This window comes from Schistocerca cancellata, chromosome 8, assembly GCF_023864275.1.
Source record: "Schistocerca cancellata isolate TAMUIC-IGC-003103 chromosome 8, iqSchCanc2.1, whole genome shotgun sequence".
NCBI lineage: Eukaryota > Metazoa > Arthropoda > Insecta > Orthoptera > Acrididae > Schistocerca > Schistocerca cancellata.
Window position 1 is genome coordinate 594978329 of NC_064633.1, and position 144179 is coordinate 595122507.

Here is a 144179-nt window from a genome sequence, read left to right on the forward strand (position 1 = left end):
TGGACCCCGTTTCATTTCCATATTAACACGCGCTCTTATTTACGTGGCAAGACGTCTGGATTGTCAGCCGCGGATTTTAACAATCTGCTCGGAACTGTGTGCTACGAAACACTTGTGCCTACACCATTAGCTTCGCCGATACCGACATGCTCGTGGACCGTAAGAATCTGCACGTTGTCAGCCCCGCTCAAGATACCGGCTTTTCCCATTTACTACCCGTATCATCACAGGGACTTGTGCACCGAACATTACTCAATCTCGCCGCAAACTCTAGGTACGATATGTGGCTCATCTGTGTATGGTGATGTACGTGGTTACTCTATGTGCAAATTATACCTGTGAAGACTGGAAGCATAATGTCGAATTTCTAGACTTCTTTGGAGCAAGAATTGTTAGTAAACTGTTTAATGTTTCATTTTTTAAATGCAAAAGTGACAGCAAATAGGTCGAAAGAGTACATTGAAGGCATCTATGAGGGGGATAATATAATCGATAAAATGGAGTCAGGAGGATAATATAAAGAAAATTAACTAAGAACCAAGCGAGAACAATAGGAGAGGAAGAGCAAGAACGATGTGCTCGGATAAAAAAGGGCATGTGAGAGGATTGTAGACTTTCGCCTCTACTGTTCCATCCATACATCGAGGAAGGAAAGACGGAAATAATAGTAATAGTCAAGAGGAGAATTAAAATTCAAGGTGAAAGGATACCAATGATAACATTCGCTGATGGCATTTCTGTCCTCAGTGCAAGTGAAGTAGAATCACAGGATTTGTAGAATGGAGTGACTACAGTGCTGGGTAAAAATTAGAGGTGAAGATAATATAGTTAAAGAGTAGGTTCTGAATCGAATCAGGAAGAGAAGTAATTTCGGCCGGAACTTGACTAAAAGAAGATGTAGGTTGGCAGAACGCATCATGACGCCTCAAGGAAACTTTCAGTTTGGTGTTAGAGCAAAGTGTGTGTGGTCTAGGTGCGGTGATGGGCGTGTAAAAATTGTAAATTTGTGGTAGGATGTTATGGGACCAAACTGCTTAGGTCATCGGTACCTAAGCTTACACACTACTTAATCTAACTTACGCTGTGGACAACACATACATCCATCCCCGAGGGAGAACTCGAACCTCCGACGGCGGCAGCCGCACGAACCGTGACATAACGCCCTAGACCGCACGGGGCAACCGCAAGGGTGTAAAACTTCCCTTTGAAAAATTTATACAAGACTGTGCTTAACCTTACAGACGAAACGACCCCTTAGAAAAATTTTACAGGACTCAGCTTAAACTAACACACAATATTTTTTTTTTTAGCGCAACGCAATCTGACTTCCAATAATCCCTACAAAAGAATGGCCCTGACTAACATTAACCTATACCTTTCACAAATCACTTACCTCACAAAAAAAAATGTTGGTTACTCGAACTACTGCAATACAGCGAGCGCCACTACTGCCAGCTAAATAAAAGATTCAAACTACGGAAGGCACTAACTACTGATAGTCATAGTTAGCAAATGAAAGATTTTAATAGAGAACAAACAATGTATTTACCTCAATAGTGTTCAAAAGTCATAATGTATATAGCAGTTCATGATATCCAGTATTACAAATTTCAAAACTCCGCCATCTCTCTCCTCACATCCACCACTGCTGGCGGCTCACCTCCAACTGCGCAACGCTACGCGCTGTTCACATCCAGCTGCCCAACACTACAATAGCAGACAACAATGCAAACTAGCCACAGACTGCACACAGCACAGCCAGTGATTTTCATACAGAGCGCTATGTGGCTTTACCAATAAAAAAACCTATACAGTCTATTTACAGGTGTAAAAATTTGTTGAGTTAGATCCAGGCTTGCCTACAGTACGCAGGTTAAAGCGGATTAGGTTCCAATAGTTATCCACAGGACAGACCATAGTGATGAGCGGCGTGAACCCAGTGTTCGGGAAGGAGCGCACTAAACAGTGAGCTCGCCGTTAATCTCGCCTATCAAGCGCCCCGAGCAGTCCGTTGCGTAATTCCAAGGCTACGTATTTTATCTGCGCACGGCGGACCAACGCGTAGCGCCAGTCGCCAGTGTTGGCCTAGCAAACGGGCAGAGCACACGCGGGCTAAGGTGGTCCCCCTCGTCTGTTATGTCGCAGGAGACGAGTGGCGGCGAACCGTACACAACTTTCTGGCGGTCGGCTGGCTGCTTGTACGCTCTCACAGACTCGAGTGTTTCGGCAGCACCTGTGACGCACAGTAGTAGCAATGACCTCCCGACTGTGACGAAGTGAGTTCAGTGTACGCGCTAGTGCCTACATTGACAGGTGTCTCGCGAGACATCAAGTGTACCTCGGACTCTTTAGATCTGCCGTCTGGAAGCCATTGCTATTGAAGTCCGTGGTCCTCAGTTATTCTGGTGAAGATTCGGCTCTCTTCAAACATGTGGTGGTCTGTCAGTTTGTGGTTTACCCTCTCGATATCGACCGTCGTCATTGCTCTCCTGTACGGGTACCTGTCGTCGGTGAAAAACCACTGGAAGAGACTCGGCGTGCCGTACGTCAGAGGAGAGCTGTTATTCGGCAACGTCCGCCGCATGCTCTTCGCCCAAGAGGCGATGCCCGCCTTTTTCCACAGGATCTACCAACAGCTCGGCGACGTGCCCTACGGAGGATTCCACATGATGCTGACGCCGTGCCTCATGATGAAGGACGTCAGACTCATCAATAGGATCCTGGTGGCTGACTTCGCCCATTTCACCAACAGGTAAGAGTGGATAAACTGCCGTGTCATCAGACCATACAGATTTCTACAGCTCATAAATTATCGCATTTTGTACACCGTCTCCGCCTACATCTTCTGCATACATACTCCGCAAGCCACAGTAAAATTCACAGCTGAAGGAAGTTGGTATCACTGCTAGTCACTCACTCTTACGAGTTTTTCTCAGCGTGTCTTACAAATCTCACAATGACCAACATGGTACCACTTCTGCTTATTTGTGCTTTACAATGTGCGACATTAAGCAACTCCTATGGAACGTCACATAACCTGAAATGCAAACTGTAGCGCTTATTTAATTTGTCAGTAGAGTGTTGATGACGATGATGATGGTTGGTTTGTGGAGCGCTCAATTGTGCCGTCATGAGCGCCTGCACAAAGTCCCAATTTTTACGCAGTCCAAGCTTTACACAGTCCAGACTAGCCACTGTCACGATGGAATGATGAGGGAATCATGAGGACAACACAAATACCCAGTCCACGGGCTCAGTTGTGTGTGTCATAGTATGTGGCTTGCTCGACGTAGGCCCAGTCTTCGCAACGTCATGTGTCACACTCCGTGAGCGCTATTTGTTTCGAAACTGCATTAATAAAAAAAGCTAAAATATTGGTTATAATGCTTCATGTATTATACAGCAGTTCCTCTCACCCTTTTCAGCACACAGAAAATTCAAAGAACCAACTACGTTAAACTGTCAGAAAAGTCCTGTGGGATGTTGTTCAACACACACACATTACGTTGCTTTCGACGTCGGTTATCTTGAAAAAGCGTTGACCCTCCACGTTAATGTGTGCACTTCGTCATTTTGTGGAATGTTCACATTGAAAACGCCAAGTCTCCTCAGGCGCGATAATTATTTTCCAGAAAAGAATTGTCGGCGTTTTGAATTTCAGTCAAGTCACGGCAGTGCTCTCGCGTCGTTGTTTTACTTGGGGAGTCACGGTGTGCGACAAAAAACTTTGCACACTCTTCTCTCTTATTCAGAATACTCTGCAGTGTCTCTTGAACGCTTTATTTAGAGATTGTGCAGCAGTGCAATCTGCGTACACATCATCATTGACACACTATGGACGCACTGCTTGACACTGGCAGGTCAGAAATGACTAGTCTAACACTTGTCACCACCTAGCAGCAGTTAGTACCAATCCTGGACCATTTTCTGAGCTTCAAAGCGAGCAGTGGCTGCCTTGTGTTTCCGCCGTTCAGTTTGCACACTGTGTGTCCAACCTAAGCGTTTCTCAGGTGTTTTGGCACATACAGGGTGTTTCAAAAATGACCGGTATATTTGAAACGGCAATAAAAACTAAACGAGCAGCGATAGAAATACACCGTTTGTTGCAATATGCTTGGGACAACAGTAGATTTTCAGGCGGACAAACTTTCGAAATTACAGTAGTTACAATTTTCAACAACAGATGGCGCTGCAAGTAATGTGAAAGATATAGAAGACAACGCAGTCTGTGGGTGCGCCATTCTGTACGTCGTCTTTCTGCTGTAGGCGTGTGCTGTTCACAACGTGCAAGTGTGCTGTAGACAACATGGTTTATTCCTTAGAACAGAGGATTTTTCTGGTGTTGGAATTCCACCGCCTAGAACACAGTGTTGTTGCAACAAGACGAAGTTTTCAACGGAGGTTTAATGTAACCAAAGGAGCGAAAAGCGATACAATAAAGGATCTGTTTGAAAAACTTCGACGGACTGGGCACGTGACGGATAAACGTGCTGGAAAGGTAGGGCGACCGCGTACGGCAACCACAGAGGGCAACGCGTAGCTAGTGCAGCAGGTGATCCAACAGCGGCCTCGGGTTTCCGTTCCCCGTGTTGCAGCTGCGGTCCAAATGACGCCAACGTCCACGTATCGTCTCATGCGCCAGAGTTTACACCTCTATCCATACAAAATTCAAACGCGGCAACCCCTCAGCGCCGCTACCATTGCTGCACGAGAGACATTCGCTAACGATATAGTGCACAGGATTGATGACGGCGATATGCATGTGGGCAGCATTTGGTTTACTGACGAAGCTTATTTTTACCTGGACGGCTTCGTCAATAAACAGAACTGGCGCATATGGGGAACCGAAAAGCCCCATGTTGCAGTCCCATCGTCCCTGCATCCTCAAAAAGTACTGGTCTGGGCCGCAATTTCTTCCAAAGGAATCATTGGCCCATTTTTCAGATCCGAAACGATTACTGCATCACGCTATCTGGACATTCTTCGTGGATTTGTGGCGGTACAAACTACCTTAGACGACACTGCGAACACCTCGTGGTTTATGCAAGATGGTGCCCGGCCACATCGCACGGCCGACGTCTTTAATTTTCTTAATTGAATATTTCGATGATCTTGTGATTGCTTTGGGCTATTCGAAACATACAGGAGGCGGCGTGGATTGGCCTCTATTCGTCAGACATGAACCCCTGTGACTTCTTTCTGTGGGGACACTTGAAAGACCAGGTGTACCGCCAGAATCCATAAACAATTGAACAGCTGAAGCAGTACATCTCATCTGCATGTGAAGCCATTCCGCCAGACACGTTGTCAAAGGTTTCGGGTAATTTCATTCAGAGACTACGCCATATTATTGCTACGCATGGTGGATATGTGGAAAATATCGTACTATAGAGTTTCCCAGACCGCAGCGCCATCTGTTGTTGAAAATCGTAACTACTGTAATTTCGAAAGTTTGTCTGCCTGAAAATGTACTGTTGTCCCAAGCATATTGCAACAAACGGTGTATTTCTATAGCTGCTCGTTTAGTTTTTATTGCCGTTTCTAATATACCGGTTATATTTGAAACACCCTGTATATGTAACTTCGCTTTTGCAACGTGCAGCTACAGTCAGTCCAATGAAATACTGCTCATAATGTGTTTCATGCAATGCCTATTGTCAACGGAAAGTACCGGTTTATTTCGCGTTACAGTGATAATTGTCTATAGCGACATTCGGTTTAGAGATGTGTATTAACAGAGAGCCAGTAAAGCACAGTAAAAACTTTGTCCGCCACGTCTTCGTTCCTCGGTTTACTGCGTGTCATGTATCGCCCCGGCCCGTGACAACACTGCAACTGCCAAGCAGCAGCGCTGCTGAGTGGCTACTGGAGCACTAGTCGTTCCACCAGTATTCCTCTCCCTGTCACTACAAGGTCTCTAGTGAAGGAGCCCCTGATTTCAAAATTAAATATCTCAAAAACTAAGACCGACAGACGAGTACAACAAACGGTATGTTTATTGTGAAAGCCGTATTAATTTTAGACAGAAGTTATACAGAAGATTGGAAATCGTTTGGAAAATTGCTAACAGAGGGCACTGTAATCGCAATACGTAGTGTCTGTACATAGTTCTCAGTATCTCAGAGCGATCAGTTCCACCGTTGAAACGAGAAAGCAGATTAACGTACCGAAGAAAGAGGTGAAAACAAGGTATTCCATTAACCAACGTTTTTTTAACTTTTTTTGTGGTACTGACATACCACATTTTAGAACACATGCCGCGCCGGATTAGCTGAGCGGTCTGAGGCGCTGCAGTCATGGACTGTGCGGCTAGTCCCGGCGGAGGTTGGAGTCCTCCCTCGGGCATCGGTGTGTGTTTGTCCTTAGGATAATTTAGGTTAAGTAGTGTGTAAGCTTACGGACTGATGACCTTCGTAGTTAAGTCTCATACGATTTCACACACATTTGAACATTTTTTTAGAACACAGTCCTATGGCGACAAGGCGAACTTTTTGCGAACACGATGTAATGCTCTAAAATGACTCGATGTGGAAACTACTTCCAAGCTCTTAGTAAAATTCCAACGGAGTGACGGAGTGACGACTGATGATCCAATGGGGAATGTTACTCCTGAAAACGTCTCTGGAATTAGGAAAATCCAAAGAAATCCGTCAGAAGAATTGCAGCAAAGACTAATATGATGCTTTCCAGAACGCAGAAAATACTGAGACAGAGCCTACATATCTTTATATTCAAAAGCCAAGGCCACCAGGCTATATCAAGCTGTCAGGTATAGGGCTGACTTTTCGAAATACACTCCTGGAAATTGAAATAAGAACACCGTGAATTCATTGTCCCAGGAAGGGGAAACTTTATTGACACATTCCTGGGGTCAGATACATCACATGATCACACTGACAGAACCACACGCACATAGACACAGGCAACAGAGCATGCACAATGTCGGCACTAGTACAGTGTATATCCACCTTTCGCAGCAATGCAGGCTGCTATTCTCCCATGGAGACGATCGTAGAGATGCAGAAGTCCTGTGGAACGGCTTGCCATGCCATTTCCACCTGGCGCCTCAGTTGGACCAGCGTTCGTGCTGGACGTGCAGACCGCGTGAGACGACGCTTCATCCAGTCCCAAACATGCTCAATGGGGGACAGATCCGGAGATCTTGCTGGCCAGGGTAGTTGACTTACACCTTCTAGAGCACGTTGTGTGGCACGGGATACATGCGGACGTGCATTGTGCTGTTGGAACCGCAAGTTCCCTTGCCGGTCTAGGAATGGTAGAACGATGGGTTCGATGACGGTTTGGATGTACCGTTCACTATTCAGTGTCCCCTCGACGATCACCAGTGGTGTACGGCCAGTGTAGGAGATCGCTCCCCACACCATGATGCCGGGTGTTGGCCCTGTGTGCCTCGGTCGTATGCAGTCCTGATTGTGGCGCTCACCTGCACGGCGCCAAACACGCATACGACCATCATTGGCACCAAGGCAGAAGCGACTCTCATCGCTGAAGACGACACGTCTCCATTCGTCCCTCCATTCACGCCTGTCGCGACACCACTGGAGGCGGGCTGTACGATGTTGGGGCGTGAGCGGAAGACGGCCTAACGGTGTGCGGGACCGTAGCCCAGCTTCATGGAGACGGTTGCGAATGGTCCTCGCCGATACCCCAGGAGCAACAGTGTCCCTAATTTGCTGGGAAGTGGCGGTGCGGTCCCCTACGGCACTGCATAGGATCCTACGGTCTTGGCGTGCAACCGTGCGTCGCTGCGGTCCGGTCCCAGGTCGACGGGCACGTGCACTTTCCGCCGACCACTGGCGACAACATCGATGTACTGTGGAGACCTCACGCCCCACGTGTTGAGCAACTCGGCGGTACGTCCACCCGGCCTCCCGCATGCCCACTATACGCCCTCGCTCAAAGTCCGTCAACTGCACATACGGTTCACGTGCACGCTGTCGCGGCATGCTACCAGTGTTAAAGACTGCGATGGAGCTCCGTATGCCACGGCAAACTGGCTGACACTGACGGCGGCGGTGCACAAATGCTGCGCAGGTAGCGCCATTCGACGGCCAACACCGCGGTTCCTGGTGTGTCCGCTGTGCCGTGCGTGTGATCATTGCTTGTACAGCCCTCTCGCAGTGTCCGGAGCAAGTATGGTGGGTCTGACACACCGGTGTCAATGTGTTCTTTTTTCCATTTCCAGGAGTGTAGATTCTCGGAATGATTTGTATTGAAGGACTTGATGCTATCTACATTTCGTTCTCAGATGAAGCACACGTCCATTTGAATGGAGTCGTGAATAAACAAAACTGGCAGTTTTGGTGTCTAGTGTAAAGCGAGACCACTGTATCCTCCAAAGGTTACCATGTGGGCTGCACTATGCATAAGGGGCGTTATTGGTCCTTTTCTTCATGTTTTTATGCGAGAAGCGACTACCGGTGAACGTTACGATCCAATTTTGTAACACTTTGTTGCCACACAGCGTTGGAGGATCCACTAGGAGCCGAGTGGTTCACCTAAGATGGAGCCATACCACATCACACCGAACAAGTGTTTTGCTTTCTTGGTGAATACTTGGGCAACAGAGACTCTGGTCTGGATTACTGCACATTTACTGCCGCACGGACAGACTGGCCTCCATATTCCCCCGATCTAACTCCTTGTGACTACATTTCGTTGTCCCCACTAAGAGATGCTGTAAACAAGAACTAACCCAGCACGAGATTGAACCTGGCATTTCTGTGGCATCTGAATTCAGTTCCGTTCAGACACTGCAGGATGTGATGTCAACTTTCGTTGTTCGTCTGCGCGTCCTGTGTACTGGAATGGTGGACATTTCGAAAAGATTGTAGTGGTCTGGAAAGACAGCTGGCAGAGGACGAATTTAATTGCTAGCTTTGGTACTAAACGAGCTGTACAGTGTACAGCGCTGTGTGGTAGCAGCTTTTCGAACTATTTTGAAACTTCTGTATGAAATTCTTAAAGCTTCCACAATGAACATAACTTTGGTTCCACACTTCTATCGGTCTTAGTCTTCGAGATATTTGATTTTGAAACCAGGGACTCCTTCGGGGGACATACTGCTCATGGCGCTAACCGAATATCTTAAGCGACTACTGTTTGACTCTGTATCTACCGAGCATGCAAACCAGTTTTAAAAGTAATTTTGTTTGTAACTGGAAAAAAAACAGATGCTTTGACACTGGGCTACACATGAAGAAACAAGCAATGAGCAGTAATCGTTGGCGCGACTCCACAACGCAAAAAGGAAATTGAGATATCTGGTGAAACAACAAAGATAATGAGCCCGAGAGGTCATCTGTTTCACAGTGTACGGAGCAACGGCTATAGAAAAAGTCAAATAAGCTGAAATGATATCTGAACGGTTTATAGAATTTGTCAACTCATGCTTAACTCACAGTATGTGGCTTCCACGTAACCGACATAAGCCTATTCTTCGCAACGATATTCGCCCCATACAGAATACTTTCTTAACTGAAGAAAAGTTGTGGAACTCAATCTGACAGTGTGACCAGCCAAAAATATGTTTTCCGCAACGAGCATACTCAAATTCCGCAACAATGTCACATATAATTTATAACGCAGCCTGTTGTTGTTGTTGTGGTCTTCAGTCCTGAGACTGGTTTGATGCAGCTCTCCATGCTACTCTATCCTGTGCAAGCTTCTTCATCTCCCAGTACCTACTGCAACCTACATCCTTCTGAATCTGCTTAGAGTATTCATCTCTTGGTCTCCCCCTACGATTTTTACCCTCCACGCTGCCCTCTAATACTAAATTGGTGATCCCTTGATGCCTCAGAACATGTCCTACCAACTGATCCCTTCTTCTGGTCAAGTTGTGCCACAAACTTCTCTTCTCCCCAATCCTATTCAATACTTCCTCATTAGTTATGTGATCTACCCATCTAATCTTCAGCATTCTTCTGTAGCACCACATTTCGAAAGCTTCTATTCTCTTCTTGTCCAAACTATTTACCATCCATGTTTCACTTCCATACATGGCTACACTCCATACAAATACTTTCAGAAATGACTTCCTGACACTTAAATCTATACTCGATGTTAACAAATTTCTCTTCTTCAGAAACGATTTCCTAGCCATTGACAGTCTACATTTTATATCCTCTCTACTTCGACCATCATCAGTTATTTTGCTCCCCAAATAGCAAAACTCCTTTACTACTCTAAGTGTCTCATTTCGTAATCCAATACCCTCAACATCACCCGATTTAATTCGACTAAATTCCATTGTCCTCGTTTTGCTTTTGTTGATGTTCATCTTATATCCTCCCTTCAAGACACTATCCATTCCGTTCAACTGTTCTTCCAAGTCCTTTGCTGTCTATGCAGAATTACAATGTCATCGGCGAACCTCAAAGCCTACACACTGATAATATGCTATCTAAACAAAGAACTTAATATATAAATAAGTATATTCTACGCATTTCTACCTTGGCGATTTGACAATCAGTGAGACCATACTTGTTTAAATTGTTTATCTTCTTGCCACTGACGAGGCAACAAGGACGTCTGAAGAGTTTGGTGACCAGCGGAAGCGTTTAAACTCAGAACATTGTTCCTGGAGCCACTCTAACAACTCTGTACCTGTGGGGTGTGCATTGTACTGTAGGAATTTCCCTAGTCCGTCGGAATGCGCAGTGGACATGAATGGATGCAGGTGATCAAACAGGATGCTTACGTACATGTCACCTGTCAGAGTCGTATATAGACGTATCAGGGGCCCCATATCACTCCAACTGCTAAAGCCCCACACCAATACAGAGCCTCTAAAATCTTGAACAGTCCCCTACTGACATGCAGGGTCCATGGATTAATGAGTTTCTCCCCATGCCCCTACACCTTCAACCGCTCCATACAGGGTGAGTCACCTAACATTACCTCTGGATATATTTCGTAAACCACATCAAATACTGACGAATCGATTCCACAGACAGAACGTGAGGAGAGGGGCTAGTGTAATTGATTAATAAAAACCATAAAAAAATGCACGGAAGTATGTATTTTAACGCAAACCTACGTTTTTTTTTTAATGGAACCCGTTAGTTTTGTTAGCACATCTGAACATATAAACAAACACGTAATCAGCGCAGTTTGTTGCATTGTAAAATGTTAATTACATCCGGAGATATTGTAACCTAAAATTGACGCTTGAGTACCACTCCTCCACTGTTCCATCTTGTGAATCGGAGAGCGCCGAATTACGTAGGGATCCAAAGGGAACGGTGATGGACCTTAGGTACAGAAGGGACTGGAACAGCACATTACGTCCACATGCTAACACCTTTTTATTGGTCTCTTTCACTGACGCCCATGTACATTACCATGAGGGGTGAGGTGCACGTACACACGTGGTTTCCGTGGAATAGAGTGTGTCCCGACATGTCAGGCCAATAGATGTTCAATGTGGTGGCCATCATTTGCTGCACACAATTGCAATCTCTGGCGTAACGAATGTCGTACACGGCGCAGTACATCTGGTGTAATGTCGCCGCAGGCTGCCATAATACGTTGTTTCATATCCTCTGGGGTTGTAGGCACATCACGGTACACATTCTCCTTTAACGTACCCCACAGAAAGAAGTCCAGAGGTGTAAGATCAGGAGAACTGGCTGGCCCATTTAGGCGTCCTCCACGTCCTATGAAACGGACGTCGAACATCCTGTCATGGGTCAGCCTAGTGTTAATTGTGGAATGTGCAGGTGCACCATCATGCTGATACCACATACGTCGACGCGTTTACAGTGGGACATTTTCGAGCAACGTTGGCAGATCATTCTGTAGAAACGCGATGTATGTAGCAGCTGTTTGGGCCCCTGCAATGAAGTGAGGACCAATGAGGTGGTCGCCAATGATTCCGCACCATACATTTACAGTCCACGGTCGCTGTCGCTCTACCTGTCTGAGCCAGCGAGGATTGTCCACGGACCAGTAATGCATGTTCCGTATATTCACTGCTCCATGGTTTGTGAACCCCGCTTCATCGGTAAACAGGTAGAACTGTAACGCATTGTCAGTTAATGCCCATTGACAGAATTGCACTCGATGGTTAAAATCATCACCATGTAATTGCTGATGTAGCGACACATGAAACGGATGAAAGCGGTATCGATGCAGTACGCGCATGACGCTACTGTGACTCAGTCCACCGGCTGTCGCAATGTCCCGTGTACTCATGTGTGGGTTCATGGCAACAGCAGCTGACACACCAACTGCACCCGCTTCTCCTGTGACGGGCCTGTTACGGACCCGTTTGGTGCTACGACCATACCTGTTGCATAAAGCGGTAGATGTTTTGCAATGTGCGGCACGTTGGATGCTCTTTGTCCGGATACCGTTCTGCTTACACCCTGCAGGCTTCAGCTGCATTTCGTGGACACTCGCCATAGATGAATATTATCTCCTCCTTTTCAGAGTTCGAATACACCATGGTCACAGTTCCTACAACACTACACTATCGCAGACGTCTGGTAACACGGTGTACTACAGTTGGTCTGCGTGCGGAGACGAATGCAGAATTACAATAGCAGCAAGCGCTACATGCGGACACTGCGACAGCTAGACCAAACCACAACAGTGCACTACAGCCACACTCGTAAACACGGTCGTCATCGTAAACATGTCTCTGCAGATGCTGCTCGCCGACCGTGGCCCGTCTTTGTTACAACACGCAACTGAACGTCGGAGGTTTCAAGCGTCAACTTTAGGTTACAATATCTCCGGATGTAATTAATGTCTTACAATGCAACAAACGGCACTGATTACGTATTTGTTTATATGTTCAGATGTGCTAACAAAACTAATGTGGTTCCATTTAAAAAAACTTAGGTTTGTGTAAAAAAACATATTTCCGTGCATTTTTGTATGGTTTGTATTAAACAATTACACTAGCCCCTCTCTTCACGTTCGGTCTGTGGAATCGGATCGTCAGTATTTGATGTGGTTTACGAAATATATCCAGCGGTAACGTTATGTGACTCACCCTGTATAGTTTGAAACGAAACTCGTCAGCCCACGGAACATGTTTCCAGTCATCAACAGTCCAATGTGAAGGGTTGACGGCTCCAGGCGAGGCGTAAAGCTTTGTGAAATGCAGTCATGAAGGGTACACAAGTGGGCCTTCCCGCTCCGAAATCCCATATCGGTGATGCTTCGTTGAATGGTTCGCACACTGACACTTGTTGATGGCCCAGCATTGAAATCTGCAGCAATTTGGGGAAGGGTTGCAATTCTGTCACGTTGAACGATCCTTTTCCGTCGTCGTCGTTCCCGTTCTTGCAGGATCTTTTTCCGGCCGCAGCGATGTCAGAGATTTCATGTTTTACGGTATTCCTGATATTCACGGTACACTCGTGCAATGGTCGTACCGGGAAATCCCCACTTCATCGCTACCTCGGAGATCTACATCTACACATCTACATTTATACTCCGCAAGCCACCCAACGGTGTGTGGCGGAGGGCACTTTACGTGCCACTGTCATTACCTCCCTTTCCTGTTCCAGTCGCGTATGGTTCGCGGGAAGAACGACTGTCTGAAGGCCTCTGTGCGCGCTCTAATCTCTCTAATTTTACATTCGTGATCTCCTCGGGAGGTATAAGTAGGGGGAAGCAATATATTCGATACCTCATCCAGAAACGCACCCTCTCGAAACCTGGCGAGCAAGCTACACCGCGATGCAGAGCGCCTCTCTTGCAGAGTCTGCCACTTGAGTTTGTTAAACATCTCCGTAACGCTATCACGGTTACCAAATAACCCTGTGACGAAACGCGCCGCTCTTCTTTGAATCTTCTCTATCTCCTCCGTCAACCCGATCTGGTACGGATCCCACACTGATGAGCAATACTCAAGTATATGTCGAACGAGTGTTTTGTAAGCCACCTCCTTTGTTGATGGACTACATTTTCTAAGGACTCTCCCAATGAACCTCAACCCGGTACCCGCCTTACCAACAATTAATTTTATATGATCATTCCACTTCAAATCGTTCCGCACGCATACTCCCAGATATTTTACAGAAGTAACTGCTACCAGTGTTTGTTCCGCTATCATATAATCATACAATAAAGGATCCCTCTTTCTATGTATTCGCAATACATTACATTTGTCTATGTTAAGGGTCAGTTGCCACTCCCTGCACCAAGTGCCTATCCGCTGCAGATCTTCCTGCATTTCGCTACAATTTTCTAATGCTGCAACTTCTCTGTATACTACAGCATCATCCGCGAAAAGCCGCATGGAACTTCCGACACTATCAACTAGGTCATTTATATATATTGTGAAAAGCAATGGTCCCATAACACTCCCCTGTGGCACACATGAGGTTACTTTAACGTCTGTAGACGTCTCTCCGTTGATAACAACATGCTGTGTTCTGTTTGCTAAAAACTCTTCAATCCAGTCACACAGCTGGTCTGATATTCCGTAGGCTCTTACTTTGTTTATCAGGCGACAGTGCGAAACTGTATCGAACGCCTTCCGGTAGTCAAGAAAAATAGCATCTACCTGGGAGCCTGTATCTAATATTTTCTGGGTCTCATGAACAAATAAAGCGAGTTGGGTCTCATACGATCGCTGTTTCCGGAATCCATGTTGATTCCTACATAGTAGATTCTGAGTTTCCAAAAACGACATGATATTCGAGCAAAAAACATGTTCTAAAATTCTACAACAGATCGACGTCAGAGATATAGGTCTATAGTTTTGCGCATCTGCTCGACGACCCTTCTTGAAGACTGGGACTACCTGTGCTCTTTTCCAATCATTTGGAACCTTCCGTTCCTCTAGAGACTTACGGTACACGGCTGTTGGAAGGGGGTCAAGTACTTTCGCGTACTTTGTGTAGAATCGAATTGGTATCCCGTCAGGTCCAGTGGACGTTCCTCTGTTGAGTGATTCCAGTTGCTTTTCTATTCCTTGGACACTTATTTCGATGTCAGCCATTTTTTCGTTTGTGCGAGGATTTAGAGAAGGAACTGCAGTACGGTCTTCCTCTGTGAAACAGCTTTGGGAAAAGGTGTTTAGTATTTCAGCTTTACGCTTGTCATCCTCTGTTTCAATGCCATCATCATCCCGGAGTGTCTGGATATGCTGTTTCGAGCCACTTACTGATTTAACGTAAGACCAGAACTTCCTAGGATTTTCTGTCAAGTCGGTACATAGAATTTTACTTTCGAATTCACTGAACGCTTCACGCATAGCCCTCCTTACGCTAACTTTGACATCGTTTAGCTTCTGTTTGTCTGAGAGGTTTTGGCTGCGTTTAAACTGTGTCTCATCGCTCGTGCACCGATTATAACACCAGTTCAAACTCTCTTATATCTTGATACCCTGCCATTGTAGCAGCAATAACCGATCTAACAACTGCGCCAGACCCTCGTTGTCTTGTATAGGCGTTGCCGACCGCAGCGCCGTGTTCCGTCTGTTTGCATACATTTGAAAACCCATGCCTATGCCAGTTTCATTGGCGCTTCAGTTTATTATCTGTTGTTGTCATCAGTCATGACATATTATATTTAATTAAATGCAATCTCTAGTGAAATTATTTACTATTATTTTAATAATGTTATTATTTGTGTCCGCATCTCGTGATCGTGCGGTAGCGTTCTCGCTTCCCACGCCCGGGTTCCCGGGTTCGATTCCCGGCGGGGTCAGGGATTATCTCTGCCTCGTAATGGCTGAGTGTTGTGTGCTGTCCTTAGGTTGGTTAGGTTTAAGTGGTTCTAAGTTCTAGGGGACTGATGACCATAGATGTTAAGTCCCATAGTGCTCAGAGCCATTTGAACCTTTTTAATTATTTGTGTCTTAAGAACGAATAAGCTCCACAACTACTCATTTGCTTACTAATAAGATCATTATAATTCAGCGTCAGACGATCCCAGCACCTGTCCGTCTTTGTTAGACAGCTCATACATACATTTTCTATATTTAAGGATATGTTCCTCCGCAGTTGCATACTAAATACAATAACGGTAGTTGTTTTGCTTCTATAGTCGTACTTGTAACTAGCTTCTTTTATGAGTCTATTACGTTTGTTTAGTTTTAAAGTCATTTTGGAGAAAGCGTATGCACTGAGGCAAGACTAGTAATATTTGTGCTGGTATCTGAGTATTCGAACTAACATACTGGTCATCAACATTTTTCTATTTGACCTAGTGTACTTGAGAATTTGATGCTATTCTTAGAGCCTAACGCCTCGTTTTCGCTACAATAAATCTAAACCTTTAGTTTGTTTAAAGATCATAAGGCTCATAATGTTCATTGACTATCCTTTCATACTTCTCGAAATGTTCTGTTGTATTATTTACGTTGTATCCGAAATGAGGACAGTTTTTGGATTCACAAATGACATGTTATTACACAAATAGCAGCTTACTGAAAACCTCTTGTAGGCATTACTCTCACACTTCTGGTAAAATTTCATACAAACTAGCCTGAATTGTCTTCATCACCCTCGCTATTGTCTTACGGCTCTTCTACAGTTTATTCCATTCATTTATTACTTCACCTCAGAGGGACACATCACAGTCATATAGTCATATTGCCTGATTTCTCGTCCGTGCGGAGGAAGCAAGGTCTGTAGAAACGGCCAGAATTCTTATGAATATTCTACTCTCTGTTCATACATATTGTTCAGAGATTTCCGCTTACAGAAACATCACATTCAACTCACATTCAATTAATGGATCTTGAAGTTCAGAATAAATCACATCCCGTACAGTATCCTTATCCTTGAATGCTGCTTCCATAAGCAGCTTACAACAACGTTCCATTGTGGCAGTACCCGATTTCTATATTATATTCCGTTACTATAGTTTTAAAGTTCAGATTCATTCATTCTATGCAGAGATTTCCGGTTACAGAAACATCACATTCGACTCACATTCAGTTAATGGATCTTGAAGTTCAGAATAAATCATATCCCGTACAGTATCCTTATCCCTGAATTCTGCTTCCCTAAGCTGCTTACAACAACGTTGCATCGTTGCAGTACCCGACTTCACTATTGTATTCCGTTGCTATATTTTTAAAGTTCAGATTCATAAAAAACGGCTTTCATACTAATGGTATAATAACAATAACGTCCATTTCCATAGGCTAAAGAGTACGAATTAAAAAGAAAATACTTCCTGTAACATCTGCCGATTTCACATTCGTCTTATGTCTCTGGGTTCAAATGCGGTTCACTAACTTACTTCTGGTGGCCACTAGCACATTACACTCTTTGGATTTCGCTTTCGCGTTGTCATCACTAACTGTCTTCATTTAACCATTTTGCGGACAATAAATGTCCCGATTTTTTCTCATCTCGCCCAAGTTCACCGCTATATTCTGTTTTCTACTTTGGTTCTGAAGAGCCAGCTTTAGCACTCATTATTTAGTAGCCTCATGCCTTTTACGTTTCTATATCCTATTCACACTCCTACAATTCACACGACTTGTTGTAACGAATTAATTTAATAATGTATAGACTGAGCATTAACGAAATCGACAAACAGCAGAGACCGATTCCTCTCTGGAAATGGAGGAAAAACGGTTCTATGAACATGTGGTGTCACCGCCAGACACCACACTTGCTAGGTGGTAGCCTTTAAATCGGCCGCGGTCCGTTAGTATACGTCGGACCCGCGTGTCGCCACTGTCAGTGATTGCAGACCGAGCGCCGCCACAGGGCAGGTCTAGAGACACTTCCTAGCACTCGCCCCAGTTGTACAGCCGACTTTGCTAGAGATGGTTCACTGACAAATTACGCTCTCATTTGCCGAGACGATAGTTAGCATAGCCTTCAGCTACGTCATTTGCTACGACCTAGCAAGGCGCCATTATCATTTGCTATTTATCTTGTGATGCATGTACCGTCAGACCGATGTTCACCAATTATGGATTAAAGTTAAGTATTCCAGCAGCAACGTACCTTATTGGCTATATTAATTACATTGTCCTGTTCCAGACCTCACGCCAGCCTGCGTGAGCTTTAAACGCGTGCCTTTCGGCTACCCGTCATAGTGGCTTGGCTGTCTTGCCAAGTCACAACAGAACAGGTGTCCGAAAATGCTTCGTTCCCATGGCAGACGGCGCTGACGAATGAAAATTCCTCCGACCATGTGCCGTGAGTTCCTTGACTGTTGCAGGTTGTGTGATTGACGCGGTCTACTTCAAGCAGTAGAAAGGTCCAGTGTTCATGTCAGGAACAGGCCAGGATGGTGTTTGTGTGCGGCCAAGCAGATGGAAACAGTCGAGAGTCAGCACAGCTGTATCAAAACAAAGAATCGTCACAGAGACAAACCACATCACACAACATCTCAAAGCCTTTTCGGGCGTCTTTGTGATCATCGGTTCTTTTCTTAGGAACGAACGTTTCGGCAGGCGGCGGACTGTGCGTGCACCTGATTTGGGGGACCATGTTCTACAGGATGTTGACACGAACCCTAGTACGAGCTCCAGGCAAATGGCGCGCCAAAGTGGTGTAAGCCGAAGTGCGATTATGTGTACCCTGTATGCCTCTTAGCAATATGGGACTTAACATCTGAGGTCATCAGTCCACTAGGACTAACTAACCTAAAGACATCACGAACATCCATGCCCGAGACAAGATTCGAACCTGCGACCGTAGCGGTCGCGCGGTTCCAGACTGACGCGCCTAGAACCGTTCGGCTTACCCTGTATGACAAGGCGTGCATTGCATTCTATGGAAACTAGTTTGAACATTTGTTGTGATGTGGATGAGATGCAGCTCTGTACTGTGTTCTGGGCAAATTTGTTTCCGGACACATGTTCGTAGGACCTTCTTTCTTCCATATCCTGTCAGGAATCCATCCCTGCAGTTTGTCGGTTGTATTATGGTTCAACCTGTATGTCGATACTGTCTCGTGTGTCAATTGACCCTTCAATTTATAGTTCCTGTTATCACCGTTAATTGGCAACTGTCGGGGGCATCCTTCAGTGTAGGCCTATGCGGTATCTTAGGCACTATCGTCTCTGACCATTCATATCTGACAGTAAGTTTTATGCCTGTATTAATCTGTAAATCAGATTAACGTAATAATGAATTAAATACTTCTAGTATGTTGGAATGGAAATTTATCGGGGTTCTACATTCAGGATAGGAAGTTAAATTACGCTACATTTTTGACAATTCTGGAATTCAACCGTTACGCCGCGAAGGTAAAACGTCTCCTCTAAGCGATTCGCAATTCCGCTATGTTTGGCAACAATGCTTTCTGACCTCCCAAAGACCCACAACAATGGTATCGGCACCGACTGGCGGAAGGAACGCAGTATGCGTTGTTGGAGGAATCCACCTGGTGGCAATGCAGCCGCGAAGGGGCATATCTACATAATCCTAAATCCTGATGGAGCAGCCCTAGCTCCGCTGTCACAAATAATGTCCCAGAAACCACGCGCTGCACATATAATACACGTAGACATTATGTCGAAGGCAAAATTGTGCTCAACTAGTGGCAATTTATATTCTTGGCCGACATTTCGTGCGTATTTAGTACTACGTATGGCGCTACACCGTGACGTCCGTCCTCTGTAAGACGTGTTACAATCGCAACGAAAGCGATAGATCCCATACGTATTAAAAAGTAGTTATCTTTCACCCAGGCCAAGTGATTTCCTATTTTGACAGGGCGTGGGAAGAGGTCCTGTATTCCTTTTTTCCTTAGATCTGGGGAGATTCTTGCGCAGAGTGAGCCAGAACATCGTGGCACACTTCAGACTGATTTTCCAGTAGACTCCAGAATACTTAAATGGACTGACACTGCGGAAACTTTAAGAGTCTTGGATTTCTTCACTCACCGAGTTGTAAATCCTTGGATAGTTCTAGATCAGGACAGTGCGTGAATATGTCCAATTCCACACTTGACTCCTGTAGATATATACCAATACTGTGGCATTTGGAAAGACGTTTTAAACCATCATACTCTGTAGAGGGAAAAATTCATCATGGAAATAATTTCATACGCTGTTGCTAAACCATCTCCATCAGAATATCTGTTCTTCCGAGAGTGGTAATTCATTGATACATCCAGGAGACTACTTGTAACTTTGCAATCTGGTAGGCAGTTACTGACAGTGGTGAAGCTATGGCGTCGGATTGTGTGGAGAAACTGGGCACTTCAGTTGACAAGGAAACAGCCCGCTTAAGTTATTCTACACGGTAGAATATACCCGTCTGGTACATAGTTCTAATCTACGATGTACTATCACTGCTGGTAGTAAATTGAAATGCAGCAAAGCTGTTGTGGTCATCAGAGCGAAAACTACTTGTTACCGGTCTGTTCTGTGGGATCCTCTTCATATGTGCGTAGTTAAAGCAACCAACGGAGTGTGGCACCTCTTCATCATCAACATCATGTGCAATGGAACGTGGTTACTGTAATGAATACTTGGTTATCTCTGCGTAAATGGAGGAACCTGTGTCCAGTTGAAACTGGCTTCCCACCATTATCAAACTGACGACTTTTTGGTGCCGTAGGACGTTTTATATAAACCGATCACTTCTTCATTCAAGCTGTGCAATAAATTTCCTTCTTCTCCAGTTCGATTCAGAACTGCTTCATTAACTATGCGACCAACTCACCTAATTTCTAGGACAACGTTTCAAGAGCCGCCTTTTTCTCGATGTCTGTAATCTCCAGAATGAGATTTTCACTCTGCAGCGGAGTGTGCGCTTATATGAAACTTCCAGGCAGTTTAAAACTGTGTGTCGGACCGAGATTAAGCTCGGGACCTTTGTCTTTCGCGGGCAAGTGTTCTACCATGTGAGCTACCCAAGCACGACTCACGACCGGCCTTCACAAGTTCAATGCTGCCATTACCTCGTCTCCTACGTTCCAAACTTCACAGAAGCTCTTATACGAACCTTGCATAACTAGCACTCATATCAGCGCACACACCGCTGCAGAGTGAAAATCTCATCCTGGAAACATCCCCCTGTCTGTGGCTATGCCGTGTCTCCGCATATCCTTTCATCCAGGAGTGCTAGTCCTGAAAGGTTTGCGGAAGAGCTTTTGAGAAGTTTGGTACTTGGGAGACGAGGTACTGGTAGAACTGAAGCTGTGAGGACGGGTCGCGAGTCGTGGTTAGGTAGCTCAGATGGTGGAGCACTTGCCTGCGAAAGGCAAAGGTCCCGAGCTCGAGTCTCGGTCCGGCATACAGTTTTAATCTGTCAGGCAGTTTTATCTCTGTTCTGTTTGACGTCTATATTTCACTTCTGTTCAAGGGTACATCTACACTCCTGGAAATTGAAAAAAGAACACATTGACACCGGTGTGTCAGACCCACCATACTTGCTCCGGACACTGCGAGAGGGCTGTACAAGCAATGATCACACGCACGGCACAGCGGACACACCAGGAACCGCGGTGTTGGCCGTCGAATGGCGCTAGCTGCGCAGCATTTGTGCACCGCCGCCGTCAGTGTCAGCCAGTTTGCCGTGGCATACGGAGCTCCATCGCAGTCTTTAACACTGGTAGCATGCCGCGACAGCGTGGACGTGAACCGTATGGGCAGTTGACGGACTTTGAGCGAGGGCGTATAGTGGGCATGCGGGATGCCGGGTGGACGTACCGCCGAATTGCTCAACACGTGGGGCGTGAGGTCTCCACAGTACATCGATGTTGTCGCCAGTGGTCGGCGGAAAGTGCACGTGCCCGTCGACCTGGGACCGGACCGCAGCGACGCACGGTTGCACGCCAAGACCGTAGGATCCTACGCAGTGCCGTAGGGGACCGCACCGCCACTTCCAAGCAAATTAGGGACACTGTTGCTCCTGGGGTATCGGCGAGGACCATTCGCAACCGTCTCCATGAAGCTGGGCTACGGTCCCGCACACCGTTAGGCCGTCTTCCGCTCACGCCCCAACATCGTGCAGCCCGCCTCCAGTGGTGTCGCGACAGGCGTGAATGGAGGGACGAATGGAGACGTGTCGTCTTCAGCGATGAGAGTCGCTTCTGCCTTGGTGCCAATGATGGTCGTATGCGTGTTTGGCGCCGTGCAGGTGAGCGCCACAAGCAGGACTGCATACGACCGAGGCACACAGGGCCAACACCCGGCAACATGGTGTGGGGAGCGATCTCCACACTGGCCGTACACCACTGGTGATCGTCGAGGGGACACTGAATAGTGCACGGTACATCCAAACCGTCATCGAACCCATCGTTCTACCATTCCTAGACCGGCAAGGGAACTTGCTGTTCCAACAGGACAATGCACGTCCGCATGTATCCCGTGCCACACAACGTGCTCTAGAAGGTGTAAGTCAACTACCCTGGCCAGCAAGATCTCCGGATCTGTCCCCCATTGAGCATGTTTGGGACTGGATGAAGCGTCGTCTCACGCGGTCTGCACGTCCAGCACGAACGCTGGTCCAACTGAGGCGCCAGGTGGAAATGGCATGGCAAGCCGTTCCACAGGACTACATCCAGCATCTCTACGATCGTCTCCATGGGATAATAGCAGCCTGCATTGCTGCGAAAGGTGGATATACACTGTACTAGTGCCGACATTGTGCATGCTCTGTTGCCTGTGTCTATGTGCGTGTGGTTCTGTCAGTGTGATCATGTGATGTATCTGACCCCAGGAATGTGTCAATAAAGTTTCCCCTTCCTGGGACAATGAATTCACGGTGTTCTTATTTCAATTTCCAGGAGTGTATATCTACACCAATACTCTGCAAATCACGTAACGCTGTGTGGTGGAGGGTACTTCTGGTACCACCAACTGATCCCCCTTTACGTGTTCCATTCGCGAACGGATTATGGGTACGCCTCTGCATTAGCTCTAAAGTATAGAATTTTCTCTTCGTGGCCACTGCACGAGATGTATATGAGAGAATGTAGTTGGCCGACTCTACCTGTAACGTACATTCTCCGAATTGCGAAAGTAAACCACTACGCGATTCAACGCCTCTCTTGTAGCGTCTGCTAATTGAATTTTTAGAGCATATACGTAACGCTCTCGTGCTGACTAAACGACCCTGTGACGAAACGCACCGCTCTTCATTGGGTCTTCTATCTCTTCTATCAGTCCTACCAGGAAACTGTCTCTGTGTGACGAGCAATACTCGAGAATCGTTGTGTTTCCTCTCCTTTTTAGTGCGTTTCTTCTCCTCTTGTTTTGCCTCTGTATGTGAGGATTTGGAACTGCGTCAGGTCTGTGTCTTTTAGCCGTTCTCATTGTTCGCTGTCCGTCTTCGTCCCTTCACCGCATGTCTTCCTGTTTCTATGAGTTTAGGCACTGATGACCACGCTTTTTAGCGCCCGAAAACCTCAAAACACACCCACACATACACACACACACACACACACACACACACACACACACACACACACACTCGAGAATCTGTCGGAAAATGGTCTTGTAAGCCACCTGTTTCGTGGACCATTTCCATAATATTCTTCCTATGAATTTCAGTGTAGCATTACATTCTCCCACTATTTGTTTTATGAGGTCATTCCACTTAAAGTCATATGGACAGCTACTTCTAGATATTTTATAGTAGGTACGGTTCCCAGCGCTTTGTCATCAATGGCGTAATTGTAAAGTAGTGGCTTTCTTCCCCTATGTATGCGCAGTATGTAACATTTATTGACGTTCAGAGTTGCAAACTGTTAGAGTCTTGGGGGGTTGCTACTTTCTTGGACGCAGATACATCGTCTGCAAATAGCCTTGTGGAGCATCCGACGCTTTCAACTAGATCATTTATACATGGTTATTACAAATGATTGAAGCGATTTCACAGCTCTACAGTAACTTTATTATTTGAGATATTTTCGCAATGCTTTGCACACACATACAAAAACTCAAAAAGCTTTTTTAGGCATTCACAAATGTTCGATATGTGCCCCTTTAGTGATTCGGCAGACATCAAGCCGATAATCAAGTTCCTCCCACACTCGGCGCAACATGTCCCCATCAAGGAGTTCGAAAGCATCGTTGATGCGAGCTCGCAGTTCTGGCACGTTTCTTGGTAGAGGAGGTTTAAACACTGAATCTTTCACATAACCCCACAGAAAGAAATCGCATGGGGTTAAGTCGGGAGAGCGTGGAGGCCATGACATGAATTGCTGATCATGATCTCCACCACGACCGATCCATCGGTTTTCCAACCTCCTGTTTAAGAAATGCCGAACATCATGATGGAAGTGCGGTGGAGCACCATCCTGTTGAAATATGAAGTCGGCGCTGTCGGTCACCAGTTGTGGCATGAGCCAATTTTCCAGCATGTCCAGATACACGTGTCCTGGAACGTTTTTTTCGCAGAAGAAAAAGGGGCCGAAAACTTTAAACCGTGAGATTGCAGAAAACACATTAACTTTTGGTGAACTGCGAATTTGCTGCACGAATGCGTGAGGATTCTCTACCGCCCAGATATGCACATTGTGTCTGTTCACTTCACCATCAAGAAAAAATGTTGCTTCATCACTGAAAACAAGTTTCGCACTGAACGCATCCTCTTCCATGAGCTGTTGCAACCGCGCCGAAAATTCAAAGCGTTTGACTTTGTCATCGGGTGTTAGAGCTTGTAGCAATTGTAAACGGTAAGGCTTCTGCTTTAGCCTTTTCCGTAAGATTTTCCAAACCGTCGGCTGTGGTACGTTTAGCTCCCTGCTTGCTTTATTCGTCGACTTCCGCGGGCTACGCGTGAAACTAGCCCGCACGCGTTCAACCGTTGCTTCCCTCACTGCAGGCCGACCCGTTGATTTCCCTTTACAGAGGCATCCAGAAGCTTTAAACTTGCGCATACCATCGCCGAATGGAGTTAGCAGATGGTGAATCTTTGTTGAACTTCGTCCTGAAGTGTCGTTGCACTGTTATGAGTGCCTGATGTGAGTGCATTTCAAGCACGACATACGCTTTCTCAGCTCCTGTCGCCATTTTGTCTCACTGTGCTCTCGAACGCTCTGACGGCAGAAACCTGAAGTGTGGCTTCAGCCGAAAAAAACTTTATGAGTTTTTCTACGTATCTGTAGTGTGTCGTAACCATATGTCAATGAATGATATCGCTTCAATCATTTGTAATAGCCCTGTATATATTGCAAATAGTAACCATCATATCACACTTTCTAGGAGCACTCTGGAAATTACCTTTATATCAGTCGATTTTGTTCCATTAACAGCGACGTGATGGATTTTCGCTGCAAGAGACTCTTGAATATGGTCGCAAATATGGCCAGACACTCGGCCAGCTCGTATTTCTTCCACTAAACGACTCCCTGAAACCGTAATAAATGGCTTCTGGAAGTACAGGAACAAGACGGCAACCATAGCACTGATATCTGTAGGACAACGGATCACATGGAGCAACAGAGCGAGCTGTATTTCGAAGGATCTCTGTTTGCGGAATCCATATTGATTTTTACGTACGTAACTTTCTTTCTCCAAAAATGTAATAATACGTGAATATAAAACATGTTCCATATTTTTACAACAGATTTACGTCAGAGATATAGGCGCATAATTAAGTGCGTCAGTCCAACGAAAATTATCCAAAATGTGAATGACCTGTACTTTCTCCCAGTCGCTAGCAACCCTTCGTTGCTCGAGCGACCTATGATAAACCACTGCTAGTAAGGAAAGATATTCGTTTGCACAATACCTGTAGAACCTTACAGGTATATCATCAGACCTTTATGGCTGTCCACTACTGAGCGATCATAGTTGCTTTTTTATCTCGCAATTACTTACGTCAATAACTGCCATTTCTACACTCCTGGAAATGGAAAAAAGAACACATTGACACCGGTGTGTCAGACCCACCATACTTGCTCCGGACACTGCGAGAGGGCTGTACAAGCAATGATCACACGCACGGCACAGCGGACACACCAGGAACCGCGATGTTGGCGGTCGAATGGCGCTAGCTGCGCAGCATTTGTGCACCGCCGCCGTCAGTGTCAGCCAGTTTGCCGTGGCATACGGAGCTCCATCGCAGTCTTTAACACTGGTCGCATGCCGCGACAGCGTGGACGTGAACCGTATGTGCAGTTGACGGACTTTGAGCGAGGGCATATAGTGGGCATGCGGGAGGCCGGTTGGACGTACCGCCGAATTGCTCAACACGTGGGGCGTGAGGTCTCCACAGTACATCGATGTTGTCGCCAGTGGTCGGCGGAAGGTGCATGTGCCCGTCGACCTGGGACCGGACCGCAGCGACGCACGGATGCACGCCAACACCGTAGGATCCTACGCAGTGCCGTAGGGGACCGCACCGCCACTTCCCAGCAAATTAGGGACACTGTTGCTCCTGGGGTATCGGCGAGGACCATTCGCAACGTCTCCATGAAGCTGGGCTACGGTCCCGCACACAGTTAGGCCGTCTTCCGCTCACGCCCCAACATCGTGCAGCCCGCCTCCAGTGGTGTCGCGACAGGCGTGAATGGAGGGACGAATGGAGACGTGTCGTCTTCAGCGATCTGCCTTGGTGCCAATGATGGTCGTATGCGTGTTTGGCGCCGTGCAGGTGAGCGCCAAAATCAGGACTGCATACGACCGAGGCACACAGGACCAACACCCGGCATCATGGTGTGGGGAGCGATCTCCTACACTGGCCGTACACCACTGGTGATCGTCGAGGGGACACTGAATAGTGCACGGTACATCCAAACCGTCATCGAACCCATCGTTCTACCATTCCTAGACCGGCAAGGGAACTTGCTGTTCCAACAGGACAATGCACGTCCGCATGTATCCCGTGCCACCCAACGTGCTCTAGAAGGTGTAAGTCAGCTACCCTGGCCAGCAAGATCTCCGGATCTGTCCCCCATTGAGTATGTTTGGGACTGGATGAAGCGTCGTCTCACGAGGTCTGCACGTCCAGCACGAACGCTGGTCCAACTGAGGCGCCAGGTGGAAATGGCATGGCAAGCCGTTCCACAGGACTACATCCAGCATCTCTACGATCGTCTCCATGGGAGAATAGCAGCCTGCATTGCTGCGAAAGGTGGATATACACTGTACTAGTGCCGACATTGTGCATGCTCTGTTGCCTGTGTCTATGTGCGTGTGGTTCTGTCAGTGTGATCATGTGATGTATCTGACCCCAGGAATGTGTCAATAAAGTTTCCCCTTCCTGGGACAATGAATTCACGGTGTTCTTATTTCAATTTCCAGGAGTCTATATTTGTCCTACGATTGAAAGGAGACACCGTATTGAGATCTTCCGCTGAGGAGCATCTGCGAAAGACCATAATCAGCATTTCGATTTTGCGTTTTCATACCAGTATGATCGCTGAATGACTGAACACAGGAGTTCGAACAGCTTACCGATTTTTCGTGAGAGCAGAACCTCTTAGCGTTTTTAGTCACGTCGTTTGGCAACATTTTACTTTCAGAGTCCTTAAATGCTCCTCACGTTGCTATCCTTACTCTCATTTTCGCTTCGTTCAGCTTTTGTTGGTTAGCTAGGTTTTGACTTCTCATGAACCTGTGCTGAAGCTGTCTTTGTTTGCGTAGGAGTTTCCTAACAAAGTTATTAACTACGGTGGGTCTTTCCGTCCCTTAAGACCTTTCTCGGTACATATTTGCCTAAGGCATATTGAAAGATGCTTTTGAATATTTTCCATTCCTTCTCTACATCTTCGTGCTCAGCTCTGCATATTTGACATTGATTACATAGATAATCAGCAATTTCTGTTCTGTCATTCTCGTGAAGTAAAAATATTTTTAAACCTTTCGTAGCATCTCTTGTAAAACCTGTAGTCGTTGTAACTGTCACAGCTTTATAATCACTGATATCATGCTCTGAGTTAATTGATTCGTAAACTTCAGATCTGTTTGTAGGGAGGACTTCTAAGACGTTAACATCACGAGGTTGTTCTCTGTCTGCTCGAAATAGATATATGACAAGACATTCAGAAAAATATCACACGATTACCAGTCTGTGGGACTAGTATCGAGAGCATGACACTTCCACTGTCTGCCTTCCAAGCTTAAGTCGCCCGCTGTTACAATAACATATTCAGGAAATTTATTCACTAAATTCTGCTAGTTCCCTCTGTATAGCTGTACCACTACAAAATGGTTAAAATGGCTCTGAGCACTATGGGACTTAATATCTATGGTCATCAGTCCCCTAGAACTTAGAACTACTTAAACCTAACTAACGTAAGGACATCACACAACACCCAGCCATTACGAGGCAGAGAAAATACTTGACCCCACCGGGAATCGAACCCGGGAACCCGGGCGTGGGAAGCGAGAACGCTACCGCACGACCACGAGATGCGGACTGTACCACTGCATCTGCTGACGCAGGCGGTCTATGAAAGCATTCGATTACCATTTTGACAGACCTTCGAACTTAACTTCACCCAGCTTAAATTCATATTCGGAATCCACGGTAGCTTCAGAATACAGTGTGCTTCAGAAGTGATGGTCAATATTAAGGGATGTGACAGGAATGATCACTCGAAACAAAAAGTTCAAGTAAACATGGGCTCCAGAACGCATACATTAACAGCTGTAACCGTTTCTTGATCTTCGATAGTGTGAGACAAATCTCTTCTACTGCAAGCTCTTCGCTTTCCATATTTTGGTAAGTGATAGTATGGACCAAAACACGAGAAAAATGTCTGGTAAATACGTGCTCTAAAATGCATACATTAAGACATATGAGCACCTGTTCATCTTCGGTACTTTGAAACACAGCTCTTTTAATGAACAAGTGGTCATAGCCTTTTAGGTATGTATTTTAGAGCACATATTTACCGGAATTTTTTCCTTTCTTGGGCCGCACTACCATGTCCCAAAACACTGAAAGCAAAGAGAAAAGAGCTTGCAGTAGAAGAGATGTGTTTCACTGTATCGGAGATTTGCTCATAGCTCTTAAGGTAAGCGTTTTAGAGCCCGTGTTTACTTCACCTTTTTGTTTCGAATGGTCATCGCTGTCATAGCCCTGAAAATTGACCATCACATCCCAAACACCCTTGCATTATCGAATATCTTACTGCAATTATTACGCCGCGACGTTTTGGCGTCTAATCTATAAGTACGATAAATATTTAAGTCTACATTTAGACTGTCGTTGCTATTCACTTCTGATTTCAGCCAAATTTCTGTTCCTGATGGTATCTGGATTTCATCACCTCTAGAAAACGATTCCAACTCTGGGATCTTACCATTGATGCTCCAGCAGTCTTGTACCATCATAGTAACCTTGTCCGTTTCTGATCTGTGTGGACGAGCATTCTCTTTGAACAATGTGGCTGATGCTTCATCGATACTCCAGATAAACACGTTTAAAAAACTTCTCTAAAAATGCGAAAAAATAAAAATATACATTTTTTTAACTTTACTTCTTACGATTAAATATCGCACGTGGTGGGGAGTACGACCGCATTTAAAAAGCTGGAATTTTACCGTTCTATATCTTTGGTTCATAAGTTGTTATCAAGAAAATTTTCCCTCGTATGAAATGCTAATCAGATAAGATATTGTAATATTTCAGATTTTATGTTAAATAATGTCTTTCATGAAACAGGTCCACTCCAAATCAAAGTTCTCTGTTTAGATTAGATTAGATTTACTTTCATTCCAATTGATCCGTAGTGAGGAGGTCCTCCAGGATGTGGAACATGTCAGAAAAACAACAATACATGACAAATATTTACAACTAAAACAAATAAGCTAATGTACCATTCCACAGGTCCCAAGTGGAATGATCGTCATTTTTTAATGAACACTAAGAGTCATTTTACAAATACTAATGCACTGAATTTAAAACAAAAAAGTTTTTTATTTATTTATAAGGTAATAAACATGTAATACAACTACTGAAATACTTATTTACGATGAACACATCACTGCACTGAAATGGTGCAGAAGTGAGATTATACTTACACACAACCACACACACACACACAGACACAGACACACAAATTTTCAGTGAACACATTACTGCACTGAAATTGTGCAGAAGTTATGTTGTACTTACATACAAATCAGTTGGTTTTACTAAGAAATTCATCAATGGAGTAGAAGGAGTTGGCCACCAATAAATCCTTTAGGCTTCTCTTAAACTGAATTTCATTGGTTGTTAAGCTTTTTATGGCTGCTGGCTGCTGTGATTTTGGATTGTGGGGTTTGAATAAGATCACTGAAAATATTTCACCGTGCCGCCTATCAGGAAAATCAACGAATTTTTTTAAGGCAAGTCGAAAATTGCAGTTCGCTTTTTCAGGTATGCGGTATGGTTAAATGTAGGTGAAGGCAACTCAAAACTTTACCGCAAAAACCTTGTCTTTAATACATGCCACCTGTCTCACAATATTTTTCAATTTATGTTATGTCTGGAGTTCCATAAATAATGCAGACGATTTTGAATAACGCTTTTCCTTAAAATTATATTTTCAACATACACTTACATTAATTCTGAAATGAACAGCAGTCAGATTCAAATCACCAAAATAATGCGAGGCTATTGCGAATGAGAATGCGAATGCTAATGAAAGAGTCTGCATTGTTTCGGCACTTACGCATCAATTATGAACAACACTCTCGTCACGTATGACGTGTTACGTCTCCGCCATTTAGTTTCTCCTTGGCGGTACGTAATCTTGAGCCAATATGCTTGAACATTAACTGTTACTACTTATGCATAACTAAGGAACCGTAAAACTACGTAAAAACTCCTAAGCTTGAGGAAAGAGGCGTCACTCTTCCCAATTCCAAAATTCATATTGGATCTTAGTAATTTTCTTTCATATACGCTTTTGTTGGTACTACCGGACTGCATTGCGTATCCTCCCTACTTCAGCCGTTTTCAGTTAATTTGATAACTAAATGGTTAAGCCCGTTAGCTGTTTTCAGCGTTTCACTTCCTCTGCTTTAATTTTGTTGACGTTCACAATATCACATCGACTCAAATCTTTTCCGCAAAAACCTTGTCTTCAACACATGCCACCTGTCTCACAATTTTTTTGAAATTATGTTATGTCTGGAGTTCCATAGATAATGCAGACGATTTTGAATAACACTTTTCCTTAAAATTACACTTCCAACACACACTCACATTAATTCTGCAATGAACAGCAGTCGGATTCAAATCACCAAACGAATGCGAGGCTATTGCGAATGATAATGCGAATGCTAATGAAAGAATCTGCATTGTTTCGTGACTTACGTATCAATTATGAAAGAACATTCTCGTCACGTATGACGTGTTACGTCTCCGCGATTTAGTTTCTCCTTGGTCTTACATAATCTTAGCCAATGTGCTTGAACATTAACTGTTACTACTTATGCATAACTAAGGAACCGTAAAACTACGTAAAAACTGTGATGTTTAAAGCTTTCCCGGCGTACCGATTGTTCCATAAAAACACGGGAGAACTGCCAGATATCAGTAACGTCCTGCCACGATATTTCGGCGCAGATTCTTCTGGCGATCTTCAGGCGAGTGCCACTGTAGTAGTATTGGCGAGTACGCGCTGAGCTCAGCCGTACTGAGGTGACACTGCGCATGCGCTGCTCAGCGTGCGCGTTTATAACGGCTTCGTGCGCTACGCCTCGCACCCTCCACTGTGAAAGCCTGGCGTATCGGTATCAGGTCGATTTCCATCTTTATGCAGATAACAACGTCGACTACGAAGTTTCTCTATAGCCGGATTCCAAGCAGAGTTCAGCTGATAACCGTTATCTCGATTGATGAGAATCTCGTTATCAAACAGTCTTATTTCCACAGATTCATTGATAATCGAGCTCCAAAAGTTTGATGTATGGGCCAAAATTTTTGTGTCGTTGTAATTCGTGGAACGGTCTGTGGAAATACTATGTTCGGCGATTGCAGACTTGGTGGGTTGGAGAAGGCGAGTACGCCGTTGGTGTTCCACAATGCGTTTCTGCACAGTTCGTGTTGTTTGCCCTATATATGATTCGCCGCATTCACACGGAATTTTGTAAACACCTGGTTTACGCAGGCCCAGGTCGTCTTTAACGGACCCCACCAGTGATGAAATTTTGGAAGGAGGGCGAAAGATGACTCTCACTTGATACTTTGTCAATATTCTGCCTATCTGTGAAGAAATATTCCCAATAAATGGTAGATAAACAGCCGACCTGAAGGCCTCTTCCTCTTCCTTGTTCCGTCGTTTGTAGGTCTTCATCACTCTGTTCACTTGCCTAGGTGAAAAGCAATTCTTCAAAATTACTTTTTTCAGGTGTTCCAGTTCCGCTTGAAGACTGTCGGCGTCAGAGATAGTATGGATGGTGGCAACTAGTGGCTTGTAGATACAGGTCTGTATGAGTGGGCTTTCTGTACACCGAGTGACCAAGTGTGCCATCACTCTTCAGTCACACTAAGACGTCTAAAAATGGCATCTTTCAATAACTCCATGGTAAACTTTATGTTTTCATGTATGGCGTTCATGTGACGTAAAAATTCTTGGAGACCGTCCAGACCATGTATACGCTTTTTATTGGTACTACACGACTGCATTGCGTATCCTCCCTACTTCAGCCATTTTCAGTTAATTTGATAACAAATGGTAAAACCCGTTAGCTGTTTTCAGCGTCTCGCTTCCTCTGCTTTAATTTTTCAACACACTGTCCACTTCGATCGCCCGTTCATCTAATTTTTCGTGTCCATTGTCTTCCCTGACGGCCAATGTCGTTTGATCCCTTCACTTTGTACTTCAATTAAATATTTATTTATTTATGCATTTATTTTACCTGGCAAGATTAGGGCCTTCAGGCCCTCTCTTACACCTAACCAAGCATACTCAGATTCAACAAATTTCAGTTTCTACAGAACATTAAGGACATATAACATGTTATACAGTATTAATGTTAAAGAAAAAAATAGAGATTATAAAAGTAGTACAATGATAATTATAACAATCAAAAAATAATTATAACAATCAAGAATAATAATAATAATAATAGTAATGACTACGTATATGAAAGTAAACATATTTTTCTTTTATGAATGTCAGTCCTATTGCTAGCTGGGAATTTTCTCGTTATATACTTGCAGCTTGTGAGTTATTCTCATCAAGCAGAGACATAAGACGATAGAATGGGGTGAAGGAGATATAGAAGAGGTAGATAGGTTAGAGGAAGAGAAATAGAATGGTAAAATTCGAAGCTATGATGGAGAGGAGAAAGAGAGAGATGAGACGGGCACAACAATGGTGGCTATACCGTCCCTGATATGCAAGTCTTCGAATTTCCAAATGTTCTTCCTTGACTTCTTTTACTACTTTACTCTGATGACTTTTGATGCATGCCGATTTCATGATGTTGCCACTTTAACTGTAAGAGTGCAAGAAACGTGCAATGGCTTACACACCGCAGGTTCAGTCAGGAGAGCATGGAAGTGGACCCGCTGGGCCAGCACCTGTTCAGCATGGGCGCCACCCTCTGGAGGGAGATGCGTCCCCGCATGTCGGCCGCCTTCTCCGTCAGCTCGTGCCGGCGCGACTTCTGCCTGGTGCGGCTCTGCTGCGACCGCCTGCAGCTCTTCGTGCAGGAGGCCCTGCGGGGCCGCAGCAGCCGCGACTTCGACCTCAAGGACCTGCTCGCGTCCTTCACCACCGACGTCATCGGCATGAGCGCCTTCGGCATCGAGTGCGGAGCCATCGACGACCCTCAGTCGCAGTTCCGGCGTATTACTGGTATGGTAAGTCGGCACGACGGTTGTCGTTCGACTCGGAGGTAGCCCGCTGGAATCGTGATTGCGAAAGAAATTCCCGTCACCAGTGAGGGGTCAATAAGAGGGGAAACACTTGGTGTTAGAAGGTCCCTGATCAACAGACATCTGGATCAAAAACGTAGCTCCTCCACATTGTGTGATGATCTGAGATCCTGTGACACTTTCGAAGGTGAGCCGTTCGTTGCATAGCGGCATTCAGGCAGGCGCACCTCCCAGAAAAGTACACCGGTCGCCGGCTGCAGGTTTGACTCTCTTCCTCCTTCCGTCGATGTACCAGACGAGCTTCACATCACACAATAACAACACCGTCACCCACATTCAACATATCCATTCAAGATACCCTCTGTCTGTACAGAAGTTGTCAGAGGGCGCATAGGGCTTGAATCATGTAACATGTTACACGAATCAAATTCACGATAAAGAGTATGATTTGCGACGTGTCAGCAGAAGAAACATGTTGTTGTTGTTGTTCTTGTTGTTGTGGTCTTCAGTCCTGAGACTGGTTTGATGCAGCTCTCCATGCTACTCTATCCTGAGCAAGCTTCTTCATCTCCCAGTACCTACTGCATCCTACAGCCTTCTGAATCTGCTTAGTATATTCATCTCTTGGTCTCCCTCTACGATTTTTACCCTCCACGCTGCCCACCAATACTAAATTGGTGATCCCTCGATGTCTCAGAATACGTCCTACCAACCGATCTCTTCATCTAGTCAAGTTGTGCACAAGCTCCTCCCCAATTCTATTGAATACCTCCTCATTAGTTATGTGATCTACTCATCTAATCTTCAGCATTATTCTGTAGCACCACGTTTCGAAAGCCTCTATTCTCTTCTTGTCTAAACTATTTATTGTCCACGTTGCACTTCCATACATGGATACACTCCATATAAATACTTTCAGAAACGACTTCCTGACATTTAAATCTATACTCGATGTCAACAAATTTTTCTTCTTCAAATCATCAGTTCGGCCATCATCAGTTACTTTGCTACCCAATTAGCAAAACTCCTTTACTACTTGGAGTGTCTCATATCCTAATCTAATTCCCTCAGCATCACCCGACTTAATTCGACTACCTTCCATTATCCTCGTTTCGCTTTTGTTGATGTTCATCTTGTACCCTCCTTTCAAGGCACTGTCCATTCCGTTCAACTGCTGTTCCAAGTCCTTTGCTGTCTATGACATAATTACAATGTCTTCGGCAAACCTCAAGCATACAAGGAACATAGACCACAGAAATATGACTAAAAAATAGTACTTCTGCTGTGACCAGGCAGATTTTTTCTGTAAAAATGACTACTTATCTCTTCCAAAACATTCCGCTATGCCATAAAAGGAACTGTTACAGAGAAATCTCTTTACATATAGAAACACTTCTTACATCTGCCAGACCTTTTATTTCCATGGGTAGACACTGAAAGTGTGTTATAGCAGTTTATGTCACTGCTTTCTTTGCCATAGTTAGACTTATTTAAAGACAATGAATATCACTTTTTTTTAGTGTTGTACTTGTGAATATCTCCGTTACTCTCAGACTTACATGGATTGTTGATAACAAATTTTATTAGTGAGTAATAAATAAGCAACAATATTAATGTATATTAATAATATAGTATCAGTATTAATAATAACAATAACAATAATAATAATAATGCCGTGTGGCTAAGTAGCGTGGTTCTAGTCTTTCCATCAGGCTTCTCTTCAGCGACTTGCATGCCCCTAATCTAGGCTAGTTATCCAAATTTGCAAAAGAAACCTACCCTTCAACGCGAAATCCAAACCACGTATCGTTTCTGAGACTCTTCACATCGTTGAGAGGTAAAGCCTGGTTAAAAGGATAATTGAACTGTTTGTTTGAAACTATTCAAATAATTTCAGAAAACATCATTTACTAATTTATCTTTTGGTGTGTCTTTGCTTACCTTCAGAACAATCTTTCTATTATCTGCAAACAGGACGAATCTGTCTCCTGGTTGAAATAAATTGACAGGTCATTAGCATAAAGCATAACAGTAGTGGGTCAACGATCGAACCTTGTGGGACATCCATTCCATTATCTACCCATGCAGATGATTTGGCTTTCCAATTTACATTACTTGAACGGCCACAGATACCTTTCCGCGTTCTGATTCTTAAGAAAGAACTAAACCAGACATTTGCTGAAGTATGTATTTCATAAATACTTAACTTCTCTCATACTATATTATGATTGACAGAATCATTTGGCTTCGGTAAGTCACAGAAGATCCCAGTTTGTGTCATATTACCATTTACAAAATTCATTATGTGCTCATACTGAGTTATCGATGAATTATGGAAGTGACTAAGAACTTTTTAAATTACAGACCCAAAAATATTATTGTTTTATTGGAGACATTAGGCAACCGATACTAACTTATACTTTTTACAGTTATGACGGTCTTCCTTACTTCACATGGGAATGAATGTTTAGTTTTTATTTCACTAAATGTCTTCTGTACTGCATCTTCCGCATACTGTTTTGGTTTCTCTTCTGATCGTTTGACGGCACTTGCTCACCTTCTTTTTTAAAAAAAATAGTTATTAAACATGTCTGCAGCATATGAACTGTCTTTTAGAATCTTCCCAGTCTATTTAACAGAAATAATGTCATCTTCTCTGGCTGCCTATATTTTAACAATATGCGATACTTATTTGGTTTTATTATCTGTTGTGTCAATTTCAGATAAGACTTCCATACTCTGGACATTCCACAACATTTCTTAATATGTTACCGTACTGTTTCTAATGAGACAGTTGTTGTGAACGCTTTGTGTAATTACACTCCTGGAAATGGAAAAAAGAACACATTGACACCGGAGTGTCAGACCCACCATACTTGCTCCGGACACTGCGAGAGGGCTGCACAAGCAATGATCACACGCACGGCACAGCGGACACACCAGGAACCGCGGTGTTGGCCATCGAATGACGCTAGCTGCGCAGCATTTGTGCACCGCCGCCGTCAGTGTCAGCCAGTTTGCCGTGGCATACGGAGCTCCATCGCAGTCTTTAACATTGGTAGCATGCCGCGACAGCGTGGACGTGAACCGTATGTGCAGTTGACGGACTTTGAGCGAGGGCGTATAGTGGGCATGCGGGAGGCCGGGTGGACGTACCGCCGAATTGCTCAACACGTGGGGCGTGAGGTCTCCACAGTACATCGATGGTGTCGCCAGTGGTCGGCGGAAGGTGCACGTGCCCGTCGACCTGGGACCGGACCGCAGCGACGCACGGATGCACGCCAAGACCGTAGGATCCTACGCAGTGCCGTAGGGGACCGCACCGCCACTTCCCAGCAAATTAGGGACACTGTTGCTCCTGGGGTATCGGCGAGGACCATTCGCAACCGTCTCCATGAAGCTGGGCTACGGTCCCGAACACCGTTAGGCCGTCTTCCGCTCACGCCCCAACATCGTGCAGCCCGCCTCCAGTGGTGTCGCGACAGGCGTGAATGGAGGGACGAATGGAGACGTGTCGTCTTCAGCGATGAGAGTCGCTTCTGCCTTGGTGCCAATGATGGTCGTATGCGTGTTTGGCGCCGTGCAGGTGAGCGCCACAATCAGGACTGCATACGACCGAGGCACACAGGGCCAACACCCGGCATCATGGTGTGGGGAGCGATCTCCTACACTGGCCGTACACCACTGGTGATCGTCGAGGGGACACTGAATAGTGCACGGTACATCCAAACCGTCATCGAACCCATCGTTCTACCATTCCTAGACCGGCAAGGGAACTTGCTGTTCCAACAGGACAATGCACGTCCGCATGTATCCCGTGCCACCAAACGTGCTCTAGAAGGTGTAAGTCAACTACCCTGGCCAGCAAGATCTCCGGATCTGTCCCCCATTGAGCATGTTTGGGACTGGATGAAGCGTCGTCTCACGCGGTCTGCACGTCCAGCACGAACGCTGGTCCAACTGAGGCGCCAGGTGGAAATGGCATGGCAAACCGTTCCACAGGACTACATCCAGCATTTCTACGATCGTCTCCATGGGAGAATAGCAGCCTGCATTGCTGCGAAAGGTGGATATACACTGTACTAGTGCCGACATTGTGCATGCTCTGTTGCCTGTGTCTATGTGCCTGTGGTTCTGTCAGTGTGATCATGTGATGTATCTGACCCCAGGAATGTGTCAATAAAGTTTCCCCTTCCTGGGACAATGAATTCACGGTGTTCTTATATCAATTTCCAGGAGTGTATTTGCCTAAAGCATATTGAAAGATGCTTTTGAATATTTTCCATTCCTTCTCTACATCTTCGTGCTCAGCTCTGCATATTTGACATTGATTACATAGATAATCAGCATTTTCTGTCCTGTCATTCTCGTTAAGCAAAAATATTTTTAAACCTTTCGTAACATCTCTTGTAAAACCTGTAGTCGTTGTAACTGTCACAGCTTTATAATCACTGATATCATGCTCTGAGTTAACTCTTTCGTAAACTTCAGATCTGTTTGTAGGAAGGACTTCTAAGACGTTAACATCACGAGGTTGTTCTCTGTCTGCTCGAAATAGATATCTGACACGACGTTCAGAAAAATATCACACGATTACCTGTCTGTGGCACCAGTATTGAGAGCATGACACTTCCACTGCCTGCCTTGCAAGTTTAAGTCGCCCGCTGTTACAATAGCATATTCAGGAAATTTATTCACTAAATTCTGCTAGTTCCCTCTGTATAGCTGTACCACTACATCCGCTGACGCAGGCGGTCTATGAAAGCATTCGATTACCATTTTGACAGACCTTCTAACTTAACTTCACCCAGCTTAAATTCATATTCGGAATCCACGATACCTTCAGAATACAGTGTGCTTCAGAAGTGATGGTCAATATTAAGGGATGTGACAGGAATGATCACTCGAAACAAAAAGTTCAAGTAAACATGGGCTCCAGAACGCATACATTAACAGCTGTAACCATTTCTTGATCTTCGATAGTGCGAGACAAATCTCTTCTACTGCAAGCTCTCGCTTTCCATATTTCGGTAAGTGATAGTATGGACCAAAACACGAGAAAAATGTCTGGTAAATACGTGCTCTAAAATGCATACATTAAGACCTATGAGCACCTGTTCATCTTCGGTACTTTGAAACACAGCTCTTTTAATGAACAAGTGCTCATAACCATTTAGGTATGTATTTTAGAGCACATATTTACCGGAATTTTTTCCTTTCTTGGGCCGCACTACCATGTCCCAAAACATTGAAAGCAAGGGGAAAAGAGCTTGCAGTAGAAGAGATGTGTTTCACAGTATCGGAGATTTGCTCATAGCTCCTAAGGTAAGCATTTTAGAGCCCGTGTTTACTTCACCTTTTTGTTTCGAATGGACATCACTGTCATAGCCCTGAAAATAGTATGATTTGCCGACGTGTCAGCAGAAGAAACATGTTGTTGTTGTTGTTCTTGTTGTAGTAGTCTTCAGTCCTGAGACTGGTTTGATGCAGCTCTCCATGCTACTCTATCCTGTGCAAGCTTCTTCATCTCCCAGTACCTACTGCAGCCAAGATACTTCTGAATCTGCTTTGTATATTCATCTCTTGGTCTCCCTCTACGATTTTTACCGTCCACGCTGCCCTCCAATACTAAATTGGTGATCCCTCGATGTCTCAGAATACGTCCTACCAACCGATCTCTTCATCTAGTCAAGTTGTGCACAAGCTCCTCCCCAATTCTATTGAATACCTCCTCATTAGTTATGTGATCTACTCATCTAATCTTCAGCATTATTCTGTAGCACCACGTTTCGAAAGCCTCTATTCTCTTCTTGTCTAAACTATTTATTGTCCACGTTGCACTTCCATACATGGATACACTCCATATAAATACTTTCAGAAACGACTTCCTGACATTTAAATCTATACTCGATGTCAACAAATTTTTCTTCTTCAAATCATCAGTTCGGCCATCATCAGTTACTTTGCTACCCAATTAGCAAAACTCCTTTACTACTTGGAGTGTCTCATATCCTAATCTAATTCCCTCAGCATCACCCGACTTAATTCGACTACCTTCCATTATCCTCGTTTCGCTTTTGTTGATGTTCATCTTGTACCCTCCTTTCAAGGCACTGTCCATTCCGTTCAACTGCTGTTCCAAGTCCTTTGCTGTCTATGACATAATTACAATGTCTTCGGCAAACCTCAAGCATACAAGGAACATAGACCACAGAAATATGACTAAAAAATAGTACTTCTGCTGTGACCAGGCAGATTTTTTCTGTAAAAATGACTACTTATCTCTTCCAAAACATTCCGCTATGCCATAAAAGGAACTGTTACAGAGAAATCTCTTTACATATAGAAACACTTCTTACATCTGCCAGACCTTTTATTTCCATGGGTAGACACTGAAAGTGTGTTATAGCAGTTTATGTCACTGCTTTCTTTGCCATAGTTAGACTTATTTAAAGACAATGAATATCACTTTTTTTTAGTGTTGTACTTGTGAATATCTCCGTTACTCTCAGACTTACATGGATTGTTGATAACAAATTTTATTAGTGAGTAATAAATAAGCAACAATATTAATGTATATTAATAATATAGTATCAGTATTAATAATAACAATAACAATAATAATAATAATGCCGTGTGGCTAAGTAGCGTGGTTCTAGTCTTTCCATCAGGCTTCTCTTCAGCGACTTGCATGCCCCTAATCTAGGCTAGTTATCCAAATTTGCAAAAGAAACCTACCCTTCAACGCGAAATCCAAACCACGTATCGTTTCTGAGACTCTTCACATCGTTGAGAGGTAAAGCCTGGTTAAAAGGATAATTGAACTGTTTGTTTGAAACTATTCAAATAATTTCAGAAAACATCATTTACTAATTTATCTTTTGGTGTGTCTTTGCTTACCTTCAGAACAATCTTTCTATTATCTGCAAACAGGACGAATCTGTCTCCTGGTTGAAATAAATTGACAGGTCATTAGCATAAAGCATAACAGTAGTGGGTCAACGATCGAACCTTGTGGGACATCCATTCCATTATCTACCCATGCAGATGATTTGGCTTTCCAATTTACATTACTTGAACGGCCACAGATACCTTTCCGCGTTCTGATTCTTAAGAAAGAACTAAACCAGACATTTGCTGAAGTATGTATTTCATAAATACTTAACTTCTCTCATACTATATTATGATTGACAGAATCATTTGGCTTCGGTAAGTCACAGAAGATCCCAGTTTGTGTCATATTACCATTTACAAAATTCATTATGTGCTCATACTGAGTTATCGATGAATTATGGAAGTGACTAAGAACTTTTTAAATTACAGACCCAAAAATATTATTGTTTTATTGGAGACATTAGGCAACCGATACTAACTTATACTTTTTACAGTTATGACGGTCTTCCTTACTTCACATGGGAATGAATGTTTAGTTTTTATTTCACTAAATGTCTTCTGTACTGCATCTTCCGCATACTGTTTTGGTTTCTCTTCTGATCGTTTGACGGCACTTGCTCACCTTCTTTTTTAAAAAAAATAGTTATTAAACATGTCTGCAGCATATGAACTGTCTTTTAGAATCTTCCCAGTCTATTTAACAGAAATAATGTCATCTTCTCTGGCTGCCTATATTTTAACAATATGCGATACTTATTTGGTTTTATTATCTGTTGTGTCAATTTCAGATAAGACTTCCATACTCTGGACATTCCACAACATTTCTTAATATGTTACCGTACTGTTTCTAATGAGACAGTTGTTGTGAACGCTTTGTGTAATTACACTCCTGGAAATGGAAAAAAGAACACATTGACACCGGAGTGTCAGACCCACCATACTTGCTCCGGACACTGCGAGAGGGCTGCACAAGCAATGATCACACGCACGGCACAGCGGACACACCAGGAACCGCGGTGTTGGCCATCGAATGACGCTAGCTGCGCAGCATTTGTGCACCGCCGCCGTCAGTGTCAGCCAGTTTGCCGTGGCATACGGAGCTCCATCGCAGTCTTTAACATTGGTAGCATGTCGCGACAGCGTGGACGTGAACCGTATGTGCAGTTGACGGACTTTGAGCGAGGGCGTATAGTGGGCATGCGGGAGGCCGGGTGGACGTACCGCCGAATTGCTCAACACGTGGGGCGTGAGGTCTCCACAGTACATCGATGGTGTCGCCAGTGGTCGGCGGAAGGTGCACGTGCCCGTCGACCTGGGACCGGACCGCAGCGACGCACGGATGCACGCCAAGACCGTAGGATCCTACGCAGTGCCGTAGGGGACCGCACCGCCACTTCCCAGCAAATTAGGGACACTGTTGCTCCTGGGGTATCGGCGAGGACCATTCGCAACCGTCTCCATGAAGCTGGGCTACGGTCCCGCACACCGTTAGGCCGTCTTCCGCTCACGCCCCAACATCGTGCAGCCCGCCTCCAGTGTTGTCGCGACAGGCGTGAATGGAGGGACGAATGGAGACGTGTCGTCTTCAGCGAAGAGAGTCGCTTCTGCCTTGGTGCCAATGATGGTCGTATGCGTGTTTGGCGCCGTGCAGGTGAGCGCCACAATTAGGACTGCATACGACCGAGGCACACAGGGCCAACACCCGGCATCATGGTGTGGGGAGCGATCTCCTACACTGGCCGTACACCACTGGTGATCGTCGAGGGGACAGTGAATAGTGCACGGTACATCCAAACCGTCATCGAACCCATCGTTCTACCATTCCTAGACCGGCAAGGGAACTTGCTGTTCCAACAGGACAATGCACGTCCGCATGTATCCCGTGCCACCCAACGTGCTCTAGAAGGTGTAAGTCAACTACCCTGGCCAGCAAGATCTCCGGATCTGTCCCCCATTGAGCATGTTTGGGACTGGATGAAGCGTCGTCTCACGCGGTCTGCACGTCCAGCACGAACGCTGGTCCAACTGAGGCGCCAGGTGGAAATGGCATGGCAAGCCGTTCCACAGGACTACATCCAGCATCTCTACGATCGTCTCCATGGGAGAATAGCAGCCTGCATTGCTGCGAAAGGTGGATGTACACTGTACTAGTGCCGACATTGTGCATGCTCTGTTGCCTGTGTCTATGTGCCTGTGGTTCTGTCAGTGTGATCATGTGATGTATCTGACCCCAGGAATGTGTCAATAAAGTTTCCCCTTCCTGGGACAATGAATTCACGGTGTTCTTATTTCAATTTCCAGGAGTGTATTTTACTGATGTGAGGGGTACCAGCAATAATCCAAGATATCTTTAATGACCTGCCATCATTATAATTAATTATCTTTTTAGGAAAACTACTTTTAAAAATGGATGTGAACTGAGTACTATATTGAATTTAGAGCTCATTTTAAAGTTCACCATAGTTCACAATTCTTAAACTTTCTTGAAATTCTTCAGTAATTTTGTCATCAATCACACTCACAGTTTTCTTAGATTTTTCTGAGCTGTATGTGGAGCTAAGTTACACAATTTATCTAACTGTGATTCATGCCTGACAATCTGTTTACCACTTGATCGACATGTTTCTCCTTCTGCTTATTGAATGACTACATTATCTAATAAGATATCTTCAGTAACACGGATGGGAAAATTTTTCATGAAACATTTCCAGTTACCCTGTCACCCGTCTGCTATCTACTGTTACTGCAACAATCGCAATTATTAAATTTCGGGAAAGCAATTCATATTGATCTATACAAAATTTTCGTATTTATATCTCTTTTATGAATGTCACACCTCGTCCTTGGTCCATATTGGACCTACATGAATATGCAGCCAACATATTACCATTTACATTAAAATTTTCTTTTCCTGTGGATACAGAACGTTCGGAATGCAAAATGGCATCAGTTCCTTTCCAGCCTCTAACTTCTTGCAAACTAATTAACAACTTACTTATTTACTTCAGCACATGAACATTTTCACTTCTTCTTCTTCTTTTGAATAGGCCAGCTAAGGACGACGATATTCAACTTTTCAGCCTGGAGAGGAAATTGCTATTTGCCCAGTAATCCTGCATTCTATGGCTATGTCTCTCCTTTTTCTCGTTTGTCTAAAGGGCCCCGGTCTTTTTACTGGGCGATGTGTTCTGAAACCTCTTTTCTTTTAGTATCCATATGAGAAATGCTCGATTTATAATATCAATTTCAGTTATGTTCAGTTCCTGAATGTCTTTTTTTACTTCTGTCAGCCATGGTGTCACGGTCTTCCTGCTTTTCCAGTAGTTGAGAAGTCGATTGGTCAGTATTGTTTGGTTTGTAGAAAGCGAGTCGTCTCTTCCTGGCTACATCTGTGATTTTCTCACTGTGATTGTACAGCTCCTGGTTTGATTGTCTTCTGTACTCACCATCTGTTTTGATTCCCAGAATTTTTTTCAGTATCTTCCTCTCCTGAATCTCTAGTTTACCTGTCAAACCTTTCCTGCTCAGATTCAAGCATTCTGAGGAACATAGGTCTTCAGTGTGGATAACTGTTTGGTAGCGTTTTAGTTTGCAATTGCGAGATAGACATATTATAGATGTTCTTGGTTAATCGATATGCTAATTGTAACTTATTAATCCGAGTTGTTAGTGCTGTTCCTTCTGGTAGATTAGGTTCCAACCATTCTCCTAGATACTTCAATCTGTCAACTTTCTCAATTGTCCTTGTTCCAGCAGTAGTTCACTGTGAGTTTCACTGATGTTGGTGAGGTCTTTTCTCTTTTCTAGTGACGATTGAAGTACTGCCTTGGCTGCCTGGAGTTTGAGTAAATTGAGCTGCTTTACTGCTACTTCCACTGAGTTTCTTGTAATTGCCAATCATATGCGAAAGCTAAACAGTCTACTACTGGTCCCTTCCGTTTGTGTCCCAGGTAAATATCGCTCGATATATTTGGTACTTCTATCTCTTTTCGCCACTATCTGATCACCTTGTCCATTGCACAGTCGAAGAGAAGAGGTGAAAGTCCATCTTCCTGGCTAGCTCCTGTCTTTATCTCAAAACTTTCTGAAAGTGTTCCCCTGAACTTTACTCGTGATCTAGTGTTACTCAGGATCTTCTGGATACGTAATTACACTAACGTAATTATAATATATTTATAACAACAAAAGCCATTTCGGTTAGCTTCTAACCTCTAATTTACGTGATTATAGACGACCACTATCTCGCAGGGGAATTCGAACGTTAGTACAACTAAAAATATGTGTGGCAGTGTAATATTATTCAGTCAGCTGAAGCTCGTTGAACTAAATTTGGAAATGAAATCCTCAGAAGTGCTTTACTATAGAGACACCAAACTAATTGCCGACATTAGATTGTTGAGAATATGAAACGTTGATTGGGAATAGCAGAAGAAACTCGCCTTAAGAAGGAAAATACGTTACCACTGAACAATGTTCTGTGAATGTATATGTCTGGAAAATAGCTCCTACAGAAGTAAAATATGGACAACAAACACTTCAGACAAGAAGAAAATAGAATATTTTGAAAAGTGGTGCAACAGAAGAATGCTGTAGATCATGTGAGTAACTCAGATAGTAACGAAATGGTTCTGAAACGAAGTAGCCCTCAAGGAGGAATAAGTAGGTAGGAAAAATCCTGAAGCTTTCTTTAGCACTTTTGTCAAGAAGTCTGTTAAGAGATCTGCCACCAATTTTAGCACTAAATAGAAATATAGCTATCTTGGTTACCAATATAATTTTTACTCACATTTCATTGTTACGCATTAATGAGACGAGTGGTATAAACATGTGATATAAGACAAGGAGTTAAATTTAAAGATACATATTTCAGCAATGCATTGAAGCTGACAGATATATCTGCCACGAACCGTAAACAGTTCTACATTGAGGAAAACCTTCAGTAACAGATCTGATACACGCAATACAACAGAGCACAAACTGAATTTCATAAATTTTTGCCGTGTCGTACTGCTTGTGTAAGTCTGGATACTGTGGTCTGCCGGAATGTAGTGAAACTGTCTACTTGGTGCCATTTTGTACTGCCTCTGTTAGTTTGGACACTGTAGTCTACAGGAATCTAATACAATTGTTTACTTAGCACCTTGTTGAGCTGCTTGTATCAGTTTGGATACTGTAGTCTGTTGGAGTGTATCAAAATTGTTTACTTTACGCATCGTTGTTCACCTGTGTGAGTTTCGGCACTGATGATGGCCGAAATGTAGTAGGAAGCAACACAGGACTGTATATGCGTTTTCAAAAAAATCATTCAAATGGCTCTGAGCACTATGGGACTCAACATCTGAGGTCATCAGTCCCCTAGAACTTAGAACTACTTAAACCTAACTAACCTAAGGACATCACACACATCCATGCCCGAGGCAGGATTCGAACCTGCGACCGTAGCGATATGTGTTTTACAGTCGAAATCTGCTGCTATTTGAGGAAGGGTTGCATTTCTCTCACTTTGAACAACTCTCTTCAGTCGTCGTTAGTCCCGTTCTTGCAGGACCTTTTTCCGGCCGCAGCGATGTCGGAAATCTAACGTTTTACCGGATTTCTGACATTCAAGGTACACTCGTGAAATGGTCGTACAGGAAAATCCCCACTTCCTCGCTACTTCGGAGATGTGCCCCATCGCTCGTGCGGTGACTATAACACCACCTTCACACTCACTTAAATCTTGATAACCAGCCTCTGTAGCAGTAGTACCCGATCTAACAACTGCTTGTTGTCTTACACTCCTGGAAATGGAAAAAAGAACACATTGACACCGGTGTGTCAGACCCACCATACTTGCTCCGGACACTGCGAGAGGGCTGTACAAGCAATGATCACACGCACGGCACAGCGGACACACCAGGAACCGCGGTGTTGGCCGTCGAATGGCGCTAGCTGCGCAGCATTTGTGCACCACCGCCGTCAGTGTCAGCCAGTTTGCCGTGGCATACGGAGCTCCATCGCAGTCTTTAACACTGGTAGCATGCCGCGACAGCGTGGACGTGAACCGTATGTGCAGTTGACGGACTTTGAGCGAGGGCGTATAGTGGGCATGCGGGAGGCCGGGTGGACGTACCGCCGAATTGCTCAACACGTGGGGCGTGAGGTCTCCACAGTACATCGATGTTGTCGCCAGTGGTCGGCGGAAGGTGCACGTGCCCGTCGACCTGGGACCGGACCGCAGCGACGCACGGATGCACGCCAAGACCGTAGGATCCTACGCAGTGCCGTAGGGGACCGCACCGCCACTTCCCAGCAAATTAGGGACACTGTTGCTCCTGGGCTATCGGCGAGGACCATTCGCAACCGTCTCCATGAAGCTGGGCTACGGTCCCGCACACCGTTAGGCCGTCTTCCGCTCACGCCCCAACATCGTGCAGCCCGCCTCCAGTGGTGTCGCGACAGGCGTGAATGGAGGGACGAATGGAGACGTGTCGTCTTCAGCGATGAGAGTCGCTTCTGCCGTGGTGCCAATGATGGTCGTATGCGTGTTTGGCGCCGTGCAGGTGAGCGCCACAATCAGGACTGCATACGACCGAGGCACACAGGGCCAACACCCGGCATCATGGTGTGGGGAGCGATCTCCTACACTGGCCGTACACCACTGGTGATCGTCGAGGGGACACTGAATAGTGCACGGTACATCCAAACCGTCATCGAACCCATCGTTCTACCATTCCTAGACCGGCAAGGGAACTTGCTGTTCCAACAGGACAATGCACGTCCGCATGTATCCCGTGCCACCCAACGTGCTCTAGAAGGTGTAAGTCAACTACCCTGGCCAGCAAGATCTCCGGATCTGTCCCCCATTGAGCATGTTTGGGACTGGATGAAGCGTCGTCTCACGCGGTCTGCACGTCCAGCACGAACGCTGGTCCAACTGAGGCGCCAGGTGGAAATGGCATGGCAAGCCGTTCCACAGGACTACATCCAGCATCTCTACGATCGTCTCCATGGGAGAATAGCAGCCTGCATTGCTGCGAAAGGTGGATATACACTGTACTAGTGCCGATATTGTGCATGCTCTGTTGCCTGTGTCTATGTGCCTGTGGTTCTGTCAGTGTGATCATGTGATGTATCTGACCCCAGGAATGTGTCAATAAAGTTTCCCCTTCCTGGGACAATGAATTCACGGTGTTCCTATTTCAATTTCCAGGAGTGTATTTAGGAGTAGCCGACCGCAGCGCCGTATTCTGCCCGTTTACGGCCGGCTGGAGTGGCCGAGCGGCTCTAGGCGTTACAGTCTGTAGCTGCGCGACCGCTACGGTCACAGTTTCGAATCCTTCCTCCGGCGTGGATGTTTGTGATGTCCTTAGGTTAGTTAGGTTTAAGTAGTTCTAAGTCCTAGGAGACTGATGACCTCAGAAATTAAGTCCCATAGTGCTCAGAGCCATTTCGCCTGTTTGCGTGCCCCTGTATTTGAATACGCATGCCTATACCAGTTACTTAAACGTTGCAGTGTATATGTACTACAATCATATTTGCAAGACTCAGGTAACGTTGGATCAGCATTATCAACCATTAGAACACGAAAGATTCCATGTAGACTGTAAATTAAACATACAGTCAAATGCGTCCGTTCTCACTTGCAAGAACAGGAAACTTAATATATGTCGATTACAGTGCCCTCAACCACGAATGAGAAACAACGTTATGAGTAAATGGGAAACGACGGTATGAGTAAGTGGGAAACAATGATTTGGGTAAACCTCTCGTATTTTTTGACATAGAATCCGACTATGCAGTAGAAGTAGCGACCTCACATTTGAAACTACGAAACTGATTCCCCAGGTGCAAGTGATATTATTCGGAGGTGGTCACTTGTACAACAGACAGATGCCTCCATTACGAATATTAATTTTTCATGTATAAACTTTTATTTGGTTTTTTTCTTGAACGATAATTAGTTTCCAAGAAATGTAGTTGTTGCCGGCCGCTGTGGCCGAGTGGTTCTAGGCGCTTCAGTCTGGAACCGCGCTGCTGCTACGGTCGCAGGTTCGAATCCTTCCTCGGGCTTGGCTGTGTCTGATGCCCTTAGGTTAGTTTAAGTAGTTCTAAGTCTAGGGGACTGATGTCCTCAACTGTTAAGTCCATACTGCTCAGAGCCATTTGAACTATTTTGTAGTTGTTACAAGTTAAAAAAAAAACACCCTGTACATCTTCAAATTTCATTCCTGTCATATACTGCATGTTAACGCCGTGCCGTAGATTTTATGATGTGGATATCCAGAAATATGTAATGATGTAATACTAACAAAAATTATTCTTGTGACTAAAGCTAGTGTTACTCCATTCACATCTGAGTCATCATTAAGCTTGCCATCCTGCAGTGGAGAAAGAGTGGGAAGCACTGTTTATAGACGGATATGCCAGCTTGGAAGTAGTAAAGTAGCACATACGAATGTAGACAGTGGTAGATACGCAGATACTAAAAGATTTGCGCCTTATGGAATAGCGTGAACAGAAGTACTCATGGCAAGAAGAAGTCATTGCATCATTCCGCTGTATTCTTGCAGTTTTCATTCTACACTCCTGGAAATTGAAATAAGAACACCGTGAATTCATTGTCCCAGGAAGGGGAAACTTTATTGACACATTCCTGGGGTCAGATACATCACATGATCACACTGACAGAACCACAGGCACATAGACACAGGCAACCGAGCATGCACAATGTCGGCACTAGTACAGTGTATATCCACCTTTCGCAGCAATGCAGGCTGCTATTCTCCCATGGAGACGATCGTAGAGATGCTGGATGTAGTCCTGTGGAACGGCTTGCCATGCCATTTCCACCTGGCGCCTCAGTTGGACCAGCGTTCGTGCTGGACGTGCAGACCGCGTGAGACGACGCTTCATCCAGTCCCAAACATGCTCAATGGGGGACAGATCCGGAGATCGTGCTGGCCAGGGTAGTTGACTTACACCTTCTAGAGCACGTTGGGTGGCACGGGATACATGCGGACGTGCATTGTCCTGTTGGAACAGCAAGTTCCCTTGCCGGTCTAGGAATGGTAGAACGATGGGTTCGATGACGGTTTGAATGTACCGTGCACTATTCAGTGTCCCCTCGACGATCACCAGTGGTGTACGGCCAGTGTAGGAGATCGCTCCCCACACCATGATGCCGGGTTTTGGCCCTGTGTGCCTCGGTCGTATGCAGTCCTGATTGTGGCGCTCACCTGCACGGCGCCAAACACGCATACGACCATCATTGGCACCAAGGCAGAAGCGACTCTCATCGCTGAAGACGACACGTCTCCATTCGTCCCTCCATTCACGCCTGTCGCGACACCACTGGAGGCGGGCTGCACGATGTTGGGGCGTGAGCGGAAGACGGCCTAACGGTGTGCGGGACCGTAGCCCAGCTTCATGGAGACGGTTGCGAATGGTCCTCGCCGATACCCCAGGAGCAACAGTGTCCCTAATTTGCTGGGAAGTGGCGGTGCGGTCCCCTACGGCACTGCGTAGGATCCTACGGTCTTGGCGTGCATCCGTGCGTCGCTGCGGTCCGGTCCCAGGTCGACGGGCACGTGCACCTTCCGCCGACCACTGGCGACAACATCGATGTACAGTGGAGACCTCACGCCCCACGTGTTCAGCAATTAGGCGGTACGTCCATCCGGCCTCCCGCATGCCCACTATACGCCCTCGTTCAAAGTCCGTCAACTGCACATACGGTTCACGTCCACGCTGTCGCGGCATGCTACCAGTGGTAAAGACTGCGATGGAGCTCCGTATGCCACGGCAAACGGGCTGACACTGACGGCGGCGGTGCACAAATGCTGCGCAGCTAGCGCCATTCGACGACCAACACCGCGGTTCCTGGTGTGTCCGCTGTGCCGTGCGTGTGATCATTGCTTGTACAGCCCTCTCGCAGTGTCCGGAGCAAGTATGGTGGGTCTGACACACCGGTGTCAATGTGTTCTTTTTTCCATTTCCGGGAGTGTATTTATCGTGTGGGTTAAATTGATGTACAGCAAATATATATACTCGCCTTAATGTGGGTCAGAATGTGAATACTATGAACCTTAAAAAAACTTAGTCGGAACCTAGCTGCACTAAGTGAACAGTTCATATTTTTCGTTAAATCATCCGTGCTCATGGAGAATATGCACGATGGACACCGCAAGAAATGAACTTAGGTCTGTTCAGCTCTACACTCACAAGACGCATTCCGAACTGAACTCCACCTCTGGAGTTTTTAATGCTACTGACACGATTCTATAGTGGCTTCCAGACTAATATTTTGTTTAGCAGTGTGGGAGTCATTCTTCACTATCATATACAGTTGAAAAATTTTCTTCTAGCACACCACATTTGTATTGTTGTTTTAAGTGGCGGTTCTCTGAATCTGTCATTGGTTTCAAGGAATCGCTTTATCGAATTCATTCGTCAGTTGAACACAGTAAGAACTTACTTTGTTGGGTCTCCTTTTTTCTGAACACAACTTCTCGTCCAGCGTCGCAGGTATAAATTGCAGCAACACAGGTTGTACTCTATGGATGCGGGGTGTAATCTCTCTGTAATGATGCAGCATTTCTCGTGAATAACTGCATCCTCTGTTTTGGTACGGTTGGATTTGTGCGACACGGGGACAAAGGCACCCACACCCGAGGTAAAGGGGGCAGGGGGCACAGCCCTCTCCCTATCTCACAGGGTAAGGAAAAAAAATGTAGTACAGTCAGGCGCATTTATTTCAAGAAAATCTTCTAAAAGTCGGTATTACTCAAGTTTTTAACAGGGGCGTAAACGGAACCTTTTTAACTACTAGAAGTCGACATTCGTCTTCCAAAATTTTAAAAATACTCCATACCCCCCCCCTCCGGCCCACTAGCTCCAGCCCCTCCCCACGAACTTTCGTATCCACTTCTACATCTAAATGGTTACTCTGCTCTTCACAATAAAGTGCCTGGCAGAGGGTTCAATGATCTACCTTCAAGCTGTCTTTCTACCGTTCCACGCTCGAACGGCGCGCGGGAAAAACGAGCACTTAAATTTTTCTGTGCAAGCCCTGATTTCTCTTGTTTTATCGTGATGGTCATTTCTCCCTATGTAGGTGGATGCCAACAGAACGTTTTCGCAATCGGAGAAGAAAAAGTGATCGTAATTTCATGAGCAGATCACGTCGCAACGAAAAACGCCTTTTTTTTTAATGATTGCCGCTCCCATTCACTTGTCATGTCTGCGGCACTATCTCCCATTTTTCGCGGTAATACAAAACCAGCCGCACTTCTTTGTACTTTCTCGATGTCATCCGTTAGTCCCACCTGATGTGGATCCCACGCAGCACAGTAATATTCCAGAAAAGGGCGGACAAGCGTGGTGTAAGCAGTCTCTTTAGTAGACCCGTGGCACCTTCTAGGCGTTCTGCCAATAAATCGCAGTCTTTGGTTTGCTCTACCCACAGCATTATCTATGTGATAGTTCCAATATAGGTTATTTGTAATTGTAATCCCTAAGTACTTAGTTGTATTTACAGCCTTCAGATTTGTGTGACTTATCGCGTAATCGGAATTTATCGGATTTCTTTTAGTACTCATGTGAATAACTTCACATTTTTCTTTATTCAGAGTCAATTGCCACTTTTCACGCCATACAGATATCTTATCTCAAACATTTTTCAATTCGTTTTGGTTATCTGATGACTTAACAAGACGGTAAATGACAGCATCATCTACAAACAATCTAAGACGGCTACTAAAATTGTCCCCTATATTTTTATATAGACCAGTAACAATAGAGGACCTACAACATTTTGTTGGGAAACGCCGGATTTTACTTCTGTTTTACTCTATGACCTTCCGTCTATTACTACGAACTGTGACCTTTCTCACAGGAAATCACGAATCCAGTCGCATAACTGAGGCGATATTCCATAGGCACGCAGTTTGGTTAGAAGACGCTTCTGATGGACCGTGACGAAAGCATTCTGGAAATTTAAAAAAATGGAATTAATTTGACGTTCCCTGTGGATAGCACTCATTACTTCATGAGTATAAAGAGCTAGTTGTGTTTCGCAAGGACGATATTTTCGGAATCGGTGCTATGTGTCAATAAATCGTTTTCTTCGAGTTACTTCATAATGTTCGAACACATGTTCCAGACCCCTATGCAAACGACGTTAATGATATGGGCCTGTAATTCAACGAATTACTCCTACTTCCCTTTATGGGTAGTGATGTGACTTGATCAGTTGGTTGTATATAATTGCTAAATATGGAGCTATTGTATCCGCATACTCTGAGAGAAACCTGACTGGCATATCGTCTGGACTTTATAAAGTGATTTAAGGTGCTTTGCAACACGGAGGATATCTACTTCAATGTTTCTCGTCTTGGCTGTTGTTCTTGATTGGAATTGAGGAATATTTGCTACGTCTTCTTAGGTGAAGGAGTTTTGGAAAACCGTGTTTAACAACTCTGCTTCACTGATACTGTCATCAGTGACTGTTATCGCGCAGTGAAAGTATTGATTGCGTTTTGCCACTGGTGTTCTTTATGAGTGACCAGAATCTTTTGTGTTTTCTGCCATATTCCGCGACAGAGTTCCGTTATGGAAATTATTAAAAGCATCTCTCTTTGAAGTACGTGCTATATTTCGAACTTATGTAAAACTTTGCCAGTCTTTGGGATTTTGCGTTCTTTTAAATTTGGCATGCTTTTTTCGCTGCTTGTGCAACAGCTATATGACCCGTTTTGTGTACCATACGGGATCAGTAGCATTAATTTCTGTTGTATATGTCTCTCAATTGCTATCGATACTATCTCTTTGAAATCATTCCAAACTTTTCTACGTTTACATGATCAGATCTGAAGGAGTGAAGACTGTTTCTTAAAAAGGCGTTAAGATCATTTTTTCAGCTTTTTTTTAAATAGATCGCGTTTCTTTTTGATAGTTATTGGTGTTACAGTGTTCAGCCTAGCAGAAACTGCCTTTTGGCTACTAATCCCTTTATTCGTCACAATGCTCACTATTTGTTCAGGATGATTTGTTGCTAAGAGGTCAGGTATGCTTTCGGCAACCATGTATGCTTCGAGTAGGCTCATGAACTAATTGTTCGAAATAACTTTATGCGAAAACTTTGAGTACAATTTTGGATGACGTTTTATGCCTCTGCAGGCTTTAAACGTATAGTTTTTCCTGCATATCAAGCGTAGATAAAAGTCGCCACCGACTATAACTGTATGAGTGGGGTATCTGTTTGAAATGGGACTCAAGTTTTCTTTGAATTGTTGAACAATTACATCTTCAGAGTCGGGGGGGGGGGGGGGCGGGAAAACGATCCAATTAATCGTTTAGTACGATTGTCAAGTATAACCTCTACCCATACAATTTCGCAGGAACTGTCTACTTCAATTTCACTACAGGGCAAACTATTTCTGACAGCAATAAATGCTCCACCACCAACGGTATTTAATCTATCGTTTCTGAACACTGTTAGATTGTTTGAAAAATTTTCGGTTGAACTTACTTCCAGCTTTATCCAGCTTTGTGTACCTATAACTATTTAAGCTTCAGTGCTTTCTACTAGGGCTTGAAAATCTGGTTCTTTCCCAACACAGCTTCGAAAATTTACAACTACAGTACCGATCGTTTCTACAACAAACTATGTTTTACCTGCCCCCTTCTAGTCGGACGCCATTTCTGTGGTTCCCTGAGACCCTCTAACCTAAAAAATCTCCCAGTCCCTTCCACACAGACCCCGCTACCCGTGTAGCCGTTTACTGTGTGTAATAGACTCCTGGCCTATTCGGCGGAATCCGGAAACCCACCACCCGATGGCGCAAGTCAAGGACTCTGCAGCCTACATGGTCACAGAACCTTTTGAACCTCTGAGTCAGACCCTCCACTCGGCTCTGCACGAAAGGACCACAGTCGGTTCTATCGACGATGCTGCAGATGGTGGGCTCGACCTTAATCCCGCAAGCAAGACTGGTAGTCTTTACCATTTCCTCTAGCCGCCCGAAACCAGACAGAATCTGCTCCGATCCAAAGCGACACACGTCGTTGGTACCGACATGAGCCACCACCTGCAGTTGGCTGCACCCTGTACTCTTCATGGCATCCGGAAGCACCCTTTCAACATCCAGAATGACTCCCCGCGGAATGCACACTGGCTTCCTTCCCCTCCTTGGCAGACATGTTCTTAAGGGGCCTCATTACGGCCCTAACCCTGGAGCTCCCAACTACCATGATCGCCCTTGAACAGGACGTCCATGTTAAGCCAGTCCATAACACCTCATAGCTTCTGATTGTGCTCCCCATGTTTTTCCCTTTGATTTGCGTGCAACATTATTTCTGCAGGCACCTCAGAATGATTTTCAATCGACACCTTCACTCTCAATAGGGAGAATATCTAAGATTTTGCTTTCAACAGCTTTTGCTCTGATGTCAAATTTCCTACCTTCTGCTGTGATAACAATGTCGTCAATACAGAGGAAACCTCAGTTCACTTCAGGAGGTGTGTGATGTTAAATCATGAAAACCTGCAGTATTTCCCAAAGCAAGGCATTTTTATGTTTCTTCCATCTAGTTCTTTAGCCTTGGAAATCTACAAAGATTCTGGGGGGCAATTTTTATAATGTAATTTAATAAACTTTTGACTTGTGTTACACTTTGGCCCGAAAAAAAATATGACGGCTCACAGTAGCGTAAGCTGTTTCATGATCGTTGAATATAGTTCCTGTAACACTATTAATCTGATACAGTTCTTCTGCAATCTGTGTCATAGTTATTGTTTAGAATGTACAGCTCTTTCAGCGGTAAAGTCTGTCTGTTCTCGAGAAACAAAACCATTCAACGATTGGCATTTGGTAATCTCAATATTGGCCTGTGAAATCTTCTCGGGTGATCAGCCGAGTAAAGGCGTCGTCTTCTCGCAACGTTTCGAAGGGTTTCGTACCCATCATCTTCTTCGCTTGAAGATGATGGGTACGAAACCCTTCGAAACGTTGCGAGAAGACGACGCCTTTACTCGGCTGATCACCCGAGAAGATTTCACGAATGGAATACGCCGAGAAAGTCTCAAATCACAATATTGGCCTGGTTTTCATATAAGTTTCATGTAAGCTTTGGATCCCTTCCATGGTTTTGGTATCTAGCAGGACTAAATGCAATTATTCAGCAACCATTATAGTCAATTTTTTTGCGAAATGCGCTTATGTGAGTGCTACATTTTCCATCAAGCACTATTTTTCTTCCAGTATAACAGTATTTAGCCCAACTAAACTGGATTCCATTCGATACTGGTGGTGCACAGCGACAGTTGAATATTCAAATGCAAAGGAGAGCGAGCAGTCGAAGAATCCATATTTTATTGCAGCTCTAGACTTAGACTATATAATATAGTCATCATCGATGCATTATTGTACGAGTTATATGTTATTATCGAAATTCAGATCTTTAGTAAATTACGGATTCTAAGACTGACTGCTGACCTTCTTTACATTCGAGTAATCGTTCTATTGTCTACTTTCCTGCGCGGAATTTCAATTTTATAATTTTAGATAATTTTGTTTTTTACTGTTTTTCGGTACTGTTGTCATTCTTTGATTTACTCCGAATGTAATCTGTCCTCAATTTATGTCCCATTTTCTGAGAACTCAGCAGTATCATCCGCGACTATTATCACCGATAACCTGTCAGCATGAACTCTAATGCCATTCCAGTATCTTTATTTTTATTTCTTGCATTTATTCTTCTATACAAGTGTTAAGCGGAAGAGGAGGGAGACTGCACTTCATTTAACCTTCCACCCCTCATTTAGTCATCAATGTTTAATATTTTATCTTGTTTTTTTTCTACACGATTAACATGTTCGATGCAAATTATTCACGTTCTCCTAAACACCATAGCATCGACAATGCACTGATAAAGGTACGGCCATGATACTGACATTAACTGTCTCAACAAGAAACTTTATTGTGGGAAAAGAATCTATTTTGCTCGCACTAAATGGGAGTTAAATTTTGCTGTTGATCACTGGAGTGCTTTTGCAATATACTTTAGACAAACTGCTCTGTTTTGTATATGGAAAATAAAAGGCGTCCTAGGGATTCAGAGCTGGCTCGTAAGTGTCTTCTTCGAAAATCCATCTCTGTACCGATCAACTCTATACTTACTTAAGTATTCATCACTCTCAATACAACAACACCCACAATAAACGCAGCACATAAACGTTAGTCATAAAAACGGGGAAGAATTGATGTGGAAGAAAAATATTTCTTAGATACATAAAACTTTGAACATAGCTGCTAAGGTTCAGTGACCGTGTCAGAATTATATTGTAACAAATAAGGCCTCGGTCACAAATATTAAGTCATAATTGACCTGGTTTCGACGCTACTATGAGCGTCTTCTTCAGAATTAGACTAACTGTACTAAAACATTAGGTATATAGTACACTCCTGGAAATGGAAAAAAGAACACATTGACACCGGTGTGTCAGACCCACCATACTTGCTCCGGACACTGCGAGAGGGCTGTACAAGCAATGATCACACGCAGGGCACAGCGGACACACCAGGAACCGCGGTGTTGGCCGTCGAATGACGCTAGCTGCGCAGCATTTGTGCACCGCCACCGTCAGAGTCAGCCAGTTTGCCGTGGCATACGGAGCTCCATCACAGTCTTTAACACTAGTAGCATGCCGCGACAGCATGGACGTGAACCGTATGTGCAGTTGACGGACTTTGAGCGAGGGCGTATAGTGGGCATGCGGGAGGCCGGGTGGACGTACCGCCGAATTGCTCAACACGTGGGGCGTGAGGTCTCCACAGTACATCGATGTTGTCGCCAGTGGTCGGTGGAAGGTGCACGTGCCCGTCGACCTGGGACCGGACCGCAGCGACGCACGGATGCACGCCAAGACCGTAGGATCCTACGCAGTGCCGTAGGGGACCGCACCGCCACTTCCCAGCAAATTAGGGACACTGTTGCTCCTGGGATATTGGCGAGGACCATTCGCAACCGTCTCCATGAAGCTGGGCTACGGTCCCGCACACTGTTAGGCCGTCTTCCGCTCACGCCCCATCATCATGCAGGCCGCCTCCAGTGGTGTCGCGACAGCCGTGAATGGAGGGACGAATGGAAACGTGTCGTCTTCAGCGATGAGAGTCGCTTCTGCCTTGGTGCCAATGATGGTCGTATGCGTGTTTGGCGCCGTGCAGGTGAGCGCCACAATCAGGACTGCATACGACCGAGGCACACAGGGCCAACACCCGGCATCATGGTGTGGGGAGCGATCTCTTACACTGGCCGTACACCTCTGGTGATCGTCGAGGGGACACTGAATAGTGCACGGTACATCCAAACCGTCATCGAACCCATCGTTCTACCATTCCTAGACCGGCAAGGGAACTTGCTGTTCCAACAGGACAATGCACGTCCGCATGTATCCCGTGCCACCCAACGTGCTCTAGAAGGTGTAAGTCAACTACCCTGGCCAGCAAGATCTCCGGATCTGTCCCCCATTGAGCATGTTTGGGACTGGATGAAGCGTCGTCTCACGCGGTCTGCACGTCCAGCACGAACGCTGGTCCAACTGAGGCGCTAGGTGGAAATGGCATGGCAAGCCGTTCCACAGGACTACATCCAGCATCTCTACGATCGTCTCCATGGGAGAATGGCAGCCTGCATTTCTGCGAAAGGTGGATATACACTGTTTTAGTGCCGACATTGTGCATGCTCTGTTGCCTGTGTCTATGTGCCTGTGGTTCTGTCAGTGTGATCATGTGATGTATCTGACCCCAGTAATGTGTCAATAAAGTTTCCCCTTCCTGGGACAATGAATTCACGGTGTTCTTATTTCAATTTCCAGGAGTGTACATTAATAAAATTAAAGTTTGTACTGACTCGAAAATATGCAGTACTTACAAGTCAGATATTAAAAAAGATCTAAGCCGGAAAGGCGACGTCATGACCACTTGTGAGATGGCGATCCGCTAAGGGCTGCTCGTACTGTGAACGAGGTTTGCAACCCTTGTTGCAGAGTCATGAAAGGATCTTATCACTGATATTCTTTCGGCCTAAATTTTAGCCCTACTAGTGAAGCACTCTGTTATCTCTGTTATTGCTTCTTCGATGTGTAAACTATAGCTGGCAGAACTGCTTGCCTGTCTTAAACCGCTTTTAATCCGAACACTTCATTCTTGGTCTTCCATTTCTATTACTGCCTCTTTACTCTTGTTCATCTTGTAGATTACTGGTATTTCCATATACTTTACTCTTACTGCCGGCCGCGGTGGTCTAGCGGTTCCTGCGCTGCAGTCCGGAACCACGGAACTGCTACGGTCGCAGGTCCGAATCCTGCCTCGGGCATGGGTGTGTGTGATGTCCTTAGGTTAGTTAGGTTTAAGTAGTTCTAGGTTCTAGGGGACTTATGACCTAAGATGTTGAGTCTCATAGTGCTCAGAGCCATTTGAACCATTTTTTTGTTACTCTTACTTTTCTCAGACTTCTCAGCTTCCTGCACCAATTTACCTTGCCAAGCGCCTCTACAAGACGACAAATTTTATGACCTTGCAGTGATTTTTCTTAAGTTATGCTTCCATTATCAGTCACAATCTCAGAATTGTCGGTTCTGCATCTTCACTTTTCGGAAAGCCATTATTCTGTACATAATATTGTTAGAGACTTGAATACATAAACTTTCAAACTCACTGGACGACAGCACTCGGACTTACCTACCGCCTGCTGTCTTCGGAACTGTGTGGTTGATATTTTTTTCAGTAAGTCTGATGGTATATTTCCAGCCTCGATTGACTTCATAAATTCTAAAACAATTATTGAATATGATGTTCACCTGCTATGCAAGACACTGTTTTTCCATACGATCCAAATGTGTTTCGGCACCTATGAGCGATCATCAGTGGGTTTTCTTTATTCAACTCTGTGAAATCTGAACGTGTTTTATGTGATAATTAATTTACGAAAATAATGTGAAAGTCAAGCCTAATGACAAGTTTTTATTTTATTTTCGTCACTGCCTTCATTTTACATTATACGGTTATGCAGAACCGATCGTACATTAGCATGTACTGTTAGTTTATCACTTACAACCAGATGATGTTAGTATGAAACTGGTTGCCAAGTCAACACGTCACTTCACGTTTCAACGTAATGTTGTTGTGTCGAGATATTAACTGAGAACATGGCAAATGCAAGAGCAGCAAATCCAAATTATGAATTATCCGAAGGAATGTTACTTGTACCTTCTATCTTAGTCGGTTGCAAGTCTTCCAAAGCTCTGTTAAACTGTGACACTGGACCCCCTATGCCTTCCATGTCGACTCACATTTCATCTGTCACGTCATCAGACAAGTTCTCTCCCTTGTTGAAGCCTTCACGTCCTTCTTCCACGTTAAAATGTGTTTATTCTTATCGTGTTATTGATGTTGACGCCCTTGCTTTTAATTTTAACTATACTTGTTTTCCCTATTGTATAGAGATACTTCGCTTTGCCTCCCTGCGCTTTCGTATTCATTTTATTCCTATATTATTTACAGTACTGTATTCCTATTAGGCATTGAACTTTTTTGCACTATCTTCTTTCACTGACAAGTTGAATTACTTCTTCTTTTATCCAAAGTTTACCCCCAGATTCCTTCTTTGTAGCTATGTTTGTCTGCCGCATATCTGCGGTTGCCCGTATAAAATATGTCCATTCCTATTCAATTGAGCTGCCTAGCGTGCAATTCATTATCGCAGTATCTGCATCTTTAGATATTTTCAAACGCGCCTTCTCATTCCTTAGTACTTCATTATCTCGCTTCCTTCCACAGTGATTCTTCCAGGCGATCCTCTTAAATCTCACTGTAATCTTCATCAGCAAAAAATTTTTGCCTCAGTCTACATTTGTGCCAGTGCATGCCTTACATTCCAATATCTCATTTATGAATATCTGTCTGAGTGTAATGCAATCCAGCTGGAATCGTCCCTTGTGTCTGGACCTTCTCCAAGTAAACCTGCTCCACTTGCGATTTTTGAATAATGTTTTCCCTATCGCTAGTTGTAATTGACTGGAAAATTGGATTAATCATTCTCCTTATTCATTGCTGGTACAAAACTTCCATTCTCCAGTAACTTTTTCTTCCTCTCCTCCTCCTGGTACCAAGTTCCAATCCCTTATGATTAATAGATATCCTTAACACAATAAACAACCAGTTCCATATCCTCATATTTTCTGTCTCATCATATTCTGCTCGTGTTATTGGCATGTATAAGTAGATTATTGTTGCGGACATTGGTTAGCTGCGGATTTTGCTGAGCGCAACCTCACCACTAAAATATTCACAGTAACTCTTTTTCTGCCAAACATTCCTATTCATATTGAATCCTACTCAAATTATATCCATCTCTGCGGCTGTTGATAGCAACATAAATCCTTATTTCTTTTCACTTCACTTCATTGACTCCTAAGTTGTTATATGTTATACGTTTGGATAATTACGAAGAAAAGAACCTAAACACTAAAAGACAAAATAATAAATAAAAATGACAGTTCTTCCTAGCTCTACATGTGGAATTACTTGTTGCCATCATGCGGTGCATTCGAACGGAGAACAAATAAAAGCGACTAGACTAATTCTTTCTAAATCTAGGGTTAGCCCTTTCTTCCGTCGACCCATTCGTGTCGAGGGTGAGTCTTTACATTCCCCTTTTCAGATTTTGTAGCTGCCTCACACATTTAAACTTCTGATATTCCACGCCTTTTCTTGTATAATGTTACCTTTCCGTTGGTTGTTAACTAACTCTCTCTCATGGCTACCTCCCTCTAGGTAGTCATCTCCCGGGGTTCTGTATTGGCACCTAGTTTAGAATATCTTACCAAAGGAGAGCTCTTCACGTTACATGGCCACATGTCCTATGGATATTAACTTAAGTGTCTTTAATGCAGTGATTTCCACTGCCTTCTGCATCTTCAGACTCTCAATCTCTGCTGATTCTTCCGCATTTTAGGGACAGTTTTCCATTACAAGGAGAAGAGGATGTTACGAACCCCTGTCCGCTCCTCCGTACTCTCTGACAACGCAATTTGAAGGCTCGGGGGAAGAAAGTAGGTAAGCCAATTTTTGTGAAACTCGAAAAAACGCGATTTTGATGTTTAAACTGTGATTACATCAATAGATAAGTACGTACAAAAATTTTTATTTCATAAATTAAACATCTGGGTTGTAGCGAACGTGGAAGTAGTATTGTTGCCATCCTGCGTGTTCCCTGAATGAAGTACTCTCTCGAAATTCTGTGATCTGACAACCTGCAAGGGAAAGAAAGCGGTAAATCAAACAAAACAGACGTAATAATACCATAATAATTACATCCAAACGAATTTCTGTTTTTATTAATACAGAGTTAGTATTGATGTCATGCGTATGTAGCTGTGGAGCAGCTGACAGAAGAATTCACAGCACCAGGATGGCAAAAATTCATCGGGCTTTGCAGATATTTATATTTTAGCCAGGAAATTGGAAGCAGCTCTAGAATAAACAATGGAATAGCTCGAGTTAGATTACAGCGAATAGATCGTAAGTGCAAAGCTGTTGTGCACGAGACTAGTAAGGTATTAAGAGGTTAAACATACCGTTGTAAGCAAGTAAGGGCAGTTCGAACAGCCCATCCATTGGTCGACATTGTCGTTATGTCCTTGTGAAGCCAGGTTGCCTTACTTGGTGATACGTGCTCTGATGTTTCATTATACTGCAGTGGCTGGATTCAGATGATATTATCGTAGTCGGCTGAGTTTAGAAAAGCATTTGGCTGCTTACTTTGAGTTCAACAGTATTTTCCAGTCTAACACTATTTTCACGCAGTGCCTAATCGCCGGGATTGGAATATAGAGAAGGACGTCCTGTGTCATAGTACACAAAAATGATATGTCTGTGTGATTCTCTTGGTTTGTTGGGACATACCTAGGAGAAGTATGAATTCCACACGTGACGACAAAAGAACCTATATTAGACGTAAGAAGAGTTTTTTGCTTTTCAAGATGGGGAGAGCAAAGCTGACAATAGAATTGGAAGAAAGGAACAGCGTAGCACGTGGTAGGACAAAATACGCCTTCAAAAGTAGAATAATAAAAAAGAATGACCTCTCATTACTAATTTACATCACTGCACTTTCTTTGTACAACATGCATTCTCATTACTGTCCAGTGATTTAAAATCCAAATGCCATGCAACGGAGATGAAAACGGGCGAATCATAGGAAACACTGATATTTCCAGAAGCTCACCCTGCAACTGGAGTTACCTAACTGGATATTCTGTCAACTGAACTAACTGATTCTTTCCCATGGCGTAATCTTGCAACAGATAATATCGTCTTGAATGAAGACACTCTTCGTGCAGTGATGGAAAACTACTCTTCTCGATGTCTATTCTCTACCTAGAATATCTTTGGTAGTTATACAAGCATCATAATCAATCCCAAAAGAAAGGCAACAAAAGATGTTCAGTAAAAGATACGTAACTTCACGAAAACTTCATTCAGTTCTGTAGAATGCTGAATATCCACACAAATTATAAAAATGGAAGTACGTATAAGTGTATGCTCCAGTTCTTCTCCTAAACAACTGGACCAATTTCAACCAATTTTGGCAAACATATCATTTCCTACGTGGACAGAATCACTGCCGGATGTGAGCTAGCAACCAGAGAATAAGTGCATTTAGAGTCTTGCAACAAACTATACATACAATTTCAGAACCCTTACGAAACTTTTTCTGTCTGTTGATCCCAACAAAATGATGAAAGGAAGTAAAAGTCTGTCGCTTACTACACTACTGGCCATTAAAATTGCTACGCCACGAAAATAACGTGCTACAGACGCGAAATTTAACCGACAGGAAGAAGATGTTGTGATATGCAAATGATTAGCTTTTCAGAGCATTCACACAAGGTCGGCGCCGGTGGCGACACCTACAACGTGCTGACATGAGTAAAGTTTCCAACCGATTTCACATACAAAAACAGCAGTTGACCGGCGTTGCCTGGTGAAACATTGTTGTGATGCCTCGTGTAAGGAGGAGAAATGAGTACTATCACGTTTCCGACTTTGATAAAGGTCGGATTGTAGCATATCGCGATTAGGGTCTATTGTATCGCGACATTGCTGCTCGCGTGGGTCGACATCCAATGACTGTTAGCAGAATATCGAATCAGAGGGTTCCGGCGAGTAATACGGAACGCCGTGCTGGATCCCAACGGCCTCGTATCACTGGCAGTCGACATACGGGCATATTATCCTCATGACTGTAACGGATCGTGCAGCCACGTCTCGATCCCTGAGTCAACAGATGGCGACGTTTGTAAGACAAAAACCATCTGCACGAACAGTTCGACGACGTTTGCAGCAGCATGGACTGTCAGCTCGGAGGCCATGGCAGCTGTTACCCTTTACGCTGCATCACAGACAGGAGCGCCTGCGATGGTGTACTTAATGACGAACCAGGGTGCACGAATGGCAAAACGTCATTTTTTCGGATGAATCCAGGTTTTGTTTACAGCATCATGATGGTCGCATCCGTGTTTGGCGACATCGTGGTGAACGCACAATGGAAGCGTGTATTCGTCATCGCCATACTGGCGTATCACCCAGCGTGATGGTATGGGGTGCCATTGGTTACACGTCTCGGTCACCTCTTGTTCGCATTGACGTCACTTTGAACAGTGGACGTTACATTTCAAATGTGTTACGACTCGTGGCTCTACCCTTCATTCGATCCCTGCGAAACCCTACATTTCAGCAGGATAATGTACGACCGCATGTTGCACGTCCTGTACGGGCTTTCTGGATGCAGAAAATGTTCGACTGCTGCCCTGGCCAGCACATTCTCCAGATCTTTCACCAACTGAAAACGTCTGGTCAATGGTGGCCGAGCAACTGGCTCGTCACAATACGCCAGTCACTGCTCTTGATGAATTGTGGTATCGTGTTGAAGCCGCATGGGCCGCTGTACCTCTGCACGCCATCCAAGCTCTGTTTGACTCAATGCCCAGGCGTATCAAGCCCATTATCACGTCCAGAGGTGGTTGTTCTGGGTACTGATTTGCGTGAAAATGTAATCACATGTCAGTTCTAGTGTAATATATTTGTCCAGTGAATACCCGTTTATCATCTGCATTTCTTCTTACTGTAGCAATTTTAATGGACACTAGTGTACATTTTCTGCGTTAAAGCAGTAAAAACTGCCATTTGAAACACCAAGTTTTAATTTATTAGTTCTTTACTACTAAATGTGTCCGTGGCACATTCTGCAAACAGTATTCACATATACCACTGGATGTACCAGAAAATTTACATTATTTTTCGAGGGAAGACACGACGTCATAAAAACGCGTGAAAACCTACTGCGTAATGCAAGAGTTTTTAATATGTTAGTTCGTTGCTACTAATTCTACCGCAACACTTTTCACAGACAATATCCACATTTATCGTTGAACATACCTACAGAATTATTATATCTTCTGACGACACACAGTTCAGGAGAAACGACGTCAAATACTGAGTTGCGAGGAAAAACCTGCCGCATCATTCATGAAATTTTAATTAATTTTTTAGTTTTTAACTCTCTTCGCAGCACAATTCCCAGACAGAGTCCCACATATGCCGCTGAATGTACTTAGAAAACATATCACTGCACGACATATAGATCTGGAGATATGAACTGACACTCACTGAGATGCGTGAAATACTGCCGCATGACGTTATAATTTCTTACTGCTTTACTACTAATTCTCTTCACAACACACCACGCAGATAGTAGGCACATATGAGACTGGACGTGGCTGCAAAATGATTCTATTACACAGCACATTGTTCAGGAGATACGATGTCATAAACACTAAGCTGCGTGAAAATGTGACTGCAGGGCGAAATTCGCTAGACATGCAGGTGAAGTGTGTGTACAAATAGGTGTGAAATATGTTAAATATGTGTGTAATATATCCCACGTGTGCGTACGCGAGAAAAAGTCGCGGTTAAGAAGTCCAACCTAAACCTCTGAAACTATTTAAATCAAATTTGGTACAAACATTAGTTACTATTTGGAAATAAATTCTACAGGGGTAAGAACCCTCAGCCTTCAATTGTGATGATTGTGATAACTAGCAGAGAAAAGGGAGGACGAGGGGATGGACAGACAGCAAAGGGAAAGGAGGAGTCAGACACAGATAGGATCAGGAGATAGGAAGAGATAGGGAAGACGCAAATGCACAGTGAGAGGGAAGAGGAAGAAATGGTCAGAAAGGGAAGGGAAGGAGACGAACAGGTAGCAGGAGGTGAACAGAGAGGAGAAGGAGATGGACAGATGTAGAGGAACGAGGAGATTGATAAAGAGAGGGGGAGGAGAACTTGAACTGGCGAAAAAAATTAGGCATCTCGAATGTATGAGTTTAGAAACATCTGCTTTGCATGTACTTGTTGATTGAGAAGATACAAGCATTAGTAAATTAATAAGCTATGCATACTTCCTTTCATGATAACGTACGAAGTAATCTTCTGGGCCTTTCCAAATCGATGCAAATATTAATTGCATAAAAATGTGATCTAAGGATTATATCTTGTGTCCATCCTTGTTCACTGCAGAGACAACTATTAAAAAAACCTGGGTGCACTAACAACATCCTACCAAGACATTAACTCTGAAACTTCCTGGAAGATTATAACTGTGTGTCGGACCGAGACTCGAACTCGAGACCTTTGCCTTTCGCGGGCAAGTTCTCTACCAACTGAGCTACCCAAGCACGACTCACGATCCCTCCTCACAGCTTCAATTCTGCCAGTACCTCGTCTCCTACATCACAGAAGCTCTTCTGCAAACCTTGCAGAACTAGCATTACTGGGAGAAACAATATTGCGGAGACATGGCTTAGCAAAGAACTGAACTGAACTGGCGAAAAAAATTAGGCATCTCGAATGTATGAGTTTAGAAACATCTGCTTTGCATGTACTTGTTGATTGAGAAGATACAAGCATTAGTAAATTAATAAGCTATGCATACTTCCTTTCATGATAACGTACGAAGTAATCTTCTGGGCCTTTCCAAATCGATGCAAATATTAATTGCATAAAAATGTGATCTAAGGATTATATCTTGTGTCCATCCTTGTTCACTGCAGAGACAACTATTAAAAAAACCTGGGTGCACTAACAACATCCTACCAAGACATTAACTCTGAAACTTCCTGGAAGATTATAACTGTGTGTCGGACCGAGACTCGAACTCGAGACCTTTGCCTTTCGCGGGCAAGTTCTCTACCAACTGAGCTACCCAAGCACGACTCACGATCCCTCCTCACAGCTTCAATTCTGCCAGTACCTCGTCTCCTACATCACAGAAGCTCTTCTGCAAACCTTGCAGAACTAGCATTACTGGGAGAAACAATATTGCGGAGACATGGCTTAGCCACAGCCTGGGGGATGTTTCCAGAATGAGATTTTTACTCTGCAGCGGACTGCGCGCTGATTTGAAACTCCCTGGCAGATTAAAACAGTCTACCGGACCGAGAGTCTAACTCGGGACCTTTGCCTTTCGCAGGCAAGTGCTCTACCAACTGAGCTACCCAAGCACGACGCACGATCGGTCCTCACAGCTCAGTTGGCAGAGCACTTGCCCGCGAAAGGCAAAGTTCCCGAGTTAGACTCTCGGTCCGGCACAGGAGTTTTAATCCTCCAGTAAGCTTCATAACAGCGCACACTCCGGTGCAGAGTGAATATCTTATTCTGGTAACATTTACTCTGTTAACAAGATAGTGGTGAAGAATCAGGTAGAATTGCCGAATTGCGGTAGGTGGATCGAAACAAAGTGTCCATACACTCTGTGACCAAAATGGTACTGAAACAGAGGATGACAGACTAAAGTCCGAAATACTAAATGTCTTTTTCCAAAGCCGTTTCACAGAGGAAGATTGCACTGTAGTTCCTTCTCTAGATTGTCGCACAGATGTCAAAATGGTAGATATCGAAATAGACGACAGAGGGATAGAGAAACAATTAAAATCGCACAAAAGAGGAAAGGCCGCTGGACCTGATGGGATACCAGTTCGATTTTACACAGAGTACGCGAAGGAACTTGCCCCTCATCTTGCAGCGGTGTACCGTAGGTCTCTAGAAGAGCGTAGCGTTCCAAAGGATTGGAAAAGGGCACAAGTCAGGCCCGTTTTCAAGAAGGGACGTCGAACAGATGTGCAGAACTACAAACCTATATCTCTAACGGCTATGAGTTGTAGAATTTTGGAACACGTATTATGTTCGAGTATAATGACTTTTATGGAGACTATAATTCTACTCTGTAGGAATCAGCATGGGCTTCGAAAAAGACGGTCGTGTGAAACCCAATCGCGCTATTTGTCCACGAGACTCAGAGAGCCATAGACACGGGTTCACAGGTAGTTACCGTGTTTCTTGACTTCCGCAAGGCGTTCGATACAGTTCCCCATAGTCGTTTAATGAACAAAGTAAGAGCATATGGACTATCAGACGAATTGTGTGATTGGATTGAAGAATTCCTAGATAACGGAACGCAGCATGACATTCTCAATGGAGAGAAGTCTTCCGAAGTAAGAGAGATTTCAGGTGTGCCGCAGGGAAGTGCCATAGGACCGATGCTATTCACAATATACATAAATGACCTTGTGGATGACATCGGAAGTTCACTGAGGCTTTTTGCAGATGATGCTGTGGTGTATCGAGAGGTTGTAACAATGGAAAATTGTACTGAAATGCAGGAGAAACTGCAGCGAATTGACGCATGGTGCAGGGAATTGCAATTGAATCTTAATGTAGACAAGTGTAATGTGCTGCGAATACATAGAAAGATAGTTCCCTTATCATTTAGATACAAAATAGCAGGTCAGCAACTGGAAGCAGTTAATTCCATAAATTATCTGGGAGTACGCATTAGGAATGATTTAAAATGGAATGATCAAATAAAGTTTATCGTCGGTAAAGCAGATTCCAGACTGAGATTCATTGGAAGAATCCTAAGGAAATGCAATCCGAAAACAAAGGAAGTAGGTTACAGTACGCTTGTTCGCCCACTGCTTGAATACTGCTCAACAGTGTGGGATCCGTACCAGATAGGGTTGATAGAAGAGATAGAGAAGATCCAACGGAGAGCAGCGCGCTTCGTTACAGGATCATTTAGTAATCGCGAAAGCGTTACGGAGATGATAGATAAACTCCAGTGGAAGACTCTGCAGGAGAGACGCTCAGTAGCTCGGTACGGGCTTTTGTTAAAGTTTCGAGAACATACCTTCACCAAAGAGTCAAGCAGTATAATGCTCCCTCCTACGTATATCTCGCGACCATCTCCTCGACTATGAGGTTAAAATCAGAGAGATTAGAGCCTACACAGAAGCATACCGACAATCCTTCTTTCCACGAACAATACGAAACTGGAATAGAAGGGAGAACCGATAGAGGTACTCAAGGTACCCTCCGCCATACACCGTCAGGTGGCTTGCGGAATATGGATGTAGATGTAGATAGATCATTGTAGCATAGATATTGCTAAGGACGACGTGTGCGTTTATGCACAACTTAACATTACTCAGTCACAGACAGGTTAAAATTTTAAGCCGTAAAATATTTAAACAAATACTTTGTTAACTGATAGTCCTTGTGGATAATGTGAGTTCTAAAAACGCATTGAAAATATTTCTGTTTCTCGTTTTCTATCCTACAGGTAAGTTTCTCAGTAGACAATATCTGCATGGTGATGGACCGAATTTATCTAATTTATTGTAAACTAAAAATTAAAATAGCTGTATCTGGATATCTAATGGCTACCATGTAACCACGTTTTCGCTTGGACATACTGACATATTCTACGCCGTTTGTCGTGAATACGATATGTGCACTTTACTACACACGTTTTTGTACTCCTAGTACATGAAGATTTGGCCCATGAAGAATGAACTCGGAAACTTTTCTTTAGTAAAATACATGTTATATATATATATATATATATATATATATATATATATATATATATATATATCATCAGCCAATTCAATCATTAAATGATGTGGCCTCTTGGAGTTGTGGATTCAGGCAGGCTTTCAGCAGTCATCTCCAAGTGGGACGGTCTTGGGCAGTTCTCTGCCAGGTGTTACCAGCGATCTTCTTGATGTCTTTGTCCCATCTGTCTGGTGGTCTTCCTCTAGGCCTCCGGTGCTCTCTCGGACTCCACTCCAGTACTAGCTTCGTCCATCTGTTATCTTTTCTTCTTGCGACGTGGCCAGTCCACTGCCATTTCAAGGAACCTACTGTCTCTACGATGTCATTAACCTTCGTCATAGACCTGATGTGATCTGCCCTTTTGCTATCCTTTCTTGTATGGCCCAGCATTGATCTCTCCATGGCTCTCTCTGTGCTGTCCTAAGTTTCCCTTTTGTAAATGAGTTCAGTGTCCATGTCTCGCAACCATCCGTCATCACAGGAAGAATGCATTGATCAAATATTGCTTTCTTCAGATTTACTGGCATTTTTTATCTTAATACTGCTGAATTCTTCCCAAATGCTTGCCAATCAAGCTTGATGCGTCGATAGATTTCTGGCCTTATGTCTCCCTTCATATTTATAATCTGGCCAAGGTAGACATATTCACTGACCTCTTATAACAGACTGTTCGTGACTTACACATCTCCAGTTGGGACCCATTTGTTGGACATTACTTTTGTTTTGGAAAGGTTCATGTTCAAGCCAACCAGCTGACATTCCGATGCAAGATCTGTACGTTTTGGAGCTCAGTGAAGTCTTTGGCCAGTAAGGCAATATCATCAGCAAATCTCAAGTTGGTAAGCATTCTTCCATTAATTCTAATTCCCTTACCTTCCCAGCTCAGCTTTGACATAGCCATTTCCAATACAGCAGAGAACAGTTTTGGGGAGATGCAATCGCCTTGCTTGACACTCCTCATGATGCGGAATTCTTGAGTTGATCCGGCGATGTTAACATAAGCTGAAGAATTCTCGTAGATCTTCCTGAGCACTTCAATGGATGCTGCTCCCACTCCTTGCTCACTCAAAGGTTGGAGGACAGCTACATGGGTAACGGAGTCAAATGCATTTTCAAAGTCAACAAAGGCAATACAGAGAGGCAGTTGGTATTCATTCCTGCTTATCACTTCACTAACGGTCAGAATGTGGTCAATAGTGCTACAATTGCTTCGAAATCCTGCTTGTTCTATAGGTTGGACTGAGTCTAGGGTGAAACTAATTCGGTTTAACAAGATCTTTGTGAAAATTTTGTACAAAATTGAGAGCAAGTTGATAGGACGGTAGTTCTTAATATTGTGATTACTTCCTTTCCTGTGTATCAAAATATATATTACGTCTTACGTAGGTCTCGCACCTAACTAGTCCTCTAGGGAGCGGGTAGGCTTATCACGATGTTTCTGCCTCGATTGATATGCAACCTTGAGTATTTGTTAAGGCGTATATTACCTTGTGCGACCCGCTTCAATTTCACCCGCTGTATCAGATCTTCACCCTTCAGCTTGATTTTCATCTTGAGGATTAGTACGTTGTGCGGGAAGTGATTCTCATATTGTTCTTAATAAAAAATTTCTAAAAATGAAGGTCGTATGCGATCACGCATTCTCGTGGAGGATAACCCTGAAATTCGTACGCCATTTCTGTGGACGTATCCTCATCGTGTCTTCCTTCTGACGTATTTGGACCCCTTCATACAATTCCATACTGATCACATAACCAGGAGGGACAAGCACCTTATGAACAAAAAAATTCAGTCAGTAAGAATGGAAGCAGATCAAATAGAACTTAATGTTGTTCTGGTCTTGTCGAGTTTATACTGGCCAAGGTGAAGAATGATTATTTCATTGCCACGATTTCTGCTAGGGGTTAGGGTCACAGTTATAAAGCAAACTTTCGTCCTCAGTGACAAACTTTGAAAGAAGTAACTGGGTCGTCTTGAAGCAGTAGTCTAGGTTCGCTGCAGACTTTTGTGCGATGTTGAGTCTGACCGTCATGGACGAGTCGTGACACAGACTTCACCGCAGTCCTACACGTGTTCCGTTCTTCTGATAGAAAGTTCAAGTTCAAGTGGTTCAAGCGGCTCTGAGCACTATGCGAGTTAACTTCTAAGCTCATCAGTCCCCTAGAACTTAGAACTACTTAAACGTAACTAACCTAAGGACATCACACACATCCATGCCCGAGGCAGGATTCGAACCTGCGACAGTAGCGGTCGCTCGGTTCCAGACTGTAGCGCCTAGAACCGGATAGAAAGTTCACTTGCATATCCTACTCTCAAGGCGTTGCACAGGTCTTCGATAAACAGTCTACGACTTTCAACAATCGGATCCCTCACTGTCCGAATACTTTCTGGTTTCATTCCAGCTGATGGGTGAGCAGAATCAGTTGATGTACGGTCGTTTCTGGAACTCGGATACCAGTTTAGGTCTGTACCTGACATAAATTGTATTGTGGCTTCAACGTTTGGTGTGTTCCAACAACGATTTTTCCAAGTGTAAACAGTGCTTTATACCAATAAGCTACTCTTTCACCTCAAATTTCACAAAATTCGAAATTCAAGGAAACATGACAATGGAAATATATCAACAACAACTATGCAAACCACTTAGCTGGCATCGAATTTTCAGACTGGTTGAAAATAGAAGTTCGGGGGTCACCTTAGGGACATTTAGCATAAACATATCGAATTGGGCGGAGAATTCTAATTTCAGGTACTTTCGGATACCACCTCGTATGGGTTTGAAGCTTACGTTATAGACAATGTCCAATATTATTTTGCGAAAACATAATGGTAAGAGTTACAACCATTTCAGAAAATACCACAGCTGCCCACATTTCCTACAATCTCCCAGCATACGGGGGCGTAGCTCTGATTCCAGAAGTCCTTCCACAGATGACCGCGATCATTCGCTATTCAGGGACACTCACTTCACCTTTATCTTCTTCCCAGATTCTTCCGCATTCGAAGAAAGAGATTATCGGCGCGATGCTGGCCTTTATGCTTCCAAGACTCGGGGCTGTACTGAGGGTGAAATACTTCAGTTCCACGGTGGCGGAGTTCTTCGACCGGATAGTCCTGGAAACCATGGATTATAGAAAGAAGAACAACATTCGTCGGGAGGATCTGGTACATTTTATGATGGAACTGAAAGATCAAGGTTTCACGTCTGAGGAAAGCAGCGAAAAGATAGGTGAGTAATTTAGATATTTTAAGAGGGATAGATGGACGTAAGTAAACAGGTTACACAAGACGATCGAAAATGGAAATGAATTCTGTAGAATCAGAGTTGGAACGTATCAGTTAGCATGCAATTTCATATCAACGTATATCCGGGAATGGAAGGCTGCTTTCGACGAAGCTGTCAATGATGCAGTTGTCATTTGCTTCTTAAGGATTTTTGCACAACATATTTCCTAATAACTTGAATGATATTGTAGTTAGCAGCCTGTCGATGCATGTGGCCCATGCTCACGTGAATTTCAGTGTGGGTGCACTAGCGTATCTTTCTGCCTACAAGGCAGGTCACTGAATACGTAGAGGTTGACTACTAACTACTTGACAACTACGTGCACCATACCTAACGTCCAGACACCTGGTGACAACTGCACACCTCATTTCAAAGCGAGCAGTCGGTAATATGGTTTTGGATCCATTTATCAGAACATATCTATGAACACAGTTCTCGGGTATTTACATATATATTTTTGCAAGCTATATATGTTATATCATACCTCAGATTGCTAACGGGACAATATGTCACTCACGTAAAACCAGTATCAGTTTATGTCAGTTTACCAGTATCGGACAAACTTCTTTTCACGCCATGAGATGCACAACATTTTTGTTATCTCTCGTCATTTACTGAGGAAAAGGAAATTTTCTATAGTGTAACATCTAGATTTCGTATTTCAATGCAACAACCAAACTATAATATTCTATATGGTATGTAACTTCTTGAAATAATTATCTTCTCAAATAATGCTAAAGGCTGGCTCACACATTTACATCAGGCTTGAGGAACATCCTCGCTTAAACCTTGATCTGCTCGCCTTTCAGACCCCACTTATGGTATGTGCAAAAAATTTAATATACCTTTTGCTGAGGGGTTAATGGCAGAATTGACATTACCTTCTTTTAGTTTATCCCTTAGGCCAAATTCATGTTCCTCATTCTGGGATTTCCTGTCATGAGGCTTTCACTTTGAGAACAAAATAATATATTGTCACAAATGCCGTATAAACACTGTAAAATCCTGTCGACTATCAGTGGCTCCTACGTGAATGAAATCTAGGCTGAGAGACCCAACATATAAAATACAATGGACATCACACTTGTAGGGAAGCAGCTTACTGACGCCTTATAAAATTCTCATCAGTCTTTCCATTGTGTGCCAGCCTAGTCCGCTGTAACTAGCTCTGACGTCATAAATGTTGCGCAATACTTAAAAATCAAGTAAATAACCTGAAACGGTTCTAGCATGTCAGGAGTAATACTAAATCAATATGTGCTGAATATCAGTTCGATAACTTTAACCATTTTCGAAATTTGGACGTTTTTCTGTAAAAATCATTGGCGCAACAGAAAAGAGCTAGAAACTTAAAAATTTATATTTAGATACCTTTTTCATAATAATTTAATAGAAACAGTACTTTGGATCTCACAAATTAAGATTTTAGTTGAAATTCATGATTTTCAGGTTTTTGTCTCAAAAATTAAGGAAGCAAGGTAGATTAAGTAGGCTAATAAATAAGGCTATGATGTTTAAATTTAAGTAGAATGGAAATCCGCTATAATCATAAAGATGTGAGAAGTTTCAATTGAATAACTATATAACTATAGCGATAGCGTATCTCCAAAGGGCAAGTTCAGAGATCGTCTACTGCGTGTAGAGTAATTAAATTAATTCTCTCGCCCAAAATATTTGACTTAGCCACGTCAGAGTTTTATTATGGTTACTTACCTGTGTGCTGATGGCACATTTAAATTGAGAGCTTCATCGGCCATCAGCAAAGGAAGCGATGATTTATTCAATAACTTAATGTGGTGCATTACTAGCCCAGCGGTTAATCGGGAGAGCCGACTTGATCAGGCGTTCCCTTAGCCGTCCGCACCGCGGCTTTATATACACTCATGGAAATGTAAAAAAGAACACATTGACACCAGTGTGTCAGACCCACCATACTTGCTCCGGACACTGCGAGAGGGCTGTACAAGCAATGATCACACGCACGGCACAGCGGACACACCAGGAACCGCGGTGTTGGCCATCGAATGGCGCTAGCTGCGCAGCATTTGTGCACCGCCGCCGTCAGTGTCAGCCAGTTTGCCGTGGCATACGGAGCTCCATCGCAGTCTTTAGCACTGGTAGCATGCCGCGACAGCGTGGACGTGAACCGTATGTGCAGTTGACGGACTTTGAGCGAGGGCGTATAGTGGGCATGCGGGAGGCCGGGTGGACGTACCGCCGAATTGCTCAACACGTGGGGCGTGAGGTCTCCACAGTACATCGATGTTGTCGCCAGTGGTCGGCGGAAGGTGCACGTGCCCGTCGACCTGGGACCGGACCGTAGCGACGCACGGATGCACGCCAAGACCGTAGGATCCTACGCAGTGCCGTAGGGGACCGCACCGCCACTTCCCAGCAAATTAGGGACACTGTTGCTCCTGGGGTATCGGCGAGGACCATTCGCAACCGTCTCCATGAAGCTGGGCTACGGTCCCGCACACCGTTAGGCCGTCTTCCGCTCACGCCCCAACATCGTGCAGCCCGCCTCCAGTGGTGTCGCGACAGGCGTGAATGGAGGGACGAATGGAGACGTGTCGTCTTCAGCGATGAGAGTCGCTTCTGCCTTGGTGCCAATGATGGTCGTATGCGTGTTTGGCGCCATGCAGTTGAGCGCCACAATCAGGACTGCATACGACCGAGGCACACAGGGCCAACACCCGGCATCATGGTGTGGGGAGCGATCTCCTACACTGGCCGTACACCACTGGTGATCGTCGAGGGGACACTGAATAGTGCACGGTACATCCAAACCGTCATCGAACCCATCGTTCTACCATTCCTAGACCGACAAGGGAACTTGCTGTTCCAACAGGACAATGCACGTCCGCATGTATCCCGTGCCACCCAACGTGTTCTAGAAGGTGTAAGTCAACTACCCTGGCCAGCAAGATCTCCAGATCTGTCCCCCATTGAGCATGTTTGGGACTGGATGAAGCGCCGTCTCGCGCGGTCTGCACGTCCAGCACGAACGCTGGTCCAACTGAGGCGCCAGGTGGAAATGGCATGGCAAGCCGTTCCACAGGACTACATCCAGCATCTCTACGATCGTCTCCATGGGAGAATAGCAGCCTGCATTGCTGCGAAAGGTGGATATACACTGTACTAGTGCCGACATTGTGCATGCTCTGTTGCCTGTGTCTATGTGCCTGTGGTTCCGTCAGTGTGATCATGTGATGTATCTGACCCCAGTAATGTGTCAATAAAGTTTTCCCCTTCCTGGGACAATGAATTCACGGTGTTCTTATTTCAATTTCCAGGAGTGTATCAGAACGCTGCGCGAGAAAAAAGGCCCCAGTTCTCTCCAGACGCTGAATAGCACACCATCTGTGTTGGGAGTCGCGTCGCGTCGGTATCATTGCTATAAACAGCCTCGGATGCCGTATTAAGTAACTCGGGATATGCGTAACCATGAAATCGTTTTCGAGTCAAGTGTTAATCCTGGGATAACTTTAATGATAAATCTTCAGTTTGCGTATGTCGTATTTTCACGTGCCGCCACGGGACAGACATTTGACCATTATTTAGCGTGGCGTTTGATGAACATTATCATCAAATTATGGCGAGCATTCACTTAAACATTTAATTTGGACAGTTATAGTTGCATCAGGGCATTAGACTCTGAACTGCTCTGGTAGTTGGATTGTGTTTACAGGATCGTTTTTGATTATTAATCCCAGACAATCTTCTAATTCTTCAGAGCTATAAGCTGTAGCTATGAGTGTATTTCTCAGATGAAGTGGGCACTAGGCATTCTAATTACAGGCTTCACGTTTTGCTAATCACTTTCTGGTTGCCAATATTGTAGTTAGAGAGCCAGTGTTGAGAACGGCAAAAGATAGGATAATTAATAGGAACATTTATATAACACATATTCCACCAGCCGCCCCACAATTGGTGCATAGGCCGGGAAATGCATCTTTTCTACATTACATTCTACATTTTAAACAATTAACAATAATCCACTCGCCGCCCCACACACTCAAGCCCAGAGGACCATGCCTTGAGATCGGATTGCCATGTCATTCTCTCCCTTTCGCCGTCATTACGATGCGGCTTGGACGGATGTGGTGTAAGCACGCCACTCTTCGGGTCGTTGTTAGCTCTCCATATCTTGGAGCTGCTACAGTGCGTCCGCGAAGTCTTCCCGCGGCGGCGAGCTCCGTGTATCTCTCCTTGCCGCGTAAGGTTGGCAGCACTTTCATGTCACTGTATGAGCTGGAGCCCGGAATTCACTGCTAGGGGACGCAGCTATGTTGGGAGTGGGGATGAAACATTGTTAGAATTAATAGAACCAAATTAATCAATTATATTAATTACAGTTGAATTCACTGTACTCAAAAATACACTGCTGGCCATTAAAATTGCTACACCCAGAAGAAATGAAGATGATAAACGCGAATTCATTGGACAAATATATTATACTAGAACTGACATGTGCTTACATTTTCACGCAATTTGGGTGCATAGAACCTGAGAAATCAGCACCCACAACAACAACCTCTGGCCGTAATTACGGCCTTGATACGTCTGGGCATTGAGTCAGAGCTTGGATGACGTGTACAGGTACAGCTGCCCATGCAGCTTCAACACCGTACGACAGTTCATCATGCTACTGACTGGCGTATTATGACTAGCCAGTTGCTCGGCCGCCATTGACCGGACGTTTTCAATTGGTGACAGATCTGGAGAATGTGCAGGCCAGGGCAGCAGTCGAACATTTACTGCATCCAGAAAGGCCCGTACAGGACCTGCAACATGCGGTCGTGCATTATTCTGCTGAAATGAAGGGTTTCGCAGAGATCAAATGAAGGGTAGAGCCAGGGGTCGTAACACATCTGAAATGTAACGTCCACTGTTCAAAATGCCGTCAATGCGAACAAGAGGTGACAGAGACGTGTAACCAATGGCACCGCATACCATCACGCCGGGTGACACGCCAGTATGGCGATGACGAATACACGCTTCCAATGTGCGTTCACCGCGATGTCGCCAAACACGGATGCGACCATCATGATGCTGTAAACAGAACCTGCATTCATCTGAAAAAATGACGTTTTGCCATTCGTACACCCAGGTTCGTCGTTGATTACACCATCGCAGGCGCTGCTGTCTGTGATGCAGCGTCAAGGGTAACCGCAGCCGTGGTCTCCGAGCTGATAGTCCATGCTGCTGCAAACGTCGTCGAACTGTTCGTGCAGATGGTTGTTGTCGCCATCTGTTGACTCAGGGATCGAGACGTGGCTGCAAAATCAGTTACAGCCATGCGGATCAGATGCCTGTCATCTCGTCTGCTAGTGATACGCGGCCGTTGGAATCCAGCACGGCGTTCCGTATTACCCTCCACCCCCAACCCACCGATTCCATATTCTGCTAACAGTCATTGGATCTCTACCAACGCGAGCACCAATGTCGCGATACGATAAACCGCAATCGCGATATACTACATTCCGACTTTTATGAAAGTCGGAAACGTGATGGTACGCATTTCTCCTCCTTACACGAGGCACCACAACAACGTTTCACCAGGCATCGCAGGTGAACTGCTGTTTGTGTATGAGAAATCGGTTGGAAACTTTCCTCATGTCGGCTCCCTGCAGGTGTCGCCACCGGCGGCAACCTTGTGTGAATGCTCTGAAAAGCTAATCATTTGCATATCACAGCATCTTCTTCCTCTCGGTTAAATGTTGCGTCTTTAGCACGTCATGTTCGTGGTGTAGCAATTTTCATGGCCAGTAGTGTATTACAGCAGGTGCTGGAAATATTTTCCTCTTTCTTGAATGCTTAGTTTAAAACGTTTATATTTATTTGCGAACACCTTTACCAATACTCATCGTCTAATCGAATTCAGATAATCACTTATCGCTTTCTTCAATTCATGTGTTGTCTTTGGGTTATTTTGATGCACACATGTTTTAGACGCTCCCGAAAGAAAGTAGTCGGGCGGAGACGGATTCGGTGAGCGCGGAGGACAGAGACCTTTCACAATTACTTTTTCTCCAAAGATTTCATCCAAACATAGTACGCACTGATATGTTGTATGAGCAGTACCGTTGTCTTTTTGGAAACATGAGTGGTAGATCTCATTTACATTCAGCAGAGCAATAAATGGATACATTATCTGGGAACAATACATACCAGAAGTGATGGTAGTATCGAACAAGATCGGCCCTATGATTCGCGCTCACGTTATGGCAACCCATACTCCGATTTGCTTTGCGTACAGTGGCGTTTCTGTTAAGGCATGTGGATTTTCTGATGGCCAAATCCGACAATTTTGGGATTCAGTGTAGCCAGACAGGTGAAACCAAGCCTCATCAGTGAGAAAGGTTCGATCCAAAACATCAGCTCCACGTCGATTAACAAATCGCTGAAACCATTCTCAATACGCTATTCGTTTCACATGGCCCGTACAATGTAAATATTGCACAGAAGCAATTTTGTACGGATACATCCCCAGTTCTTCGGTTTCAGCCTTACATGCTGTCGTACGAGAGACTTCAGCCTCTTGCGATAATCTCGTCACTGATTTGGTTTGTCTCCGCAACATGATGTCCGAAATGTCGTCAACCTTCCGTTGTGTTAGAATTGTGAGCGTACCAGTGCATCACGAATTGAACCTGTCGTCTGGAATTTGCGAATTAAATCGCGTACAGTGTCACGATTTGGACGCCTCGAGGCAGGAAAACGCAATCTAAACTGCCATGTCACACACTCCGTAAAGTTTCCGCCTGCTGGGGAACCACCCTCCATTAAAAACACTCTTCATAAGCAAGCATTGTCACACCGGTAAGCTTACACAAGAACTAGACAATAACACAGCTAACAACTGTAACTAGGGCTGCCGCTAAAATATCGTTATATCGATATAGTTTCCAAAAAAGTTCGATATATACAGGCCATATCTTTTTCACTGGTACATCGATGTACCGATATCGATATGGCTGTATCGAGTGCCAATATTTTTATTTTATTTTATATTTAATGTGTCAATAAAGTTTCCCCTTCCTGGGACAATGAATTCACGGTGTTCTTATTTCAATTTCCAGGAGTGTATGAGGATAAATTTTATTATTCTGTTACATTTTATTTGTTGCATCAGTGCAAATTTGTCATCTCTTAAAACCAGTTTTCCAACTTTACTTTTACAATTTTACATGCTAGTTTGTTTTTCAATTTTATATTTACAATTTTACTCTTACATTTACAAAGTTACTTATTTTACATGATCTAGTTATACTATATTGAAAGAAAAAGAGAAGAATGAAGATGAGGAAAAGGAAGGAAAGATAACCAGTTGATTGTGTTGGTTGTGAGTTACATTACTTGTATTACGTGTTAGTTACATTAATTGGTTATTGGTAATATTTAGTAAATTTAATACAGACATAGGCAATTGTATTTGTGAGTGTAACTACCTACTGGACTTTGAGGTGGTTGTGTAAGTTGTGTCATTTGGGGACTTAAGTTTTGAGTTTTACGTTGTTCCTTTTTTCTGATTGAAAAGTTAGGCAATTTTTGATACACATTAAAATTTAGAGTGACTGTAAAGTGAAGTGAGAATAAATATAATAGATTTAATATGCTAGAGTTATAGGATTATATAGTAAAGTAGTTTTGCAGTACTGGTGGCTTTTGCTGTCATCTGTATTTGGATGTAAGAGCATACAATTGTTGTTGTTTATGAGGGTAGGTTGCGTGCTTTACATATTTTACATTTGGCATTTGGCAGTGGTGCCTTTTGCATTAGTATTGTACATTTTCTCTCTTTTTAACATTTACCACCTTCATCCTCTTATGGTGCTTATTGTGTTTACAGCCTATTTCCTATAATTAACTATAATTAGCTGTGCGGTTCTAAGAGCTCCAGTCCGGAGCCGCGCTGCTGCTACGGTCACAGGTTCGAATCCTGCTTCGGGCATAGGTGTGTGTGATGTCCTTAGGTTAGTTAGGTTTAAATAGTTCTAAGTTCTAGGGGACTGATGACCACAGCTGTTGAGTCCCATAGTGCTCAGAGCCAACTATAATTAGAATTAACTTGGTGCTAGGGTGTGTGGGTGTTGAAGCAGGTGTGGTTGTGAGTGTAGGTGTAGGTAGGAGCTCTAGAGTTTGTGTGTGTGTGTCTTGAGTGTAATGATTGGTTCTCTGTGATGTGTGTTTGGTGTTATTGATTGTTCTGTCTGCAGTCCAGATGAGGGAGGGGTGGGATTTCTTGGATTAAGGGTTCCATAGTGGGGGCCAGGTCCGGGAATTCTCTGCTGGTGTTGTGGGCTACTGTACGTGATGCCGGCCGGTGTGGCCAAGCGGTTCTAGGCGCGTCAGTCTGGAACCGCGAGACCGCTACGGTCGCAGGTTCGAATCCTGCCTCGGGCATGGATGTGTGTGATGTCCTTAGGTTAGTTAGGTTTAAGTAGTTCTAAGTTCTAGGGGACTCATGACCTCAGATGTTATGTCCTATAGTGCTCAGAGCCATTTGAACCATTTTTTGTACTGTACGTGCTAGTTGGGCGTATTTGTACTTGGGTCGTCTGGTAGGTCGTGTTCTTCGCTGCTACCTTGTTGATGCACAGGGTATATAATAATAAACCAGTACTTAAACATCCGATGTGCTGCCGATATATTTTTTGGCAGGTATGTCAATACGTTTTGCGTCGATATATCGATATACAGACGTTTATTCGATATATTGAGGTCCTATAATGATACTTTTAAATACCGATATTTTTTAAATTATCAGCAGTCGTAGCTGGCACTCACACACAACGCTAGTGCCCCCACTCTACCACTTCAGGTCCACGGAACACGTGCAGGCGGGATTTGAATGTGGTGCGAACCTTGCGCGGCCCCAGGCGAGACACGCAAGGCTAGCCTCTGCGGAAAGACTCATGAGGCTGCTCGCAGACTTTTCAATTGCTACGATCAAGAAAAATCCCCTGACCGTACCGGGTATTGAAATTGGGGTCATCCACATAAAGTCGAGACACATTGATTGCTATGGAACCGAACGTTGAATAAATATAGAAATAGGTAATAAAATAAAAGAAAGCCAGGCTCGACCGAAGAAAACGACGTGCTACAGTTGGCTTCCGGCATCTATCAGTAATTTTTTGAATGACAACTTACTGCATTTTCGAATAAGATGAACTCGACATTCGTGCAAAATACAGTGCACTTTGATACCAAACATAAATTTAGCGCGTGTTTGACACATTGTTACTTAAAGGGACACTGGAGGCCACGTTGCTGTTCCAGAGGTAACTGACAACTTGGTGGTGGCGCAGCTGCTGTTGGCGTTCACACTTGGATTCGAGATGACGTCGTCGGCTATGAGTTTCTGTCTGCACGAGCTGTCCACCAACCCCGTGCTGCAGACACGCGCCCACAAGGAAGTGGACGCGGTTCTCTGCCGCCATGGGGGTGAGATCACCTACGACGCCATCCAGGAGATGACCTACATGGACCTGCTAGTGGCAGGTAGGTTGTAGTTCACCGCCAAAGTTACTCGAAGAGATACTCAACATGGATAAGTCATAACTAAAGTTGGTTCAAGAGATGCCCTACATGGATGCACAGTTCACAGTTATGTGGCTGGTTACTCTCAGTACTGACAGATGACCTACATTAACATATCGGTGGCAGCACAGTGGCTCTTCACAGTGTGAAGTGTCAGTTGAACTGTTTATCATACACTTAACGATGATAGAAGTCCGATACCCAGTGACCCAGAGGAAAAGGAAAGCTCCCCATAAGATTATATAAATTTAAGATAAATTATGCCAGGCAAGAGCCCAATTAAGTACAAAAGTACTTACCTCATACGCATTTATTAATGATGCGGGTCATCTAACTACAGAAGGAAACTAGTAGGCACTATTACAATTTGGTTTATTACCATAATACACTGAATAACTAATTTAACTACGGAATTAAACAGGTAGACATTTAATAAGTAAGCAAAGGGTTCTAATTATGAAAGATAGCCTTGTCTCCGGTGGGTGTACACATGGAAATACAACATGGAACCACAACAAAGATACGGCCAACGGCTGCGAAAATGGTCCGTGGTTTAAAGAAAGAACACTGGAAAATCTAGTACAAAATTCAGCAGAATCGCCAAAGCGCATGGTGGGCGCAATTACCTGGATGAGAAGGTTAAAACTGCACAAATGACCCTGGCGTAAATTAACTAGGCACACATACCACTTAGCTGAGTGATTACATTGACGGCCTATCCTTTGCTCCCCTGAATGGTGTGTGTGTGGAAGATAGCAGCGTTGGCAGCTGGAAATTCTGCATATAGCTCAGCCTGTGTACTTGGCTCTAAGGTGGAGACATCTCTCATGGCCACATACGGTGAAGTTCATTCTCGATGGAGCCCGTGAAGCAAATGTCTACTCACTGAAGGTAGCAAGTATTCTCTCTTTGCCATCTTGCAGCAAGTCTCCTTTAACTTCATTCTCTGAAACTTTGCTGAATCTGCCCAATAACCAATTTGCGGGAGATTTAGTAAGTTCTGAGCAACAACAATTTTATAAATAAGTTGAACAAATTCCTACTCTTGCAGAACTTGTCATGGTATAACAGTAGTGGCCAGGCAAAGGAAGGAAGGCAGCAAATCTCTCCCACTACATGACACGTTTCTAATCCCAGCCAACAAAAAGGCATGCGCATAGATACATTCAGGAAAGCACATAAATAGTTATTGTGAGCCCGTCAGAGTCCCTGTTATTCGGATTTAAACGAAGAATCCTTTGTGATGTGGCTGCGGACGATGCCTGCTCATATGGACCCAAGTTCTGAGTGATACACACGGCTTTTTCGATTATTATCTTTCTAAAAATGATTCGTCGCAACTTCTTGCCAATGTACACTACTGACCATTAAAAGAAGATGAACAACGTTTTGTTCAGGCTGTTTTCTATCAAAGCTGGTCTGGGAGTTGACCTACATGGACATTCTGGTGGAAGGTCACCCACCTTTCTCTGTCAAAGCCGTCCAAAGTGATAATCTATACGGACATGATACTGGAATATCATGTTGCTCTTCAGTTACCCAGCTGGTCCACCTGAGTGGCTGTTTTCTGCCAAAGCTGGCCTGGTCTGGCAGGTGGCATACATGGACCTGATAGTGACAAGTCAGGGGTTGTTTATGGTCAAAGCCAGTTCAATAGATACCCTACACTGATTTGGATATGAAAGGACATTTTGGTTTCAAACATTATATATTAATTCTCATCTATTTTACTAAACTCACTCTCCTCTCACACTGTATCAGTATGTCATAGTAAAATGCAGGAAGGGTCTACACACTTGCATCCTTAGGAAGGAACTAACTGTGGAAAGTGTGGACCAATTGCAACCAAAACTGGGAAGTATATGATTTACGGTCTCGTACTATTAGGGTGGGAAATTCTGACTGCCTTAAGGATAAGATGTGGGTGAGTGGGAGTTAAATGTGAACCTAATAAATCACCAGGTGCTTTGCATGCATATCTGATAGTTCAACAGTTTTTGGGGTCACTAAGCTGATTCTTGTGTCTTGAAAGGAGGATATAGGATGAACATCAACAAAAGCAAAACGAGTATAAAGGAACGTAGTCGAATTAAATCGGATGATGCTGCGGGAATTAGATTAGGAGTTGAGATGCTTAAAGTAGTAAATGAGTTTTGCTATATGGGGAGTAAAATGATGGTCGAAGTAGACAGGGTATAAAATGTAGACTGGCAATGGCAAGGAAAGCGTTTCAGAAGAAGAGAAATTTGTTAACATCGACTATAGATTTAAGTGTCTGGAAGTCATTTCTGGAAGTATTTGTATGGAGTGTAGCCATGTACGGAAGTGAAACATGGACGATAAATAGTTTGGACAAGAAGAAAATAGAAGCTTTCGAAATGTGGTGCTACAGAAGAATGCTGAAAATTACACGGGTAGATCACATAACTAATGAGGAGGTATTGAAAAGAATTGGAGAGAAGTTTGTGGCACAACTTGACTAGAAGAAGGAATCGATTCGTAGGGCATATTCTGAGGCGTCAAGGGATCACCAATTTATTATTGAAGGGCAGCGTGGAGGGTAAAAATTGTAGAGGGAGACCAAGAGATGAATACACTAAACAGTTTCAGAAGGATGTAGGTTGCAGTAGGTACAGGGAGATGAAGAACATTCACAGAATAGAGTAGCATGGAGAGCTGCATCAAACCAGTCTCTGGACCGAAGTCCACAACAATATATACGATGATGGTATCCGTTATGCCAACAGCTTCCTTCTGTAATGGTTCAAAAGCGTGACATGCTGTGCTGTAACCCTCGGGCTTCGCGGGGCTTCAAACAACAAGCTGTCGACACGTGAAAGTAAAAAATAAATAAAATGTACAGGCACATTATTAAAGCGATCAACAAATGTGGGTGAGTAACAACGAGAGAGTTTCCGAACTGGGTGGTCTTAATTAGAGGGGATCTTTGCCGTTTTATTGCCGCATCTCCACCCCCCCCTCTTCCGCCCCCAGTGATGACATGAGGACGCGAAACAAGAGAACTGCAAAAGCAAAAGCATTCTTTGCCCCTTTAGAACACATTCAGATTTCATCGAATGGTTTTGAACGATCCCTAGAGGTTCTGTCCTGCACTCTAGGGTAGAAATTGCTGTCGCACTGCAAAGCAGAGGTCTGCGGTCACGCACAAAGAAGTTTCTGGCCCAAGGTATCCTTAGAGAAGGTTTGAATCGTCCGGAGAGTGTTTTGATGCGGGTCGTTCTGCTTCTCATTGTACTGCGTACTGTGGTTTCGACGGCTAAAGGTATGGCAGTCAGAGCCCCACTGGGTTGATTTCATTTGTGTCCTTTATGCCAGGCCCTGATACCTCTTCGTATCGGTTCTACATGGTCGTGCGATATTTTTTTATCGACCATTCGAAAGAATACCGCGTTATTTCCGTGCAGGGCGACGCGGACCGGATCTTCATCCCAGAGACGTCAAGAGAATGTTCAAATGGCTCTACATCTACATCTACATCTACATCTATACTCCGCGAGCCACCTTACGGTGTGTGGCGGAGGGTACTTATTGTACCACTATCTGATCCCCCCTTCCCTGTTCCATTCACGAATTGTGCGTGGGAAGAACGACTGCTTGTAAGTCTCCGTATTTGCTCTAATTTCTCGGATCTTTTCGTTGTGATCATTACGCGAGATATATGTGGGCGGTAGTAATATGTTGGCCATCTCTTCCCGGAATGTGCTCTCTCGTAATTTCGATAATAAACCTCTCCGTATTGCGTAACGCCTTTCTTGAAGTGTCCGCCACTGGAGCTTGTTCAGCATCTCCGTAACGCTCTCGCGCTGACTAAATGTCCCCATGACGAATCGCGCTGCTTTTCGCTGGATCATGTCTATCTCTTCTATTAATCCAACCTGGTAAGGGTCCCATACTGATGAGCAATACTCAAGAATCGGACGAACAAGCGTTTTGTAAGCTACTTCTTTCGTCGATGAGTCACATTTTCTTAGAATTCTTCCTATGAATCTCAACCTGGCGCCTGCTTTTCCCACTATTTGTTTTATGTGATCATTCCACTTCAGATCGCTCCGGATAGTAACTCCTAAGTATTTTAGGTCGTTACCGCTTCCAATGATTTACCACCTATGGCATAATCGTACTGGAATGGATTTCTGCCCCTATGTATGCGCATTATATTACATTTATCTACGTTTAGGGAAAGCTGCCAGCTGTCGCACCATGCATTAATCCTCTGCAGGTCTTCCTGGAGTACGTACGAGTCTTCTGATGTTGCTACTTTCTTGTAGACAACCGTGTCATCTGCAAATAGCCTCACGGAGCTACCGATGTTGTCAACTAAGTCATTTATGTATATTGTAAACAATAAAGGTCCTATCACGCTTCCTTGCGGTACTCCCGAAATTACCTCTACATCTGCAGATTTTGAACCGTTAAGAATGACATGTTGTGTTCTTTCTTCTAGGAAATCCTGAATCCAATCACAAACCTGGTCCGATATTCCGTAAGCTCGTATTTTTTTCACTAAACGTAAGTGCGGAACCGTATCAAATGCCTTCCTGAAGTCCAGGAATACGGCATCAATCTGCTCGCCAGTGTCTACGGCACTGTGAATTTCTTGGGCAAATAGGGCGAGCTGAGTTTCACATGATCTCTGTTTGCGGAATCCATGTTGGTTATGATGAAGGAGATTTGTATTATCTAAGAACGTCATAATACGAGAACACAAAACATGTTCCATTATTCTACAACAGATTGACGTAAGCGAAATAGGCCTATAATTATTCGCATCTGATTTATGACCCTTCTTGAAAATGGGAACGACCTGCGCTTTCTTCCAGTCGCTAGGTACTTTACGTTCTTCCAGCGATTCCAGCGACGTCAAGAGAAGGGATAAAATGTGAGTGAGAAGGGGTATGACGATCTTCCAACCGTCCCATCATGGGACACGTCCAGGACGAGATTCGGCGGAATTATAATGAAATTTGGTGCCAATATGACATCATTAACCCACCATCATCCTCACATGAAGTTCTGACCTTTGGTATTTGTTTATCATGTGCTTACACCATGCTATTTGTAGCGTCAGCGAGTCCAAGGGTGACGTCGCTTTAGCCCCATTACAGAGGAAGCCTTTCGGGACCTTTGAGCCAAATTTCAAACTTATGTTTCGCAATGGGAGACAGTTACGGGGTTTCGAAAACGTGAGCCTTTAATTGTTTTAAGCTATATATTTTCCTATCGACATAATCAACGTACATTATTTTGTGCTTACTGGTAACCATCTCCAAGTCTGTTATCATACTTTCTCGGATAAGTTCCTCTGTTACTTGGTGAATTTTATGTGTGTCCGAAGAAAAAATTCCTATAGGCAAATTGAACGTCTCTGTTTAATAGTATAAAGAATTCTTCTAGATTCTTGTGCACACACTGCGGTAACAATGGGGATGTAAGGAGTGGTGAGGAGGTGGAATCTGGGGAAAGAATCAGTCTCCCTCCTGGGCGGTTTTCCTGTGTTGTGAAGTTATTAAAAACGAAACGAGTCTTACAAGTTACGTTCATAAGGACTTCGGACTTAACTACTTTCATCTCCTGAAAGATGTATTTTGTACTTTGGATGATAATGGATTTAGAGTTTACCATAGCTTGCAAAATATAGATTTTCTCCTTCCTGAGAGATGATAGTGGATTTACAGTTCCGCATAGCTTGCAAAAAATAGGTTTTCTCCTTCCTCTCATTGCTATTCTACACAATAGTCATATTCGTAAGAGGATAACAAATGAAAGGAGTATACTGATACCTGTAACCGGGAACATAATTTAGACTGCTTTAAAAATTCAATTTTCTATGTGCAGTGACAGGCTAACAAAACAAGAGACATGCAGAATACTAACATTACACACATTACACACAAAAACCTCTAGTGCATGAACTACTGAGATAGAAAACTAAAATCCAAGGTAATTCATGCATCAGAAAAGTTTTACATCACCCCGGTTCCCAGAACTCCTGAAAATAGGTGTTGACTCTGGATACACGTCCCTTTGACTGTTCAGAGGCGTCGCTAGATCCGCCCAAAGATGTAAACAACCATGCATGAGCAGCGCCTATTAAACTGAGGGAGGCCGGCAGCTGATCAGTTCCAGTCATTCCACCGGGAAGGAGGTACACTGCTCGTCATGCCTAGACGGTCAGTACCGCGGTTCGATCGCGTCCACATTGTTACTTTGTGCCAGTAAGGGCTCTCAACAAGGGAAGTGTCCACGCGTCTCGGAGTGAACCAAAGCGAAGTTGTTCAGACATGGACGAAATACAGAGAGACGGGAACTGTCGATGACATGCCTCGCTCAGGCTGCTCAAGGGCAACTACTGCAGTGAATGACCGATAACTACGGACTATGGCTCGGAGGAACCCTGACAGCAATGCCACCATGTTGAACAATACTTTTCGTGCAGCCACAGGACGTCGTGTTACAACTGTGCTCAACAGGCTGCTTGGCTCGAATGGCTCTGAGCTCCATGGGACAACATCTGAGGTCATCAGTCCCCGAGAACTTAGGACTACTTAAACCTAACTAACCTAAGGACATCACACACATCCATGCCCGAGGCAGGATTCGAACCTGCGACCGTAGCGCTCGCGCGGTTCCAGACTCTAGCGCCTAGAACCGCTCGGCCACCCCAGCCGGCCAATAGGCTGCATGATGCGCAACTTCACTTCCGACCTCCATGACAATCATTGCAACCACGACACCACGCAGCGCCGTACAGATGAGCCCAAGAACATGCCAAATGGATGCTCAGGTTTATCATCACGTTCTTTTCACCGATGAGTGTCGCATATGCCTTCAAGCAGAGAATCGTTACAGACGTGTTTGGAGGCAACCCGGTCAGGCTCTGAAAGCCTTAGAAACACTGTCTGGTGAGTGCAGCTAGTTGGAGGTTCCCTGCGGTTTTGGGGTGGCATTATGTGTGCCCGACGTAAGCCGCTGGTCGTCATGGAAGGCGCCGTAACGTCTCTACGATGGGTGAATGCCATCCTCCGACCGACAGCGCAACTATATCGGCAGCATATTGCGACCCATTCGTCTTCATGGACGACGATTTGCACTCCCATTGTGCACATCTTGTGAATGACTTCCTTCACGATAACGACATCGCTTGACTAGAGTGGCGAGCATGTCCTCCAGACATGAACCGTATCGAACATGCCTGGGATAGATTCAGAAGGGCTGTTTATGGACGACGTGACCCACCTACCACTCTGAGGGATCTACGCCGAATCGCCGTTGAGGAGTGGGACAATCTGGACCAACAGTGCCTTGATGAACTTGTGGATAGTATGTTGTGGGTAGTATGCCACGACGAAAACAGGCATGCATCAATGCAAGAGGACGTGCTACTGAGTATTAGAGGTACCGGCGTGTACAGCAGTCTGGACCACACCTCTGATGGTCTCGCTGTATGGTGATACAACAGGCAAGGTGTGGTTTTCATGAGCAATGAAAATGGCGAAAATGATGTTTACGTTGATCTATATTCCAAATTTCTGTACAGGTTCCGGAACCCTCGGTTCTGAGGTGATGCAAAACTTTTTTGGTGTGTGTTATGTAAATGCAATGGTGTAATTATTTGTTTTCTTTTCACGAATAAGTGCCGAGCCAATTTCCATAAAATCTGGTTTCGAGCTAGCCCAAACTCTGAGGTAAAAAAGGCTCCTTTAAAAATTAAAAAAGAAATCGATGCCTAAGAGGGTGAAGTAGGGAGTGTAACATCTTCTTTTTTTAAATCAGTGAACAGAAGCATGTTCAAAAATTATTAAGTTTATTGCATGAAGTTCACCTTTTATAATGAATAGATACTTCAATAGCACAATGCGTACGTGCGTGTTCCTACCCACGCCCATATGCCCGCACCGTTAAGCTGCTCAGCCACCTTGTCAGGCGTTGTAGCTCTTGGGGAGGGCGCGGAGAGGGGGCTGGGGGCACAACACGAGCAATGCTTACCCAAACAGGTAGACGCGTAGAAACATGTGAGCAGCTGACGTCACGGCACATACAACAGCTTAGTCACTCTCCATCCCTCAACATAGCAAAGTTACTGATGTGCAAGCACACGATCATCTGACCAGTCCTGACCTATCGAATGGAAATGTAGTGTTTAACTATACTGCAACACGTGAGGCAATACTGACCTTACGACTTATCTTAGAAGAAATATTAAGGGAAGGCAAACCTACGTTCCTAGCATTTGTAGACTTAGAGAAAGCTTTTGACAATGTTGACTGGAATACTCTCTTTCAAATTCTAAAGGCGGCAGGGGTAAAATACAGGGAGCGAAAGGCTATTTACAATTTGTATTGAAACCAGATGGCAGTTATAAGAGTCGAGGGGCATGAAAGAGAAGCAGTGGTTGGGAAGGGAGTAAGACAGGGTTGTAGCCTCTCCCCGATGCTATTCAATCTGTATATTGAGCAAGCAGTAAAGGAAACAAAAGAAAAATTCGGAGTAGGTATTAAAATCCATGGAGAAGAAATAAAAACGTTGAGGTTCGCCGATGACATTGTAATTCTGTCAGAGACAGCAAAGGACTTGGAAGAGCAGTTGAACGGAATGGATAGTGTCTTGAAGGGGGGATATAAGATGAACATCAACAAAAGCAAAACGAGGATAATGGAATGTAGTCGAATTAAGTCGGGTGATGTTGAGGGTATTAGATTAGGAAATGAGACACTTAAAGTAGTAAAGGAGTTTTGCTATTTGGAGAGCAAAATAACTAATGATGTTCGAAGTAGAGAGGATACAAAATGTAGACTGGCAATGGCAAGGAAAGCGTTTCTCAAGAAGAGAACATTTGTTAACATCGAGTATAAATTTAAGTGTCAGGAAGTCGTTTCTGAAAGCATTTGTATGGAGTGTAGCCATGTATTGAAGTGAAACATGGACGGTAAATAGTTTGGACAAGAAGAGAATAGAAGCTTTCGAAATGTGGTGCTACAGAAGAATGCTGAAGATTAGATGGGTAGATCACATAACTAATGAGGAAGTATTGAATAGGATTGGGGAGAAGAGAAGTTTGTGGCACAACTTGACCAGAAGAAGGGATCGGTTGGTAGGACATGTTCTGAGGCATCAAGGGATCACCAATTTAGTATTGGAGGGCAGTGTGGAGGGTAAAAATCGTAGGGGGAGACCAAGAGATGAATACACTAAGCAGATTCAGAAAGATGTAGGTTGCAGTAGGTACTGGGAGATGAAGAAGCTTGCACAGAATAGAGTAGCATGGAGAGGTGCATCAAACCAGTCTCAGGACTGAAGACCACAACAACAACACAACTAAAATAAAAGAACACCAGTTACAAGTCTTTGAGTATCCATAGGAGCATCTTTAATCCATACTGTGATAATAAATCATGAAGTTATATGAAAGGAACAACATAAAAGTTCACATGCTATCACTACAAGCGAAAACAGTAGGAATAATAAATTCCAGATGACTTCAGTGACCAGACCATCTGATGAGAATAAAACAGGATAAAGTGGTTTCAAGAATATTCATGGTAGAATATTTTGTTAGGAGACAAAGGAGAAAATCATGGATTACATGCTTTATTTTTATTTTTGTTAGTCAACTGATAGGTGTCATGCGGCCCACCACAAATTCTTCTCCTGCTCTGTTTCTCCATCTCAAAGTAGCACTTGTACTTTACATCCTGAGTTATTTTCTGGATGTACTCAAACCTTTGTCTTCCTTACAGTTTTTTCCCTCTGCAATTCCCTCTAGTATTGTGGATGTTATTCCCTGATGCCTTGACATATGTACATATGTACATATGTACATATGTCCTGTCCCTTCTTTTTGTCACTTTCTTTTTGCGGAGGACCTCCTCATTGATTACCAGTTCTCCAAATTTTCAAAATTATTCTGCAGCACCGCATCTCAAACCCTTCGATTCTCTTCTGTTTCGGTTTGCCAACTGTTCATGATTCGCTACCAAACAATGCTGTGCTCCAAACGTATTTTCTCAGAAATTTCTTCTTCAAATTAAGGCCAGAGTTATCTTGGCCAGGAATGTCAACCTCACCTCTTCTTTTCTCCTTGATATGTCCTCCTTCCTTCGTCCGTCATGGTTAATTCTGATTCCTGGGTAGCGGAATTCCGTAACTTCATCTACAGCATGGTCCCGATTGCTGATGTTGACGTTTTCACCATTCTCGTCTCTGCTACAAGTCATTACCTTTGGCATTTTTCGGTTTACTCTCATTCCATATTCTGTAGTCATTAGATTCTACGTTCCATCCAACAGATCCTGTAATTTTTCTTCCATTTCACTGAGGATAGCAATAACATCAGCGAATCCTTACATAAACATCCTTTAAACGTAAATTTCAATCCACCCTTGAAACTTTCTTTAATTTCCGTTATTGCTTCTTCGATGTATAGATAGAAGAGTGGGGATGGAAGACCGCATCTCTGCCTTACAACCTTTTTATCCAAGCACTTTGTCCTTAATCTTCAAGTTTTATTGTTCCGTCGTCTTTCTTGTACACATTGCATAGCACCCGTCTTTCCATTGGCCTTCGTCTGTGCGAATACGCACAGGTTGCCCGAACTCTTACGGGATTCGTCACTTTAGTTGGAGCGAGTAACGAGTGGATAGGCAAATATCTATTAGGTACATACGTGTGCAGATTGTGGAGAGCTGGGAATGTGAGTCTGACGGGAAGCGTGCAAGGGATAAGTCCCTGCAGTCGCGCTATTCATCTGTGTCCTCGGTGGCTCAGATTCATAGAGTGTCTTCCATGTAAGCAGGAGATCCCAGGTTCCAGTCCCAGTCGGGGCACACCTTTTCAGCTGTCCCCATCGAGGTATATCAACAACACCTGTCGGCAGCTGAGGGTTTCAATTAATTATCATTTGTTCATTGCTTGTTCTCCCTCTACCATTTTTATCACCCACACTTTCTTTCCAGTACTAAACTGGTGATCCCTTGACGTCTCACAGTGTGTCCTATCAACCGATCCTTCCGTTTGATCAATTTGTACCACAAATTTCTTGATTCCCCAGTTCTATTCAGTACCCCCACATTAGTTACATGATGTGCCCATCTAATCTCCAACATTCTTCTGTTGTACCACTTTTCGAAAGCTTCTGTTCCGATTTTGGTTAAACTGTTCATGGTCCATGTTTCACTTACATATATGGCTACGCACCAGACAAACATTTTCAGAAGAGATTTCTTAAGATTGAAATCGATGTTAACAAACTTCTCTTCTTCAGAAATGGTTCTCTTGCCATTGTCAGACTACATTTTATAGTCTCTGTACTTCGGCCACCTTCAGTTCCTTTTCTGCCCAAATAACAAAACGCGTCTACTACTTTTCACAGTGTCTCGTTTGCTAATGTAATTCACTTTGCATCGTCTAATTTAATTCGACTATATTCCGTTATCCTTGTTTTGCTTTTGTTGATGTTCGTCTTATATCCTTTTTTCAAGACACTGTCCATTTCGTTTAACAGCTCTTCCAAGTCCTTTGTTGTCTCTGACAGAATTACAATGTCATCACCAAACCTGGAAGTTTTTATTTCTTTTCTTAGATCTTTAATTGCTACCCAGAAGTTTTCTTTGGTTTCGTTTAATGCTTGTTCAATGTAGACATTGAATAACGATGGAGAAAGGCTATAATCCAGTCTCACTCTCCCTTCTCAACAACTGTTTCCCTTTCGTGCCCTTCGACTCATATAACTGCTGTCTGGTTTCTGTAGAAGTTGTAAATAGCTTTCACTCCCTGTATTTTACCCCTGCTGTCTTCAGAATTTCAAAGGGGAGACACCTAAGGCAGCAAATGGTATAAGCACAGGTTTACGTTTTCTTAACCTATCTTCAAAAATGTATCTCTGTACCTAACGGTCACAATTGGCGCTCATTTGATCTCAACAAGATTTCCAAAGCAGCTTTCCGGCATATATTTGTAACGTAACAGTCGAGTTAAATAAACGTGGTGAAACTGCAGGTGGGTCAGTACACTGAGCTGAACTGCCGTTCTAGCGATTTACAATTACTCTGTTTACATAGCTGATTAATTTTTTCTTTTTCATCCAGGCATGAGCTACTCCTAATTGTTGACATAAGTTAAAGCAGATTCGTTGTATGTCACCCAATATTTCCTTCAGTTTGTAAGTTATTCCTGATATATATGGCTAGGGCTTTATTTCAATAGTGGTACAAGTCCATTTTTGTTCATTCTGAGATACAGAGTCCTAAAGTTGAATGAGCGCTGAAAAATCTGCAGTTGAGATACGAGAAACATTTAGGTGTATGTACTTGAATATTTGTGGTATCTCAACTGCAGATTTTTCGGCGCTCATTTAACTCTAGGACTCTGTATCTCAGAATAGACAAAAATGGACTTGTACCACTATTGAAATAAGCCCTTCATATATCTATTATAATGGCCAATATTAGACCACTATAGTCAGTGACCTGTTTCTTATTGGCCCAATACTTTTTCAAAGATCGTGCAGTTCTCTCCTCATCCGAAATCACCATTCCCATTCTCTGTTGTTCAATTTTTTTTGTGGTGTGATATGTTTTGCCTGAAGTATCTGAACTCTGCGATCCGTCTAATGCCGTTCTTACTATTCCATTCCATTATCCATTGTCCTCATCAGATGTCCTAGGAAAGATATCCGTTTCTTTTTCATTGCACTTGTCACTGGTTCTATTTCTTTATAAATTGTTTCCTTTGAAGCTATTCTCCAAACTCACTGGTTCTACTTCTTCATAAACTGTTTTATTTGAAGCTATTCTCCAACCTCCGCCTTTTTGGTAATTTTTATTTATACATGTTCTGGCTGTCGTTTTTTCTATTTTGATTAATATGTATATTGCTACATTGTTGGTTGATTTAAATATAGTTTCGATAGCAATTATTATTTGTGTCTGTGTGTCTGTTTTGCAGTGTTTCAGTTTGTGGCTATTGAGAGGTATTTTTTGTTATGTGTATTCTTGCAGACATGTATTTAATCCATTTCTATAATTAAGTTACGCTGTGAGTTTTAAAAGTGAGCAAAGTCACTCGCACCTGTTTGGTGCGGGATAGATAATTCATGGACATTGGAAGGCAGACAATTGCTTTTGTTGTGGTCTTCAGTCCTGAAACTGGTTTGATGCTGCTCTCCATGCTACTCCATCCTGTGTAAGCTTCTTCATCACCCAGTACCTACTGCAACCTACATCCTTCTGAATCTGTTCAGTGTACTCATCCCTTGGTCTCCCTCTATGATTTTCACCCTCTACACTGCCCTCCAATACTAAATTGGTGATCCCTTGATGCCTCAGAACATGTCCTACCAACTGGTCCCGTCTTCTAGTCAAGTTGTGCTAAATTGCTAAAAAATCAAAGTAATGGGCTACATATGTTGAAACATGTTCGATGAGGGTGTTTGTAAGAACGCATGTATCTACAGAAAAAGTCGTTTTTGACTGGCGGTGTACTGTACCCTTGTGCAGAGACGCTGCGGCTGTACCCACTGCAGTCATACCTGATGCGGCAGTGCACGCAGACGTACCGGGTACCGGACAGCGGGCTGGTGGTGCAGCCGGGCACCATGGTGTATGTACCGGTGCTGTCGCTGCACCGCGACCCCCACCACTACCCGGACGCACTGCGCTTCGACCCGCAGCGCTTCGCCGACAACCAAGGCGGTGCCACAGGCGCCCCTTACTGGCCGTTTGGCGATGGTCCCAGGGCCTGTCTGGGTAAGTACACACGAACGCAGTTAACGACATTGTCTGAGCATCTGAGCTGATACAGCATGTAGGATATCTCGTTACACTCAGGAAGAACTTTTCTAAATTTTCAGAAGCCTTCATACACCCTTCCTCACAAGTAGCTTCCATTCATATCGTGGGCCTTTGGAGTGTTGTCTCAGTTGTGCCACTATATTCGTCATTTCCTGCCACTGCCACTTTTCTCCGTTCGTGGTGTCAACAATGTTCTCTGTCACCTCCATACAGTACGATGGGTTTACTTGGGTAGGTCTCGTGCATCCGCAGATGGGGCATGGTGAATGCTGACTTCTCTGAAGATATGCTTCGTCGTACAGTCGTCCTGCCTCCAGTGCACTGTTCATCTACTTTTCATCTACATTTTTACTCCGCAAGCCACCGAACGGTGTGTGGCGGAGTGCACTTTACGTACCACTGTCATTCCCTCCCTTTCCCGTTCCAGTCGCGTATGGTTCGCGGGAAGAACGACTGCCGGAAAGACTCTGTGCGCGCTCGAATCTCTCTAATTTTACATTCGTGATCTCCTCGGGAGGTATAAGTAGGGGGGAAGCAATATATTCGATACCTCATCCAGAAACGCACCCTCTCGAAACCTGGACAGCGAGCTACACCGCAATGAGGAGCGTCTCTCTTGCAGAGTCTGCCACTTGAGTTTGTTAAACATCTCCGTAACGCTATCACGGTTACCAAATAACCCTGTGACTAAATGCGCCGCTCTTCTTTGGATCTTCTCTATCTCCTCCGTCAACCCGATCTGGTGCGGATCCCACACTGATGAGCAATACTCAAGTATAGGTCGAACGAGTGTTTTGTAAGCCACCTCCTTTGTTGATGGACTACATTTTCTAAGGACTCTCCCAATGAATCTCAACCTGGTACCCGCCTTACCAACAATTAATTTTATATGATCATTCCACTTCAAATCGTTCCGCACGCGTACTCACAGATATTTTACAGAAGTAAATGCTACCAGTGTTCGTTCCGCTATCATATAATCATACAATAAAGGATCCTTCTTTCTATGTATTCGCAGTACATTACATTTGTCTATGTTAAGGGTCAGTTGCCACTTCCTGCACCAAGTGCCTATCCGCTGCATATCTTCCTGCATTTCGCTACAATTTTCTAATGCTGCAACTTCTCTGTATACTACAGCATCATCCGCGAAAAGCCGCATGGAACTTCCGAAACTATCTACTACATCATATATATATATTGTGAAAAGCAATGGTCCCATAACACTCCCCTGTGGCACGCCAGAGGTTACTTTAACGTCTGTAGACGTCTCTCCGTTGATAACAACATGCTGTGTTCTGTTTGCTAAAAACTCTTCAATCCAGCCACACAGCTGGTCTGATATTCCGTAGGCTCTTACTTTGTTTATCAGGCGACAGTGCGGAACTGTATCGAACGCCTTCCGGAAGTCAAGAAAAATAGCATCTACCTGGGAGCCTGTATCTAATATTTTCTGGGTCTCATGAACAAATAAAGCGAGTTGGGTCTCACACGATCGCTGTTTCCGGAATCCATGTTGATTCCTACATAGTAGATTCTGAGTTTCCAAAAACGACATGATACTCGAGCAAAACACATGTTCTAAAATTCTACAACAGATCGACGTCAGCGGCACAATCCGCCGCTCGTCAGTCGAGTGACATGAACTTAAAATAAGAATAAAATGGTACATTCATAAGGCGATAAAGGGGAACTTAAAGCAGAAGAATGGGAGAAAATGGAGGTAAAAAATATGGACGTTCATGGAGGACAGTTAAAAAAGGTCACCAGAAAGTTAAAAAACACAGTAGGCGATTCTTCAAAACTCAGAGAAGACACTGAATGGACATGCACACGTTAAAAGTCGGCCACAGTAGTAAAAACACTCCGGAACAACACACTTAAAATCCACTTGGAGCACACACGACAATGAAAAAAACTGCCAGGCGGGACCTGCTGAGGGAAAGGGCATGGAGGATGGAAAAGGAGGGGAGAGCAAGGGGCAGCAGGGGAAGCGGCGCGATGAAGAGAGCAGGGGCAACCGTGGGTTCACGAAGAGGCAGGAGACACATGGGGTGGGAGATGAAGAGGGAAGACAGGGCAGTAGGGATTGAAGAGACCTCAGATTTGGCGGCTCCTTTATACCGAGGGTACTGGCCGTTGCGCGTGCGCGAGCAACGGAGGAGCTGCCCTCTGTGAGGTGAAGAATTGCAGCGGCGCCACCAGTGAAAACTGTCAAAAGCGACGAATCGCAAAATTAAAATGCAGCCGGTTGTTTTATCTGTGATAGGATTCCACGACTTACTTAAAGGAAAACCTTTATCTCTGCTAATAATATCATCAGACAGTTCCGGCGTGATCGTGCACTCAATCTCACCCGAAGATGGCGGCCAGATGGTCTGCCGAAATATCGTGTTGTCGTCAGAACTATGGAACCCGGCCGCAAACCCGTGAAAATCATCAGTATTTGATGCGCCGCGAAAATCTACGTTATCACAGGAGGAGCGTTATCGTCTGGGGAATGTTTTCGTAGCCTTCCCTGGGTGAACTCGCCATTTGGAAAGGTCAATGTATTAACCCAAGCATTTTTCTATCCATAGATACCACGCTCACCGCGGCACGCAATTTTTTTGTTCCTTGGCACGATGGCATCTAGTGACTGCCCAGTGCAACAAGTCACACAGCTTGCAGAGTACGTGCGTGGTTCGGAGAGCACTGTAATGCGTTTACTGTACTGCCCTGGCCACTAAACTCACCGGATTTGAAGCTAATCGAGAATCTGTTGGATCACATCCATGGGGCTGTTCACGCCGAGGATCCTTTCTGCACCCTCGAACACCTCACTGACTGTCTTCCTGTACGTCTCTCGCTGCAGAAGTTGGTAATTCAGGCTTTTGAAAGGTGGTCACGTACATGTGATTGGACAATGTAATTATTCCTTCATTCGACCCAGCACCTCTTTATTCGTTACTCAATTTACTAATGACACTTGAAATATTCTTGGACGTTTAGCTCTTCTTAAATGCACCGTTTGTCGATAAGGAATAACTTCCACGTAGAAAAACACACTGAGAGTATCAGAACAGTATCAGCACCACTTACCTTTATTGCTGATGCCACCTCAATTATCTTCTTCAAGAAAGCTTTTTATGCTACTTCCGGCCTTTATTTCCACCATCGTCAGTAGTTTTGCAGCCCAAGTAGGCAGATTCGTGTACTATACTCAGCGTATCAGTTCATGAGCATCACCACAGTCAATTCGAATACACTACATTATCCGTGCCTTACTGTTGCCAGTCTTCCTTAATCCTACACTGAAGCGCTATATCAACTGGTATAGGTATTCGTATTCACACACATAAATACGTGAACTGGCAGATTACGGCGCTGGGTGGATGACTCCTGTACCGTATAAGACAGCAAGTGTCTGGAGCAGTTGTTAGATCGGTTAGTGCTGCTGTAATGGCAAGTTGTCAAGATTTAAGTGACTTAGAACGTGGTGCTATAGTCGGAGTATTGGCGATGTTGTTGTTGTGGTCTTCAGTCCTGAGACTGGTTTGATGCAGCTCTCCATGCTACTCTATCCTGTACAAGCCTCTTCATCTCCAGTACCTACTGCGGCCTACATCCTTCTGAATCTCCTTAGTGTATTCATCTCTTGGTCTCCCTCTACGATTTTTACCCTCCACGCTGCCCTCTATTAATAAATTAGTGATCCCTTGTTGTCTCGGCAAATGTCCTACCAACCGATCCCTTCTTGTAGTCAAGTTGTGCCACAAACTCCTCTTCTCCCCAATTCTATCCAGTACCTCCTCATTAGTTATGTGATCTACCCATCTAATCTTCAGCATTCTTCTGTAGCACCACATTTCAAAAGCTTCTATTCTCTTTTTGTCTAAACTATTTATAGTCCATATTTCACTTCCATACATGGCTACACTCCACACAAATACTTTCAGAAACGACTTCCTGACACTTAAATCAATACTCGACGTTAACAAATTTCTCTTCATCAGAAACGCTTTCCTTGCCATTGCCAGTCTACATTTTATGTCCTCTCTACTTCGACCATCATCAGTTATTAGGACACAGCATTTCCGGGCTAGCGATTAATTGAGGATTTTCCCGTACGACCATTTCACTTGTGTACCGTGAATATCAGGAGTCCGATGGAATATCAAATCTTCGATGTCGCTGCGGCTGGAAGAAGATCCTACAAGAACGAAACCAACGACGGCTGAAGAGAATCGCTCAACGTGACTGAAGTACAATCCTTACGCAAATTACTGCAGATTTCAATGCTGCGCCATCAGCAAGTGTCAGTGTTGGCACCATTCAACGAAACATTATCGATATGGGCTTTCGGAGCCGTAGGCACATTCGTGTACTCTTGATGACTCCACAACACGAATCTTTACGCCTCGCCTGGGCCGGTCGACACCAACATTACACTGTTGATGTTGGTCGGACGAGTCTCGTTTCAAATTGTATCGAACGGATGGACGTGTAGGTGTATGAAGAGAACCTCATGAATCCATGGACCCTGCATGTCAGCAGGGGACTATTGAAGCTCTTGAAGGCTCTGTAATGATATGGGCCGGTCGGTGTGGCCGTGCTGTTCTAGGTGCTACAGTCTGGAACCGTGCGACCGCTGCGGTCGCAGGTTCGAATCCTGCCTCGGGCATGGATGTGTGTGATGTCCTTAGGTTAGTTAGGTTTAAGTAGTTCTAAGTTCTATGGGATTGATGACCACAGATGATAAGTCCCATAGTGCTCAGAGCCATTTGAACCATTTTTTTGTAATGGTGTGGGGCATGTGCAGTTGGAGTGATATGGGGCCCATGATGTATCTAGATGGCAGGTGACACGTACGTAAGAATCCTGTCTGATCGTGCATTCCGACGGACTTGGGCAATTGCAGCAGGACACAATGCGACACACCCCACAGGTCCAGAATTACTACTGGGTGGCTCCAGGAACACTCTTCTGAGTTAACACACTTCCGCTGGCCACCAAATTCGCCAGACATGAACATTATTGAGCGTATCTGGGATGCCTTGTAACGTGCTGTTCAGAAGAGATCCCCACCCACTCGTGCTCTTACGGATATATGGACAGCCCTGCAGGATTATTCGTGTCAATCCTCTCCAGCACTACATCAGGCATTAGTCGAGTCCGTGCCACGTGGTGTTGCAGCACTGCCGGTCGGGGTGGCCGATCGGTTCTAGGTGCTACAGTCTGGAACCGTGCGACCGCTGCGGTCGCAGGTTCGAATCCTGCCTCGGGCATGGATGTGTGTGATGTCCTTAGGTTAGTTAGGTTTAAGTAGCTCTAAATTCTAGGGAACTGATGACCTCAGAAGTTAAGTTTCATAGTGCTCAGAGCCATTTGAACCATTTTTTGCAGCACTTGTGCGTGGTCATCGTGGTCGTACACAATATCTGGCAGATTTACCAGATTATTTGGATCTTCAGTGTATAACCACCGCTTTCGGTTCCATTCAGATGAAACTTATCTACATTTCCAGATCTATCCCTAGGTCCATTTATTCTTTCCTCAGTGCGTGTAAGGTACAACAATCCTGTTCACTCTTTCTATTTTACTTCCTTCCACTAGTTATTCATAATCTTTCTATTTACAGATTTTCAGCCTTGATATTTGGGTTTTACTTTACCTGTGTTCCTGTCAGTTAGTGTTATAATTTTCAGATTTCATTTCACTTGCGTGTGCTCGCCCCGTCTGTTTGCAGGACAGAAATACGCACAGGTGGTGGTGAAGGCGGGCCTCGCGGCGCTGCTCTCGCGCTTCGAGTTCCGGCCGTGCCCGCGTTCCTCCGGCAGGCCGGCAGAGTACGAGCCGCACAGGATTCTGGGCTCCCCGGCGGGGGGGCTGTGGGTCCGCATCATCCCCAGGCCGTGGCTGCCAATGCACTGAGGGCGGCCTGCGCCCCACACCCTGCGGGCGGCGCCCCCGGCCAGCTCGTGGTCGTGCCCGTGAATCCATTGGAGCACGGAACACTTCGAGACTCACAAAGTGGTCTGTGGATCAGTCCCATCACCAGTTCGTTGGTGTTTCTCCAGTTAAGACAGGCCACACTCCGTATCAATGCCGGCATACTTACAGTTCCAGTGGTGCACGAGATTTTCTGGAAGGCCAATGGAATTAGAGCCCGCCAGTACTCTATGCCCCCCCCCCCGCCCCCGCCCCCCGCTTCCACTCCCCCTACAGACGAGCTTTTGGGCCCGTGTCAGCCGCAGACGACGGCTGCTTCTCAACCTAAAATGGGTCACACTTCGTACTGCATCAGGCAGCTCTACCTGGACATTTGGATCTCGAGGTGTGCCTGAGTAAGGTGCGAGGCCGATGGACTTCGAGCTGCTGGCGACCTATGTGACCGTGTAATCCTCAAGCCATGGCTGGATCTTATCACAGTAGGGGCTCAAAACAGCTTTGGGGAATCCGAAGGTAACGAGGGCGGTTCAATAAATACTCGTCTTGGGAATGAACGCGCGATTGTAGCAAAGCATTTACTCCTTTCAGTATCTTCCATTGACGAATGTACACGTTTCCCAACTCCTGTGCCGTTCTCAGAATTCTAGTAAAATAGAATTAAGTTTTCTAAAACACAAGCGTCTCTGTCTTGATGATGCTGTAAACTTGGAACTGAATTTATTACCTACACGAAATTCATTCAATAGCAAGAAGAAGTTCTCCGTTGGGTGACTATGTGGATGGAGGAGAGGGGGAGGGCAAGGTGACTGTCAACAATTCAAAATCAATTGGGTGGGCTTTCGGTGACTACTTCGGAACTTCGGAAGCTGGCGCTTGGTCTTTGTGCGAAAAGTACTTTCTTCTTTGAAAAAGTAGTTCGTTTTTGAAAGAAACTCAGGAATATAATGCCCCCTCCCTCTCCCACCGCAACGCAAGCAATCGTCCCCAAAACTTATCCAACCGACGAGTCTGACTTTACTTTCATTTAGGCTAACTCATCGGAAGTTGTTTGCTTCGACTGCTCTTTGGTTCGGGGGGTAAAATCATGACTTCAAGTATCGTCGCCGGTGACAGCTCGACGGAAAATGGCCCCCTGTCTCACTTCAACGTTGCCAAACGTACCTTCGAATTGGAAAGCTGCCGATTGTCGTCCACTATTGCTAATAGCTCCGTACGTAGGCAAGTCAAGTGAGTTCAATTTCACCGTGTCGTGTATGATATTAACCACAGGTGCCGTGGACAAACTTATGGTCTCTGCTAATTCGTACTCTATCTCTCTCTCTGAGTGGTTAGCGAGACTTTGCAATGATTTCTTTGACGGCTGTGTCTACAAAGCTTCCTCGGATGTTCGATCACCTTTAAAAACGTTGGAGCAATACAATCATTTTCGCTGATACGTAAGGGTCACCATTAAGAGCATATCAGATCAGCTTTATATGATCACACGTTCTGCGCTATTAGTGAATGACACTACATCTGGGCCAGAAAGTTGTTATCACCATTTACTGCAATGACTGTCAAATGCAAACAAACCTATGAGTCAGATTAATTTTTGTTTTCACCCCGTATAATGATTCCGACACGAGCTGCCTTTAGAAACGGCACATCTCTTGAAACACTCGTAATTCCTGAACCGCCCAAGTGGACCCATGACACGCCACTGAGGGATAATCAACTCCTAAGCCGCTTCTGTTGTTGTGTGCTTGTCGTCTGGTAACGAGGTTGCATGGCAAGATAAGGAACGGATCGTGATCACACGAAAGATAAACCATCTTTGTGGTTGAACAACCATACTCATGTACCATATTACTGGACCTTGAGGAATAAACTTTTATATCCAGTACTAAACACACTACTCGTAAACAGAGTTCACGAAGTTCTTTTCCTTTTGGCATTCCTGTGGATGAAAACTGTAAATATTAAAGAAAACGTTATAAAGTCGAACTTGTTGTTATTTTATTTATCTGTTCCCCTGTCAAATAAAAACACAATAGGATATTTCCTTTCTTTCACTGATATAAGTTTCCCAAATCAGTGTCTTACTTGCCGGCCGCGGTGGCCGTGCGGTTCTGGCGCTGCAGTCCGGAACCGCGGGACTGCCACGGTCGCAGATTCGAATCCTGCCTCGGGCATGGGTGTGTGTGTGATGTCCTTAGGTTAGTTAGGTGTAAGTAGTTCTAAGTTCTAGGGGACTTATGACCTAAGATGTTGAGTCCCATAGTGCTCAGAGCCATTTTTGTCTTACTTCTTTAGCTGTTTATCTATGATAATTGACCTATTTACTGAATCTTTAGGCAGTATCGAACTGCGACCAACAAGCGGTCGGTGTCGTCATCGCAATCATACTGATATTCAAAATGTAGAGATTAAAAATCAAACATTCTTTCACAGTCATAGGTGTGGAAATGTCACAAATTTACTGCGGGAACGCGCCAATAATAATACATAGATGAGCAATGTCTTACCGGAAGAGCCAACTATTTCATCTCTGTCGTTCGACAAATACACAACATACGTGGCGAAGATGCCATCTATTATATTGCAAAAGTCGATGACAACGTCGTGGCATACAAGAGGAACGCTTCGAAAACGTTGCGATCCAATTTTAATGATCTGTAGAAACTACACGTTTATGTACAACCCGTCCCAGCTATTAGCCTTCCGGCAAATGTTCTCTGGTGTTACGGTAAATTATTTATGGTTTTGTTTCCGGAGTGTGCAGCTTTACTCAGCTCAAACGAACAATGATCTCCGCGTCTTTCATGGCACTCACAGTGACGACGGAAAGCGTTGGTTGGTTTCCCGTTTCAAACCAACTAATTTTTAAGCGTAATTTTTCGTGCCGATTCGATGTTGTTGTTGTGGTCTTCAGTCCTGAGACTGGTTTGATGCAGCTCTTCATGCTACTCTATCCTGTGCAAGCTTCTTCATCTCCCAGCACTTACTGCAACCTACATCCTTCTGAATCTGCTTAGTGTATTCATCTCTTGGTCTCCCTCTACGATTTTTACCCCCCACGCTGCCCTCCAATGCTAAATTTGTGATCCCTTGATGCCTCAGAACATGTCCTACCAACCGGTCCCTTCTTCTTGTCAGGTTGTGCCACAAACTCCTCTTCTCCCCAATTCTATTCAATACCTTCTCATTGGTTATGTGATCTACCCATCTAATCTTCAGCATTCTCTGTAGCACCACATTTCGAATAAGCTTCTATTCTCTTCTTGTCCAAACTATTTATCGTCCATGTTTCACTTCCATACATGGCTACACTCCATACAAATACTTTCAGAAACGACTTCCTGACACTTAAATCTATACTCGATGTTAATAAATTTCTCTTCTTCAGAAACGCTTTCCTTGCCATTGCCAGTCTACATTTTATATCCTCTCTACTTCGAACATCATCAGTTATTTTGCTCCCCAAATAGCAAAATTCCTTTACTACTTTAAGTGTCTCATTTCCTAATCTAATTCCCTCAGCATCACCCGACTTAATTCGACTACATTCCATTAATCTCGTTTTGTTTTACCCTCTTTTCAACTGCTCTTCCAAGTCCTTTGCTGTCTCTGACAGAATTACAGTGTCATCGGCGAACCTCAAAGTTTTTATTTCCTCTCCATGGATTTGAATACCAACTCCGAATTTTTCTTTTGTTTCCTTTACTGCTTGCTCAATATACAGATTGAATAACATCGGGGAGAGGCTACAACCCTGTCTCACTCCCTTCCCAACCACTGCTTCCCTCTCATGTCCCTCGACCCTTATAACTACCATCTGTCTTCTGTACAAAATGTAAATAGCCTTTCGTTCCCTGTATTTTACCCCTGCCACCTTTAGAATTTGAAAGAGAGCATTCCAGTATACATTGTCAAAAGCTTTCTCTAAGTCTACAAATACTAGAATGCCGATTCCATAGAGCGGTTAAAATGGAGTGTAATACGATATTCGATTTATCGACGTGTATTAAAAGGGACAGTAAAACAGGAAGAACGATAGGTACTGCAGCATCGTCGGCACTGCTTTGCTCCGCAATGACTGCTACTGCAGCAGTGCTATTGAGACGCTCCTGGAGTACCGGCCATTCTTCCTGTTTTACTGTCCATTTTAATACACGTCGATAAATATAATATCGTATTACACTTATTTTTGACCACTCTATCGATTAGGCACGAAAAATTACGCCTCAAAAATTTGTTTGTTTGAAACTGGAAATAAACCGATACTTTCCGTTGGCAATGGGTGTCGCATGAATGACGTGATGAACAGTATTTGCTTCGACTGCCTCCAGCTCTCACACTACAAAAATCAAATTGAAAATATATTGCGAAGGCCCCAGACAAAATGCACCTGACGACTCTTACAAGGGGCACCCTTCTTTCAAAAAGAGGTTTCACATTATTATGCAGTCCAAGTAAAATTTATTGAGTGCTGTATTACACTTCAAAGTAAAAAAGATGAATGACACCGTTTCCCAACGTAGTCACCAAATCTCTGCAAACAGCGATCGGAACGTCCTATCAATCGTGCAATTCCTCGACGACAGATATCCGCTTCTTGGTCACGGAACAGTTCGATAACCGATGTCTGAGCGTCCTCATAGTTGAAAAATCTCCTTTCTCCCAAATCTACTTTCAGCTAGCAGAAAACACAGAAATCGCATAGTGCACGTTCTGGAGTTCCCGATCACCATCGCTCACGTCTCCAAGGCCTTGGTTAAATTGTTGGCAACTTTTCAGTACCGCTGAAAGCGACGTTTGGTCCATGTACAGCAAGATTTTCACATCCAGTCTGTGAACAATCTGACCGGTTGTCCACATGACTCACACTGTTCCGCTTACTTCAACTTTAGAGTATGTTTCCAATTAGTGCGCTATGTCAATCGCACACCTTTATAGGGCTGTTATCCATACCGTAGCACAACTGCGTCTGCAGGAGAACGGGACCATATCCTCCATCCCGATAATGCGCGAGTCTTGTTGCGCAATAATCTTAGCTTGAGACGTCACGTGTAACTTGCTTTCTGGAATCTCTTCGTATTAGAACAAATGTGCCTAAGGTAATAAATGCTGGGCCGTATATTCAGTGATAATGCTACATCAAATGCCGTCGTATAAGAAGTGAAACCAAAAGGACGAAATTTCGCAGCTTATTTACGGATATTTTGTAACTATTTTGGTGGCACGTTATATTACATAGAAGCGCCAAAGACGCGTATTCAAATTGAGAGATCTGTTAACAGCCAGGACACTACGCCGCGGTCGGCAACGCCTACACAAGGCAACAAGTGTCTGGCACAGTCGTTAGGTCGTTTGGTGCTGCTACAATGGCAGGTTATCAAGATTTACGTGAGTTTGAACGTTGTGATATAGGCTGCGAGTGAACGATGACACACAGCATCTCTGAGGTAGGGATGAGGTGGGCATTTTCCGGTACGACCAGTTCAGGGGTGTGCCGCGAATGTCAGGAATCTGGTGAAACTTAAAATCAGCTAAATCGCTGCGGCCGGAAAAAGCGTCACTTGACCTATATGGGCTTTCGGAGTCCAAGGCCCACTCGTGTACCCTTGATGACTGCACGGCACAAAACTTTCCGCCTCTCCTGGGCCAGTCAACACCTACATTAGAATCTTGATGACTGGAAATATGTTACCTGGTCGGACGAGTCTCGTTTCAAATTGTACCGAGCGGATGGAAGTGTAGGGGTATGGAGACAAGCTGATGAATCCATGTACCCTGCATGTCACCAGTGGACTATTCAGGCTGGTGGAGGCTCTCTAATGGTGTGGGGGCGTGTGCAGTTGGAGTGATATGGGACCCCTGATACAGACACATACGACACTGACAGGTGACAAGTACGTAAGCATCCTGTGTGATCACCTGCATCCATTCATGTCCATTGTGCGTTCCGACGGACTTGAGCAATTCCGGGAGGACAATGCGACACCCCACACGTCCAGAATTGCTACAGAGTGGCTCCAGGAACACTCTTCTGCGTTTAAAAACTTCAACTGATCCCCAAACTCGCCAGAATGAATGCTATTGGGCATATCTGTGATGCCTTGCAACGTGGTGGTCAGAAGAGATCACCGCCTCGTACTCTTACTGATTCATGGTGTCAGTTCCCTCCAGCACTACTTCAGACATTAGTCGACTCCATACCATGTCGTGTTGAGGCACTTCTGCGTGCTCGCGGGGGCCCTTCACGATATCAGGCAGGTGTACCAGTTTCTTTGGCTCTTCAGTGTATAATTGCTGTTGACAACAGTAATGCCCACTTTCCTCTTCGACCTTAGGCTGACTCTCAGTACCGGCTGATGTGACTGCAAAGCACAGAGGGACTCTCGAGAGAGGGAGGAATGGCATTGGGTCTGTCACATATCCAAAATCAACGAGTCATGTAATGCTGATCGACCCAAATTGTAGGATCAGAGGCTTCAACATCTTTAGAAATTTCTCGATGGCTTTGAGGTGGAGAGGTGGAACAGCGTAGGGTTACAAGATGGTCTCTGCGTGATCACGGACAGTTGGAATCCAAGAGACGATTTCCGTAGTACGGCATATTTCGGTTCCACAGAGACCTACCAAAGCTGAACGACTGCCGCGGTGAAATGTTTGAATGGTTATTAAAAAAATCAGGTTTAAAGCATTCCATTTATTATAGGTCCCTTAAAATACTGCCTGAATTATGGAATTCGTGCTTCGTCAATTACTCGTATGCTTTTGTGTTACCGAACAAGTAAATGACTATATAAGCAATGATGGCAGTAACAAATTTCTTGAGTATTAGGTTTTAATTTCTCCAGTGGTAACTCAAGTTTTTGTTTTCACTTTCTGAGTATCATTTGACAGAAAAGGTCCTGTGGTAAGAAAGAGGAAACATACATGGCTCGAAAATGTTCTTGGATAATGTGATAAACTGTGTTTCATTTGATGTTGTTTGCAAAGTTTATTTAAAACAGTGCTTTAGTAACTTGGAAAACCTATACTTGAAGACTGGCCAGAGTGAAACTGATTGTATGCGCTAATAATCTCAGCTTTCGGGTAACCTAGTGATAACGTCATTCTGCTTATCGAAGATAGCGTATCGATAAACTCTCCTGTGATGTAACGATCACAAGAGGCAAGGCGACATATGAGTCACGCTCGAATACAGACGCCTCTTCTCAGATAAATATATTCCCATGGACCATCATGAAACGATTTTTCTGAAATGACTTGCACGCGTACAAAACCTACCATCATTTGACGTTCTCCAAAATTTTCAATAAAGGGTCGATTCACACACCATCGTTTTAGGGGATAAGATGATAATGCATCAGCTTCTACAATATAAAAATGTAAATGATGTTACTGACTATAGCTTTTCATTAGTTTCAATTTTAGGCCTCTGTTCGACTGTGACAGTAGTGTTTCATATTACCTACACGATAAACACAATCGAAGTACTAATTGAGCAAGAATGCTTGCAAGTCCTCACACTATTATAGGTAGCTGTCCAGTATTTCCATCGCAGACCTACAACAGGTACAGGCAAATCTTCCATGGAACAACAAACAATGTGGAATGTCATTTGATTCCAATTACATTAATGTAAACGTAAGTAGTGAGTCTTAAGAAGCACACAAAGCTAATTTAGGAGCACATAGATACTGATCAATTAATGAAATTAGGCAACAGAACGCTAAAGACCATGAACTAAACAAAGTTATCACCCATTCTGCACCTGCAGATAACAACTTACTTGAATGATTCGACAGTCGTTTGCGTAATCAAAGTTAGTTATGGTAGATAAAGCAAAACGGATAGTTAAGAAAAGTCAACTAAGCAACAGGACACTGAAATGAAAAGTATTCATGAGAAAACGCACACCCACCCACCCACACACACACACACACACACACACACACACACACACACACACACACACACACGAGTCAAGACTCGCAACACACATTTTGCCGAGAGTAATGAATCTTACTAACATATAACTGAGTGAAGCGGAAACATACTTGATATAGAAAGGTCATAAATATAAAATGAAGATGAACAACTTGAGAAATACAAACATTTGGGATTACATAATGGAAACTGAACATTTTGTAGCACAAGAGGGCAAAATAACGACGTAGATAGAGGATTGATCAGAAAATAGACAGAAAAACAGGTAAGTGGCTTAATCAGAAACGAGAAAACTCATAGAAGCGCACGGAAATACAGGGTGTTACAAAAAGGTACGGTCAAACTTTCAGGAAACATTCCTCACACACAAATAAAGAAACGATGTTATGTGGACATGTGTCCGGAAACGCTTAATTTACATGTTATAGCTCATTTTAGTTTCGTCAGTATGTACTGTACTTCCTAGATTCACCGCCAGTTGGCCCAATTGAAGGAAGGTAATGTTGACTTCGGTGATTGTGTTCACATGCGAGTCATTGCTCTACAGTACTAGCATCAAGAGCATCAGTACGTAGCATCAACAGGTTAGTGTTCATCACGAACGTGGTTTTGCAGTCAGTGCAATGTTTACAAATGCGGAGTTGGCAGATGTCCATTTGATGTATGGATTAGCACGCGGCAATAGCCGTGGCGCGGTACGTTTGTATCGAGACAGATTTCCAGAACTTAGAGAAAGCTTTTGACAATGATGACTGGAATACTCTCTTTCAAATTCTGAAAGTGGCAGGGGTAAAATAAAGCGAGCGAAAGGCTGTTTACAATTTGTACAGAAACCAAATGGCAGTTATAAGAGTCGAGGGGCACGAAAGGGAAGCAGTGGTTGGGAAGGGAGTGAGACAGGTTTGTAGCCTATCCCCGATGTTATTCAGTCTGTATACTGAGTAAGCAGTGAGGGAAACAAAAGAAAAATTCGGAGTAGGTATTAAAATCCATGGAGAAGAAATAAAAACTTTGAGCTTCGCCGATGACATTGTAATTCTGTCAGAGACAGCAAACGACTTGGAAGAGCAGTTGAACGGAATGGACAGTGTCTTGAAAGGAGGGTAAAAGCAAAACGAGGATAATGGAATGTAGTCGAATTAAGTCGGGTTATGCTGAGGGAATTAGATTAGGAAATGAGACGCTGATATTAGTAAAGGAGTTTTGCTATTTGGGGAGCAAAATAACTGATGACGGTCGAAGTAGAGAGGATATAAAATGTAGACTGGCAATGGCAAGGAATGCGTTTCTCAAGAAGAGAAATTTATTAATATCGAGTATAGATTCAAGTGTCAGCAAGTCGTTTCTGAATGTATTTGTATGGAGTGTAGCCATGTATGGAAGTGGAACATGGACGATAACCAGTTTGGACAAGGAGAGAATAGAAGCTTTCGAAATGTGGTGCTACAGAAGAATGCTGAAGATAACTAATGAAGAGGTATTGAATGGGATTGGGGAGAAGAGAAGTTTGTGGCACAACTTGACTAGCAGAAGGGTTCGGTTGGTAGGACATGTTCTGAGGCATCAAGGGATCACCAATTTAGTATTGGAGGGCAGCGTGGAGGGTAAATATCGTAGAGGGAGACCAAGAGATGAATACACTAAACTAATTCAGAAGGATGTAGGTTGCAATAGGTACTGGGAGATGAAGAAGCTTGCACAGGATAGAGTAGTATGGAGAGCTGCATCAAACCAGTCTCAGGACTGAAGAGCGCAACAAACAAAACAAACATTATTGTCTGAACAATTGAGCCTTCTTTACTAACTTGAACAGAGTTAAATACTAGAATACGTAACAAACCAAACAGCCATGTGCTCCAAGCTAAATGTAAAAATAAATTAAACTTCGGCACTCTTAATTTGAGCATTTCTTTAGATTTGGATTTTTTCCAGTGATTGATTCTCAAACTTTAAAAATGAAATTGCCTTTCTTTAGTCATGTACTGAAGCTTCTGTTGTACAATAGTTAATTGAAAGAAGACTGAGGCTAAAATTCTTAAAAGAGAAACTATTCATTAATAAACTCACTGTAACTATTCAATTTGTTCCTTATGACACTCAGTTAGCATATTAGAAAAAAAAAAAAAGGAACAAGGATCCTGCTTGGTAACAATGTCTGGGGGCAATGGGGACACAACCGCCCTGAGTTTAACTGATTATTATTTAAATAAATCTTATTAATCAAATCACATTCAGTTGTGCTGCTGGGTTTGCCGTTTCTATCGATGAACATTCTTACTTCAGTGCTGTGTAGACTTGGCCACTATTTCTATGTTTCGATACAGTGTATCGATACGTGGAACTGTTTCAGTGTTTCGGTACGGCTGTGGTTCACTGTTTCGAAACAGTGGTGTTTCATTCTGCCCCGGTCTCGGATAACCGGACCAGATTCGATCTCGAGCCAGACACAGAAACTGTGTCGTTGTTTCAGTCCACCTGTGCTTGGAACGGACTATTTGTATCGAAACAGTGATGTTTCATTCCGCTCTGTGTCATACGAGATTCGGGCTCGGCACAGGTACTGAAACGCAACATAACACTTCATGAAACACTTTCAAGAGTCGAAATCTTTTTGACAAGCAATAGCATGAAGCTTAAGACATCCGAAAATAAAGCTTCGTCTCTAGCTGACTATCCTATTACGAAATGGCGTAACATCTGCTTCTTAAACACTAACCAAACAATAAAACAACGCATGCTATTCACATTCAAAATAATAAATATGTGAAAATCAATCGATTAAATTACACTTTTTTTTATAACATACGCTTCTCTTTTCATGAACAATAATCATATTAAGAAACGCAAGTAAGCCTACAACATTTTGAATAAAAAAAGGCGCAGAATGACAGTTATCAGACATATACATAAATTTGATGCAGGTATAATTGCAAGTAATCTGTTTGACATATCACTGATAGTGTAATGGTGAACGGGAAGGGCTGGAGAGCATGGTTAATTTATAGTAACGGTTCGAAACATCTTGAGAGACAAAAATTTTTTCTGTTATATTTTGTCATTTATTCGAATTATTTGGCGTTATTTGTGAGTCTATAGTCGCTGTGCCTATTATCCACAATGATTCCCTTTGTGTGCATGTAAATTAGCAGGATGGGTATATTACCCATACTAACGGAATGTGGGAATGCCAGTAGCATATCCGTGTTTCTGCAGTTTGCTCCCACCTCCAGTTCCGTTCGTGGTGGTTGTTCTGTCTTCAGCTATGGCTGTCCTCAGCCAATTGAAAAGTATGAAAGTCACACAACACGAAAGCAACGCATTTGCTGCAGGAAATACGAAACTGTGAAGGTTTATTAGATTACAAAACACAAACTGTCCCACTGTTTCGAAACAGCGTATCGAAACATTACATTGTACTGTTTCATTTGTTTCGAAACAGTTACTTGTTTCAGTTTGCCCATCTCTAGTGCTGTGCATACGGCGAAACTCAGAGCCGACGACGAAACTGTGCTGCTGGAACTGCTGCTGTTGTTGAAGATGGTAGCATATTGTGGAGCCATAGCTAATTATAGGAACGGGCAGTCGTAATTAATAGAGCCTTTTCCACCCGTCCACTGTCCGTACTCCTGCTTGAGACATTTGGCCGGTGCGCGTACATTATGCCGCCGAAAATGGTACTCTCTGCTGCGAGAGCGTTAACACCACTCTTCCGCACACTACAAGCGCTGGAACCCATCTCTCACTCTCTCCGCACGCCCTGCGCAACAACTCCCTACCCAAAGATTTTACAACGCACAAGTACTTCTATTATCGTTGCTAGTCGCTGCAAATAACAATTCCTTTTGCTTTTTCCCAAAGTCTACAAGTTTCACAGTAAAACACAGATACATACAATGAAACGTCATCAGATTTCTACCTAAATGTACACAAAAAGTGAAGCAATGTGTTTACTTATTAAAAGAAAGCATTTAAGTAAAAATATTTGCATACAATTCCAAAACAAAATTATATATCGGTAGCAGGTGCCATGCATCCTACATTTTCGGTGTTACAAAGAGACATAGCACTGCACTGTGGACCCTTAGGACCAAATAAGATGTCTTAAATTTCCTCCGACATATCAGTTTTATATATCAAACTCTTAAGAAGGATGTGCGCTACAAAACAGGCACAGTTTTGAAAAATCGATTATTTTAAATTTTTTACATCCTATCTCAAATGTTCTGGGGTTTTTATCCCGGTTTCGGAAATATCGTACAACAAGAGGCTACCTAGCGTTAACACAGAGGCTAAAAGCTAAAATAAATAATTTAATTTTTCATTTAAATATTTCAATCAGTGTAGACACGGATATAACATATGCAAGCGAAATTAAGTCGCTATCCATTGCAACAGACGCATTCAAATTACGTTTGTTTGAAAAGTGCCATGCATTTCGCGTGAGCTTCTTTTATATCTTCCTCGATACAGCCTGCGGAACGAAAGCTTCGGCTTTTACGTGGCCAACTGTTTGAGAAGACCGGACTAACAATGCAGATACAGTAGGAGCCCAATTATTTAGACTCCAACGTTTCGAGTAATCAGTCATCCGGCTCATTTTGAGGAAAAACAAATTTGTACTGTATGACTATAAGTGTTGGTTTTGAGCGATAGTTATTACAGTGTACAATACTTCACCATTCTAAAAGCAATCCGCATCAAATGTATTAGAAGACTAAATTTCAGTAAATAATGAATGCAGTACGTCCGTTGACGTAGGCGCAATTCGCTCACCTTTGTGTCTGTGGTGCCCGTCATTCAGTATGGCCTATATCAATCTGTGTCGTCACCTTGTCTCTGATTTTCACTATATATTCCGTCTTCCATGTCTTTTTATCTAATTTGTATATACGTCTTCAAAAAGGAACCGCTTGGTCTTACCCTTGGCAGACAAAATAAAAGTCTTTGAACAATTACAGAAAGGTGTGAGTGGTAAGCAGTTAGATAAGATGTTTAGCACAATAATTTCAGACATAAGGAAAACAAGTCCTCAGTTTTAAACTTCGCGTCTGTCCTTGAGAATGAAGATGGGAGTTTGTCGAGAAAAGCGAAGAAAACAGTAAAAATCAAAGAGCTTCAAGAGGCCCTATTCAAGTCGTTTTTGCAGAGGTTAGTATTTGGTAACCCTCTTTCATGGCCTATTGTTTGCGAGAAAACAAAACGTTTAGCCGAGAAAATCGACAGTTCGTCTTCATTTAAAGCGAGCAGTAGCTGGCTACAGAATTTCAAAGCCGGGCACAGTATTCGTGAGTTGCATCTCAGCAGACACAAAATCAACAGAAAAATTTATTGAAAACAAACATGAAGCATAATCTCAAGACCTAAAATTTTATACAAGGCAAATGAGACAGACCTTACTTCGAAAGCTTTGCGCAAATCAACTTTAGATTCTAAAATGAAAACTAGGGCCCTGGCCATAATGTTAGTAAGGACAGTGTTACAATGCTGAACTGTAGTAACTCTACAGAAAACCACAAAATACCGTTTCTGTAATAGAAAGAGCCCCGGGTTTACCAAAATTAAAAACAAAACAACGTTCTCACTTTTTACGAGAATTGTTAACTGCCTGGATGCTTGTTAATTTGTTTTGCGTATGGCACGATTCACGTTTCACGCCTGAAGTAAAAAATATCAAAAAGGCTGCCGGGAAAGGAGGCAGTAAGTTGATGTTAATTCTGGACAACACTCGCAAAAGCATACCCCACAGAAAGCGTTCTTGAGAGAGAAGATGGACGTGTAAATGGTTCAAATGGCTCTGAGCACTATGGGACTTAACATCTATGGTCATCAGTGTCCTAGAACTTAGAACTACATAAACCTAACTAACCTAAGGACAGCACACAACACCCAGTCGTCACGAGGCAGAGAAAATCCCTGACCCCGCCGGGAATCGAACCCGGGCGTGGGAAGCGAGAACGCTACCGCACGACCACGAGCTGCGGACATAGACGTTTAAAAGCTCTGCTCCTACTACCAACCGTAGCGAGTTTAATGCAGCCAATGGACCGATCTGCTATAGAAAGAATGAAATGACGTCAAAGAAGACAGTTGTTGAAAAGCAGTGAGTGCTATAGACAAGGAATGTCAAATGATTCCCTATTTTTAGATTTCCAGAACACTCTCGACACGTTTCCTCACGAGCGTCTTCTAAGCAAACTGCATGCCTATGGAATATCGCCTGAGTTGTGGGAGTAGATTTATGATTTCCTGTCAGAAAGGTCACAGTTCGTAGTAACAGACAAAAACTCATCGAGTAAAACAGAAGTAATATCTGGCGTTCCCCAAGGAAATGCTATAGGCCCTCTATTGTTCCTGATCAATATTAACGACAATCTCAGTAGCCCTCTTATATTGTTTGGAGATGACGCTTGTCATTTACCGTCTTGCAAAGTCATCAAATAGGTAAAACGAATTGCAAAACGATGTAGATACGATATCTGTATGATGCGAAAAGTACCACTGAATCTGAATAAAGGAAATAGGGACGTAGTTCACATGAGTACCGAAAGAAATCCGCTACATTTCGATTACGCGATAAGTCACAAAAATCTGAAAGCTGTAAATTCAACAAAATTTGGGTAGAGCAAACCAAAGACTACGATTCATTGACAGAACACTTAAAAGGTACAACAGGTCTACTAAAGAGACTGCTTACACCATGCTGGTCCACCCTGTTCTGGAGTACTGCTGTGCAATGTGGGTTCCGCCATCAGGTGAGACTGACGGATGACATCGAAAAAGTTCAACGAAGGGCAGCTAGTTTTGTTTTATCGCGAAATAGGGAAGATAGTGCTACAGACATGGTACGTGAATTGGTGTGGCTATGATTAAGAAAAAGGGGTTTTCCGTAGCGACAGAATGTTCTCATGAAAATTCAATCACCAGTTTTCAATTCCGATTGCGAAAACATTCTGTTGGAACCATCTACATATGGAGAAATAATCATCACGATAAAATAAGAGAAATCAGGACTCGCACAGAAAAATTTAAGAGCTCGTTTTTTCCGCGCGGCGTTGAAGGGTGGAACGGTAGAGAGACAGCTTGAAGGTGGCTCATTGAATGATCTGCCAGGTCATTGAATGATCTCTGATGTTGGATTGGCTGTGCAATCTAGATATTGAGCTTTAAATATATGAATGAGTTTCTAGTCAGGCTTGCCAAGCTTTTAGCGTGTAGTTATTTTGTCTTGAGTGTTTGTTCTTTATCCTTTTGTGCTATTGCTTGCTTTGTATACATGTACTATATACATATTGTTTTGTTTTATAAATTTCGTTTACTTATTGTGGTACTTATATAAAATATTGTCGCTGTATCCATACGCAAAATAAAAATAAATAAAATAACGCTCCAAGATGTCTTTAAAGAAGTGTTAGAACAACCAGGGGGTGGCAGCAGTATCAGACGTTTTCAGGGACGTCGTCTTGTCACTCATCGCACTGACAACTGTCGTTATCGACAGCAAAACTTGTGGGAATCAACGCCTAATGGTAGGAGTGGTCTCACTGAGGCCCCATATGCCACCCCCTCAGGTCTTTTCGTGTCGATTCTGAGCGGGCTGTGTGTCTGACATATTTCCCTCAGCTACACGTCCACGGCGTCGTTGGACAGAACTATGTCGGAACTTGATGCCAATGCGACAGCAATAGCCAACGTTATCACTGAAGTGTCAAAGAAACTGGTACACCTGCCTAATATCGTGTAGGGCCTCCGCGAGTGCAAAGTAGTTCTGCAGCACGACGTGCTATCAACTCTATAAATGTCTCAAGTAGTGATGGAGGGAATTGACGCCACGAGTCCACAAGAGTACGAGGGGGTGGAAACCTCTTCTGAACACCACGTTGGGAGGCACCGCAGGACATGCTCAATAATGTTCATGTCTGGGGAGTTTAGTGGCCAACGGAAGCTTTTATATTCAGAAGAGTGTTTCTGGAGCCACTCTGTATGGACCCTAGAAGTGCGGCGTGTCGCATTGTCCTGCTGAAATTGACCAAATCCGTTGGAACGGACATGAATGGATGCAGCTGATCAGACAGGATGTTTACGTATGTGTTAGATGTCAGAGTTGTATCTAGGCGTATCAGTGGTTCCCTGTCACTCCACGCTCCACGCTCCACGCTCCACGCTCCACGCCCCGCTCCATTACAGAGCCTCCACAAGATTGAACACTCCCCTGCTGACATGCAGGGTCAATGCATTCATGAGGTTGTCTCCATACATGTATACGTCCATCCGCTCGATACAGTTAGTAACGAGACTCGTCCGACCAGGCAACAAGTTTCCAGTCACCAACTGTCCAATATCGGTGTTGACGGGCCCAGGCTAGTCTTAAAGGTTTTTGTCGTGCAGTCACCAAAGGTACACAAGTGGGCCTTTAGCTGCGTAAGCCCATATCGATAATGTTTCGTTGAATGGTTCGCACGCTGACACTTGTTGATGGCCGAGCATTGAAATCTGCAGCAACTTCCGCAAGGGTTGCACTTCTGTCACGTCGAACGATTCTCTTGAGTCGCCGTTGGTTACGTTCTTGCAGGATCTGCTTCCGGCCGCAGCGTTGTCGGAGATTTCATGTTTTACCGGACACCTGATGATCACTGTACACTCGAGAAATGGTCGTACGGGAAAATCCCCACTCCATTGCTACCTCAGAGAAGCTGTGTCCCATCACTCGCGCGTCTACTATATTACCACGTTCAAACTCACTTATACGAGGGCTATCCACAAAGTACATTACGTTTTGGAATTAAAAATAAATAAAGTATTGGAATTTTTTAAAATTATATACAGATGAAAGCCACACTTAAATACTACTTTCCTACATAGTTGCCATTTAAATTAAGGCACTTATCGTAGCGATGGACGAGCTCGGAAATTCCTTCGTCGTAAAATTCGGCCGCCTGCGCCTTCAACCACGTGGTTACCTCTTTTTGAAGCTGTGCGTCGTCATCAAAACGCTGCACAGCCAACCACTTCTTCATTGCCGGCCAGGGTGGCCGAGCGGTTATAGGCGCTACAGTCTGGAACCGCGAGACCGCTACGGTCGCAGGTTCGAATCCTGCCTCGGGCATGGATGTGTGTGATGTCCTTAGGTTAGTTAGGTTTAAGTAGTTCCAAGTTCTAGGGGACTGATGACCTGATAAGTTAAGTCCCATAGTGCTCAGAGCCATTTTTGAACTTCTTAATTGCTGGGAATAAGTGGAAGTCGCTCGGTGCCAGGTCGGGACTGTACGGCGGATTAGGGTAAAACTCCCACTTAAAAGATTTGACAACTTCACGTGTGGCATGTGCCGTGTGGGCCCGGGCGTTGTCGTGAATCGGCAAGATCTTTGAGCTCAACTTTCCCATGCGCTTGTTTTGTATTGCTCTTCTGAGGTTGTGCAGAGTTTGGCAATACCTTTGAGAGTCTATTGTAGTGCCTCTTCCCAGGAAATCCACAAAAATCACACCATTTCTGTCCCAAAAGACAGGCATTACGTGGTTGAAGGCGCAGGCGGCTGAATTTTACGATGAAGGAATTTCCAAGCTCGTCCATCGCTACGACAAGTGACTTAATTTAAATGGAAACTATGTAGAAAAGTTCTATTTAAGTGTGGCTTTCATCTGTATATAATAAAATAAATTTCCAATACTTCATTTATTTTTAATTCCAAAACGTAATGTACTTTGTGGATAGCCCTCGTATGTTGATAACCTGCCATTGTAGCAGACGTAACCGATACACCAACTGCGCCGGACTCCTGTTGTATCACGCAGCCGTTGCCAACCGCAGCGCCGTAATGTGCCTGTTTAAACATCTCTGTTTTTAAAAACGCAAATTGCTTCAGTGTAGCTCACATTACTTCTCAGTTGTGACCTTTTGTAGCATAATTTGAAACTTATGCGTGAGAATGGACAAAATTTACGGTGTTTCGAAAAAGAGATCCGTTAATTTTGTTTCGCAGTGTATATGCTAGCACAGTCCAACTACCTGGTAGCTGTATGAACAGCAGAGGGCACTAAAGTCACCAGTGGTAACTTACATCTGAGGCACTGTCGTACAGAGGTATAAATAAGGGATCCCTGCACTTCTTATCGATTTATTAGCTTCATCGACCCTGTGTTTTATGTTTTATGCTCCAGAATTTTCTGCCATTTTTACCTTTAAGTCACCGATTTTATCGCCAACTGTTATTATTTTTTATCATCTTCATCTTTTTAAAACAACTTCTGTAGGCTGAAGAGCGGCGTAATAAGCTGCTGCCAGCCCGCCCCCTTTAGGGGGAGGAAAAAAAAAACTTCTTATCGATAGTGGATGCACAGCGACTTTACTAAATGTTTGCAATGGGTACTTCCCGAGCTACTGAAAGCAAAACTATTGAGGAGTTGAAAGTACCATTTAAAACGCAACATACAAGCCATTCTGTACTTCTCGCAATAACCGTTGTTTGTCGGGAGCAACAAGTAGCAGTTGGCTTCCTAAAAATCAAGGGTGACATAACAAAAAATGTAGAAAATAGACGACTCAGCTTTATTTACTTCTGAATCTGTGTTGTTTATGTTCATACATTTTCCTGATTGTCATCAGTAGCGCAGAAAAAGTAATATGAATACGTTTTCTGCTCTGAAGTGCCTTTGATGTAATGAATACGAGGAATTGCACATTTTAGTTCACCGAGTCTTTTTATTGGATTACTAGTGTTCACGGCTTTCATTACACACAAATGTGAGTAGCGCAGCTGTGATACTTACAAACCAGTCCATCTCAATTTTAGCATGTCGGTAGCGGACACAGGCCAAATCGTTGGTAGCAAGGAGGCAGTACGACCTAACACTGCACTTATTCTCAGCATGCTTCGCTTCTGCCGATATTATCGCGGAATGTGGGTGTTGAACAAAATAGATTTAACTTACAAGTATAAATACCGCTTGTATCGACTCATAAAAGGTGGCTGTAAAACGAAGTAAACCGCAAGTGAATATAATCTGAGTCACTTCAGTGAATCCATAAATATTTATAAGTAGCTTCTGATAAATAATTATACTATAGGTACGCAACGGATAAAGCAAACTTGCGAAACATGAAGCTGAAATACGACGTTAAAGCTGAGAACGTTCTCGCTAAATAAATATTACTGATAATCTTCTACACTAATGATAAATTTGTAAACCAGTCATGCCTGTCTGTTTGAACAAGCTTCCCCAAAACAACCAGACGAATTTTCATCGGGTTTTTGCAGGTAACTTGGGTGCAGCATGGGGGCATCGTAAAGACTTCATTTCATCAAAATCGGGTAACGGAAAACAATCTTAACAGGATACATTAACCATACTATTACACTCTACGTCAAAATCAAACTCACCACGTAAAAATCATCCGAATGGGACGGAAATCGGTAGATGTGCTTTACATGTTCAGACAAACAAGTGATTCAAAATGGTTCAAATGGATCTGAGCACTATGGGACTTAACATCTGAGGTCATCAGTCCCCTAGAACTTAGAACTACTTAAACCTAACTAACCTAAGGACATCACACACATCCATGTCCGAGGCAGGACTCGAACCAGCGACCGTAGCGGTCGCGCGGTTCCAGACTGAAGCTCCTTTAACCGCGTGGCCACACTGGCCGGCAACAAGTAATTACTGTTACGGAAAAATCGGGTAATTTGATCAACAGACAGAGCTTCACTAGCTGAGGAACTCAATTACGCGTCTGTTCACCCATGGCCCATATGCAAGCAGTTACTCGGCTTTGCATTGATTGGCAGAGTTGCTGGATGACGTTCTGAGCGATATCGTGTTAAATTGTGTCGACACGTTGGATCGTCATAATCCCGATTTGGTTGGAGACACCTGCCCATAATGCTGCAAACGTTCCTAATTGTGGATAGATACAGTGATCTTACTCATCAACGTAGGGTTTGTCAAGCACGAAGACAAGCGGTAGAAACTCTAGCCCTGTGCTGGGGTCATTATCAAAAATGGTTCAAATGGCTGTGAGCACTTTGGGACTTAACTTCTGAGGTAATCAGTCCCCTAGAACTTAGAACTACTTAAACCTAACTGACCTAAGGACATCACACACATCCATGCAAGAGGCAGGATTCGAACCTGCGACCGTAGCGGTCACGCGGTTCCAGACTGTAGTGCCTAGAACCGCTCGGCCACACCGGTGAACTATAAGCCCAGGATGGCTTGCCATGAACAGCAACAAAACGGGACGTAGAATATCGTCGACGAATAACTATGCTGTCAGGGTGCCGCGGGCGACAACCATAGGGGCCCTGATATGAAAAGAAGTGGCACCGCATATCGTCACTCCAAGTTATCGTACCGTATGGCGGGCAACAGTAAGGTTGGTATCCCACCATTGTCTGGGGCGTCTTTAGACACGTCCGGCGTGGGTTCTCACTGTCTGGAGTAGAAGTGTCTTCAGTGATCAGTCCCGCTTCGATCTGAGGTCAGGCGACCAGCGGAGGTGTTTCTGCAGACGCTCAGGACAACACTGAAATACCAACTTAGCTGACGTCCGCCATACGGCCTTGACAGCCATAAGTGATGGTCTGGACTCCCGTATCATTTCATAACAGGACCCCTTCCGTTGCCATCCAAGGCACCCTTACTGCACAGCGGTAAGTCGACGATATTCTACGCCTCGTTTTGTTACCCTTCATTGCAACCCATCCTGGGCTTACGTTTCAGCAAGATAATACCCGCCTGCAGACGGGAAAAATTTCTATTGCTTATCTTCAGGCTTGCCAAACCCTCCATTGGACACCAAGATCTCCGGATCTCTCCTAAACTGAGAACGTATGGAGCATTATGGACAGGTCCCTCCAACCATCTCGGTATTCTGACGACGTAACACGCTAATTGGGCAGAATCAGACGCGATGTCCCTCAGGGGGTCATTCAACAACTCTGTCAGTCAGTGCCTAACCGAATAACTGCTTGCATAAGGTCCAGAGGTGGACCAACTTCTTACTGACTTGCTCAGTTTGTCAATCTCTATTGGATAAATCATCGAATTTTCCTGAAATTCTAGCCATTTTTTTATCTGTACATATACGCCACATCTACCGATTTCCCTCCCATTCGGCTAATTCGTTCGCGATGCGTTGCACACATTTTTTTTTTGTCTTGGAGTGTACTTAAAAAAGGACAGCATTATGATATTAATTACACATCCTAAACCTGATTTGACATTTGGTAACACTATATAAAAGTATCAGTTTCATCCAGTTCTTATCAGAGGTGTAATTGAAGTTCGCCTAAAACATTAATTTTCGTACTCCGTATGCTGCAGCGTAAGAGTATGCGGACATGGGGCAAGAGTATCCGAAAGTGAAGAAAATAAGAAGAATTATAAATAAACAGATGGAAAAACATTTTAGAAACTTTTATTTTCCAGCAAATTCATAATAGTGAATGAAAATGATCTAAGAGTAAAGCTGAAAAACCTTTATAGAGGGAGGTGCAGTGCTTCACTATTTGCTTGTTCTTTCTCCTGTGAAACTGTTTTATGAACCAGCCGAGGTGCTCGCTGCCTTTGCCGTCTTAAGACGTTTTCTCAAGTCAGCCTTTGAAAATCCGGATGCTCGTTGCACCACGTTATAATTTTAAATAAGACACAGTGCTCTGTTAATGACGGCCGAGTTGATGTTCTCCGTCGATTTCTGGAAAAAATGGTACTACGGAAGACATCATTATATTCAAAATGTATTTTAGAGGTAGGTGTGTATCGAGAAACGACTACCCAACGAAAGAAAAACTACAGAAAAGAAAAAAATTAATTCTTTCGGATGTAAATAAAGTGGCATGTAAGGCAAGTAAAACCCACAAAAATGCATCAGTACACTAGAAAGAACTACACAAGTCAAAGTACAACTTATAGGGTGCAGCCCTTCGAGCCTCTACCACATTAGATCTTCCTTCATTTAAACCATTTCGCTGATTTCTTTTTCTATGACCTACAGATAACACATACAACTAAATTCGTGGTGAACCAGGAGAAAACTGGGAGCTTATAGGCGCCAATTTCGGTAGTGAGCTTAGCTAATTCTAAACAGATTTAGGTTCACCTAACTTTCAATCGAAGCTATACAGATTTTACATCGAAAATGCACAGCCGGGCAGAGTGGCCGCGCAGTTTGAGGTGACATGTCGCAGATTGCGCTGCCTCTCCCGCCAGAGGTTCGAGTCCTCCCTCGGGAATTGGTGTGTGTGTTGTTTTGAGCATAAGATAGTTTAAGTTGTGTGTATCTTTAGGGACCGATCACCTCAGCAGTTTGGCCTCTTAGGAATTTACATACATTTGAACATTTGAAAATGCACAATTATTGCTCCCCGCATTTTCTCTAGGCGTAAGCATGCGACTGTCGCAAGGTTTCTGAATAGAGTAGAGGAAGTGATGACGAACGCGCTACCTAGCAGTAGAATGGTGGGCTTCTGTCTTTGTGCTGTCCTCGTGCCCCAAGCGTACTTTTGCTCCCAACCTACTCGTCTGGGATATCGGCAGAGCTTCAAAAATGAAAAGAAAGAAGACTTTTTAAAAAACAAAAAACAAAAATTCGACCACATAGCATCCATCATTGCTATGAAGATCCTTCCATTCGTAAAAGGTAACGAGTTTCTGATCAATTTGCAGTGAAATGGGCGCCCAAATGTTCATTCAAGGAATAAGTCGTCAGTTACTTGAGAAATAAAACTTCTGAGCGAGCACAGGCAGCGAAGAACATACGAGTCTGAATTGAATGTGGAATTCAAGTGTTCACTTATTACGTGTTAATCTTACGCGTTAATGGAGTTAAAATATGATTTTTCACATGAAAGTATTTGAAAATAAAGTAAAATAAATGTTCACTACTAGCTCAATAGTGATAACTTCTGCGAATTTCGGTCATTTAACTTCATACAAAGAAGGATAGGAGAAAGTTATACATGAAAATCGCAGTGATTGGCTCTTTAGTTAAATCTACATCTACATCTACATGGATACTCTGCAAACCATATTTAAGTGCCTGGCAGAGGGTTCACCGAACTACCTTCACAATTCTCTATTATTCCAATCTCGTACAGCGCGCGGAAAGAATGAACACCTATATCTTTCCGTACGAGCTCTGATTTCCCCTATTTTATCGCGGTGATCGTTCCGCCCTATGTAGGTCGGTGTCAACAAAATATTTTCGCATTCGGAGGAGAAAGTTGGTGACTGGAATTTCGTGAGAAGATTCCGACGCAACGAAAAATGCCTTTCCTTTAATGATTTCTAGCCCAAATCCTGTATCATTTCAGTGACACTCTCTGCGGCAATACAAAACGTGCTGCCCTTCTTTGAAATTTTCGACGTAATCCGTCAGTCCTACCTGGTAAGGATCCCACACCGCGCAGCAGTATTCTAAAAAGAGGATGGACAAGCGTAGTGTAGGCATTCTCCTTCGTAGGTCTGTTACGTTTTCTAAGTGTTCTGCCAATAAAACGCAGTCTTTGGTTAGCCTTCCCCACAACATTTTCTATGTGTTACGTCCAATTTAAGTTGTTCGTAATTGTAATACCCAGGTATTTAGTTGAATTTACGGCTTTCAGATTAGACTGATTTATCATGTAACAGACGTTTAACAATTTCCTTTTAGCACTCATGTGGAAACCTCACACTTTTCGTTATTTAGGGTGAACTGCCACTTTTCGCACTATTAGTTTCTCTCAAAACAACATAAAATACGACCATCTTTAGAGGTGTGTGTGTTTTAAAATAAAACGGTTTGGAAAAGATCTCTTACCTTGGCCTTGCATTCATAAGATACTTGGGAGGATTAAATTATTAGTGCTTAAAATAACTGCGATCTCTCTTATCAAAGAACCTTTTATGGAGTGTCTTTCCACGCTTAAAGTGTCTCTCTCATGTAGATCAGACGGCAAGAACCCTTTAAATATTGAAAAATTAATGTTCCGTCATGAAGCTGAATTACGACTACAAGAAGTAACTGATTTATTCCACTTTTACTCCCTTTCCAGAATGTAAGTTGAAGCGAGATGCTTTACCGCTTCAGAAGCCAAAGAACGGTACTTCGATTTCTGAATTGGTTCAGAACTTAATATATGTACTAGCCATTACCAGCACCTGCACTCATACATCAGTAGCTGTGTCAGGATGAGTGATTGCGAGTAATCCCCCTTTCATTTATCGAACAAACGCAAGGATGGCTGACATAGTGTTTAGTGTATCTGGGATTACAAAACAGTTAAGATCCTTAGACGCCAGGAAGGCATCTGGCCCAGACGGTATCTCCGTAAGATTATATGTTGACTATGCTACAAATATAGCACCATTCTTATCCGTCATCTGTCAGAGATCATTGGAACAGCGGGAAGTTTCACGGGACTGGAAGAAGGCCCAGGTCATAGCAATCTATAAAAAGCGTACAATATCGGTTGCACGTAATTACCGGCCAATTTCACTGACATCGATTTTTTGTAGAATCATGGAACATATTTTGTGTTCAAGACGTAATTACCTTTCTAGACTCTGAGAAGCTCATCTGCAGAAACCAGCACGGTTTTAGTAAACAGCGATCATGCGAGACACAGCTGGCCCTCTTTGTGCATGATATACAGCAGGCTCTAGATACCATGCCATATTTCTCGACTTTCTAAAGGCGTTCGACTCATTTCGGCACTGTCGCTTGCTCCAAAAAGTGCGAGCTTGCGACCTATCCGATGACATATACGGTTGGATAGAGAGTAAGTCGTCCTGAATGGGGTGACTTCAACAGAAACAAACGTAACTTCAGGTGTGCTCCAGAGCAGCGTAATAAGTCCGCTGCTTTTTACGATTTACATAAATGAACTGACTGATGGTATTGACAGCGGTATTAGACTGTTTGTCGATAGTGCTCTAATCTGCAACCAAATCACTGAGGATATGCAGAAAATAAATGCGTTGTGTAATGGCTAGCAGTTATCTCTCAATATTAGTAAGTGTAGCCTACTGCGATAACAAGGTGAAAATCCCAATTATTGTAAGAGACCAAAATAAATGCCCAGTCTTTGGAAGCGGTAACATCCGCCAGGTATCTGGGAGTGACTATCCGAAATGATCTCAAATGGAATGATCAGATTACACATGTAACGCTCAAGGCCAACTCTAGATTTCGGTTTATTGGTAGAATCCTGAAGCGATGCGGTCCTTCAACAAAAGAAATTGCTTACAATGCATTAGTTCGTCCAGTCTTAAAAAAGTATTGTTCGTCTTACCAGTTGAATCTGATGCAAGAGATTGAGAAGGTCCGAAGAAGAGCGGCAGCATTCATCACTAGTACATTTAACCATCGCGAGGGCGTTGCAAATCTCATAGAAAGTTTGAAGTGGGATACACTTGCAGATTGACGACGCGCTAAACGGAATGGGCTGCTCAGTAAATTCCGAAATCCGATCTTCGCCGAGGATGTAGAACATATATTATTACCACCAACTTTCAAATCGCGCAATGATCACCAATCAAAGATAAGGGAAATTAGAGCTCGTACTGAGACGTTCAGACAGTCGTTTCTTCCTCGTGCGATCCGCGAGTGAAAGAGAGGGGGGGGGGGGGGAATATGACAGGTGCGAATTGTGCCCTCCGCCACCCACCGCTTGGTGACTAGCGGAGTATATATGTAGCTGTAGATCTGGTAAACATAGGTCGTGATGTGTGGTCCGCTCTCGCCTCTGCAAAGCTGTACCAGCGCGCAATCTGTCGGCATCTACTAGAGATGGGCAAACTCGTTCATCCTTGGGAACTAGTTCACTGCTGATCATTCTTTTTTGTAAACCGTTCATTTTTACTCGTTCAGCGTTCATTTGTGCTTGGTATATGGTTCTTATGAAAAACTGAAAACTAGTAGTGTAGGTGACTGAAGGATGGAGGGCACCCAGAGGGGGCACTTGCTTCCCCCCTGGAGTATAGAGTTTTTATTCATTACAGAATTCTTACACACTTTTAGAAGTTATTTCTGTGATTCTGCAGAACCTCTCGTTTAGCCAACCGTAGCCTTGTGTGGCTGATCACAGGGAAATAATATAGGGTGGCGCACAGAAAACCGGCCCCGAGTACAGACTGCTCGCCAATTACGGACGATGTGTTGGCCGTTACAAGCAGATACAACAAACAGACAAACATGTAATAATTAGGCAGTGAAGAAATAACAAGCTAATGCAAGCAACAATTGCCAAACAATCGATGACGATGTGTAGAGAGCTGGAGAAGAGAACATGAAAATCTCATGCAACATGCATGGGCTATAGCTCATGTAGTCTTGTGAACCTGTTGGTGGCTGTTTCCCAACTTAATAGACCACAAGTATCTTGTATATGTTGCATTATTAAAGTTAATGCAGCAATAATAATAATAATTAAGTTTGCAGTAATAAAGTATTTGGTTTGAAAGCTCCTTCTGAACAAATGTTTTTGAGATAATAAGTAAATACGATTTTATGGCAATCTATGTCTTTTCAAATGGAGAGGCACTGCTTTTCCTACTGAGCCAAAATGACCCACAACCCACTTTTCTTTTTTTCAAAGAAACCAAACTAGCAGGTAATGCTAATTGGAAACAACCAAACATAAAAATAATTAGAGCCTTCCTAAATGTAATGTTTAGTATGTGAAAGGTACACGAAAATCGTTTTATATGAATTTTTTACACTAAAAATTAAGCAAATTATTGAAAGTTAGCTGCTGCATCAAGTCGATGAAATCAAAAAATATATGAATAATAAAATAACTTGCCTTGTTATAAGTATGTCTTCTGCTGTTCATCGATATAATGAAGTGAGCTGATATGCCCTTTTGTTACCCGAAAAGACGTACCTATTACATACAACGTTATTTTTATGTAATGTACGTAACTACCAAATACTTGTTGATTACCGGTCGTGGACGCTGAATAGCCAGAACCAAGTGCAAGAACAGTTTGGAACATTTGTAAAATAGGCGAGCGCAGTGTACAAAACGAACAACTGGATACTGAACTAACTAGGAGCAGTCGGCAGTGGAACTGAGGCAGGTGGTTATGCGAAGAACGACGAGTGCGGCCGAGGGAGACCGAGAATGACATGAGCACGCGACCGAGGCTGGAACGAGAACTGCCGAAGTGACCGCCGCGCCTGAAGTGAACTAGAAAACTATGAACCGATCGTTCCTCTTTCCCGGGAACTATAAGTTGACCGCCGCGACCGAAGTGAACTATGAATCCCTCGTTCCTCGTTCCTGGGAACTATAAGTAGACCGCCGCGACCGAAGTGAACTATGAACCGATCGTTCCTTGGAATTCGCACCCGTTCATTCGCGAACTACCCAACTATAGCATCTACAGAAGTGCTAGCGAGCAGTGCATACAGAGGGGCACTGACAGGAGCACGCGTCTATGCACCGTGTTACAGGAGTAAACTATACGTTATACGAGTACGCTATACACAAATAGAGTTGAAATGTGGATTAAACACATTGAAGATTGTATGGACACTGCATTCACTACTTTTCATCGTATCACATAGCACATATCAACCAACAAAACCACTTTCATAAAGATGATCATGATCAAAAGTCTGAGAGCAAATAGTTTTAGGAAGAGTGAATGTTTTTCATTTCAGATAAACAAGCATCTAGCACAACACACTTTCTAAGGCAGCTACTTTCTTTCTTAGGGTTCAAGCTATCTCCATACCAACTCCTATCGAAATCGGTTCAGCAAGTATGTTGGTTGGTTGGTTTAGGGAAGGAGACCAGACAGCGTGGTCATCAGTCTCATCGGATTAGGGAAGGATTGGGAAGGAAGTCGGCCGTGCCCTTTCAGAGGAACCATCCCGGAATTTGCCTGGAGTGATTTAGGGAAATCACGGAAAACCTAAATCAGGGTGGCCGGAAGCGGGATTGAACCGTCGTCCTTCCGAATGCGAGTCCAGTGTCTAACCACTGCGCCACCTCGCTCGGTAGCAAGTATGTTGCGAAAACGTAAACGAGAGTGTTACTTTTACATTTATAATATTAGCTAGGATAAAACTTTTCAGTTAAAGTACCTGTTTCTTCCGTGATCCGATTTTGATAAAATAAACCTTGTACTATGCCCAAGGCCATGTATTAGTTATCTGCACAGATCTCAGGACAATTCGTAGTTTTGGAGATTAGCGTGTTCAAACTGACAAACATACAGTGACCGACAGCTTTACGGAGTCATTGTTAGTACAGATATCAGGTAGTGGAAAGCGATACGCAGCGTGTGACTTTAAGGGGACTGAAAAATCATTTATGCTTCCTGTCCACTGTTCTGTCGCCGTAATTGTCTCAATAGAAATGAAAAAAAATCACTATAGTGAATTGTGAAACAGAACCAGCGGACGAAAATAAACAAGAATTCAAGCTGGAATCGGTCAAATCCCAAAAATTATGAGTAATGGGATTGAACAGTTCGTTTCAAATAATATAATAGTATATGTAAACAGATTTAATATGAGTGACAAGTTACTTAAGACTGTTCTTCAAAGTGCCATTTCAGTGAAGGTGTATTCAGGATACTACACCTAGCAATTAAACTGAAAGTCGTAAATTATCTGACTTAGACAGACGTCAAACTCATGGAATACTATAGTAAATTATTTACAAAAATATGTGGAAGATAATCTACATATATTCTCGTTGCGTCTGAGCGTTCCCATAAGGTTCCACAGCAACAAAAGAGACTTTACCGAAAAATGAGTGTACTCAAGGTAAAATGTGATTTCCTCGTCATATTTGCCTCACACGCTTAGGAAATAGTTTGTCTATAGGTTACAGTTTTAAAGTTAATGCAGCAATACGGTATTAACAATTAACGTAAATTAAACAAATATTTCGTTATGAAGCAAAACACTTTTTGAGATAAAAGGAAAATTCTGTTTCTTGGAATTCAGGGATATTTCAAATGGAGGCACCTCTTCCTCTTTTCATACTGAGCCGAGCTTAGGCACAAATCAGTCTTTTGTGCGAAGTAGAGGAACTAGGAGATACCACAAGGAAACATCCAAACTTGAAAAACAAAAGTCTCCCTAAATGTCAGGTCATATTTTTGTACAATAGCAAATTTGTAAACTTTGATACACTAAAATGAAAAATATGATTAAGAACTATCTTAATAACCAGACATTAGATTCTAGTAGATTAAACTTAAAAAAAATTTACGAATAAAAAACAATGGCTGCTCGCTTTGCTTGCTCAAACAAAAAGCCAACTCACCTTGTGATAATTTTGTCTTCTACAGTTGATAAAATCGACGAAGAGATCAGTAGGTTTCTCTTCTTGTTGCTTAAATAAATATGTATGTATCACCTACAACTTAACTTTTATACATGTTATATAACTACAAAAGTGTTGTACTGGAACGAGGAACGAGGGACTACACGAAGAACCAGATATTAGGGCTTCTTCCCATTCCATTCATGTATGAAGGTGGGAAAATTGTTTAAAATCCTCTGAAGATGCTGTACATAGCCCGCATGTCGTGGTCGTGCGGTAGCGTTCTCGCTTCCAACGCCCGCGTTCCCGGGTTCGATTCCTGGCGGGGTCCGGGATTTTCTCCGCCTCGTGATGGCTGGGTGCTGTGTGCTGTCCCTAGGTTAGTTAGGTTTAAGTAGTTCTAAGTTCTAGGGGACTGATGACCATAGATGTTAAGTCCCATAGTGCTCAGAGCCATTTGAACCATTTTGCTGTACATAATCTACTCTTGTCCCCGAGATTCCTAAGGCAGTGTTGATACACAGGTGTTTGCAGTGTATTCCTAGATTCAGATTTTAAGGCTGGTTCTTGAAACTTTGCAAGCAGGCTTTCTCTGAACAGTTGGCGTCTATCTTCATGTGACTGTTAGTTCAGTTTCCTCAGAAAAACTGTTGCACTATTCCACGGGTCAAGTAAACCTGTACACGTTCAATGTTCCCTGTTATTCCTATCTGATACAGGACCCACACATTCGAGCAATGTTGTAAGACAGGTGGCACGCTGCAACTCCCCCGTATCCCACAAATAAGCCGAAGTCTGACACCAGCTTTATCTGGGGCTCAGCGTAAGTCATTGTTCTCCATTTCATATTCCTCCAAAGGTCTACATCCAGATATTTCTGAGTTGGACGTAACCAGTTGTGACTCTTCGATGCTGTAGTCAGAGGTCACCACTGTTGTTTCTCTTTCTGTTCGCTGAAGTGCACAATTTTATATTTCTTAACATTAGAAGCAAACTGTCAGCCTTCGCGCCATTTTGAAGTCTCATCAGAATCCGATTGTATATTTGTGCACATCGTTATGGATAAGTGTTTCGACTTGCGAAGATCTGAGATTAATACAAATATTTTCTTCAAGGCTATTAACACGTAACATGAACAGTAAGGATCGTAACACACTTCACAGGGGACATCTGAAGTTACTTCTGTGTGTCGTTTAGATGGTTCTCTTGAACTTATCGACTTCATGTGTACAGGGTGAAAAGTATTTAAACCGACAAACTCTGGGAGGTTATAGGGGACATTAAAACAAATATTTTTCCCTAATTTATACCGGTGGAGGCCATATTACGCTCGTCAGTTTTAGAGGCCATATTACGATCTTCAGTTGTTAGAGAGCGTATTACGCTCATCAGTTGTAGGCAACTGCTGTCCACCAGTGTAGTAGTGCATTGTCTCTGTTTACTAATGGAGAGATACACCTGGAGTGAGTACACCGATATGGTTGGTGCGTACGACGTAGCGCACCACAACGGACGAGCTGCACAGCGGGTTTATCAACAAAAGTATCCTAATCGCCGTATCCCGCATCATACGACCTTTGCTGCTGTGTGCCAACGTCTGCGTGAGACCGGGTCATTTAGCAGATTACCTGGAAAGGTACGCCGTCGCACGGTAAGAACGCTGCAATTTGAGGAAGCTGTCTTGCAGCATGTGGAATTGCTGGAAGACGTCCCGCTCCCTACAAGACAACGCATGTGGTTCCAACATGACGGGGCGCCGGCACATTTCAGTCGTCGTGTGCATCAATTCCTAGACCGACGGTTCCCAGAAACGTGGATTGGCAGACTTGGTCCTGTACCATGGTCTGCTCGATCCCCAGATATGTCCCCTCTGGACTTTTTTGTGTGGGGAGAGATGCGAAGCCTTCTTTAGGCTACTCTTGTTGCATCAGAAGAGGATCTGGTATCCCGAATAGTAGCAGCAGCAGGAACAATTCAGGATACTCCTGGGGTTTTTGCCCGTGTCAGACAGTACATGATCCGACGGTGTAACCTTTGTTTACGTGTCAATGGAGGCATTTTTGAAATTATACTGTAAATGAAATTGGGTTGTGTTAATGTGTTGTCTGTTGGTCATAAATAAACGGAAAAGTGTTTGTTGGTTCAATTCATTTGCCACCAGAAAAATCTTCCTCTGCCGGTTTAAATACTCCTCATAGGAAGAAATGACATTAGGGAAAAATATTTTTTTTATGGCCCCTACAACCTCCTAGAGTTTGTCGGTTTAAATACTTTTCACCCTGTATATGACAGGGAGTATCCGGAAACAGGACTTCCTTAAGCTCCTTGTTTTTGAGAGAAAAGCGTTTCGGAAGATCTTCGGTCCGGTTTTGGATGCAGATACAGGAGAATGGAGGATCAGATAGAACCAAGAGCTTCAGGAACTATACCAGCAGCCCAACATAGCAGGAACTGTCAAAGCCAAACGAATGCAGTGGGCCGGCCATGGAGGATCACAGATGGCCTCGGAAGCTCCTGGATTTCACACCAACAGGAAAGAGACCGTCAGGGAGACCCAAGAAGCGTTGGAGGGATGGACTCCATGAAGATTTAAACCAAGTGTCAATAGATGTGGACGAATGGCGGATAGCACAAATGGACAGGATACAGTGGAGGAGGAAACTTGTAGATGTGTTCGGTCCACTGGTCCTGATCACGTAGTAGTAGTAGTAGTAGTAGTAGTAGTAGTATATGAGAGTCGTTGTATCTGTACACCGCAGTCTCGATTGGCTACCATGCTGCCGCTGTTGAATTCCGACGCTTTTCCTATGTGCCGGGGCGTAAGACAATTTAATGATAAACGATAAAAATTCAGTTGCGAATTCTGAATTCTAAACCGGTTCTTCAACCTAATGTTTATCCTACTTGCTTGCTGCAGTTGCACTGAAGTGATAATCATTAGCTTTTGACTACTGTTGCGTGATGTCTTCATTCTGTTGCAGGTTTAATAGCCAACAGAATAGGAACGGTTACAGTCTGCTGAAATACGAAAGCCATGCTCGAGAGCCACGCACGCAGGGCGTCACGCGGTCAAGGTTACTTCGAGAGCGACGTTTGCAGACGCACTTATCGCCACATTATCGCTACAGCCGGCATGCGGAGAGCTGCGGCGCGTCTCGTGCCGCCGGAACACACAGTATTCCCACCGACCGATGTCAGATTTTGTGGAAGTTCATTCGATGTCCCTACATTTCGGAATGTCTATTCGCACCATTTGTAACAGCTTGTGATCAAAATGCATTAGCTTGGGATATCGCCCCACCAACACGATTGAATTCGACATATGCTGTTGCATGGGTCAAAATACGGACTAACTGAGAGTTAGTAACACATCTACTTACACAGGAGTGATATCTTACTTTCCTCTATCTATGCAAATCACTTGGTAGGTAATTTGAGGAGCCTCCTTGGATATTTTGGTGATGATATTGTCGCTTACCCTCATGTAAAGTCATCAAGAGACCAAAACTAATTATTAAGTCATCGTCGTCATCTTCAGCACAAGAATAAGGCTTTTTCTGATTCACCTTCCTTGATCTTCCTCGACTTCTTCTCCCATCTGACTTAAATCGTCTTATCTGGAGACATAATTTTCATCCATTTATTTTTCCTTTGTGTTCATTCCATGTACTCCGACTTTCTTCTGTTTTATTGAGATTATTAAATATATTCAGTATTTCCCTAATTGCTGAATTTCGAAATCTCTCTTCGTTCTGCATCTGCTTGCTGCTCTCGGAAGACTCATCTCTGTTGCTTGTTTGCGACGTTTTTACTTACAGCCCATGATTCAATATATAGAGAATGACCGACGACGGTGAATCCAAGGAACCGGAATGTTGCACACCCCGCAGCGCTCGTATATGGTCTCGTATTGTCATGCTAAACGGGAGGGCACTTTGTGTATGGACGAAGCCTTCGAATTCGTAGTGAGATCACTTATTCATTTCACCTAAGATACTAAATAACTATAATAAATATGATCTATTTGTTTTCAAATTTGGTATAGGAACTTTTGTAATTTAGAAGAACAATGCGTAAAATTTTCATGCGGATAACTTTAATGGTTTTGGAAATATAAAAAACCTATTAAAAAGTACTTAACCGGCACTTAGTAATGTAAATTCAGATAGCAATCATGACAGTTTAAGTTTCTTTGTTATTTGAAAACAATAACAGCATTTTCAGTGCGAACAAGTTATTTTTAAGGAATTTTGATTCTTAACTTGTAATAATTTTGCTTTCGCAATGCAAATAATAGTTTAAAAGTTGATATTTATAGTTTTTGTTAGGATGGGTGTAGATGAGAGAATGTGAGTGTGTATGTGGGGGCATACGTCAAATTTCAATTTTATAATGTATTACAACATCCGTAATTAGCAAGTATTACGTAACCAGGATGTCCTGAAAACGGTGAATCCCCCCTAACTGGTGGATGATGTATGTCTAGGAGCGTTTGCATTTGTAATAAGGCAGCCAGAAAGATAGTAAGAGGATACTTAGTTCTAGAGTACATTTCAAGCATAGTTTTCTTTTCATTTTCGTTTCGTTTAGTTTTGTGCAACATTTCGTGAATTTTTTCAGTATGAAATTACGTAGATGCATCTGCGAATGCTGATTGGAGTAATGTGGTTTTCGCGGGAAATTGATAGTGAAAGGTTAATCTGACTGGATGATCGTTTTGATCAACCAATGAGAGAAAAGTCTTTCCTGCGTAATTGAATGAGTTACATGCTCTGTGAGCGACGGCATTCAGTCAGTCGTGGAGTCGCTGTCGGACAACAAGGTCATGTTGAATGTGTCCGAAAAAATTATCTGTAAGATGAAGAAAGGACGGTTAAACCGCGCTCGGTTTATATCGCCGTGCTAGCAGATGCAATTACGGACGTTTCGTTGAAGTTTTGAGAGGTTTTGGTATGTTAGTTGCAGAACTGTTGGCCTCTGTGTATAATTCTGCGTAGTGTGTTCCGTATGTATGTACAGAACATTTTTGGCGAGCATCTTCTTTAGAAGGATCCACTGAAAAGGGCCGAATGTGAACTCGTTTTGTAACAGAGTGTTGCCTGAGTGAATCTCGTAATATTTAGGGTTGGACTTAGCATATTTCTGACTGTCTTACGTGTTATATAAGCAGCAGGAACTAGTAGTAGATGTACTACCAACGTAAATGTGGGCTTGGTGACACCATAAATTAAAAAGACGGTAATAAAACATCAGTATCTATAAACAAACATTTTCTTGGTGACACCATAAGTTAAAAAGACGGTAATAAAACATCAGTATCTGCAAACAAACATTTCAGTGAAGGGAAGAAGCACCCACTTTGCCCGATATTAATAGAGATTTACAGGTTTATCTTGTTACTTGAGTTATGCGGACTTTTTAATCGTAAGTATGGACGGTGATTTTCTTCAACAACGCTGCTCGTCTCATCGTCTACATAGTACCTACGAATGCCGAGCAAAGGGTGGTGAATGGACGCTACACTGAGGTAGGTGGACATCAATAATTAAATCACAAAGCAGCGCACCAACCCCGCCCCGCCGCAAAGTGGTACGGATGTACTTTGCGAGTTCAAGTGGGAATCCCCGGATGGAATAAGACATTCATTTCGAAGAACACCACTCAGAAAGTTTGGAGAACCGGAATTTGAGGCTGACTGCATGACGATTCTACTGCCGCCAAGACACATTTCGTGTAGGGACCACGAAAGTAAGATACGAGAGATTAGGGCTCATACAGAGGCATACAGACAGTCGTTTTCGCCCCTCTATCTGGGAGTGGAAAAGAAAAGGAAACGATTAGTTGTGGTACAGGGTACCCTCCGCCAAGCACCGTACGGTGGCTTTAGGAGCATGTATGAAGATGTAGTCCAACTGCTTTGTTTGTGGCTACAGCTGTGTTAGAGTACTATTTACATCTAAACTTACAGTAGATTGTTTGCACAGACATTTTAAAACGATTATTAGATTTTGTGGACATCCTCTTTTCTTAATAATTCTCCACAATTTGTTTCTATCAGAATTATGAAATGACTTAATAAAATCAATAATTGAGAAATGAACTTCTCTCTGTGTTTCTATTATTTGTTCAATTATAAATGTTGTTGTTGTGGTCTTCAGTCCTGAGACTGGTTTGATGCAGCTCTCCATGCTACTCTATCCTGTGCAAGCTTCTTCATCTCCCAGTACCTACTGCAACCTACATCCTTCTGAATCTGCTTAGTATGTTCATCTCTTGGCCTCCCCCTACGATTTTTACCCTCCACGATGCTCTCCAATACTAAATTGATGATCCCTTGATCCCTCAGAACATGTCCTACCAACCGATGCCTTCTTTTGGTCAAGTTGTTCCACAAATTTCTCTTCTCCCCAATCCTATTCAATACTTCCTAATTAGTTATGTGATCCACCTATCTAATCTTCAACATTCTTCTGTAGCACCACATTTCGAAAGCTTCTATTCTCTTCTTGTCCAAACTATTTACCGTCCATGTTTCACTTCCATACATGGCTACACTCCATACAAATACTTTCAGAAATGACTTCCTGACACTGAAATCTATACTCGATGTTAACAAATTTCTCATCTTCAGAAACGTTTTCCTTGCCATTGCCAGTCTACATTTTATATCCCCTCTACTTCGACCATCATCAGTTATTTTGCTCCCCGAATAGCAAAACTCCTTTACTACTTTAAGTGTCTCATTTCCTAATCTAATACCCTCAACATCACCCGACTTAATTCGACTACATTCCATTATCCTGGTTTTGCTTTTGTTGATGTTCATCTTATATCCTCCCTTCAAGACACCATCGATTCCGTTCAACTGCCCTTCCAAGTCCTTTGCTGTCTCTGACAGAATTACAATGTCCTCGGCGAACCTCAAAGTTTTTATTTCTTCTCCATGGATTTTAATACCTACTCCGAATTTTTCTTTTGTTTCCTTTACTGCTTGCTCAATATACAGATTGAATAACATCGGGGAGAGGCTACAAACCTGTCTCACTCCCTTCCCAACCACTGCTTCCCTTTCATGTCCCTCGACTCTTATAACTGCCATCTGCTTTCTGTACAAATTGTAAATAGCCTTACGCTCCCTATATTTTACCCTTGCCACCTTTATAATTTGAAAGAGAGTATTCCAGTCAACATTGTCAAAAGCTTTCTCTAAGTCTACATTTAAAATATTGTTCACTGTTTCTCCATAAACTTTGTATGTGGTTTACAGGAAGCTGATTCCTCCATAATTTTCGCAGCTGTTGTATTTTTTTCCAAATAGTGATATTACACGACCATGGTTCTAGAATACCTCGATTTCTCGAGCACATATGAAGCACATGTAATAATCTCTTTTGTAGTGGGGTGCCTCAATATTCTAGCACCTCAGCCTTTATGGCATCCATACCAGTACCTGTTGTATTCCTTGTGATGTTGAGGTCATCTCTTAATTCATACATGTATGCACCGTCTCTCAATCAATTTCAGTTTCATTCTCTTATTGTTTGTTCAACATGTTTCTTCATGTCACATGTTCTTGTTCTATCAGTTCTGCTTGTTCCATGATATTTATTTTGCCCGCATCTCGTGGTCGTGCGGTAGCGTTCTCGCTTCCCACGCCCGGGTTCCCGGGTTCGATTCCCGGCGGGGTCAGGGATTTTCTCTGCCTCGTGATGGCTGGGTGTTGTGTGCTGTCCTTAGGTTAGTTAGGTTTAAGTAGTTCTAAGTTCTAGGGGACTTATGACCACAGCAGTTGAGTCACATAGTGCTCAGAGCCATTTGAACCATTTGATATTTATTTGTGCAAAATCTTTTTCTGTTTGATTGAGCATTTTCATTGTTTTACAAGCTTTCATTTGCCTCCCGTGAATATTCCCTGATATGACGCCTCCATCAATTATGGACCTTGCCATTGTGGGATAGCTTGCGTGACCCAGCGTTGCAGATAGTCGTATAGTAGGTGCAACCACAGTGGACGGGTGTCTATCTGTTCGGAGGCCAGTCAGGCGTGTGGTTCCTGAAGAGTGGCAGCAGCTTTTTCAATAGTTGCAGGGCAACAGTGTGCGTGATTGACTGCTCTACATCAACCAGAACGGCCTTGATGTTTTCGTACTGCGAACGGCTGAAAGCAAGGAAAAACTACAGCTGTAACTTTTCCCGAGGGCCTGCAGCCCTACTGTATAGTTAAACGATAATGCCATCCTCTTGAGTAAAATATTTTGGAATTAAAATAGTCCCCCATTCGAATCTCCGGACGGGGACTATTCAGGAGGACGTCGTTGTCAAGAGAAACAAAGTGGCTTTCTATGGATCGGAGCGTGGAATGTTAGATCCCTTAATCGGGTAGGTATGTTAGAAAGGGAAATGGATATGATGAAGTTAGATATAATGGAAACTAGTGAAGTGCGGTCACAGGAGGAGAAAGACTTCTGTTCAGGCGAATACACGGTTATAAATACTGAATGAAACAGGAGTGATGCAGCAGTACATCTACGTGATTACTCTGTATTCACAACAAAGTGCCTGGCAGAGAGTTCAATGAACCATATTGAATCTCTCTCTCTATCGTTCCACTCTCCAACAGCGCGCGGGAAAAACAAGCACTTAAATATTTCTGTGCGAGCTCCGATTTTTCTTATTTTATCGTGATGATCATTTCTCCCTATGCAGGTAGCAATCGGAGGAGAAAACTGGTGATTGAAATTTCATGAGAAGATTCTGTAGCAACGAAAAACGCTTTTGTTTTTTCAATGATTGCCACACCAATTAACGTCTCATGTCTGTGGCACTATCTTCCCTATTTTGCGGTAATACAAAACAGGCTGCCCTTCTTTGAACCTTTTCGATGCCACCCGTCAGTCCCACCTGATGCAGATCTCAAATCGCACGGCAGTACTCCAGAATAGGGTGGACAAGCGTGGTGTAAGCAGTCTCTTTTGTAGACCTGTGGCACCTGTTGCACCAATGAATCGCAGTCTTTGGTTTGCTCTGCCTACAGCATTATCTATGTCATCATTTTAATTTACGTTATTTGTAATTATAATCCGTAAGTATTTAGTTGAATTTACAGCCATAAGATTTGTGTGACTTATCGCGTAATCGAAATTAGGTCTATTTCTTTTAATACTCATGTGAATAACTTCACACTTCTCTTTATTCAGGGTCAATTGCCAAATTTTCGCACCATACACATATCTTAATCATTTTGCAGTTCGTATTGGTCATCTGATGACTTTACAACACGATGAATGACAGCATCGTCTGCAGTCAAACTAACAGTGCTACTCAGATTGTCTCCTATGTCTATATTACACACTATGTGAACAAAACTATCCGGACACCTCCAAAAACATACGTTTCTCTGATTAGCTGCGTTGTGCTGCCACCTACTGCCAGGTATTCCATATCAGCGACCTTAGTAGTCATTAGATATCCTGAGAGAGTAGAATGGGGACCTCCATGAAACTCACTGGCTTCGAACGTGGTCACGTGATTGGGTGTCACTTGTGGCATACGTCTGTACGTGAGATTTCCAGACTCCTAAACATCCCTAGGTTCACTCTTACCGGTGTGATAGTGAAGTGGAACCCGTCTGTTGACTGACAGATACCGCCGACGCTTGAAGAGGTTCGTAACGTGTAACAGGCTGACATCCATTCAGACCATCACACGGGAATTACAAACTGCATCAGGATTCACTGAAAGTACTTCAAATGTGTGTGAAATCTTATGGGACTTAACTGCTAAGGTCATCAGTCCCTGAGCTTACACACTACTGAACCTAAATTATCCTAAGGACAAACATACCCACCCATGCCGGAGGGAGGACTCGAACCTCCACCGGGACCAGCCGCACAGTCCATGACTGCATCGCCGTAGACCGCTCGGCTAACCCCGCGCGGCTACAATTAAGAACGACAGTTAGGCGGCAGGTGAGAAAACTTGTTTTTCAAGGTCGAGCGGCTGCTCAAAAGCCACACATCACGATGGTAAATGACAAACGACGCCTCGCTTGGTGTAGAGAGCGTAAACATTGGACGACTGAACACTGTAAAAACGTTATGTTGAGTGACGAATCACGGTACACAATGTTGCGACTTAATGGCAGGGTGTGGGTATGGCAAATTCCCGGTGAACGTCATCTTACAAAGTGTGTAGAGCCAACAGTAAAATTCGGAGGCGGTGGTGTTATGGTGTGGTCGTGTTTTTCATCGAGGAGGCTTGCACCTCTTGTTGTTTTGCGTGGCACTATCACAGCATAGGCCTACAGTGATGTTTTAAGCTCCTTCTTGTTTCCCACTGTTGAAGAACAATTCTGGGATGGCGATTGCATCTTTCAACACGATCGAGCACCTGTGCATAAAGCACGGCCTGTGGCGGAATGGTTACACGACAATAACATCCCTGTAATGGACTTGCCTGCATAGAGGCCTAACCTGAATTCTATAGAACACCTTTTGGTTGTTTTGGAACACCGATTTCGTGCCAGGACTCAGCGACCGATATCGATAGTTCTCCTCAGTGCAGCTCTTTGTGAATAATGGGATGTAATTCCCCAAGAAACCTTCCAGCACCTGATTGAACGTATGCCTGCGAGAATGGAAGCTGTCATAAAGGCTAAGGGTGGGCCAGCACCATACTGGAATCCAGAATTACCGATGGATGGTACCACTAACTTGTAAGTCATTTTCAGCCAGGTTTCCGGATACTTTTGATCACATAGTGTAGATCAGGAACAGTAGAGGGCCTATAACACTTCCTTGGGGAACGCTGAATATTACTTCTGTTCTACTCGATGACTTGCCGTCTTATTTTTACGAGCTGTGACCTTTCTGACAGGAAGTCTCGAATCCGGTCGCACAGATGGGGCGATATTCCACAGGCTCTCAGTTTGGTTAGAAGACGCATGTGAGGAACGGCGTCAAAAGCCTTCTGGAAATCTAAAAATATGTAATCAATTTGACATCACCTGTCGATAGCAGTCATTACTTCATAAGTATAAAGAGCTCGTTATGTTTCACAAGAACGAAGTTTTCTGAGTCCGTGCTGACTATGTATCAATAAATCGTTTCCTTCCAGGCAATTAATAATGTTCGAACATAGTATGTGTTCCAAAACCCTATCGCAAATCGACGTTAGTGATATGGGCCTACTTCCTGTTTTGGGTGTTGGTGTGACTTGAGCAATTTTTCCAGTCTTTAAGCACTGAACTTTCTGTAAACGAGCGCTTATATATAATTGCTAAAATGGAGCTATTGCACCAGCATACTCTGAAAGGAAACTGACTGGTATATAATCTGGTCTGGAGACCTTGACTTTATTAAGTGATTTAAGCTACTTTGCTTCATCGAGGATATCTACTTCTATGTTTCTCATGTTGGCTTTTTTTTCTTGATTGGAATGCAGGAATATTTAATTCGTCTACTTTGGTGAAGGAGTTTCGGAAGACCGTGTTTTATAACTCTGCTTTAGTGGCACTGTCATCAGTGACTTTACGGTTGTTATAACGCAGTGAAGGTATTGAGTACGTCTTGCCACAGGTGTGCTTTATGTATGACCTGAATCTCTTTGGGTTTCCTGCCAGATTCCGAGACAGCGTTTCGTTGTGGAAATTATGAAAAGCATCTCGCATTGAAGTGCGCGCTATATTTAGAACTTCTGCAAAACTTTTCCAATCTTGGGGATTTTGCGTTCTTTTAGATTTGGCATGCTCTTTTCGTTGCTTCCGCAGCAGCGATATGACCCGTTTGGATTTGATAATGAATGAAAAAATACGAATGCTGGTAAGATAACATGCACGGCGTTTTGAACTCATTACCGTAGCCAAGAGGGACAAAAAGCCATCACTCATCATTGTAATACAAGTTTATATGGCAACTAGCTCTGCAAGCTGATTAAGAGATTAAAGAAATGTGTGATGACATAAAAGAAATTAGTCAGATAGTTACAGGAGACGAAAATTTGTCGTTGGGGACTGGAATTCGATAGTAGGAAAAGGAATAGAAGGAAAAGTCGTCGGTGAATTTGTACTGGAGGAAAGGAATGATAGAGGAAGCCACCTGGTAGAATTTTGCACCAAACACTTGGTGTAAAAATCATTAAAGGAGGTTGTATACATAGAAGGGACGTAGGGACACCGGAAGGTATCAAGTTGATTATGTGATGGTTATACAGAGATTTAAGAACCAGGTTTCAAGTTGTAAGACATTTTCAGTGACTTATGTGGACTCTGACCACAATTTATTGGTTATGAACTGTAGATTAAAAACTAAAGAAACTCCAAAAAGGTAGGAATTTAAGGAGATGGGACCTGGATTAACTGAAAGAACCAGAGGTTGTAGAAAATTTCAGGAGGAGGATCAGGGAACAATTGACAAGAACAGGGTAGAGGAATACATTAGAGGAAGAATAGATAGCTTTGAGAGATGAAATACTGAAGGCATCAGAGGATCAAACAGGTTAGAGGACTAGGCTTAGAAGAAATCCTTGGATAGCACAGGGGATATTGAATTCAACTGATGAGAGGGGAAATGACGAAAATGCATCAAATGGGACAGCCGGTAGAAAATACAAACGATTATAAAATGAGATTGAGAGGAAGTGAAATATGGCTAAGCAGTAATGGCTAGAGGACAAATGTAACCATTTAGCATATCACTACGGGAACGACAGATACCGCCCACAGGAAAATTTAAGAGAGCTTTGAGGAAAAGAGAAGCAGCTGTATGAATATCAAGAGCTCGTCCTGACCAAAGAATGAAAAGCTGGAGGGCGGAAGGAGTACATAGAGGATATATACA

The 144179-nt window shown here is 43.6% G+C and overlaps 1 protein-coding gene across 1 annotated transcript; it reads left to right on the top strand.

Annotated features, from left to right (window-relative positions):
• Positions 1 to 2101: 2101 nt before the first annotated feature.
• On the top strand, positions 2102 to 104143 carry LOC126095091 (cytochrome P450 6a2-like). Its single transcript, XM_049909785.1, has 6 exons — positions 2102 to 2752; positions 33341 to 33665; positions 72560 to 72800; positions 82146 to 82367; positions 95921 to 96169; positions 101943 to 104143. Exons 1-6 carry the CDS (start codon positions 2430 to 2432, stop codon positions 102125 to 102127), a joined length of 1545 nt encoding a protein of 514 aa, XP_049765742.1. The 5' UTR covers positions 2102 to 2429; the 3' UTR covers positions 102128 to 104143.
• Positions 104144 to 144179: the final 40036 nt, after the last annotated feature.

Excerpts from the sequence above, each read along its gene's own strand:
- LOC126095091 (XM_049909785.1), top strand. The coding sequence starts at position 2,430 with ATGTGGTGGTCTGTCAGTTTGTGGTTTACCCTCTCGATATCGACCGTC. Across the intron at positions 82,368-95,920 it reads CATGGACCTGCTAGTGGCAG|AGACGCTGCGGCTGTACCCA; the intron begins GTAGGTTGTAGT and ends ACCCTTGTGCAG. Across the intron at positions 96,170-101,942 it reads TGGTCCCAGGGCCTGTCTGG|GACAGAAATACGCACAGGTG; the intron begins GTAAGTACACAC and ends GTCTGTTTGCAG.